This window comes from Accipiter gentilis, chromosome Z (assembly GCF_929443795.1).
Source record: "Accipiter gentilis chromosome Z, bAccGen1.1, whole genome shotgun sequence".
In the NCBI taxonomy this organism is placed as follows: Eukaryota; Metazoa; Chordata; class Aves; order Accipitriformes; family Accipitridae; genus Astur; species Astur gentilis.
In genome coordinates, this window is record NC_064919.1 from 72,453,516 (window position 1) to 72,597,694 (window position 144,179).

Here is a 144,179-nt window from a genome sequence, read left to right on the forward strand (position 1 = left end):
TAATATTCCATATCTAACTCACTTTGAATTCGTAAATTTAAGTCCCAAGCTTAATTGACTTACTATGCTGCTAAACACAGCAGACTCGGAAATTTATATAGTAGGAAGTTTTAGGTGAAACCTAAAACGTAGTGGTAATGAAATCCACAGTGCACCTCTGCAACTATTTGGCATATGAATTCTCAACGTGCTGGTTGCCTGTTCCATAGCATACCTCTGTCCATTTAAGCTGTTCTTTCACACACTCATCTTCCTTGCCTGTATCGATCCACCAGAGTACTCAATCACACAAGCCACCCCACCACCAGCTCTGTGATTCCTGTAATGCTGGAGCTCTGTGACTGCACAGACTTATAATACCCACTCTGTTTCCTAGCCTGCATCCTTAAAACTCGTGATCCTTAATTCTTTAAGTTATCCTATCTTTAAGTTAATATAGCTATGTTCTTTAAGTTAAGAAAAAAAATATTCCCTACATTATCTTGACCCTTTAAAATGTCAGTGAATTAATACCTGTTAATTAAACAGATAACATACAATAACATTGTTCATTAATGACTAATGATGACACGATGATTTGTTATCTGTCATGACAGCATGACTGCAGACACTGTGCGCATGCACATGTGCATGCAAGCGGAGGAGCTTAACACACACAGAGAGACTGTAAATATCATTATTTTAAAAATAATTTATTCCTTACGAAGAAAGCAGAATGAGGATCTCACATAAAAAAATGTATTTGTAGTAGCTAACATAGCAACAGGTTGCTACATTCAACACTCTACAGATAGATCATTACAGGATTATTAAGACTAGCAGGAAGGTCACATACACCCAGTCACAAAGTGTGGAATTTTCCCCCAAATACTCCTAAATCTTTTGTGTCTTCTCTATTTTAAAGAGCAAAGCACACACACCCTATTAAAAAAAAAAAAAAAGGATAAAACACAGAATTATCATGGTATAGCTTTCCATTGATCTCCCCTTGAAAATCCCACAGGTCCTGATTAGAAGACATACAAAAACGTCTAGAAAGCTGAGTTAATTGTGCCTAAAGATGAAAAAAAAAAAAACCAAGACAAAAACCCAACACTTCCTGTGTCTGTCCTAGTTCATTAAAAAATAAGAAAATTCTCAAACAGAATGTTTCTGACAGAGCTGTGTTGAGCATCAGACACACATACCAGACTAAGGGCAGTTACAGCTGAACACGCACCATGTCGTCATTTATCTAGGTACCAAGAAAAAATTGTGAGACTATTGCATTTCCATGCACAGTCAAGAAATCCAAGGGGAGTTTCTGAACATTCATCCAATAATTAAAAAACATCAAAAAGGTGGAAGACTAGGACTATCCCAAATGACATCAATATGGAAAATGCAATTCCAGCTCTGAAATGTTGTTTCCCTTTTTATAAAAATATTTGCAACCCTGTAGAAAATTTCAAGCCAAGTACACTTCACATCTGCAAATGGCCACAGGTATTTGAGTAACTGATAGGTCCTGTGTATTTGATAAATGTCCTGGAGTACTAATGATTCAACATTTATTCATGACATCAGAGGAATGTCCAGTTCAAGCTAATAATTTCACTGCAACAGAAAGCAGAAGATGCTGAAGTCTTATGTGGTTGTTTAATAAATAAGATCACAAACAAGAAACAACCAATTCATATACGGTAGTTTGTTTGTTTGCTTCTGAGAATTTTGGTCTGGGCCAACAATTCTCTGGCAGGTGCTAATTCTTATCTAGGCATTGTTTCTGGAAAAAATACAGGAGAATTCACTCTTTTGAAGGGATACTGTCTTTCTGTCAACTTACTACTGTACAATGTATAGTATATTTTCTTTGGTTGGGAACCATCACTGTCAAGGTCAAATACACCTACTAAATGGGTGCTGATAAACCAACCTAGTGTTACGTACATTTACAGAAGAGATTAGATTACCAGATATACTGTGAAAAGATTGCACCCTAAGGCCCCTGCTTGAAAGACAGAAAAAACCCAAACCACCCAGATTGTCCCCCCCAAATCACTTCTTCATCAGTTGCTGGAATCCAGGCAATCCTGCTTGTACTTCTAATTCAGGACTACAGTTGGAAGAATGTTAATTATTAAAGTACATGAACCAAAATATACGCAGGTTTGCCTTTTAAATCTCCCTTCTGACAGTGCTTTGCCAGGACAAGATTCTTACTTTGTCTGAACTGTAAAACACCAAAGTCTCCATACAGTAAAACAATGCGCAGTTCCATTACTGTGCATTTTTACAATTTGCTTCTTCCAGGAGCCACTCAATTCCATTTAGCAATCCAGCTAGAGTTGCAGCTACAGTGTCCTGCACCTGTAAAAATAAAAAAGCTAATGTATTAGACATAACAGGTAACAGGATCTAACAGCATTTTAGCATCACTCCATGTCTATTCTTCAAGTCAGAAATACTCACATCAAATTTAAATTTTCATCACTCCCTTAAAGGTCCCTTAGACAAAAAAAGACTTCTTAAGAGTAAGGTACAAAAAGAAAACACTACTCTACAAAAGTACTTATAAGACCCATTAGGAGAGCCTCGTATTCTTGGCATCAAGGTGAATTTTATTTCAGTTGTTCCATCAGCTATTCTGGAACATTATATTTACTTTATGGAGGAGAATCTACTTGAGAATTCTTCTTGTAACGCTTAAAGCAAAAATGCTGTTAGCTTTAGAATTCAATGCACATTATTAATTCTCAGGTTTTGTAACGTATTATGAAGTGGCTATTATAAATGGTATGTTTTTTAAAAAGCCTGTAAACATTTTCCTTATGAAAACAAAGGAAATATCTGAAATCAGGATTTTGTTTTTTTCTGATTAAGTGTTATTCTTCGGCCACACAACGTCACCAAAAATAAATTATGTGTGGCTGAGCCATATTGATAAATACTGTGTTTGACAAGCATAAAAGAACAGGTTCTCGACCTCACATGCTAGGTAAAAATCTGATTTGTCAAAAACTCTATAATCACGTCAAGCAAGCAAAAATTAACAGTCTCCTGAAAATGTCAGAAAAATCCACCTTGTGTCCAAGGCCTTGGGTCGTCCTCAGGAAATTTAAATTAACTGAAGCTTCCTTACTCCCTTTGAGACCAACATTTTGTCATTCCTTACATTCTGGCTCCATCTAAAGTTTCTCATGTGTTCCTGGGCAAGCCACTTATCTCCCCTATATAGTTCAGATAGGCCAATGCTTCATCTTAAAGGACCAGAGAAACTCAGTTCTTCACCTAAGTGGACAGCTCATGTACTAGTGTTGAAAGCTGCACTTGCTTAGCTAGGTACAGTTCAGAAACTACCATAAGCCTAAACTAAATTTAAGCCACAGAGAAACAGAAAATAAAAGGTTTAAAAGCAAGTACCATCCAGGGCTGATGTAGCAGGTTTAGTTGCAACTGATGTGCCATGTAAACACACGGAATTCTTTTCGCACCAATGTGAGAGACACAAGACAAAACTAGCAGAGGTCTGTTCGGAGGCCCAAGAGCTGGATCAATCATTGCCAAAATACGAGCCAGTTCCTCTTGACGATCATGGTCTAAGAAACAATTTTTAATATATGAGTATTAAATATATGCAAATCCCAAGGATAACTTTTTTTTTAACTTTTCAAATATTTAAGATATCAGAGGTGAGGAAACAAGAGGGCTGGAAGGGACATGGCCAGATTATCTAGTTCTGCTTATCCCAAGGCTGGATCGTTCACATTCATGTCACACAGATGTTCATGTCACACTTAGATGTTATTTAAAGAGCTCCATAGATTCTACAGGCAACCTATTCCAGTCCTTAACACCACAGTGTTTTCCAAGTACCTCGCAGAGATCAAAATTGCAGCAAGCCATTAAGAAATACTCACACCCCATACAGTCAGCAGCCCTTCCCTACTGATGGCACTTTTCTCCTTAGTATATCCCTTCACATTTTTTTTACTCTCTTCTTTTCTGAGCTGGCCCTTTCCCTCCATTTAAAGTTGATAAATGTAAAGACAATTACCATAATAGGTATTTGGATTATCCTCTTATAGGACTATCTTGATTGGCACTCTTTGCATCTTTTACTGCAGTTTTCCTGGAGAAGGTTCTGTTTCTAGGCTATTACACCACCACAAGAGGCATTTCAGGCTGTTTCTCCTAACCACAGCCAGGGGTAGTTTTTGGTTTTGGGTTTTTGACTTTTTTTAAATCCAGATCATTTCCCACACGTAGCTTAGATAGAAACCATATCAGTATCCGCCATAAATGAAAGAAGGGGCCAGAACCCCTCACAGGGAAATGTGGAAGAGTGTCTAGGATAGGAGACCTCTTCGACTGGATAAGCCATGAAGAAATAGCACTAATGAAGCAGACTTTGAAAGAATCAGAAAATGGATTTTGATGTCTTGCATATTCTTTGCAATCTTTTATGACATTCTAATCATTCACAAAATATGAATAAATAAAATAAAGAGAAACCCCTTACTTTTATGAGCTTCTGCATTAGCAACATAAATGAATCCATCAACTACTTCGCACACCTTTTTCACTTGAGCTATTACACTGTAGTGCACGGCTTGCTGATTCCCTACTACACTGTTCTCTTGGTAGAACATCTTATTCACAGCAACAGCTTGCTCTGCCCTTGCTCTCCTCCTTTCCACACTGAAAGATATTTCAATATTTCAGTAGTCAGGTTAATTGACAATGCAAAAACTCAATTTTGAGAGTCTAGGCAGCACAGGAAAGGGACAGGAAAATGGCCTGAGCCAGCAAAACAGGTTTTTTTTCTCCCTGCCTCCTCCCACCCACCCCCTTCTTTTCTAGTGTGCATATACAGATGGTTAGCAATCTGCAAGATGCATATGAAAATACCGGATGAGTTTATATAGTGTTTTAAAAAGGCATCAATCAAGGTATCAAGAGGGACAGAAGCATCTGTTATGTATTTGTCATACACATTTGGTATGTATAAGGTTTGGAAAAGGTTTATTGCTTACATGTGAAAATTTTGCAGTTGGAGAAGGAAGGAAAGAAGGAAAAAGTGAAGATATGCATTGAAGCTTCAGTTTATAAGGGACATCCATGCATGTGAATGCACGTATAAAAATCACATGACAAAAACACAGGGAAAAGTATGAAATAACGGAGAAACAGTACTTTTTTTTTTTTTTTGGTGGAGAACAAATCTTACCTGGTGGTTGAATACAATGTCAGAATATTGAATTTTTGATTGTTGCTAAACTGAAAACTGACTCCTGATCCAATTCCTACAGGGAAAAAATGAATATATGAGATTACAGCTATTTGGTTACTGAATACAACCAAGTGGTAGGCTGAAAATTCCAGTGGTGCTATAAAATGGATACATCCAAGCCTAGGAGTTGCTGTTAGGGGCAGCATATTTACTATTTTATGATGAAATTTTATACACGCTTTAATTGATCAGTCTATTAATTTAATTGAAATCAATTCAATAGTATTAAAAGAAAACAAGGAGGCATTTCCATGTTTCTGATACTTAGACTTGAATCTAGAAACCTAAGCCAGAGAGGAGCTAGACTTGTTTATTAGCTGAAACTGCATAGCAAAGGCTCTAGTATGTTTATGATAAAAAAAAGGTAACACTATTAAGAAATCATATTTTCACACTTTCTATAAATACAATTTAATTATTCTAATTCTGCTGTGCTGAAGTAAACATTACTTAAAAAGTAGTAGGCTTTTGCCTCTGGTTTGGACTGAAGTGAATTTACAGATGTTAAAACGTGTGTTTTTAAACTTTGAAAAAAATCCTTCACCTGCTCCTGTAACTCTTCTAAATGAAATTTACACCATTTGACACAGGACTGAATCATACAAAGGATCAGTCTTGACTTCCTGTATAAAAACACAAGTGTGTTTTTTTAGCCATTTTCTGCAAGCAGTATCTAAATAAAGTTTTGTGTTTATCCATTACAACAGCAGGTGTGATGTGGAATTTAGGATCAAAATATAAGTACAATGAGCAAAATGATCCCTGTGACATTGTGCAAATTTAAGCATAAATTCACTGCAGCTATAATTTTATCGCAAAAGTTTATTACATTTATCCTTCAGAATAAACACAAAGAGAAACTTTTTTTTTTTACTATTACGCTATTGAGTTTCAAGGGGAGAAAAAAACCATCCCTTTTCTCCATTTCTCCCCCAATGTTTTTTGTGTTACATCTATTTATGAAATAAAAAAGTCAAAAACCAAAACCAGCATTACCATGAATTTGTCTTTGAGGTAAGCCAGCTACTAGCAGAACTTCTGGGCACGTCATCATCTTTTGCACTAAAGAGTCATCCAGCTCTTCCAAACCTGGCCCAAACATAGCAAAGCGAGGTTCTGCCTGAGTGACCAGTGATTGCAAAAAGGAAGTCACAGCCCCATACCGGGGACGGCTTGATTTCAAACTTCTTCTGCTCTGAGGACAGCTTTTTTTATATCTGTGTAAAATAGATGCAACTAGAAATTAAAATACAAAAGAGGTATTAATCAAACAACATAAATTGATTTAGGTCCCACGCTTCTCACGCTTCGTTACCGGTACAACTCAAGCACTGGTAAAAATGATGACGTTCCTTACTGGTAGTTTCAAGCACCAGTACAAAGCAGGTAAAGGCATCAGTCCTTTTGAAGTCCAAATACTGACTTTTTGGACCTATGTATCTTTTAGTTTACTTTAAAAAATAAAATAACAAAATCCCCCACCCTCACTGAACACACAATATTGGTAAAATAACATCAAAGCTCGTGAGTCACATACAATATAAAAAATACGAGACTTATGAGTGCATTTCAAACCTTAATTTGACTGCTTTTGTGTTTATGAACTACGAAACAGGTAACTCCACCTGAAAAGGAGTATTTCCCCTGTAGGCACAGAGAATGCGTGTTGTGAAAGGAGACAAGTGTTTGCAAGCTTATGTGCTTATCTGATGCAGAAGCTGGAAGGCATGAAAAGACATTGGTAATCAAGGGAAAGAATTAAGAGTCATAGAAGTGACACACATCCTAGAGAAGCAGCTTCAGTCTTTGCTTCTGTGGTCACCGCAGGCTGCTGCTGGACAAATCACTTCAAGGCAACATTAAATGTGTGTTCCTCTACACCCAAACTGAGATGCTTCAGTTGAGATCAGCAAAAGCAGCAAGTGCTCACAGGCACAATGGAAATTAGTGACAGGTGTTTTCAAACAGGTGATGCTCTTACATATTCAGACCTAAAGAGACTGAAATAGGTGTTCAAAACCAGTAGCTATTTTGCACTTCAAAACTCCTGGCACGTCTTTCCCCATCTGTAAAGTGTGGATGAAGGGCACAGAGATTGCAGAGGTTTAGTGCACTTGTAGTGAAACAACAGTTTCATGAAACCACCTTTCGAAAATTTAAATGCAAATTAAAAAAAAGATAATTACTCCAAATTAACTTAGGGAATTGAATGAAGTTCAAAAAAACCCCCACAGAATAATCTGCTTGTCTTAAGCATTCTTCTCAGTCACCCAAACTCATTATGAGTGCTGCTATGCTTTTCAACTATACTAGCTGAAACACGTGTCTTTTCTTAATGGCGTTTGACCACCAGAGCTAAAGCAATACTGCTTATATTCTGTGCACATTCAAAAAAAACCCCTTTTTTTTTTTCCCTTAGGTCTTCCAGGTAAGATGAAAAAAATGAAAATTCATTCCATTTGCTGCAGTTGAAGACTTCTTAGTACTTTTATTAAAATAAGAAACCCCGTGTCATTGTACTGAGAGCAAAGAACACATTTTTACCAACAGTACACACAGCTGCCGAGATGACTGTATTTCTGTGGCATAGCAGACATGCGGTTCACAAAAAGCTTTAATTTTTTTACAACATTAGCTTTGTCTTCTCTCCAACATTTTACATTCTTGTTGAATTCCAACCAGAAAGAGCTGACAAAACTGCCGAACAACAGGAAACTGCGTTTCCAAAATAAACAATGGATTTGAGACACATCAGAATTTAAGCAGTGGCTTACAGCGCAGCTTTACTGCTGTAAATAAGAAACACGCAGGTGGGGTCCACATGCCTGCTGTAGAGAGAGTGTTAAGTCGCGTAAGAGAGTATGAAGGTACTTACATTGCCATGTAATCATACAGCGCATTATCGCTGACCTCTGAAAAGGCTTTATTAAAAATCTCCCCATCTGGGAGTGATTTCCAATCAACGGATGTCCAAAAGGGGAGATCCCTCAGGAGAAAGTACCTCCACAACAACGGATCCTGCACAGCCGCCCTCCAATAACAACTCGTGCTTCCCAAATGGCACAAATCTTGGGGGGAGAGGAAGGACATGATGTTCAGCTGCACGTCGATCTGAAAACCGCCGAGAGCAGCCGTTTAACCACTCGGGAATTAAGCAGTGAAGATGCAAGAGGTGGGATGCTGAGCTTCTCCACCACCACACCCCCCCCCCCCACCACCACCACCACCACCCACCAACCCCTCGGAACCCACCCTGACCGGGCTCCACTCACCGGCAGCGCCTGCAGGGCGCTCACCTCCTCCGGGAGCGTTGGACGCGGGGGACCCGCGAACGCGGCGGTACCGCCGCGTTCGCGGGTCCCCCGCGTCCAACGCTCCCGGAGGACGCGGAGTCGACCCCGCACGGCAGCCTCCAAACCGCCCCGTTCCTCCGCTCCGCCGGCCGCCATTGAACGCCGAAGCCCCGCCGCCCCACGGAGCTACTGCGGCGGCGCCGGTGGGCGAGGCGGGGCGGAGGACGCGCAGTTCTCCTTCGCCCAGTGTACCGGGGGGGGGGGGGGGGGGTGACGGTAGTCGTTGGAGCTGTATGACGGGAGTTCTTTGAACGGACGTTTTTTAATGTAAGAGGAGCATACATTCTGAGAAGAAGAACGGTCAGACACTGGAGCAGAGACCAGCTCCCCAAGCGTGCTTTGCAGACACAAGGTTTCTTCCAGCACAGCTCAAGCCGCGGGTTTTAGTTGTGGGATGTCGCGAAGTAACGCAACATTTCCTTTGCTGTTGTTGTGTTCCACCCGCGGCCTCTTAAAGGCCCCTCACAGGCAGCCACATACTTCATTAGCATGTTTTTGCCCGTTTCTCGGAAATCCAGCGGCACGCTCTGTGATCTGCAGCCCGGGTCGCTGTTAGAGACGGCACCTATCGTCTCAAGGCTTTCCTGCCTCCCTTCTCCACACAGTCGCAGTCCCCAGTAGCACATTTCTCCACTGTACATCATTGCCAGTAAGTGAGTGTCACTAAATATACCTGCAAAGATAATGTAGATCAAGTACTTTATTGCTCCGTAATAAGCAAGTACACAGCTTGTTAACTTCAAAATTATTTTTTCCAGTAACAGTGGGGGGGGGGAATCCAAAAAGGCAGTATAAGCTTATTAAAGAGGTACACCAAAACCCCCAAATTTTAACCATGTGATGACCGACACTGCTCAGAAGAGAACCTGGATCAAGGCCTTGCTGATTTCTCTACCTGTTTTGCCCCTCCATAATGCTAAAATCTTAAAGATTGCATATAAATATTATTGTGATAATTGTGTTTTGCTATTTATCTTGGAGAATTTCAGTGTTTCTTTACAATGCATTAAGCGCAGGCATGACTATGCATATTTATTTTTTAATACTTCTATGCCTGGCACAATTTAAGCCTCAAAGAAGATGCTGTTTGAGCATCATCTTAACTCAGGTTAACCAGCTTTGGTATTTGAATAGGAAGCTACATACATGTACAGGGTCATGGAGAAACAAATCCTGCTAAATAAATCTTTAACAAACCAGTTACTGAACTTGGCTCTGCATTGTGGAGCTGAATTGGAGCAGCACCACTTTCAGATGAAATTAAGCAAGAAGGTGCTCCATCCCCCCACAGCCAGAGCTGAGCTAGTTTGGAGTGTGTACAACGTGGACATCATGTTCTCAGCACCAGCTGTTTTACCCTACAGATCCCCTGCTGCTGCATCACCCTACCTGCAGCACACTGATGCAGCCTCAGATCCTCATGGAAATGCACTACACTAATACAACCTACATGAAGTGGAGACAGAATGAAAGTTTGCCAAATCTAACCAATTCTGCACATACTTTCTACCTGTGTGAAGTCAGTAATTCTGTGTTCCTATCTGCGTTCTCCTAGGTCTAAACAGGAAGACCAACATGGGAACATCCAGCATCCTCTGCAGTCATATTTGTGCTTTCAACATTTGTCAACTGACACCTGGAAGTTTGTAAAACACGCATGCCATGCATGAAACACCCATTGCCTCAGTTCTCTTTCCTCCAGTGCACCCAAACACACAGAGAAAATGAGCACTGACACCTCCTAAAATCCATGAGTCAAAAGAAGGGGGACACTGCTGCCTGCTTATCTGTCCTATCTATTTTTTGTTGTTCTAAAAAGTGACAGTTTTTTAATAAAAATGCAGTCAAACAACAAAAATATGCAATAAAGCATTTCATAAAGTAGAGCAGTTGCTAAGAAGAGCAGGTTGTAGGGTTTTTGGGAGTTTGTTTTTGTCCGGTTTCTTTTTTACCTTCACTGAGTAATTTAGCTGTGTCTTTATCTTGAAGTGAGACATCTTCATTTAGCTGAAGAGGGCATCTAAAGCTAAGCATCTTCATCAGGTAGTGCACTCCATCATTAAGACACTGAGTACAGTGAAAAAAAAAAGGAGGGAAAAAACCCCAAACTTTTAGATAAGTTCTGATTAATTTAATGATCGCCAGAAATACTTCCCACTATGAATTCCCCACAACCCTATTTAAAAGGAAAAAAACCAAGCAGCTGTACTTCATAAGCAAAGAGTCAAACTTTAAAAAGTGTATTCACATGCTCATATAACTTTAAAATCTCCTTTACCTTTTTAAATATGGCAATGTTTTCTTGTAGCCATTCACTCCTTTCTTTTGCTGTATGACAATGCATGTAAAGCAGGGCTCCTTTTCTCCAGTAAAGACATTCTAACAACTCTGCACCAAGGATGTTGATGGGCTGAAATAAAATCCAACAAACTGGGATAACCCAAAAGTAAACCATCTTAGCTACTCATATACACGCAAAATGTGTTATATTCAGTCTCTTAACTTTACAGGCTGTACTTAACAGTCACAGACACAAGCATGATGCTTTGGATTTAAACTGCCAAAAGCACATGGAATCATGAAATGTTAGCAAGAAAAACTGTGAACAGACAACAAGTCATTTGAGAAAATACTTTCAGGAATCGCTATTTAAATACAAGTAAGACTTGAAAGTTTTTCAAAAGATCTTAAATTCTGCCCATCAAAAATGCAAATACCACTACCCTATTTCAGATTTTTTATTTTTAAATAATGAAATAATTAATTCTCTGGCTGAATAACGTTAGTACTCACTTCTTCATTTATGCTGCACTCCCTCACTAGGTCTTCTGGTTCTGAAAGAACAGAAATAAGTTCTTTAACTTTTTGCAGGGAAGATTCTTCTGGGAAATCTTCATCCACAAGCTGGTTTTCCTCAGAATACGTAATGTCTAAGACAGCCTATGAAAGCAAGAAGATACACAACATAAAAATGCTACCGGCAAAACAATCACATGGTGGTGTGCAGTAAGATACAAACTCGTTGCAGCTTATAAAACACGACAATTTTAAGGTAATTTTTAACATTTAGTTTACAAAAGCTGCAAGTTAAAAGTATTGCAAGATTGCCGACAGTGAACGTAAACTCAAACCCCTTTCTTTCTCTGCAGTACCAGCACAATCATTATTGACTTCGAGTCATCATCTAATCCAGGCAAAAGCAGCCCTGCACTTTGTGGATGTTGACCACACACACCGAGTAAGAGGGATCGCCTCTCTGCTGCACCCTCTTTCCTACACCCAGCCATCTCCCATACCCTACAGAGTAGATTTTATTGAGTGGGAGCTCTTAAGGCTTTAAATATACTACCTGCGTATAGAGCTGCAAAAGCGTGGAAGGATGTTCTTTCCCTTCGTTACAGAGGTCCTTCAATTTGTCCAGAGTAGCGGAGCCCTTTGCTAAGAAGGTATCTGAAGGAAGAATACAACGCTTCCTTAGCAGTGAAAAGCACTCGGCAAGAGCCTTGCTTCCTCTCCCTTTCCACTTCACACGGTTTTATCCATCCTTGCAGCATCTACAAGAGCAGCTGAGTAATACAGCAGGTAAACAGGCCCGCTCTCCTGTTAGACGACACCTTTCTCGACTAAATTAAGGGCATTCAAGGTTACGGCCCGATGTCTCAAAACCAACGCCACACACTCCACTTGCAAAGAAGTCACACGCCAACAGCACGACTCGCTAACGCGCGGCTACGCGTTTTAGGCCGCGGCCGCCCTGCTCCACGGAAAAAACCCGCGGGCGCAGCCTCCGCACGGAGGCCTGGGCCGGGACCGGCCGCGCCTCTCCTGGGGCGAGTCTGGTTTTGGGAGGCGGGAGAAGCCGAGGCCCCAGCAGCTGCCCCGCAGCCGGGGGCAGCAGAGGGCGGAGCGGGCCCGCGGGAACGCCGGGCAGGGCCCGGCCCCGGGCCCGGCCCCGTCCCCGTCCCCTCCCTCCTGCGGCCTTCTCACCGTCGCCGCCCGCTCCCCTGGGCGCCGCCAGCCGCCGGCCCAGCGCCGCCAGCCGCGGCCGCAGCGCGGACCCCGCGCCCCCCGCCTCCGCCATCGCCCGCCGCCCGCCAACGGCGCCCCGCGAGGCTCGACGCGGCGGCGGTTCGGGGCGGCCGCCAGGGCGGGCCAGCCCGCGGCGCCGGCCGTTGGGGCGGGGGCCGCCGGGGCGGGGAGCGGCGCGCAGGCGCAGCGGCGGCGGGGCCGGGCGGGCCGCGCCTCCCCGGGGCTGTGAGGCGGCGGGAGCGGGGGCGGCGGGAGCGGGGGCGGCGGCCGGCGAGGCGGGGGGGCCGGCGGGGGATGCCGCTCCCGCCGTCTGGGCCTGCCAGCACCGCGGCGGTGGCGAGGCTCAACTGGCCTCCGGGCCAAGGCAGCGGGAGGAACGGGGCGCTCCGGCCTCCCCGGTACTGCCTCAGGCCAGGCCGACGGGCAGCGAAAGGCAGGCGGGCCTGCTGGGCCAGCCTTCTGCGCCCCGAAGGCCGGGACCTCCGTTTTATTTTTTTACGTGGACTTTAAAGCTTTTTTGATAACACACCTTTGTGGCTTCTGCAGATCTGTGTCAGGGTCCCCGGGGAGGGTCCTCGGCGTTTCCCTGCGTTGCCCCCCCGTCAAACGATGCTCACCAGCCTCCCTGCGGAATAGGTCTTGCAAACTGAGGCGAGTGCCAAAGGGCCGTGAGGTTTTTTAAGGCCAAAGTCATACTTTTTTATCAATAAGTACATCTCTGTTGGTTGTTTTTTTACTTACTTTTTTGTCCTGGTTTCAGCTGGGATACAGTGTGTTTTCTTCCCAGTAGCTGGTACAGTGCTGTGTCTTGGATTTAGCATGAGACCAATGTTGATAACACACTGATGTTTTAGCTGTTGCTAAGTAGCGCTGATCCCAAGTTAAGGGTTTTTCAGTTTCCCGTGCTCTGCCAGCAAGCGGGTACACAAGAAGCTGGGAGGGAGCACGGCCAGGACAGCTGACCCGAACTAGCCAAAGGGATATTCCATACCATAGAGCGTCATGCTCAGTATATAAACTGGGGGACTTGCCTGGGAGGGGCAGATCGCAGCCAGGGTGTCAGTCAGCAGGTGGTGAGCAGTTACATTTGCATCACTTTTCTGGGATTTGTTGTTGTTAGTTTTATTTTTTTATTGTATTCCTTTTCATCATTATTAGTAGTAGTATGAGTATTTTATTTAACTTTAGTTATTAAACTGTTCTTATGTCCACCCACAAGGTTTGCTGTTTTTGCAGTTCTCCCCACCCCACTGGGAGTGGGGAGGAGCGAGCGAGCAGCTGCGTGGGGCCTAGTTGCTGGCCGGGGTTAAACCACAACAATTTTAGTACTGGAGTACATAATACGTAGAGGTACAACTGTGAAAGTACAGTTAAATCATCTTAAAACCGCATACCTTTGGTTAGACGAATGAGACTTTTGCTCCAATTTTTTGTCCAACTTTAGATAGCACACTTCATGAACTTAAGAAGTGCTAAAGAGTTTCCATGTTATAAGAGGAAAATAGTAAGTTTTCCTTTTATTTTTAACAAAAACTTGCTACTACCCCACAGTAGATCATCAAATATTTTACGTTGTGTGGTTATAAAAATTCTATATTTCACTATATTGCTTCTCTAGATTTCTCCATCTCTTTACCTGCCTGGAAAAAGGTAATACCTCAGTGTCCACTGGAGTAATGTATCATGAGCTTACACAATATTCTGGATTTTGTTAGCTTGAATATTTTAAAAGAATAATTGACTAAAGACATTTCCCCCTTTTGAAGTCATACATTGTTCATTCTGTTAGTGCCTGTGTCCCACTGAAGTACTTTAAAAAAACCAAACAAACAAACTAACAGAAAAAAGTGCTATTTACTGGGGTACTTGAGGTAGGGAAAAGCATCTGCTTACAGACTCAGATGTTTTTTGCTGCTGCCTGTGTTACAAAAGACTTGCCAAACTGTGAGAGACCGAAAGAGTTACTGTCTCCAACATTGTGGTGGGGCAAGTTCTGCTTAAAGACTAACCCTGCACAGCAAGGAGCCCAGGTGAAAAGCCCATCAGCTGAGACACCAGCAACAGGAGGGGGAGGGCGTGCTGGAGGGTGCGCAGCTCCCTGCTCTGATGAGCTGTTCTGATACAAACATCAAACAGTGGCCGGGTCTGCAGGGAAGGAGAAGTTACTCCACCAAGGACCCCTAAACCCAAACTGCTCATTAACCCGATGAGTTCGGGTGCCTGCCCAAAGGAGGGGCAAGGGTGATAAAAGGACACACACTGAAGCCCCGGGCGTGCAAGCCCACCAGGACTGGACCCCTCGGGTGACTGGACCAACACTGGACCCAGGACCGGTGACATCTTTCCCTCTTTCTTTCTCTCTCTCTCTATCTTCTTCTCTCTCTCCCCCTCCTTTTCCACAATCCCTACACCTCATCCGTTTCAAGACATAAACCGCTGACCGCGTCTGAGACGAGGAGCGGATCCAGCCGCCCCTGGGCCCTTCTCTGAGGAGGAGTCTGGAAAGCGAGGGGGTCTGCTCTGAACCGCGGGGCTCAACGGGAGGGATCTCCTTACTCCCTGAATCGATGTATATGGTTACATCGCTTACAGAAGTAGTCTTATGCCAATTCCTGTTGTGAGAAACCCTGCCACCTACTACCACACCTCCCCAGTTCAATTTGCTTCTGTCATGAATAAAATCTTTAACTGATCATTTGGTGTCATTTCACCTTAATTTAGCCCGAGGGAATTTCAAATTAAACACAACTCCCTGGTCTGTCCAGTCTGGATCGTGACACAAACAGATCAAATACAACAAAAAAGTAAAACCTAAAAGGCAAAATTCTGTTTGCTTCCAGAAATGGTTTGATTTCTAGAAGAAATCTCTTAATGCCTTGGTTGGATAAGTTTTGTCATTTATTCCTGCATAGTCCACAACCAGATACAATTTTCCATCTCAGGAACAGCTGTGTTAACAATATCAAAAGTATTATGGTAGTTAGCCATATCATACCTGAGAGTCGAGGAGATGGCGCTTCATGTTTTACGTGAAATACAACACTTTGCATGTTGTCAGTTTTGGGACTGAAGAATGACACTGCATTGATAGGTTCCCTTCTCCAGATCCTCTGCTTATTTAGTCCTGCCCTTGCTTCTCTGTTTCAATTCCCAGCCGTGATTTTGTGTTGCTTTCTTCGTTGCTTTCTTCATAACTAGTCAAGTGGGCAGGTGGGTCAGCCCTTAATATTGAAGGAGATGTCATCCAGCTTTCAAGATATCTCTTGTAAAAACAAACAAACCCAAACAAAAAAGCCGAAGTGGTTGTGTGCTGACTGATTTGATAAAGGAAGTAGTATCTTTTTTTTTTTCTTGCTGTGCTCCAGGCACTGCTGCAGCTTATGTTAGCTGTATCTGTTTTGAAAGCTAGATGTATATGCAATGACTTTTTTTCCAGAAATTGTTATCCACTTATTCTTTAAGTATACACTGAAATCTGGTTTTGACCTTTCTCATCAGTGGCTGAGAGGTATGTTTCTGTTAATACCAAGCTGGTAAAATAGAGGCTGCTACAAATGTTCAAAAAGGAGGTGGCGGTGGTGGTGGCGATGTCCACTTCGATTTTTGGTGGGTTAGTTTGTTTGTTTATTTATTTATTTGTTTACTCCACTGCCCCACCGCACCCCGATTTTGTCATGAAATGTGTGAGGGAGCAGAAGCCATCTCTCGTGGTTTTCAAGCGTTTTTCTTGTCTGATACCCTACATTCTCCCTCTTGGGAGCTGGTTTGCAAGGAACGGGGGTGGCAGGACTTCTGGGCGAACACCTGAGAGACTGCAGAGCCTGGAAGAGCGGCTGGGCTGAGCCGGCTGGCGTGCGGACTCCTCACTGCCGTGGGCAAGCCCTCGCCTCCCCTGGGCTCTGCCCCGCTCCTGGCTGGAGGGGCCTCTGAACAGCCCCGCGTCCATCCCTTCCTCAAGCTGTGTTCCCCCCAGCACTAAACCACCAAGCTGCATTTTGTACTCTGGAGTTCCCATGCTAGTCTTCTCCCCACACCTTGCAAAGTGCTTTGAAGCACTGAAGACTAGTAAAAGACTAGGTGCCTGATTATTTGAGGGAACAGTGACCTCAATTTGCCGTATGTTTTGTTTTTCCTTAGAACCTGTTTAGATAAAATCCCTGCTGGATATTTGAAAGACAGTGGCCTGGTTTGGGGTTTACTGCCTCTCACCGTTCTTTTCAGGGCTGGGAAATCTTAAAATTCAAATTCTCAGAGCTTCACACAAAAATAAAGTTGCAGCCAGTATTTTTCTGAAATTTTCCATGTATAAGAAAAAAAAACGTTTTTTCTGGGTGACACTTAACATGAATTATGTAGAAGCAAAAAAAACCCGTTTCACTCCATAGAGTTACTTTAGGGAATAGTTACAGTATGGTAAAATTATCTCAGGTGAAGGGATTCATGTGGGATTTGTGATCTTTCAGTGCCTAGCACCTGTGTTTAAGGCCACTGTTACTCATAAGGGAAGGTGTAAGATGTTGGCTGTTTAGACAGGCTCTGTTCCTGAATTAGTGGACGCACAACAGGAGAAGTGTTGTGGTGTGTAAACAGTTGCGGTTGATGGGAGAAGGAGAGCTGTGATGATTTTGTCCCTCAGAGCCAAGACTATGGCATTGCCACAACTGTTCTCCTGCTATTTTGGGTTAACATAAATATACTTGTGTGTGTATGTGCAGGTATGTATATATGGTGTGCGTGTAAAGTTGATTCTGTAGATTGCTACAGTAGATTCTGCTGCTTCTTTCCTTCCAAACCACATACTCTTTCTGCCATTCTGTGTGTGTAAGTGTGTATGCTGCTAGAGAACAGACCGGTTGTAACTATACACTCTGGGATTATTTTTGTCCTGTGGTATTCCATCAACACTTCCTAACTGTCCTGATACATGTAACTGTGAAACTGGGCTAGCCTCATGTCTCTGAATACCTGAAACTTTGAACATATTAGAACAACTAATGTCTTGGATATACATGTTCTACCTTGCTTTAGAAGTTGTGACATCTTTTATTTCTGAAAGTTAAAGAAAAATACTTAAACACGAGTGTGTTGTTCCTCTGTATATTTAGTATTATCCAAATTAGGAAAATTATTTTAGCTCTAATTAAAAATATAGCATTGTCTAGAGAAAGCAGCTTTGCACAGCAGTCATACACTTTATCATTATTAGCAGCTTCAAGAACTTTGAAGCTGTGCAGGTTGTGCAAATTTTCTTGAACTATGGCACCTAAGTGGGGTGATAATGAACTCATACTAGTTCTTGGAGAAAGTAGTAGAAAATTTCTCTTGGAGAGAAATTTTGTTGGGTTCAAGTGAACTGTATATGTTCATAGAATCGCAGAGTATGTCGAGTTGGAAGGGACCCATCAGGATGATCGACCCCAGCTCCCTGCTCCTTGCAGGACCACCTAACACTAAACCATATCACTAAGAGCGTTGTCCAGACGTTCCTTGAACTCCGACGGGCTTGGTGCCGTGACCACTTCCCTGGGGAGCCTGTTCCAGGGACCCACCACCCTCCCAGCGAAGAACCTTTTCCTAATGTCCAGCCTGAACTGCCCCTGAGGCAGCTCCATTCCATGTCCTCGTGCCCTGTTGCTGGTCTCCAGAGAGAGGAGATCAGCACCTCCCCCTCCGCTGCCCACCACCCCCCAACCCGCGAGGAAGGCGCAGGCGGCCATCAGGGCACCCCTCAGCCTTCTGATGGTGTGCTGGTTTGATCTTTAGAAAGAAAGCTGGAAGAAAGAGGCTTTCCTTTCAGCAAATTAGTCCTCTGACCAGAGGTACTAAGCCTGGTGATTATTGCTGGATTATTTACTGCTTGCTTTGGTTATGAAGTGACTCTTAATGTTTAAAAAAAATTGTTCAGGAAAAGAAGGAAAAAAAGAAAAGAGAAAAGTGGTATGTGTGGAGGTGGAAGTAGTTAGTAATGGAAAAATTGAATGGAAAGACGGAGATGGAAAAACTAGATTAGACCTGATCATACAAGCCTCAAAAAAATGTCAGACATTATCCCTTATCTAGCAGATTCCAACAGTTCTAGAGTCTCTGGTCAAAATCTGTCTTTGAAGTGAACAGGAGAGACATCATGGACATTCATACAGATGTACTTGGCTAATTTGAGTTTATAGCAGCATGCATCAAGTCCTGTAGAACCTGGAAGAAATTATAATACTGTATTTGGTACGGCATCTTAGAACGACACTAAACTACTGTGATTTCAAGAATAAATTTATGCCCTTATTTTGCAAGCATGAATAATAGTGGTCCTCATAAATTTTTATAGGTAATTTAAGTGTTGGACAGCTGTCTCTGAATTTAATACAGTGATTATAACTGAGACAGATGTAATTGCCATAGGAAAGATGCTGCACAACAGATTTCACAAATGTATTTGATCTCTGGTAAATGACTTAAATTAGGGATATATTTGTAAAATGTTAAGTAGTAATGGTATATTTTTGTTATATTTTGTATATAACAAAAATATATTTGTATATTTTTGAAATGAGAAATGACTTACCTTCTTTGCTGTTTTTGTATTTAAGAAAATTACAAACTTTGATAGTGTACAAAGGCATACCTACCTAAATTAGGCACAAATTCCATTTTATTTGGTGTAGTGTGAATTCAGGATTTGATCAGAATTTGTGTGCATGTGGTGGGCATTATGCTGGTTTAGCTGTCTTAGAAAGGAGGCTTTGCTGTTACGGTGTACCTCTAGTAAATAACTCAGGAGCACTTTATAAAAATTAATCCAAGGTACTTGCTCTTTTTACTTATTTATATGTATTAATGACATTTAGTCATGCTTGTCTCCTGTGGATTTGAGTGATAGAAGTTTGCTCAAAATAAGTTTGAAGTCTGCTTCAGGTCCATCTTGTTTCATTTTGCAGCAGCTGATGAGTTTTAGCGAGCAAAGAGGTAAACAGCTTCACAGTCTGTTTTGTGGCTCACTTGGTCAGAGCTGCCTCACTAACAACTGGATCGTGACACTTAGTCATAGATGTCAGACTTGCACCATAAAGTGATAGTTGAGGATTATAAGAAGAGTTGTTTATATAAGTACTTGAGGGAAACTGAATTTATTAAAACGTGTTAAAGAATATTTGATCCTTCACATGTCTTTCATCACTGTATTCTTTGAAGCAAATATTTCTGCTCTTAAAAATAAGCAAAGAAAAAATTGTATTTATGCACAGAAACAGTTAAACAAGGGTCTTCATTTATTGTATGTGAGCTTCATGAGTTTGTTGTATCTAATAATATCTGTAAGAAAGATGGTCAATATTATGGCATCACCTTTCAAATGTTTCTGGGATTCACAATGGGAGATGCATGTTCTCTCTCTCTTTCACTGTGTGGCTTTGCAATTACTAGGGGAGTCGTGTAAAACTGGAATTTATTCAGAATAATGCTAAGAGAGTGGAGGATGGTTACCAAAGATTTCTTCTGTGTTTGTGGGATTATGCACTATGAAATAATTTCCAGAATTCAGTGGCATAGTGGATAATGTCATGGCATTGAATAAGAAAGTATCAAATTCAGTCAGTCCTCTTAAAATAAGGCTATGTATTCAGTCTGAAATATATCCACGTCAGAGCATTTGATATTCATACTGTTGATGCCAAATGTAAAATCGGGGCATAAGGATGATCTGTAATGGAATTTTACCTTTGTGTCAATAAATGTGAAATATATTTATTCTGGAGAGGTACGTGAGTGCCAACTATTAGTAGACATTGTAGGTGTGTTGTATTTGTGTTTGCCTAACCTTGCATGACCGTGCTTTGTTCTGCCTGCTTTCTACTCTGTGTATAGTTCAGGTGGTGCCCTGACAAAATATAAACCAGCTGCTTTCTTACAATGTGGCCACCTGAAATGGGGACAATATGGTACCTGATTTGTATTTAAATAGGTTCAGAACATACAGTTTGATTTGGGGTTATTAGAAGTGGCATGCACTGAACTTTGATGCCAGAACCTCTCTCTTCTAAAGTGACCTCCTTAAAAGAAGGGAGCATTAGAGACTGACAAATAGGAACTGCCTCTTGCTGCTGGAGGGGGAGCTGAAGTAGTTTCTCTTTAAAAAGCAGCTATAAAGTGTACAATCTTCTATAATGGAATGAAACAGTTTACTTGCAACAGGCAAGGAAACCAGTGTTTTTCTATTATATGGTTAATGATCAAAGAATGGTGTGTACTGTAGATGCCTTCATCCAGAAGAATGCTTCTGCCTGCCACATCTCATTTACGGGCTCCTGTACGTGTTGGTCTGGGAGAACTTGGTTACAGCAAGTAAGCTTCACCCCTGTCTCCCACTGTTACAGATTACTGTGTATGTAATTTAGGTTATTGCTTCACTGTCAACTTCTAGCTAACGCAGAAGTAATGTCATTTGGTCAAACGACTGACCAGACTCACGTCCCTATCTGCATATTCCCATCTTTAATTGCATTAATCCTAGAGTCATGTGATGGTTTGGTGCGTAAGGTCAGCTCCCTTATCTGACTGAATGCTGCCCATTTTTTCCACTGACCTAGTCTGCAGTTGGATCACCAAGCTGATCTGGATGGCTGTAAGCTGAGACTGTAACTTCCTTCTGAAACTGTAATGTGTAACATACCCTTAAAGAACCTTCATCTGGCTTTTAGTAAAGTTTTATGACACTGTAAGAGGTTTTATACAGCTAAGTCCCTTGGATCATAGCAAAATTAAATCTACTAGTTGTGGTATTGTATTAATCTGTGTGCCACTGAGCATTAAAGCTTTTCCAGTTCTTCTGGGGTTTCTCTTGAGGAAAAAAACCCCAAAACATTCCTGAAAGGGTCATGGGCTGGATAAAGAAGCAACATGTATTTGAGAATTCAAGACAGAGGTGTCATGCCTTGGTTTCGCAAGTGTTTGTCTCGGAAGAGTACTAGGTTAAACAGCTGCTCTGGTTGCTTGCCCCTTCTTCCCACTCTTTAAGACGCTGCCTTTTAAGTTACACTCATGTAACAGTGTCTTTCAGATGAACATGAGTGGGAAGCCCATCTCTGTCAAAAGCCTCCCCACCTCTTTTCCTGTACTACAGCTGAATGTTCAACCATGCAAATGCATGTACTCTCCTTGGTAGGGCAGCAAGTCTGTGTTCCATATACGTTGTGTGGAGTAGGATGTGAAGTGTCTGCGGTGTTCGGGTTGGCTTGCTGGAAACCTGCTACCTGGCTGTGTGACTGCCGAGAGTACCCTTTGGAACCTATGTTCAACCAAATACCCTATCTTTCATAGGCATTAAGAAAATAAATATAAGCATACTGTTCTTGTCACAGGTAATTCCTCTGTTACAGTGCACAACTGCTGAAGGGGCAAACCATGATAATGGTAATCAAGGTTTTACCCTGTGAGGTAAATGGGAAATCCAAGGTTGTTGACAAATTTTCTGATTCCTGTTGTGGATAGCTTGCAAGCTGAGTGAAACTCTGGAAGTGCTTGCTTGAATTTATTAACAATTTAAATGCATTACAACCAAAAAAGCATCATGTTTATCACTTGGATAAATAATCTAGCATCAGGTGAATTAAACATTCTAAAGGTGCTTTAAAATTATGCGGGAATCTGAGACCCTTTTTGCCACTCCCATAGTAATTAGTTTCAACCCAGTCTTTCTGGTTACGGTTGGTACTTAAAGATCTCTATACCAAACTTGCTACAGAAGTAGCACCTGGTTGGGGTCTGCTAGTCTTAGGTGAGGACAGAAAGACAATGTCAAACACCTTGAAGCCCTTTCTGTTTGAGAGTTCAGAAGGATGCCACAGGGGGTCACCAGTGCGCTCAATGTGGTCCAGCTTTTAACGGGAGTGTTTCGTGGTACTGATGTCAATCTGAAATGGTTGTGTTTCCTGAAACTCTGCAAAACCCCAAAAAGCAGAGTGCAGAAGTCTTTGGTGAACCGTTAGGGTATGGCTCCAAACCGGTCCCTGAAACAAACCATCCGGATCTTTGATGAGATGTTTGGAGCTGGTAAAACTGAGAGCACGAGGCCTGAGAGCTTTGCAACAAGCAGCGGTGTGTTTGTAAAGGCAGGGAACCTGCTGCTTAGGCTTAGCAGGCCTCCAAGCTCCTTTTGAGTGTGTATTTGTAGAATCACATTTAAAATCAGAGAGATATACTTTACCAAAACCATGGGAGAGCTGAAGGAAACCCCAATATTCTAAGACTGATTCTAAGAGGCCTTTTACAAAGATGGACGAGTGAATGGTAGGGGTTAATTTTAAATCACCTTATAAAAAATTTAACAACAAAAGTTTCAGATTTTGCAATACATCCTGTGTGAAAGTTAAGTTACCTTCCTTACTAATTCTTCTGTTCATTTGATTGTGACTGAGAGATGAAATGTCACAAGAAATGACTGTCTGCTTTTCCTATTAGATGTGTAAGGTTTGGACCATCGAGATTATTAACCAAGCCATTGATGAGCTGTCCACTGCAGGGCGAAAGCCATTCTGAACTCCGGACAGCTGTTTGTCCAGCAGCTGGATGGAGTAGAAGAATGAGACAAAACAATTCAGATGAGAATGTGTTGGCACTTGGTTTTGCCAGTGCACACAGAGAACTGACTCCCTAGTCAGTGGATGATAAAATAATTGCAAGGGCTTGGATTGCATGCGTGAGTTCGCATGCTAGGCTCTTGTAGCTGAGAAATGGTGTTGCCTGTTAAGCTCCACACCCATCAAATGGATGGCAAAGTCCAAATTTCAAGGAGGAAACCAGTTACAGGTGAAACTTGCAGACCAGGCAGGTGTTGCTTTTCTTCATTTCCAACTCTGGTGGTTGTCCTGTAGTCTTGCTGTACAGCCCTAGCTGCAGTGAGGTACAGGGCGCGGGGGGTGTCTGTGTGTGATCTGTTTACTCTATACAACGTCTGCAAACAAATTGTGCATTATCATCTTAAGGCTCTGTCTCTATTTTTGGAAGTTGTGTATCAAATACAAGGAAAAAGATTTCTTCATGGGCAGTTTTACAAGTCCTCCTAGGTTCTGAGTTTAAAGTACATTCTGTTGCTGGTGAGGTTTGTTTGAAAGTACCCTGTGCAGCTTATTAATGTAACGTTGCATTGCAGAATCCGGAAAAGCCTGTTACAGTAGTGCTACCAAACATGAGCTGACTTGCAGTGTGACAGCTGCTCAGGATTTCTGTTTACAGTTTATTGTTTCTGTAGCCCCTTTTGTTATGTTTACTTTTACTCTTTTACAACAATATCGGTGTGGAGCGTGAAAGAACCTCATTCTTTCAGCTTGGCCAGAGTGGGAAAAAAAAAGACTTTCCTGTTCTGTTGCATTCTTGCAGCAAAAAATTCCTGGCAAAAGTGAGGACTAAGAGATTAGTAGGGTTTTCTGAATAAGAAGTTAAACCCGCCTCTATAAATATCAATACATAAACATATGGAACTTGTGCAGCTGATGTCTGCCAGTATGTGCTGAGTAGGCATTTTGGGTTTTCTTAACTCCTGCTGTAAAGGAATTATAAGTCACTTATCCTTTCTCCAGAACTAGTAGACACACTGACTGTCACTGCTGAAGGTTATTACACTTAACTAATTTAGACAGCATTCATGACAGTTACTAAATATGCAATACATGAACATGAATAGAAGTGCCAGGGATCATGCAGAGTAGCAGACTTTGTGTTTCTAGTTAAACAAAAAATGACATTTAAGTACTGTATAATTTCAACTTGTAAGTACTGTGGTTTTGAATTGAGGTGCAGCATTTGCAGTGGTCAGAAAGTTTGAAGTTTTGTAATTTTAAGACTACCAAACTGAAGTAACTATTTAACTGTTGATTTAACTGCTGATATTTCAGTGGTTATTTCTCAGTGCTGTTGAGGTTAATAAGTGAGTAACTTGCTGTTTGACCAAGTATAAAATGTTCTGTGGCTCCTAAGAAGTTCTGCATAGTTGCTTATCTTAGCTTGTAATAATGATATAGCCTGACATGATATGGAAACTTCTATATCTTTTATATGAAAGTAGGGCATCCTGCCTAAAATATGAGACTGCTATAATGGAAACTGGACTAGTATGAAACAAACAAACAAATCCCCCCAGATTGTTTTTCACAATATGAACCTCTTCATCCAATTACTTTTTTAAATTTATTTTCTTAATTAGGTGAGCTCCTGTATTCTACGCTGATATTAATTGTAACAAAAATATTTGTTGACTTTCTATTGCCTGCTCAAGATGTTCTTCAGGGATAAGGAACTGCTCTCGTCGAAGGGTTGTTGATTCTTCCTTATTATGTAGCTTCAGGATCCTTTCTCATTTTGGTATCCCCTTTGATCTTAAGCTTAGGGCTGTGAAGAGAAAATGTTGCCATAGTTGGTTGGCAAAGGGATTCCTCAACAGCTCCATAGGTTGTTTCCTTCAAAAATCATGGCTCTGTGGTTGTCTCATTTGCTTTACATTTCCATAACTGTCTAGAAGTCAGCTTTTGGTTGTTTTTTTTTTGTTTTCCAATTTAATTTTCCCTTTTGTATTTATGTTTAATTATGTATGAACTTTCATTTGCCAAATCCCTGCTGATTTTTAAAATGTATAGTTGTCACTAGACCTGTAAATATCCATTTTTCTTGGTAATGACCTTCCTTTCCCCTGAACTTTGTTAATAAGTTGAATATTTAAGTTCACATGGCTTACTAGTGTAATCATTGGTGATGTAGGGGGCAGCCCTTCCCCTACTTCAATAGATTTCCTGTAAATGCTGTGAGTCGATCTTAAAATTGTTAACTGTATTGCACAGGAGCTTGTAATTATTTTTATGTTCTCAGCTGGAATATATTTATAATTATCTAATGCTTTTAGGTCTGTATCATAAGTTTTATATCCTACCTTTATTTGTTTTCCCTGTAGTACTCCATTCTTGCAGGAAGATGTAGATGCTATGAAACAGTCTTTTCATTTTCCTTGACTTTCCATCCCATATCAAGGGAATCAGGTTCATTCCAGTTTATCCAAAGATGAGTTTGAAGTGCTCTTAAATGATTAATATAAAAAATACTTTAGTATTTTGAGTAATACTGAAACATACTTAAACACCAACCCTTTTGTTTCAAAACTGGCTCTTATTAACATGCTGGAGGTAAGTTTAGGTGTTCTCTGTGTGTTCTAGCTGCTGCATAGTTTAATGAGCTTTCCCTTCTGTGTGGCTGCATATGTGATTTTCATGCCTCAATAACTGAATTTCCTTGCCAAATTCCAAAGGATCTGAAATAAAGTAAATTGCTGAATTTTAATTAGCTAAAATCCAGGTCAAGTATAAACAAATTTTAAGAAATTTGTCTAGAAACAAAGCTGTTCATCTCAGAGTTCTGGTTCTTCCCCCCATACAGGTAAATCAAACATATAAAAATAGCCTGCTTATCTGCTAACTCTTTGGTGGCTTCTTTGGGAAATGCTATTTCACTGTATCAGAGTGCTGACTTTGACTTCTTCTTCTGCTTTGTAGTAGTATAAGTAAGCCGATGTTATTTGGTGTATATAATGATTAACCTGTGGTAGCTCCAGAATGCCTACCTGCTGACTTCTTTTTGGCACCAAGGGCTCAATACTCTCCCACTACTCATTTGTAATTGCTGTTGAACTTGAAAAGTGTTTGACTTGTATGCTAACACTCTTACCGGATTTACTTCAGTGAAGAAAAATCATATGAAAAATATTCCTGATCATTTTAGAGACTTGCTTCATGTTGACTTCTTAGCTGTAGTCCTTGTGTAAAGACCTTTAAGACATTTTAAAAATTAAGAAAAAGTAGATAATCTACTATCCTTTATAAACTACTCCAGAACAAATTATTTTATCTACTCATTCAGTTATATTTGGAGATTTCTAAGCCAAAGTAAGAGACTTGCAGTCCAAAGCATGTGGAATTTACACATTTATTTTTTTTTAAATAATTTTGGGTTTAGATAATCCATAGCACCTGAAAAGGAAAAGTTATATGCCCCTAATTTCCTAGTTCAGAAACTGTACTTTATGTAAGTAGAATTACGAGCTTTCCATAATAGATGTTCCAAGGAGGTATTAATACTCATGCACTGTACCTACTGCATGCATTTAGCCCCCTTCCTCCAGCCTGCAAGGAGGAATGCTGTTGGAATCCCAACCCCCATGCAAAATATATGCTAGCTGGCTATGTAAGAGCTACTTAAGAGTGAACACTTTGATAAGTTTGCAAATGCACACTGTTGGTTTAAAGGAAGTTTTTTATTGAACTGAAGAGAATAAACAACTTTTAGACAAGTTTTTCAATGCCTAGGGTAATTTTTTTCATGAAAGGAAATGTGACTTAAGGAACTTACATGTCGATATGAAATTTCGGTAGAACTGAGGTTCAGAAATCCAGTCCTATAAAACTTTTCTGCTGACGCTTAGCCTTGGAGGAATACAAGCTGTGCCGTCATTTTGTTTTTCAGTTCACTAAGCCCCTGTAATTTGCAGCTTTTTACACCTGGGACTGTCCCAGACTTAACTGGGTAGCTAAGTACTGTGAATATCTAGGAAAAAATCCCAGTCCAAACCATTACTGACAGCAAAGGTGCCTCCACCACACTTCACTGGAGTCTGCAAGGTTTGTCTGCTATGTGAGCTGTAACTACAGGTACCACTACTTTTTGAAATGTGTAAGAGAGTGCCATGAACCAGCATCTGCAAGGCTGGACCAGCCAGTGCTCTGAATAAAATGGACTGGGTGTGCACAAACACTTTGGAAAACAGCAGCACGCTCTTAAAACCTTGCCTTCCTCTTTGTAAATGATCCTTCTGCGTGTTCATACTACAATTGCTAAGTACCATGAGGCTGGCAGCTGCATTGGAGACAGCCTGGAAACAAGACGAGGAGCAGCGTGACCGGCAAGAAGTATGACCTCCTGTCATGTGCGTGAGGGGGATTTCTCTTTTCCTGCATCTAAACAGCTTCTAGCATTTTTTCTGCGAATCCTTCAGTTCTGTGGGGCATTGTTAGGGCATGCACTGATCATTTGGGGTATTTTTAGAAAGCATAAATAATGGCAGAGGCATGCTTTGAATTTTCCTTCTGGCAGCAGCAGCAGAAATGCCAGCAGTTCACATCACGTGGCTGCTTTAGCAAGTCTACATCTATTCTAGTCACATTTTCCCACCCAAACATAGCATCCAAGCGCCCCGCGGAGACCATGCGCTTACTGGAGCCCGGCCTCCCTCTGAGGGGTACACATTGGAAACTTAACCGTTCACACCCTCTGTCCTTTAATTCTCGTGACGGTAGTCCTCGGCCACAAGGCGTCAGGACAGAAATTTAAGCCACCTTAAACTTCACAGGGAGTCATCTGCCATGGCGCATGGGAGTTGTCCATCTGCGGAAGCAGCGGAGCACCAGAAGGAAAACGGGACACCACTCCCCCCCCCCCTTTACCCCTGAAGCGCCTCTAACCTCGATAGCCCCGTCCACGCGTCTTTTCCGCGGCTCTGAGGGGTTTTTCTAAGAACAAAACCGCTGGGTCCGAGGTATCCCCGCACCCCGGCCTGGCCCTGCCGCCGGCTCCCCGTGGGACAGCGACCGGCCCCGGCTCCTTGGGCTCGGCAGCCGCGGGGCGGCTGGACAGCTCTCCCGCGCCGCCGACCGTGCGGAGGGCCGGCGACGGCTGAGGGGAGCCGGCAGCCGCCGCTGAGGGGAGCCGGCAGCCGCCGGGACGACGGCTGAGGGGAGCCGCCAGACGCCGGGCCCCGGCGTCTGGCGGCTCCCCTCAGCCGTCGTCCCGGCGGCTGCCGGCTCCCCTCAGCCGTCGCCGGCCCCGCCTCGGGCGCAGCCGACGTCAGCGGGCGTCAGGGCCGAGCCCCCCACCCTCCCCTCCGCCCGCGGCGTCCGCCGTCCCGCCCGCTCCCGCTCCCTTCGCCCGGCGTTGGACAGCAGCCGCCGCCTCCTCGGCCCAGCCCGCCGCCCCTCCGCTGCCGTCCCCGACAGCCGCGCAGCGCGAAGATGGCGGCGTACAAATTGCTCCTGCCGCCGCTCAGCCGCCGCATCCTCCTTCCCGCCGCGCGGCCGCGGGGCGACGGGGCTAAGGTAAGGCGAGGCGGCGGGGGCGGCCAGACGCTGGCTCCCGGCCCCCGGCCCCCCCCCCCCCCCCTCCTCCGCCCCCGGCCCGGCCCGCCGTTTGGCCCCGCCGGCGGCCCACGCCCCCCTCCGCCTCCCCGTCGCCCGCCGGGCCTTCGCCGCCGCCGCCCCCGCCCGGGCGGCCGTGACCTTGGCGGGGTACCCGCCGCGGCGGGACAGCCCTGAGGGCCGCCTGCCGCCGGGGGTCGACGGCTCCCGCGGGCGGGCGAGCCCGGCAGGGCCGGGCGGCCGGAGCCCCGTGGGGGGGGGGGGGGGGGTCGGCGGCCGCTCTGCTGCCCCGAGGGTGGCGTTGCCCGCCCCCGCGGGGAAGTGATGGGCTTTGTTCGGGTTTTTGGTGGGTTTTGTTTGTTTGTTTGTTTGTTGTTTTCTTTGAACACGCGACGGTTTTGGCCCGAAGGAGGCCCGCGGGCGGTCGGCGGGGAGGAGGGCGGAGCGCGGCCCCGGGGCAGGCCTGGCCCCGGCGGCGGGTTGGGATGCGGTGACCTTGGCGGGCAGGGCCCGAAGATTTGGTTTTGAGGTTCAATTTTACATTATTGCCCCCTCCCTCCCCGCACTTGAAACTGCGGCGCGGTTACCGTCTGTCGCAGTGGTTTTCAGCCTTGCCGTCACCGCGTCGGTCTTTCCCAGAGGTGGGCTGGAGGTGCAGGCGGGGGGGGTCCCGGTCAGCGAGCACAGGTCCCTGGCAGCCCCACCGCATATTGCCATTTCATAAACGCCTGGAGTTCGGCCGTGCAGCTGGGTCGCTCGCTCGCTTTCCTCTTCCTGGGGGAAGCTTCTGCCAAACCTCACTGATCTAATGGTTTCCTGCCCACGTGTAGCCATAGCCAAGTTAATTTTTTGTCTCTCCAGCCAGAATCGTTTCTGTGGCTTTTCTTGTTTTATTTAAGTTGAAACAGCTCGTATCTACTCTCCTTCTCATGCCCGTCTTTACTCTTCCTGATGTCTTCATGGAAAAATAATGATAGCTCTTCCAGCCTTTGTTTTGCTAAGCTGTATTTTGCTCTTCTATAAAATTTACTTCAATTTTGTTGATCGTTCTAGAAGGTCATCTGTCCCCATGTTACTTCTCTCTTAAACCTGGGATGCCAGAATTGCAGCCAGCTCCTGAGGTCTTACCTTGCTGACCCAGTGTGCAGGGGAGCGTGGGTGATCCCTGGCACCTCGGCTCCCTGAAAGCTCATTGCTCTCAAACAGCAGAGTGGGTGGGAAAGGGATTGAAAAGAACATGTTTAGTATAGAAAGGGAGATACCCTCATGAGAGACATCCAACCTGGGTATGCACGCGTATGTAACACATGCTGCTCTGCTGGTCCCCACTGTCACAGGCAGTTGGGAAGACTGAAGAAGAGGTACCATGTGGTCTCTTTAAAATATTTTCCTGTGTGTGGGTACAGCGACACGGCAGTGGCCTGGCCCCCCTACAGCCCTGGCCCTCATGCCTGCTTGCAGCCCTGTTGTACTGGAGCTCCCGAGGCTGCCAGCACTTAATACTCATTTTGTCACTTGCCTACTGAATGTGACCAGAAGAGATGCTCTTTGCAGACTTACTGTCATTGTAAAAATATGTTTCCAAAAGACATAGTCATGGTATAATTGAGCTTGGGGAAGGGCCTTTTACTCTTTCTCACCTGGCACTGTTCCTTATGACCCAGATACTCTTTTTGTTTGTTTGTTTGTTTTTGTTTTTGTTTTGAGTCCATCAAAGCGGAAGAACATCAGTGTTTCCATAGGGAGGGAGATAAGCCTCCCTCTGTTCAGAAGGCTTTTCTTAATATTCAGTATTTGCAATTGAAGTCTGGTTTTGGGGCTGGGATTTGTATTGATTTCCCTCTTGCCCTCCCTATTTTATCAGTTTGGCGGCGTCTGCCTGATCCTGGGCTGTTCTTGAACACACAAAGAGCTCTAAGACTGCATTAGGAAGCTGAGGGAAGGTTCACTTTGTTGAGGGGAGTCCCTGCTTACTATACTGCCAGCACAATACTGTACTTCATATTGTTTCTTGGCCTCCACTCAAATTTTGTGGTGGTGTTAGCTCTATGCTTCAGCAATTTCTGGTTATGTTTAGTTTCTGGATATCTTTGAAGCTATAAGTAGCATTACATAGGTTAGAGCAGTCTTTGGGTTGCTCTAACTCATGCTGAGGAATGGCATTTGTGAATCTGTTCACAATAAGTCACAATTTGTCAACAGTTTAGGATGGAATTCAGAAATTTAAAATTTGTTTGGACATTGTCAAATTGATGCAGCTCATATTGAGCCTAAAGCCTTCACAATACATATGAATGTCATAAAGTATGGGTGATGTGGGGGATAGAGAGACGATAGAGTCCTTGTTTTGGAGACCTGAACCCTTCTCTCCCCCACCCAGTGTTTAGTGTTTACAGTAGTAATATCTTTTCCTACATATTTTCCACCTTATCTAGCCAGAGGGATGGTCATCATTATAAAGCTACTATATAATGCTTTTTATTCATTCACTTGTTTCTTTTAACGTTGTTCCAGATTTGTGGATGCTATTTTTCTACCAGCTGTCATCGCAACACCAAATTTTATACTGATCCTGTTGAAGCTGTAAAAGATATACCCAATGGGGCAACTATTCTTGTTGGTGGTAAATATTTAAATTCTTTATGGATGCAATCACATGCTCTATTAATGAGATACTTTTTACCATTTTACTGTGTTTCTTTTAATATTAACTAATCTGAGGACACATACACTTATATGGGTATTTTAAACAAGTGCTTTCCTACTCTGCTAATAAGGGGCAGACTCTCAGTGAGAAAATCCCAGTCTGTTTTTTAGAGGAGGGAAAAAGCCTCAGAAAAATCATTAGGTTTTTTCCTCCACTGGTGAAGTGTTAGACTTTACTTGTGCCAGTTTGAATGCAGAAAATCAACTTGGGCTTTTTCAAGTTAGCATTGCTACGTCAGATGGTGAAGAAATAAAATGTGGTTTATTATTTTTATGTAGCATTCTCTATATACTGTATCCGCCTAATCGCTGGGTCTCTGTGACCTTGAACAAATCGCCTAACCTATTTCTGGCTGTAGGAGGTGAAGATAATACTTACGCTAAATGGTTTTCTGTAGCATTTCCAGAAGAGTCAAGAAGTCATATCATACTTAGACTGTGACTTGAGCTTTTGAATATTCTAGATGATTTCCACAATTTCATGCTGTTCAATCTACTGAAAGGAAAGTGATGTCTCTATTTAGTAGGTTATAAGTTATTTTTAGTATTGAAGAAATAATGAATGGAATGTTGTAAAACATGGGAAACCCACTGGAGATATGTAATGAGGCATAGTGCCTTCTAGGAAGAATTACTGTATTTTTTTTTTTGTTGTTGGAATGAAAGAAGATCTGAGGCCAAGTGGTTGGGAAGGAAATGGTAGTAGTTGTAGGGTTAGAGCTTGGCCTAAGACTTAGGCACCTCAAATGTGGCATGGTGTTTCATTTTAGTCATACTGGGTTCTTGCATAATAGGTAGGAGCGTGAGGCATCTCAGCCTGGGTGGAGATCTGGGTTACTGTGCTTTCAGTTATGCATCTTCCCAAGAGCGCTAAATTCCCAGATTTTTATCACCTAATTATAAGCTAAGCTGTACAGAACTCCTCGTTCCTCCTGCTTGACATTGTTATGTGCAGCAAAGAACTGAAGGTTAGTTGGGTGGAAAGAGAAGGAGAAATAATGAGTACAGTGGTTAGGACACACATGAAGAGGGCCAAGGTCCTGGAGCCCTTCTCCAAAGGCCATTTGTGTGTGAGCAGACTTCTGATAGTTAAACGGCTTTCATCCAAACTGGGAAACATCTAGTGACTGAGAAATTCCAGTACTAGGGTACAACTCTTGCCAGAAGTGTTGGTTTATTTAGTCAGCTAAGGAGCTTGTTCTACTCAGAAAAGATTTTTAATTAAACAGTGCACATTTGCAGACTTCTGATTAATATGAATTCTTTCAAACACTTGTTACATATTCAATTTTCTTTTATTTTATGTAGGTTTTGGATTGTGTGGGATTCCTGAAAACCTCATTGGGGGTTTACTGAAGACTGGAGTAAAGGGAATAACGGCAGTCAGTAATAATGCAGGGTAGGTATTCATATGTCTGTGGTTTAATAAGTACAGACTAAACATTCCATTCATGTGAAAAGGCTGATATGTATGAAAAAGTCTTACTTTTCATCATAAGAATTTTCATATTAACCACACAGCTTTGTTTGAAAGTGTTATTTTTAGAATGAGCCCAGAAAGTACAGTACTGTATGTATACTCAGCTTTGTCAGGGAGCAGTTGTCACTGTTGTAGACAGTTGTAATTAATGTGTATTTATATATATTTAACTGGTTGACTGTAACTGAAGATTCTGACTTAGATGCTTTAAATGTAGTATCAGTAATTTTTTTTGTGTGTATGTGAAGTTCTAAATAGGGAATTTTTTTTTTAACTATGGTTTGGTGCTTTCTGATTTTCTTGTAATTCTGTTACTTCAAAAAAACCCCAACACAGCAGTGGAGAATATTTATGATGAAAGAATGGAGAGCCTCTTTAATGGGTCTTGGAATTTTTGATTTATTTTTTAAATGTTTGCCCATTAAGAAATTAACGTGGGATTGTCAGAATAATTTTTTTACATGTGATTTCTCAGCTTCTCACTAGGGCTAATTTTTACACAAGCTGTTCATTGTATTAGACTCCACAATACCTAACAGTCTTCATATAGAGGAATAACTACAGCCACTTCTGTTGAAATGCATTGATAAAATAGAAATGAAATTAAATAAAAATACTGATATGCACAATATAATGACTTGTATTTGAAATCAGCCTGGTCAGTAAGACTGATATTCTCTTCCTTGCAGTGTTGTTGGGTGACTAGCATCTGCAGGTGGCCCTAACCTTGGTTCGGTGACTTATCCTATTAAATGTCCCCTCCAGCAACATAATAATTCCAGTGTAATTTGGTTCATTGTAGGTTTAAAGAATACTGGAAGACTGATGTCTCCTAGTGGCATTGTACTTTAGCAAATTTTCTTTGATTAGAGAGCTCATCCTAAACTCTATTGTCTTGCGGAATAGTTGTCTCACAGCTAGATGTACTGGGATTATACACCCCAGTTGGTAAGGAAGGTAATTTGGGAGCATTCTTTCCATTTTGTTTGTTGTTTGTTGTTTTTTTTTTAATGTTTTACAATGTTGCTTACTTTCATCAAATGGTAATGTCTATGTCACTACATTTTCTGTGAACTTTTTACTTTTGAATGCTGTATTTGTGGTGAAATAGTAATGAGAATTTTGTATTGTTTCCATGGAACTTCATTAGTGCTTGCAATTATGAGCCTTTACTTGGGTTGGAAGTCTCCCATCTGTTCTGTAGAAGTGTCGTGGTTTAACCCCAGCCAGCAACTAAGCACCATGCAGCCGCTCACTCACTCCCCCCCATCCAGTGGGACAAGAAGCTTAGCCTTTACCCATTTGCAGAACAAGAGCCATAGGGGCAGGGGGGAAAATCGCTGGGAAACTGTTTTCTTCTGTATCTATGTTAGAATAAAAGAGAGACAAGTTTATGCAAGCCAGAAAGGTTGTTTGGGTATAAAGAACTTTGTTCTTCATACAAAATGAATATAGATGTCAAACATTGCTCCTTAATTCCTCCAGCCTTGCCAAAGGTGTGAATTAGGTGGGATTTACCTAAAATGCTTTGTGCTGTTTTCAGCTGCATAATTACATTTCCCATATACTTTGCCATAGATTTGTATCCCAGTTTGGTTTGGTTTTAACCTGACTGTATTTAACATAAGTTGAAACCGGAATACCATTCAAAACCCACAGATTTATTTTATATATGTATAGTCTAGGTTTCTGAGGCTGAAGTTCACAATATGTTGATCTTCATTTTTTTTCAGTGCTTCATGCTTGCCATTGCACATTCATTGGGTAACACATATGATTTGTATTGGTAGTTGGCACATACACAGTCAAACTCAAGCTCCTTAAGCTCTTGTGGCAAACAATTTCTACAGGATGATAAAACGGAGAGAGAAAGAGAGAAATCATTTTGAGTGGAAAGATCAATCACTTAGAGATCATTCACTTTCCTCATACTCTTATTTCTGAATGCCACACATATATGTAGCCAGAAGGATTGCACAGATGCTCCTAGAAGGGATGTGAGGGTTTGAATGTGAGGAAAAGTGAAAAGAGAAGCATTGTGGAATAGAATGGAGAAGACAACATTTTGTATTGTATTCTACATATAGTTGTTGGTGTTATAGGTCAGAATTAATTTTGCTTGAAATAATGCTAACTTTCTGGAAAATTCTTTGGATTTTTAGGCTGGAGTGATTACTGTGAAATGTTTGGTTGCTGGAGGGAAAGCAAAATTTAATTCCTTTTCTCTTGAAACTAGTTTTCATGAACATTCATGGAAGTCTGGTAAGCAGAACAGTGTAATGATTTGAAAATGCCTGAGCGCATTTAGGCTTTTCATAAAGTCTAGTTTGTAAAAATCCTGGTCTTGCTCTCATGTTGAACAGTATAATTTATTTTGAAATTAAATTCATAATAAAATATAGTCTCATCTATTGTTTTTATTTATTGTATTACTATTATATGGAACTTAGCCTGCTATAGTTTGGTAGGGTTCCGGAACCAGGTTAAAGCACAGGTGTCATCATTGATAAAGTCAGAATCCTCATCACAGCAATTGATACCATTTAAGCATCTTCTAATACCATGTCAAAAAGTATAGAGATATTATCAAGCATTGCAGTGCTAATAAATGGATTTTAAAACTGAGGTAGCACAGCGATCATATACCCTGCAGCAATAGTATTCAAAGGGTGAATTGTGCCTATAACCTCAAGATGTCAGGTACTTTGTGGGATGAGTAATTTGCCACTTTCCAAGATGCCTCAGGATTCAGTGTGTTTTGCTTTGGCGTTGTGCTGCAGCTGATGCCCTGCTGTGTTTCGTCTTCCTGACTGCAGCTGTTTTTTCTTCTCCAGGTCTTCCAGCAAATAGGAGGTAATTGGTTGTGGTTAGGTTTTCTCATCCTGCAGTGGGTTTAGCAGGAAACTTCTAATTGGAGCAGGGAATGGGCCAAGTACATAGACAGATAACCTATTCTGGAGAACAGTGCAGGTACATGGGTTAAGTCACATGTCTTTCAATATGCATGAACCACAAAATGTGTTACAGAGCTGTCTGTTTATAACTGAAATAGCAGCAATGGAGACAGTGCTTCACTTATATCTAGGGGAAAGCAGTAATTAGGAAGTGCTGAAGGCTCTTACTAACTCTCTCTTAGCTGGAAAGAAGGTTCAGCAGAGCCTTGAAATGCTTGGGAATGTTTGGGAACACCTTTAAAGGAGTAGGATGTTCACAAGTTCACACCCTACTGTTCTGTGCTGCAGTGTAGTAGGGAGGAGATTCCTCCTGCATATCCTTGTTTAAGTCACGTCGTTGCTGGCAGGTAAAGTCCTTGTTTTGGCCTTTGAAAGGCTTGCCAAGAACAGGTTGTACAGTAGTGTATGGGGTGCTTTTAGGCACCCTAGTTAGAAACGTCATACTGCTAAACTTACTGTCTGTTGCTGTGCTTTATGCTACTGCATATGCTGCGTGCTAGCTAGTGAAATGGCACCTTTAAGAGTAGTTACTCTTTTGCCAAGCCAAACAAGGCAAAGCGTTGGAAAGGGAAGCAGTACAAATATCCAGTATCTCTGGTATTTACACAACTAGCTGCAGGGGAAACTGGAGCTTGTGAACCAGGGAGATAGTGAAAGATACCACAGTGTGCTTCCAAAATACAACCTCTCACACCTTACTTGTTTTGCCTATGTTCATATTTTAAATACTTCCTTTACAGTGTGTTATTATAAGCCCTTTAAATTTAGATGATTGTCTCAGTAAGCTACTAAAATCCATGTTATTAAATTTTTGCTGCATTGTTGTTTAGATTTGGTTCACTCCACATATGTCAGTAGGTCCTTATTTTAAACTTTGATTCAGTAAATTCCCAACAAGTTGTGATTAGTATACAGTGCCTTGTTGCACGTAGCTGTCTTTTCATCTGCTTGTGACTTCATGGTGTATTGTTGCATGCTGATTTCAAGTTACAGTGGACTTGGACATTTCAGGTCAGCTTATGCTAAGACTTCTCCAATGCAGGCTATCAGACCTATTGTTTCAGGATCTGTTTTGCAACAAAAACTTATGTTTGTGTCAACATAGCCCAATATTTAAAATGAAAGTTTAAGAAATTGGCAGCAAATTGTTATTTTTAATTAATTTTGCTTAATTAAATGGATAACTAATTTTGGTTATAATCACACTCTGAGTTCAACACTTCCGTTCTGTCTCTACCATCTCAATAGGCTGAATTTGTACTTTGTAACAATGAAGTCTGCTATTTGTAGTAGCTGCACATGTGGTCTAACTGTTATGTCAAATGAGCTATTTCCCCCTGGGTTTTGTCTGCTTTCGAGACTTAAATATGCATTCTTTTTGAATGCAGTAGGGTTGAACAGTAGGGTTTCACTAACAGTAAGAATAGAGAAGTCACAGTTAGTATCTTAATTACTAATCACTTGGGTGATCATCTAAAAGGAGATTGACAGCGAGCTGTCAGATTATCACAGATTCAGACTGTCCGCTTAAAAAGGCATTACCAGCTTTTTGAACCTTTGGTCTCTGTGCTCTTTTTGAAGAAGTTCTTTTTATGTTACAATGTTATACATTAGTAGGGAGAAAATAGCTTTGAGATAAACATTTGAACTGTTGGTCATGATGCCTGAGTGCACTGTGATTTAGTGCTGTTGAACATAATACCCTTGTTTTCCTAATGGGCTATTTGCAGTTGCCAAATCTCCAGATAAGGCACTACTCTATGGCATCAGATGCAATGGTAAATTCGAATACTTTGAATTTAAGTTAAACATTATGTATATTAAAGTTTAAGGTTGTCTCATTTTTTCAGTCATTGCTCTGAATTATATGTTTCTGTTAAAACCAGAATGTGTCTGCCATCTTTGCCACAGACTCCCCGTTTGTTCTTGCATGTGTAACTCCTATGGCTTAAATCCATCTGTATTACTTTTATATATATATAAAATGTATATATACTTATATGTTTATATATATATTAAAATACATTTAAAAAATACAAAAATACTGTCAGGTGGAAATTACTTTCCAAATTCACACAAAGTTGAGAAGTTTTTTCACATAGTATAAAGTGTCAGGTGGTTTTAATGGCATGAATTTGATAATCCCTTGATTGGGAGATAAAGTGTGACTGAAAAAGTCTGTGAGGGACTGGGAAGAAAGCTTGTATGTACACAAAGGTATGATCAAGGTGATGCTCAGAGTATCTTACATTGTGTGTGTCATTTTTGTGTATGCATAAGAAATTCTTTAAACATCCTGAATTAAATATACTTTCAGAAGTGAAATACAAGGTCACCAATGACTTTTATCTGTCTTGGTGAAGACATAAGAGTGGAGTTAGGTAAAATCCTGCACATGGCAAGTTGCCAAAGTAATAAGGCAAGGTATATACGATATTTTCAGCATTAAGTTGATTATTTGAAGCAGTTTACTCTTTTTTTTTTTATTTTATGATCTCCATCCTTCGTAAAGAATCTAATCAGATGCTTTTTTACAGCTGTTAAATTGGTGACACTGTGTGAACTGTAAATCCCTGAAGATCTGACGAGGTCATCTTGCTAATTTTAGTGTGGAGGTTATTTAGGATTTTGGCAGGGCGAATTGTACTAAACTTTGCACTACATGGAACTATTGAGAAATCAGCTGTGCAGATGACTTTCTAGTTGTGATTACAAATGACAGAATAGAACTCAGCTTGATCAAGGAACTGTGTCAACTTGGTTTTAGAAAAGTGACAACGAGAGCTGAACCTAGCTTTCAGCCAGGAGACTTCTGAAGTATGCATTCAGGATAAAATTCAAATATTTATTGGATTAAGTCTATACCACGTAACTTCATTGTGAAGGAAAAAATACAGTAACTCTAGAAAGTTCTGAATCGAGTTGTTATGTGTAATAAAAGCACAATATGCCATTTCATAGCAGAAAGGAATGTGGAAAGAGGAGACCTTGCTGCTGATGTAACCATGCAATGTACGATACTTGTCCTCTTCAAAAATTACCTGCCTTTGCACCCTTTCGATGGACTTGGCCTATATGCTTGCACCCATCATTCTTATGGGAATGGAGCATTGTTTCTGGAGGAGGATGGTGGAGGAGGAATACTGCCATTTTGCTGTGAGGCTGGAGCTGTGATGAAGTTACTGGAGCAGAGAAGACAAGGTTCCCCTAAGAAGGCTTTAGCAGTGGAGGGAGAAGAGTGCAGTGTAAACACTGCAGAGAAGGAGTAGGAGGAGTTTAAGGCTCAGTCACACCAACTTGCACACAGGGCTTTGTGATTCCTGGCAACCACGGGCTTCCGTATTTTCTGTCTTCTTTCTCCCTTCAAAGTGGAAGAAGTCCCAGGCTGCTGAGCTGAGAGAGATTCAGTGCAGTGTTTCTTTTGCCCTTTGCCATCAGCTGAAAAGTTGGTGAGAGTTTCTGTAGTTTCTGGGAGCTGTGACTCAACTGCCCTGTTTCAGTCCTACCTGTTCCTTCTCCTGACCAGGACTGCCTTAGCATATGGCACCACCCGTACTTATCTCTTCATCCTGTTTTCTCAGTCACCTTCCCTCAGAGAGTTCTACCTCTTTTCTGCTTTCCATTAAGCAGTTACCATTAGGGCTGATGGGAAAATGTCCTAGGAAAAAGCAAAGAAAAAAGGTGGCTGAAGACAGTGTCTCAAGAATCAATAGGGCAAGTAAACATTATGCCTCTGTCTAATTTACCTGTCTATGAGCTGAATCTGTTTTCCTCTCCCTATGGGTTGACTCTCATTCCTTAGCTTGCCTGCATACCATGTACCCTGCTGGAAGTGGGGGACAGAAAAAGAGGAGAAACAGAATATCATCTGAGCTGGCTCCTTAGTAATCTTCCAGTGTAATGCAAGGGGGATTGTTGTGGGACGTCTTGCTGTTAAGAGCCAGCTAGAAGACTGGGGAAGACAAGTCATCAAGAACTGTTACGTGGGTGACTGTCCACATTTATTTTACCCTTGGTGTGCCTGCACTTTTGTTTGGGGTCTTCCAGCAAATGCCATCTAGTAGGCATCTGCCAGTTCTCTGCACAAAGGCTGTAAAGGATCACTTTCTGGTGCTGCTAGGATTATACTTTATGATTGTTTTTGTGGACCTATGAATGTGCATCACTAAGAACTCCGATAGTATCTTCAGCCACATACCTTTTTTCATGCTGGTAAAGTTTCATGCTATAGTCAGGCACCTCTGTGAGCCTGAAAGCTTAAGGCTGTGTTACTAAGGCATGCCAGACAGGTAGTGATTGATGCAGTGCTTTTAGTCGGGAAGCATATCTGGGCTTCTCTAGGAAATGTGGACTTACTGGGAGACGTAATTGCATGTAACTTGGAGCAGACCCTTTTGAGGACTGAAAAGCTGCTGTTACAAAGTAAAACAGATGAGATCAAGCCACTTTTAAGTGCAGAATGATAGAGGAAATTGTTTCCCTCTCCCACTGCTAGCCTCTTGCCAGGAAAATTTCTAGCTCTGGAACAGGTCCATCTGTTACCAGTTGCATGCATAATTGTGCAGCACTCAGACCTGCCGAATGCCTAGAGAGACTGCTCTGGTATCTCCAGAAGCTGCCTAAGGTCTTTACATAAAGCATTCTCCAGGAGTAGGACCAACCACAAATAAATATGCTTTTTTGCAGCAAGTTGCAGGAAACTCTAGTTTCTGCTTGAGGTGGAGCCTTGCCCCAGGATTCTTACTACATGCTTTTCTTTCTCAATCCATAGTCTTCAGGGGTGGTGTAGTTACCTTCCCATATAAGGGCAGAAAGGTCACGTAGGGCATCATGTTAGCTCCTCTTTGGCCTCCTCTTTAGTTCTCCAAACCTCAAATATTCAAGTTAATTTTTCATAACTAGTGACTTCTGGTCTTGGTGGGATCTTCTAGGAATATGCACTGCAGAGTCCTGGAGAATCTTTGAACAATGGGTACAGAGGAAGACGTCTCTTTAAGACATGTAGAATGAAACCATCATGCTAATTGGTGCTGCTCACCATCCCTTTCCAGTGTTCCCATTAAGGACAGCCAGTCTGTCCTGACCATCCCCACTTTTCTTAGATACCTATAAATGTCTTTAGAAAGGCAGAGAGAGAAGAGAGTGTAATTTCTTCCTTTTACTCAAAAAAAAACCCCAAAGCCATCTTATGTCTCTTGCCAGAGTAGTGTTGCATTCCAAGTCTCCTTTTTTTCTGCATAAGAATGCAAATTTCTATTCCCTACTTCCATCAGGCTGTGTAGGACTTGTTGGTGTGTGAAGCTTTTATCAGCTTGGAAACTGACATAATCGCTTCTTCCCTGTGATGTAGAAAGAGTTTTGCTTGAGCCACCAAAGAGAAAGGTCTGAGAGCTGCAAATTACTGTTTATCTGGAGTGCAACATTGACATGCTGCCTTTGACTGTTTCCAGTATACTTGAGATACGTGAGCTAGATCTGGCTCGTAGTCGTCTTTGGCTAATTTTTTTATTAGAAAAAGCAGACATTAGTTTTTGACAGGAAGGTTTTGTAGGTCTGAGAGGGATAAAACAATAGGAAGAATGTGTTGGTAAACAACCAGACCTCCTTAATTTTTGTTGTCTGCATAAGTAGAACGGGGAACTTGGGTCACCTGTGTTCTTAATGAGTGCCAGGTTACATCTCTTTTCCTATATGTGTTTCATACATTCTGTTGATTCAGATTTCATCCTAATACAGAATGGGGAAACTTCTACAAATCTTAACAATTTCTAGCACAAAAGAACACGTTCTCTGTCTAGCACTACTGTGTACTTTCCCTCTTCCGGCACCACACATAACGGCTATATCAACTTCCACCATGCCTTTTTCCTTCCTATCTAGGGCAACACATTTTTATTGAGCTCACCTTTGTTTAAATTTTTAAAGGACTGAATCCAGCTTTTAAAATAGATATACAGGATGTATTCTTTCCATTCACTCAGTAAAGGATCTTTTTTTCTTTTTGTGGTTACTATTTGTTTGGAAGGACATTGCCTGCGAGACAGATATTTTAGGGGTAACATTTTCAGCATAAGCATAATTTAAGCTGAAAAGTTTGAAGTAACTTTTGTGCCTAAAACAACACAACCAAGAACGCAGCAAAATATGGAAAGGGAGAACAAATAACTAACAATTTCCATAAAAAATTTTATGTTGAAAGAAATTTCCCTAAACCAGAAATCGTTTTTTATTTTTATTCTGGAGAGCAAAGGGTAGGGAGAACAGGAGTGAAAACTGCATTTTCACTGCTATGTAAAATGGTAGTTTCTTAGGACATTCAAATACACGAAAAATCCATAGGAAATGTAAAATAGGCTGAAGTGCTCAGAATGAGTTTTTGAGGGGAGATGAAAGGAAAACTGATGTGCGTGGAAAGCAAAAGTTATTTTAGCTGGAAACCTGAATGCAGATTGCATCCTTAAAAAAGATGGATAGTGCTAGATTTCTTTTAAGAAATTTACATCTAAAATAAACCTGGAGTAACAGCAATTGGATTTTGTGATGCTGCTCTGAAGATGAATGCATCTGGGAATTGAAGTCATTTTCTGTTATCAGGCAGACAGAGCCTCTTAGTGCATGACTTTCTGAAGGTAAAATTTCTCTTCTCATTGTGCTAGGGAAATAAGGTTGTATGACCTGTGTGCTCAGTGACTGATCATCACTGCAATTTTATTTCTGAATAAATTGACTGCCTTTGAGGTGAGCAGAAAGAGTGACTTAAGAAGTGAAGAACAACTTGGGATGAGTGTGACAGAGAGTAACTTTGGGCAGCTTTCTGTTTAATTGCTATAGGGAACTTTGTAACTACTAAGTTTTGTTTGAGAGAAGGTAGCCTGCCTGTAATAGATGAGGGAAGGAAGCATATCCGTATGGGATCCTGCACAAGATCCTGCAGCACGATACACAAAATCCTGTTAAAGACGATGTGCTCCAGTAGCTGCTTCTCAGACTGTAGGAGGAAGGGTTACAGATCTTAGTGAAATGAGACAGAAATTCCTTTAACCATTACAAATCTGCTGTTGACCCTCTGTTGCCATCCCTTTCTCACATGAATACACACTCAGAATTTTGTTGTCTGCATGCAGAAATCTCATGTCTGCCTGTTTCTGTTTGATAGCTTCCACGCTTTGCAATGGTAAGAGCAATGTTAACCACCTGAATGACAGGCAGAAGTAGCAAACTGTTCAGGCTGCCCCTGCTTGTTCTTGCACTACAAAACACTGCACAGTTTCGTTTAACTTCTGTACTTTTGCACATAGTTATACAAACCCATTAAACTGCTATCAGATATTGGCTGGTCTGTTACCTTTGCTTGCTACCTTTTATAACGACACGTCAGGGTTTGATGGTTTTCTTGTGAGAGGGATTGTCCTGCTTTGAGTGACCCTGTACAGGAAATTCTGGCATTTTTATTCTTTTTTTTAATCACTTTCTTTGCCCACAAGACTCCTTTTTATACTCTATTCCCAGCTCTCTTAGTTTCAAACTGCTGGAATTTTTTCCTGTGGGGAGTTAGAAATATAGGTTGTTTCCAGGCAGCACACATTTTATGCTCAAGAATTTGGCACTGCAACACTTTTAACATTGCATCAGAGTTAGATTTTTAATTTTTTTTTAATAAGTCAGAGTTGGAGAGTGGAGCAAGCTTTTATAATAAGGCAAGTTCTTTATATCTAGAGAATACAGAATAAATTCAGAGAACCAGATCAGAGAAGCTTGTTTCACTTCCTCTCATGCAGTTTCCAAAACGCCTGACTATGCGTAGAAGTGGACTATCTTCCTAAAATAGTTGTAACCTCAAAATAGTCCTCATTATGCATGCAGTTGAGAAGTCTTTCTGACTGCATGCCTGTCCATGCAGCTATTGTGAGTATTGTGGTAGGAGGCGAAGAGCTGGTGCTGGTACTGCTCTGCTCAGCCCCTCTCCCTTCACATGCAGCACTGTAGCACATGCTATGGGACATTGGTGCTGGCAAGCAAGAGGATAGAGGTGCTATTGTAAAAGAGGGTTCATCATTACCACTTTTATGTTTGAAAATAAATACCGTATAATAGTAACCCTTTTGAATCTGGCCTTCTGAAAGGGTGCCAGGAGGTCGCACCTGGCATGTCTGACATGGATTCTGAAGTGGTGGAGTATTAACGTACATTAAGTGAGGTTTGACTGTTGCTCAGTGGGTTCTTTACTCTGATCTACACTGATTTAATGTGCAAAACAAATACCTGTGAGCTCAATGAGTATCATTTCTTGATTTTTAAGTTGGGTTTTTTTCCCTTTTTTGAGTAAGATAATGTTTTTTGTATGGGGAGTATAGATTTGTTTTACAGTACTTACACGTCTTCTTTACATTCTTTTTTTCCCCATCACCATAGGTTATAACGTCAGGGTTAGGGGATATACTTGCTGATAGAGGGAAAGTAGTCAGATGCATTACTTTTTCCATCCAGTCATTGGTGGAAAGACCGTTCATTGCAGTACCTAAAGAAGGAAGCAGTGTTGTAGACATGGTGGAGTAAGAATACCAAAAGGGTGAGATTTATATAGGAAAGGGATATATTTCATTAAAGCAATTAATAGAATTAGAAAATACAGACAACCTTTTTGGAGCTTTTCTTCAGGAGTGGTGTTTTTAATAGGATGCATATATTGTAAGCACATGTGCATGCTAATTATGAATGCTGGATACTGGATTTGGTTTCTTAAAGGATTCTTTTAATATTTTTCATTATTTCCTGTCCTGAAATCTTAAGTGTCCTGGTTTCAGCTGGGATAGAGTTAATTGTCTTCCTAGTAGCTGGTACAGTGCTGTGTTTTGAGGTCAGTATGAGAAGAATGTTGATAACACACTGATGTTTTCAGTTGTTGCCCAGTAGTGTTTAGTCTAAAGTCAAGGATTTTTCAGCATCTCATGCCCAGCCAGCAAGAAAGCTGGAGGGGCACAAGAAGCTGGGACATGACACAGCCAGGGCAGCTGACCCAAACTGGCCAGCGGTGTATTCCATACCATGGGACGTCCCGTCTAGTATAGGAACTGGGGGGAGGGGGGGTGGGGAATCGCCACTTGGGGACTAGCTGGGTGTCGATCGGCAAGTGGTGAGCAATTGCACTGCGCATCATTTGTACGTTCCAATCCTTTTATTACTACTGTTGTCATTTTGTTAGTGTTATCATTATTAGTTTCTTCTTTTCTGTTCTATTAAACCATTCTTATCTCAACCCACTAGTTTTACTTCTTTTCCTGATTTTCTCTCCCATCTCGGGGTGGGGGGTGGGGAGGAGTGAGTGAGCAGCTGCATGGGGCTGGCTGGGGTTAAACCATGACATCACACCATTGTGTGAATAATTAAGTCATACTGAATTGACACAACTAGTGGCAGATACACATCACTTTTTGTGAGGTGCTTCTGGATCATGGCATCTTTCCCATAGTGAGAGTGGAAGGTCTGAGTTCTCCACTCATATGTTGTAGAGACAGAGGAGCTTTGGACACATGTATCAGTCTGCCAACATCCTGCATAATGTGTTGGAAATGTGAAAGAAACATGCCTTTGTAATATCAACTCTGTTTATTTCTATTTTTAGTTTTTAACCTCATGTTTTTTCAAGTTGAAACAGCTTTTTTTACAGAGCCCCTTGGTCACAGGAACTCTTGAAATATGTTCTGGTCCCATCACTACACAGTATAGGTGGAGAAACATCACAAAAATACTAAAGACTAATAGAGAGTAATGTCTTTAGGATATCAGAATTAGAAGCACTGTCACAAGAAAAATGTGTGTTACATTGTATGTTATCTTTGGCATTCAGTTTAAGCTGATAATATGACACAGATGAGAAAATCTTGAATGCAGTGTTAATATCTTTTGCTGGAGTAAGCAATTTCTTAATAAGAAATTTAATTATTCCCTGTAATAAGAAAATTTAAATACAAATATTCTCTTACCTTATATACAAACTAGCACTATAAATGTGACTGTGCCTTTCTCCTTGAGCTGCTAAGCAATCACTTGCCTTTTCCTGGGGAGCAAGAGTTTAAACAAAAATAAGTCTTTGTTCACTCAAAGCCAGGTTATGCCGTGTGTGATTTTTTATTAATTTGTAAGGCTTTTTAAAGGAGCAGATATGTAAAATAACACTACAAAGCTGGTATTTGTAGCTGTTACATGTGAAATGTCTTTAAAAGGAAGTTCTGAATGTAAACAGTGCCTTGGAAGAGGTAAGGTCTGAGCACTGGACTCCTAAATTTTAATTGTAGCTTTGATGTTTTCCCCTGTAAAAGCTAGGATTTTATTTTTGTCTCCAATTCCTTACATCTAAAGATAACTTTGTTCTAGCTTGTTAAGTCATTAAAGTTTATCAAGTGCTTTAAATACAACAAAACTGTTATAAATGTTGGGTATTGTCTGTCTTTCTCTACAGTGTTGACAATTTTGGACTTGGTCTTCTGCTTCAGACTAAGCAGATAAAACGCATGGTGTCATCATATGTTGGAGAGAACGCTGAATTTGAACGCCAGTATTTATCTGGTGAGCTTGAAGTTGAGCTTACACCTCAGGTAAGGTAATAATTATAAAATTATTTTGCAGTCCTTTGCCTGTGTGCAGACGTGCGGTAAAGACAGATGGCACTTGCCTTCTGTGGTGGGTTGACCCTGGCTGGATGCCAGGTGCCCACCAAAGCCGCTCTATCATTCCCCTCCTCAGCTGGACAGGGGAGAGAAAATATAATGAAAGGCTCTTGGGTTGAGATAAGGACAGGGAGATCAGTTACCAATTACTGTCACGGGTGAAACAGACTCAACTCGGGGCAATTAGTTTAATTTATTACCAATCATATCAGAGTAGGATAATGAGAAATAAACCCAAATCTTAAAAAAACCACCTTCCCTCCACCCCTCCCTCCTTTCCAGGCACAGCTTCACTCCCAAATTCTCTGCCTTCTCCCTGCCAGTGGCGCAGGGGGACAGGGAATGGGAGTTAGGGTCAGTTCGTCACACCTTGTCTCTGCTGCTCCTTCCTCCTCAGGGGCAGGACTCCTCAAACTCTTCCCCTGCTCCAGTGTGGGGTCCCTCCCACAAGAGACAGTCCTTCACAAACTTCTCCAACGTGGGTCCTTCCCACGGGCTGCAGTTCTTCACAAACTGCTCCAGTGTGGGTCCCTTCCATGGGCTGCAGTCCTTCAAGCACAGACTGCTCCAGCTTGGGTCCCCTGCGGGGTCACAAGTCCTGCCAGAAAACCTGCTCCAAGTGTGGGCTTCTCTCTCCACAGGGCCACAGGTCCTGTCAGGAGCCTTCTCCAGTGTGGGCTTCCCATGGGGTCACAGCCTCCTTCAGGCACCCACCTGCTCTGGCGTGGGGTCCTCCCTGGACTTGCAGGTGGATATCTGCTCCACCGTGGACCTCCACGGGCTGCAGGGGGACAGCCTGCCTCACCATGGTCTTCCCCACAGGCTGCAGGGGAATCTCTGCTCTGGCACCTGGAACACCTCCTCCCCCTCCTTTTTCACTGGCCTTGGGGTCTGCAGGCTTGTTTCTCTCACATATTCTCACTTCTTTCTCGTCTGACTGCTGCTGCTGTTGTGCAGGGGGTTTTTGCCCCCTTCTGAAATACGTTCTCCCAGAGGCGCTACCCCCATCACTGATGTGCTCAGCCTTGGCCAGCGGCGGGTCTGTCTTGGAGCCAGCTGTCATTGGCTCTGTTGGACACAGGGGAAGCTTCTAGCAACTTCTTACAGAAGCCATCCCTGTAGCCACCCGCTACCAAAACCTTGCCACACAAACCCAGTACACCATTTTAGGATCATGGGCTGTAGACTGCGACTGGTCATATTGTGTGAATTCCATTTATGGCTTGTTACATTACATTCAAGTGTGTGTGTATATATATATATATACACACACGCACATATGTATATTCTATTGTACAATGTTTGATTTTTGGTAGTTCCTCCCAGACTGTAGAAAAACACACGAAGTATGCTAACTACTGTGGCCCATATAAGAGGAAAAAGTAAGGGAGTTGCTGAATTCCCATATTGGTGGCAGTTCTTGTGCTTCTGGGGATGTTGCCTGTGCATTGTCTGCCATCTAGTGGGTAGGAATCAAATTAGGAGATTTCAGTTCATTGTGAGACAACTCTTCAGGGCTTGTTCATTAAATCTTAACTAAATTACTCTCTGCATAGTGTTATGAGCCAATACTTACAACTTTACTTTTTAGCACCATATTTTTAATTATTTTAGCACTGCCAAGCTACCCAAATGGCTAGAATGCAATGAGGTCCTAAAATCATGAGCATCAGTCGCTTTATATTGAGATTTAGTTTTGTGTAATTAGTACTCTAACTTTAAAGCCTACAGCATGTTAGTGTGTTGCACTTCTAAAGGTGACACACAAACTTTGGGCTTTAAACAGCTATTGATGTGAGTCTCTGGGAAAAGCAACAGTCAAGTTTTTATGGAGAAGAGAGTCTCGGGCTCCATTTCTTGGGAATATCTCTTAGAATCCCAAAGATGGGCAGAAAAGCTCCTTTTATACCCAGTTAGCTGACATGGAAATAACCAGGTACTTGTCACTTCTCATGTTTCAAAAGTCACAAATCTCACAATTATTTTTTTTCCTTCTTTGTACTTAAAGTTCAATGCTTTCATCCAGAAGACCTTGAACTCCTTAGACATGTGATTAGGTTTGTGGACTGCACAGACAAGCTATGTAGATCCGTCATGAAAATACTGGGTCTACGGTGTGCAATGGTAAACAATAAGGTGAATTAATGACTTGCTAGGAGATACGGGGATTTGAAATATTTGTGTCACGATAAAACAAGCTTTTGGAAAATGTTCTTCAAGTTTGGTATGACTTTAGGCAAAATGGAGGACTGTTGTGTACTTGTTCCACAGTAAGGGAGAGGTCATGGTGAGATATTGAAATGCTAAGACTGCTTGGAACACAGGACTTTGTATCATTGCATAGTTCACATCTGCCTCTTGACACCATTTTGTAAACCTACCAGAAGTCGTTGTGTTTCTTGCAGGATAACTGGGGAAAATGCAACCTATGTCTTGGAGGCCTTTAAGCTAGACAATTGACCATGACAGTCTTGTCTTGCTTTGAACCCAGAAAAATATCAAAAAAATTTGGAAAGGACACTAGTGAAAAGCAGGCAGACTTTGGCCGTAAGTCTGTAGTTGAGGCTGATGAGGAATTTGGGCTGTTAATATCTGTGGTACAGCTGGACATAGAGCAGAGTGCAGATGGGGTGGTCAAATAGAGTAGAAATGCTGTTCTGTCAGCTTGTTGGTATTCTTAGCATGAGCAACCCAGATTCCTTTCTCAATCTGCTGTGCATGGCTGTTTCAACTTGGAGTGAGGTATGAAGTTTTTCTTAAGATGTTGGAGAATGAAAATTAAATATGTAGGACTGTTACAAAAGAAAAACTGAGCATATGTAGCCAGGTGGGAAAGAGAAAAAGAACTTTGTACTCTGCTCAGAGTAATGGATTGGGAAACAAGCTGAAGGAGAAGAGGCACAGCAAAGTGCTGAGGCTTGCGTGTTGAGAGGGAGTTGTGTGATGGCGTGGTCTTGAGCTATTTATGGCCATGTGTGAACCATTTCTTGCCATATCCAGTACCAATCCCACAAAAGTGAGCTAAAAAGGGAGGAAGAAATAGACATAATGGTCTGCTAAGTTCAGAAGAAAAAACTCCAAGTAACAGGATATAAAAATAAGTTCATGCAAGCCATTCATCAAAGTTTGATTTGTTGTTCGCAAATGACTAGTTCTTAAATATATTTTCCCATAGGGTACGCTCGCTGAACGTATTAGAGCAGGAGGAGCAGGAATCCCAGCATTTTACACCAGTACTGGCTATGGGACGCTGGTGCAGGAAGGGGGTGCACCTATCAAATACAACACAGATGGCACCATTGCCATTGCCAGCCAGCCAAGAGAGGTAAGATGCCAATTTGTTACTAGGAAGTCTTCTGCTTTGAAAACTGAATTTCTACATATTTCCAAGATAAACAGTAGCTTAAGCACCTCTTGGCCAAGTTTAACCTTGGTATGTTGGGTTAACAGGATGTCTGTGGTACCAGACACATTAGTTTTCCTCCCACTGCTTACTTCTGTCCTCTGTAATGTGTTAGAAAAGTTTTTACAGCTTTAGGGTGACTTAGCATCAAGAACTGGTCCAAGTGAAAACCTACCTTGCTGAGTTACTCTTCACTTGACAGTTGTCTGACCAGGTTATTCCGGCAAAATCTTGGATCAGGCCACTGCAGTGCAGAGTACAGACTGAGAACAACCTCCTATTAGTGGGGCAGGTACTCCTTAAATACTGTGGTATGGAGTAAGTAGCCCTGCAGCTGTACTTGAAGCTTTAGCATTAGAAGAGATGGGACTTTTTCCTGTTAAGCAGGGAGGAGCTCAGTTGACGCTTTCAGGAAACGCATTTGCCAACAGTTGAAATGCAATTTAAGCTGAGTGTTTGGAATTGCAAAGAAATAAAAAGACTGTGGCTTCCAAGTGAGAAACAAGGGCTTCATATTGAAATTGGATGTAGAATTTGGAGAAGGGAAGGGATTTCTCAGTGCCATTACTGTACTTGAAGAAACAGATGGGGCTAATGCTGTATGTTCCAATTAGGCTCCAAACAGCATTAAATTCTACCTCAAGAATGTCTCTGGGGTAAAGGTAATTCTGCCCACCCCCCCTGCCCCTGGTTTTCAGGTATTTCATACATGGTTATTTTCAGTATCTAATAATTTACTTAGTCTTCTTTTTCCTTAATTTTCTTACTGAATATGTCATTATTATGTTTACCATTTGAAGGAAAGTTTTGTTTATTAGATAACTTATGATTTTGATAACATTTTTCTTCTACTTCTAACAGTTGTGGAAAAGTTTTCCTTGCTCTCCTCAGTCTTTTGGGTGGCTAATAACATGACTAGCATGATTTGATCAAATCCGTTCTCCAAATCCATTTTGAATGCAAGTGTCATTTTATAAAAGCTCAGATCTCCTTTTACAGGACTGAAAAACTGACTTCTGATACGCTTCTGTCATAATTCCTCCCCCTCTCAGCAATTTTAAATAGCTCTCAATTAGTATTTCTGTATACTCTAACATTCTACATTGTTAAGAGAAATGCTGTTTCATGTTTCTGTATGGGATTAAAATACTAACTGTTTGTCAGTTACATATTCTGGCTTCAGGCACGTATCATTACAAATATGATCATAAATGCAGAGAAAACCAAATGAAATTCAGCCTGTCAGATGACGTGATTTGAGTAGTCTGTCTCAAATTGACTTTGTTTTATATTTGGGTTTCTGGTGGTGGGCAGTGATTATGATCTTTTTCAACAGTTCTGCTTTAGCACTTCAGTTTTTCGTTAGCTGGTAGATGTGCGGGAGAAAGCATGTCTAAATCCAGTAGATGGAGCAGCAGGAATATGGATCTGATTCTTGTTCTCTTTCATGAAACAGAGACACTATGATAAAACTGGGGTTTACAGCCTTTATCTGCTTCTCCCTTATTACACATTTGAGCTAGTTTTTCAGATAAAACTTTATGTAGTACAAAAAGAAGTTTAAATATAATAGTCTGTAAAATTAACCCCATAAAATAAATACTACATGGGAGGTCTGTTTGAAGAAATGTACATCTCAGTCGTGTACTTTTCTCTGTAGGTGCGAGAGTTTGATGGCCGTCACTTTATTCTGGAGAAGTCAATTACTGGAGATTTTGCTCTAGTGAAGGCATGGAAGGCTGATCGTGCAGGAAACATCATTTTCAGGTATGACTTGTTTACGGGAAAAGATTCTTTAATGATCTCCCGTGTGATGGCAAAATAATGTTTTACTGATGCCACTTTCTTTCATATTGCCTTTCCCTACTGTCAAGTTATACAGCTACAAAACCCAAAATATAATTGCTTTTTCTAATGACTTTTGAGTTTTCAAACATAGCTGTGAAATAAAACATTGGTAGTTAAAAATGAGACATAGCAGACCGATGTCATTATGACTCTGGAGAAATGTAGTGACACTCTGTTCATTTCAATATTCATGTTAGTTTGGGTCTTTTTCCTTGCGTAATTGAAGGCTGACCCAAGGAGTGCAGGTTTGTCTATGTCAGAAGAGAAGGAAGCTGAGTCAGTCTCCTGGCCAATCAGCGATGGGAAAACTTGGTTCTGTCCCCAGAAAAGTATGTTTAAAGTTGATTTGATAGTGGTGCAGGGGGAGGCATCATATGAATTTAAACATTTTTTGTAGTAATAAGTTTGGGTGTTGCACTAGTGATAACATCATTTATTTGAGTTGCTGTATTTGTGCTCAGGTTTGTCCTGAACTGAAGCAGGAGAGGTTTGCTTATGTTTAACATCTGGTTTTTATTTGTTTGTTTTATGGCTATCAGATGAAAAGGTAACTGTTATGGCAGTCAGTTGCAGTTTACTACAAGATGCTGAATGGTGCAGTCTGTCTTTGTATGTATTAAAACAAACACAAGAGTTGAAAAAGCAACTGAAAAATATGCAGATAAAATAATACCAATAAAGTAATGCTTTTCTTTGTGTATATATGTATATACATGCATGAATTCACATAAACTTTTATCTATATATCTTATAATAATAATATTAAATTGAAATACTTGAAAATTAAGAAATAATTTTTTATTTTACCCAACTCTTGATATCCTGGCTTGCCCACTGGCAAAACATGATGGTTTTGGATTGAAAACTGAACTTAATTGTGTGTGTGCACATGGATTTGATGGCTGCTAAACTGCTTTCCTTAGGCTCTGAGACATGGAATGCAGGAAACAGTCTTCCTCCTTGACCTTGTCTTTGCTTCATCTTGAGCCTCTGCTGTCTGTGCTTTTACCCCATATCTGTCTACTGATGCTTACTTTTCTCTGAAAAATTCTTTCAGTCTCCACAGAAACAGCCTGGCTGCATTCTCGCTTTTCCCCCCTCTTCCTTTATGTCTTATGGTCTCTCTTTACAACTTTCCCTCTCCCTCCTGTTCCTTTCGGAAGTCTTCATGTATCTCCTACATTCACACAATACAGTTGATACCAGATACTACTTCCATCTAGAGTGGAGACTTAAAAATCTTGACTCCTTTTAAGTGTAACTAAGCAAAGATGGAAACATCATCATCCAGTGTCTTATTCCATGTAGAGTATTGCTAGCTTCAAAGAATTTTCTCATAATAAGCAGTGACCCATTCTGGTTTTGGATGAGACACAGGTTACCTCATGGCCTACAACAGAGAAACACATGGGCCCATCTCATAGCCTGCAGGAGACAGCAGAGGAGGAAATTGTAATAGATCAGGATATAACAGCAATAGTTCTGTTATCTACAGGACGAAAAGGAAAATGTACTTTTGACATTGTGCTACATGCTGAGTATGTATTCACTGCCAGTGGGACCCTTCCATGCTTTTTTTATTATATGACTTACGTTTGCTGAGGTATGCCTATATAGACATAGGCTTTGTGTTTGCTCACACCTGCCACCACTTTCATAGCAGTGTGGTACTATTTATAAAGTGTTTCCCATGACTCTGGTATCTGTGGAGCCAATAGGCATGGAGTGTCTGCCAAACTGTTAATCACCCTTAAGCTAAGAGCTTTTTTAAATCTAAAGGGTGTACTTTAGATAGACTTATTTGGACCACAGGCCAGCATGAGGGTTTTTTGTCTAGTCTCATACATGAAGCTATAGTTTTCTTGGGGATCCAAAATGGCACCAGCTCCTTTAGAAAGCAAGTTTTTTAACAGAGTTTTCTACATGATACTTTGTGTCCCCTAGCTCTTTTGTTCCCTACAGCATGCTGTGTCTGGACCAGTAGACAATAATTCTTAGGTATAGTGCACCGTTATCAAGGCAAATAATCCAAGACTCCCTCAAACATAATGAAATAATCCCACCTTGTTCCTGTGCCAGCTGAAAGGATGCGTATATAGGCATTTTGCCTTGTTAGTCTGATGCTGGTACTAGTTCTACTTAGTGCAACAGAGTGTCTCCATGTCTTAAGCTCCTTTGGAGCTTTGCTTGTGAGGGACAACAGCAGGGAGTGCCATGGCTATTGCGGATATTCTACCTCCTTTGGCTCCCCTCCCTTTTCATCTGGAACCATTCTGCTTTGGAGCTGTTCTAGCACAATATACTTCCACTTTACAGTTGGAGGTGTGGTTTGGTGCTGATGAAAGTACACTCTGGACAAAGAAGCAGAGATGTTGAAGGGATAACTGGAGTCAGGGCTCCTGCTGTCACAGACAGTCATGTCAGGTCATCTTTTCATGCTTCAAGTGGTTCTGCAATACATAAATTCATCTCACATCTGAGGTGTCCCTTCATCTCCACACCATTAGGTACGTAGTGGATGTAGTGCATTGATTTAGTCTGCTATGAACTAGTTTGCTATCTTTCGCCTTTGGGAGAACAGCTGTTGTTATGCCTTTGGGTCAGCTTAGGAATCCATTGCTGGAACAATGGACTTTGTAGTCATTGCTGACTCTAGATGTCCAGAAAGCTATCTTAAAATAAAAAGGCATACTTGGCTAGCTAGTTTCTGGATTGCATACTCCAAAAACCTGAACATTATTCTGTGTTGGAAAATAAGTATAGTGTTTCTGTTTTTTCTTCTTCTGGATGATGTGTTCTTTAGAAATAAGGCCTTTGATTTTTTTCTTGTGAAAGAAACAACTTTACTTATCCAAGAACATTCTAAATTGCCTAAGCTTTTATAAATAGGGTCTGAATCAAGCCCATTAAGTCTTCTTAATTTGACATTGAAATGTTTTCTTGTAACTTTTTCTCTTATGTAAAAATAATTTTATATCAGTTTCTTTTACTGGCAGACCAGCCACTATGATCTTGAGAAGGTCTTTGGCTCGGAAAAGTAGTCACTTGGGATGAAATACTGAATTCTTTGTTTCCGCATCTGCCTTCCCCAATCTGTATCCATTCCCCTGCTATATTAATTCAGATTTTGTAACTATTTTTCTTCTCATTTTCTACTCTGCTTAGTTGAGGGTACTTTTCACTAGATTACTACTAGCTAGTATTGTATTCATGCACTAAGAGAAGAATAGAAATTCAAATATTTTATTTTTTTTTAATGGTTTCCGCTTCTTACATCCTTTTGTATTTACACAGCCACAGAGGAGACCTGCAGACAAAAGATATTGTCCCTTCTGTAGCCTCTGTTAGAGACTTCACAGCTGCTGTGTATTGCAAATAAAACAAGATTTCTCCAAGATAGATGTTTTTGGGTATAGCTTTGATTCTGTAGTTCTCTGCACTAGAGATCTTGTTCAACCTGCACGTTAGTCTCAGGATTTAGACATTTCAATGCTCTACCTCCCCCAAAGCCACGCGGTGGCAGCAGCATCCCAAAGTTCAGCATGACTATAGCACTAGGCATGGTCATCGCACAAAAGGCTGAAGAAAGGAGGAGCAGGCACTGGGAAACAAGGATGGTCAGAAAAAAAAATGCTTCTGTGGAAATGGAACGGGGAGAAAGGAGGTTTTGGACCCAAGTTCATGCATTTTGATGAAAAATTTTCAAGAATCCTACTTTTTAAAAGAGAAAAATGCTGAGCAGCAATCAGTGGAACCCTGCTAAAATATACATAATTTTTCTTAAGTATTAGGCCACACAGTTTTGTTTGTTTTCTGAAAAATACAGAGAGGGGCTGACACAAGTCACTTGTTTTTCATTGTGCTTATTAGGATCTCAGTGCAGATCCCAGCATGGTTATACATGTCATGTGTTACTTTTATTCCCTGAAGGTTCTTTTTCCTTGTTACTGGAATACTTAGGATGAATGCCAGAGTCTTGCAGTGAGCGCCAAAACTGGCACAGCTTTTTCAATCAAGAGAATTGGATTAAATTTACTACTGTGCAAAGTGCTATCCCAAGTCCTAGTCTGAATTCTGAAGGCATATGTGGGACTTGAGAGGTTGTTAGGCCCTGTGCTGGCCCCCCTGTGGAGATTAATTTCATTCTTTGTACAGTGAAATGCAGTGAAATAATGGGAAGGTGCATTGTACAAAGCCCAGCTTACTGCTGCTGTTGGATCTAATGAGCGAAGGTATCAGTAGCATGCCCAATTTCAATTAAACAATGTGGTGATTAAAAGTCAAAAGAGCTGTAATAAGTATTTTCTAATGTAGCAAAATAGGATTTGATTTCATATGCATTTTACACAATCTCATAATACTTTTTCCTCCCTCCTATTTTTTTTTTTATTAGTCCTGTAGCTATTTGGAGAAAAGTTTTGTGATGTTTATATTACAGAGATCCTTATAGTAGCTTATCTCTGAAAAATCTCCTCTCTTACTATTACAACTTTTAATATTTATTCCTTTTCTTTCACAGGAAAACTGCAAGAAACTTCAACCAACCTATGTGCAAAGCTGCCAAGACAACTGTGGTAGAGGTAGGGAATTGAAACATAGTAAGCCCTATACCCCTGCAGTCAACAAACCCCTTTGTTTTGCACAGTATTCTGGGGACAGAGTTCTTCTTTTCTTGACTCATTGGGGGATTTCATGCCAGGGACAGTGGTCTAACCTGTCTCCTTGGATTGCCCACTCCTAACACTGTGCTGTGTTTTAGTGCTTAGTTCACTGTGGTTCCTCAGTTTATTACAGCTCAGTTGATCCTGGCCAGGACTTCATGTTCACTGTGATCAGCCTTTGAAAGGAAAACAGCCTTCACATTTGTTAAATAAAATAATACCTGGATGAAAAAAGAAACAGTAGACTTAGGCTGTGCTTGAGAAGATTCACAGAAGACCTTATGCAAAACTGCCTGATAATAAGGATAAGTACATAACAACACAGAATGGGCAAATCACGGAGCTAGCACAGTTGTAGTCTCTAAAATTTAATAAATTATGTAAATATTAGTCCAGAATGAGATACAGACATTTGGTTATGCCTTGAGAAAGAGGATGGAGTAGATGATCTAGAAGTTTCTTCCAATCTTTTTGTCCTTTTTCCTTGCTGTCTAAAACAATAAGTTTAAAACCATGGAGCAGCCTACACTGGAAATATGTTGGTGACTGGAGAGTGGCTAAGCCATAGAAATATCTAAAAGATAGACTTCTCTGTTAGCTTTTACGTGACTCTCTGGTAAGTGTTTTATATGCCTAATAAAAGCTAAATATGGTTTGACAATAAGATCAAGACAAACTCTTCCAGGCTATTTCTAGTAAATTCTAAGTGGAAGAGGCTTGTGTTTCTTCAGGGGTTTTGTTTTGGTTTGTTTTTTTGTTTGGGGTTGGGTTTTCTGTTTGGTTTTTTATTTTGGTAAAATCTTACCTGGAAAATATATTTGTTATATAAACATCTCTGGAGAATACATTTGGGAACTTGAGTTATTTCTTTGTGTTTTACAGAACTATGGCAAAAAACAGCATAGAATTTGTCACATGACTTACAATGACAATTCAGCAACAGTATATGAATTTCCACAGTTGATTTTCAAAAAAGGTTTAAAATATTTTTCCATATAAAAATTAAATAAAGAATCTTTCCTGATTACCTTTCCTTCTAGTCACTTGTCCTTCATACTTTGTTCAGTCTGGCTTTTAGAGAATTTAAGTAGATCAAAGCCTTCCACCTACATCCCATCTCATTCTCTCTTTCTGCTCGTCTCTCCATGTGTGATAGGGTAGAATTTTCTTGTCAGTGAGCAGCAATTATGTGACATCCTTCTTCCTATAATTCCACTTAACAGTCTTTAGTAGCTCTGCTGTGAACTGTGTCCACCGTGAGTCTTGTTGCATTTTCAATATCATTTAAAAACTGACAAGCTTTTTGCAACATGGCACATAAATATTACTTTACAACTCTAGTATTTTATGGACAAATTAATGGGTGAAGAGGCATAACCAGAGATTTAGGACAAATAGATATTTTGAGCCAAATGCAATGCCTCATTGGCTTAATTTTTAAGTGTCTTTCTTCCAAAGTGGAATTCAGAATGTTGTGTTTGGATTTAAGAGTTCAAACCCAGGGAACCAGAATGAGATATCTCAATATGGCATCTAGTACATACTCAGTACTGAGCATTGTCAGCCTGCATCTGTCTAGAGCTAATCATTAGGTAACTGAGGCAACTGAAAAGAGTTTTGTCTGACTCTTTAGTTAATGTTGTTCAAGGCTGAAGGGTGAAATTCTCAACTCCACTTACAGAGAAAAGAAAAAAGTTTGTGTAGGGTAGTAATTTGGATATTCTCTGGGCAGCCGGGATTTCTGAATTCTGGTATCTGTTCCCAGCTCTGTTTCTGTTTTTCACCCACTGACCATTTAACTTAATTTAAGCAGACAGTCCTAGAAGTAGAGATTGGAAGGCATCCCTGCTTCTTTCCATCAAACTAGCTACAGGTCAGACTTGTCTTCAAGTCATGCAGTGATTAATTGAGATTTGCAGGATTGTGGGTTCTCTGTCTGGTGCTCCCATCCCGATTTTGAACGTGGAGCTTTATAGCTGTTACGCAGACAGACTTATGCTGCCAACATCTGCTTATCTAGCATGAAGAACCAAGCTGAGGCAGGTAACTAGCAAAAATTAGAGGCATAGCCCGCTATGTTTCTGATTTTTGAGTTTCTGAAATTTTTCCTTTAAAATGCATGCTATAAATACACAGAAAAAGAGTTGTTGTTCCTCGTAGCTGTGCTGATGGGTTATTTATTTCCCTTTTCTGCTTATTTGCATACATCTAGTTTTATTGAGTCCTTTAGAAGCAATCTGTTTCAGGGACAGAACTTCATTTGTTAAACTTTATGTTAGAAGGATGGGTGCTAGGCCATTCACTTATGTCACTATTAAGCTCAGTGAGTACATTCAATCAGAGAACAACTTGAATTTTGGAAGACAGGTTTAATCAGAAAGTTATCCTGCCTTGATGCAAACAAAACAAGAGATGGAAAACCCATCCTTCTGTTTGTGCTTGTTCCAGTGGTTAATCACCCTCACTGGTATAAATATGTCTTTTTTACTGTAATTAGTTTGGCTTTAGGTTCAGTCCAGTGGTTTTACTCTCTTCTGCTAGATTAAAAACCTCCCTGAAGCTGGCATTTCCTTCCCAGAGTGACTTCTCAGTGCTGTTGATATGGTGAACAGATTGAGGGCTTAATAATTCTAACTGTAAAACATTTTCTTCAGCTCTCCTATCCTTTTTATGTGTATCTCCTTCTTGCTTTGTTTTTTTCTGAAACTTTACAAACGTGACCAACTGGAGTGTCTTCAGCATTGTAACACTGCCGCCACTAATGTCACCTGAAAAGTAGAGTTACCCTTTGGTCCTGCTGCTTTCTTGTTTGCATACCTGTACTCTTTGCCAATCATTATACAGGGGCCCCAACAGTGTTAGTTGCTTACACCTTGTTGATCTGTTTCCAGCGTACTTTAGGAAAAGTGTAATCAGTGTTTTCCAACATGCATTCTGTAAGTATGGCAGGTGTTTCTTAGTCACAGATATCTTAACCTTGTGTTTTGTTATGAAACATGTTGTATTTGAATAGACCCAGTTTACCTGTTGTGTCTGGTACTGCTGCTTCCTTCTTAGGATTTATGATGTCACCCATCTTTCTCCAAATTAGTTTTACTTTCTGATCATTGATAAAAATATGGAATGGCACTTGCATAATAAGATCCATACCAAGGGAAATATAAACTACTGGAAATCCAATCTCAAACTATCTGTGAACTTGGTGAAAGCGGGAGGTGCACTGGGAATCAATTGTATTTGTTAACCTGTCCTTCCAATTTAGCCCAAGGAGCTGTGGAATCTCCTGATACGCACACACAGAAAAAGGCACTTTTTTCTTTAATGTATTAAAACTGCTGTTGTCTAGTTTAAGTCAGTGTGGTATTTTACACTCTCTTAGCTGAAGTACCAACAGACACTAAATTTTTGTAACGATTCAGAGGTGGGAGAACTTGGCATTTGCAGATGTGGCAGATAAGAGTAGAGACAAAAACCCCACCTTCCAAACCCACAAACTGATAGCTATTGCTTGCTTAAAAACTCTCCCATGTTGTGAGGTGCGAGGCTGGCTGTGCATAGAGAGGCTTCTGAAGGAGGAGGAAGTCAGGCTGTACCATTACCAGTTATGTCTGTGGCACACAGCAGTGAGTTATTTAATTTTAAAATTCCCCTAAAACAAATTTCAGAATAAAGTGTCTGACCCTCAGTCGGGTTTATTTTGACTAGGTGAGTGGTCAGAAGTAGCTGTTCAGTACCCTTTTTGGGATCAGAAATACATTGATTGTAAACTTCTAATGAAATGCAAGAGACGTTTACTGACCATTTTGGACCATTACATGCATTTCTTTTGTTTATTTAAGTGATAGGAAGTAGAACCTGCTAACATTCATGATAATAAGGATACATGCTGAGGCAGAGATAACTGTCTGTAAAGATCCAACGGTGCTGAGTCCAGTGGAATTTCTACTTTAATTTAAAGGTGACCAGAATTAAGAGTCAAAAAGAAGTTTTCAACTGAATTGTGTGATTCCTGTTATTTGGAAGGTAACCTTTGCAGAGAAAAACGTTAAATAATCCAGTATTGGCAGCATTAGTTAGTTTGGCTTTATCTATATGTGAAAGCAAAATGATGCAGGAGTTTATTTGTTTTTTAGTTCTTCTACAGTGTTGCATTTAAAAAGAAGTTCTCTGTTTATTCTGCTTCTCACTTAATCTTGCAGAACTTGGAGGAGTTAACTATGCAGTCAGAGCTGTAGCTTTTGTTTGGACCTGAGCCCTTGTGCAATGCACTTAGCCTGAGGCTTTGAATTGACTTTCAGATCTATAAACACTTTCCTGCTCCTATTGCAAAGATGGGAGAGTCGGGAAATCAACTGATCTAAAAGGAGCTCAGCAGTCACAAGTTATATATGAGCCACCAGCCCTTGTAAAGGTGCAGAGGAAGGACTTGGCATGTGAAGAAACCTGAGGACTTGTGTGGTCTTATATATGTGGTAACGTTTCCAACGCTCTCTGTTGAATGAAGGACACGTCTGCTAAATTCAGCAGGTGGCACTGCTGTCAGGCCCCTCCAGAGACCCCCTGAATTGCATGACGGGAAATGAAATGTGTAGCAGCTCAGAGTTATAGGTAGGCCTCCTGGATGTGTGCGTAGACTTCTAGGTCAAGGACTGTGATATTAGGATGCTTCTTAAGACGTGCATCTTCCTGTAGGGGCTCTTGTGAGCAGAGCCCCCGTGGGAGGGACAGCTTTTGGTGATGACACCTCTTTTTTGGAGAGAAATGAGGCAACCCAAAGCCACAGGAAAAAGCATGGTATGGCATTGCCAGGTGTGGGCGTCATGACAGCATGGGAGATGTGAAGTGTGATACAGGCTTGGGCTCTTGATCTCTGCCTTGGAGGAGTACATAAACATCCATAACAGCCCGAAAGGTCCCTAAGCTGTTGTCTGTTTTCTTGCCATTGTTCTCTGCTGTGAGACCTGCTGAATACTTGTCCCAGGTGAAGTGGTTTGAGATCTCAGCCACTGCCATGTTGTAAGTGTTTGATAGTGGTAATAGTCCATATGTTTAGAAATATTTATTGACTGGCTGTTTGAATATCCAGTTTGAATAATTTTCTTGTTCAGATTGCAGAGGATGGCTAAATATATCTCCCTGTGTAAACAGCATTTTCACCTCAAATAATATCAGAGGAAGAAAAAAGAGAGTGTACTTTCTCATAAAAATGCATTAAATAAAAATCATTAAACCCTGCATTTTATCTCTGGTTGCCTAGTAACAACACAGCCACGTCAGTGAGCAGCATTATCTCAGGTACAATGAACTGCACTGCACTAAGGGACAGAAGCAGACTGAAATAAGCTATTTGTATCCTGTTATCTGTGCTAAATCATGACATTGTGTTTTATTGAGGAAACTGGAAAATGAACCTTTTTTTTTTTTTCTTTTGGTGTCTGTCTATTCCTCCAAGTGCTTGAACAACGGCAAAACTTTCCTCAGATGCATAGCTCTGTTTTGAGGAATTCTTCAAGGTTTTTGCACAGTTGTAGTTTACTGTAAAAAGACTGTAAGTACTATTTTAAAGTGGAAAAATAATCTAAAAGAATATTTTTCCTTACCTGGATGCTCTAGCCGTGGAACTCAAAACTGAACCCTGGTACAGGAAGCGGTTCTGGATTTGGGATGGGCACAGACTTTGCATTAGGTTGTGTTTCTGGGAAACCACGGGTCAGGATTTGAAGCCAAGAAGGATACAGAATTGAAGTCCCTCTCTGCAAATGCTGTAACCACTGAGCTGTTGTGTTGCTATGGCCTTTCTCAGTATTTTTTAATTGCTCAGTGATGACTCTGTGTGCACTCAGGAGTTGGTTGCTGAGGGGGCGTCCCAGGGATCTGCAGTGGGGGAATGTTTTGTCTGAGAATCCCATTTGGCACAGGTTGGACACTGAGCTGCTTAGTCCTACCACCTTACCAGCAGCTTTTGGCACAAGTGACAGCAGAATTCTAAGTTGCCATAATAAATTAGTAAGATATATGCAAAATATATATGTTACATATAAAAATATATATTATTAGTATAAGTATGGAAGTCATTGCATCTTAAACATCTAAGTGGTTAGTCAGGTTTTTTGACTGCATGAATGGATTTACATGCCTAGGTTTTGGCTAAATCCTGAATTAGGGATGCTTGTAGATCTGAATTTAGATAACCCAATTATGGAGTATAGACATTACAATATCCTTTCCCAAAGGAACCTTAGTTGAAAGATTTGAGTGAACACTTGTTGGAGAGAAACTATGAAATGCAAGCTCATGATCCTTAGAAAGCATAGAAGGGAAAATGGCAAATCAGGAATGTCTCTTAGGAAGACTGATTTTGTGAACTCAGAGACTTAGTAGATGAAGGCTTCTGGGAGGTACAGCTAAGAAGAAATGAAGTTAGGGAAAGACTGTGTTAAGAGCCTGAGAATAAACTTTTCCAGCATGGAGAAAGCATTGGAAGAGCAGTAGGAATTTGACCTTGATCACAATCATTGCAATCTCAAATGCAGAAAAGAAAAATGACAGATAATGAGACCAAGGTCAGATGTCTGAGGCTAAGCATTATGAAATCCAAACAAACAAAAAAGCTTAAGCACATAGGAGCAAACTCAGAAATCTCCAGCCCAGTAGAAAATAAAGAAGACTTGAAAGTAGCAAGAAGTCTTTCTAACAGTACATACATAGTGGACTGCGAGACCAAGGATGTCGATATTTCACTGCTCAATGAAGAGAGTAGAATTACCAGTGCAGAGTACAAAGAAGGCTGAAGTGTTTAATACCTTTTCTGCTTCTGCATTCAGCAATGTTAAAAAGCAGTTTGGTGGCTATTATGGCACCAGTCATGAAGGTTAAAGAGCAAGTCAGAGAGGGATTGGAATTGAAATGCAGGCACTACTAGTACTGATTTGGAAAAGCAGCTCCTAGAAATGTTTGCACACCATTGCCACAGGAATTTTAGTTTGCCAAAAAGAAGCCTACCTCCACACTTGAATGCTCTTTTGTTGTTTTTATTTCCCTTCATTGTATTTGATTCCTTGCTTCTGTGTGCGCCTGTGTTTATTAAAAGAACAGAAACCCAAAACATTTTTACAGCTGTTGTGTGGACCATCTTAATGATGATTTGAGAAGCACTGGAATAGACTGGGCTAGAAGGGAGTTCGTAGGGTAGTTCTTTTTACATTTAGTTAATGTGCTTCTGATTTTCAGGGGAATAAACTTCTTTAATAGTTAATTTAGCTATGTGGTTTTGTTTGTTGGTTTTTTTTTTTTTTCCTATGGTTTCTTTTCTTTTGTATATAACCTCTAATTATGTGGGTTCAGATTTGGCACTTCATTGCTGGAGTAGTGAATGTTAAGTGGTTAAAATACATAGCACATCAAATTGTTGCTGACAGCCGTTCAGATAGTTTTACCTACACACAACATTGTGCTGGAAGACTTGAATTTGTTTTTCTTTTGTCTGTCTCTTATGTTTTATTCCTTTCTAAATTGATACTTTCTTGAATGAGTATCATGAGCTTTCTTAGCATTCAGCTTCAGAAGTTCAATGCAGATGTGAATATAATGTTCAATGAAAAAAAGGCTTTTATCCTTGTCACATATGTTAAGAACAAATATGACATTCAGAAAGAACAAGCTAAAGCAAGTCCATGGTTGATCAGTAGATACTGCAGATTGCCAGGAAGTCAGTGTGCTGGGGAAACTGTTGGAAAGCCTCTGTTTGCTCCTAAAGCTAAATTTAGTTTTTTTCATAACAATTTGTAGAAAGCCTGGCATACTGTGCATTTAAAGTATACTCCATTAATAGTACTCATGTCCTGTATCATAAGAATTTAAAAATTAACAGGATTTAAAACACTCTAGTTTTAACTTTTTGTTGTATGTACTTATATGTACAATACATTAATAGTTCTTATGCCCTGCTTTGTGTGTAAGATCTGTTATTCAATCAATCAATGCTTTATCAGTCTTTGCATTTTAAAACATACATGATTGTATTACTGAAAAGGTGGTGCAGAGAGAGTTTTAGCTACGATTCAAGGAATTTATATGTATACATACTTTTATTTATGTGTCTTAAAGCAATAATTTGTTTCCTGTGCTATTAACATCTCTGATGGAGATTTCTAGCACAAAATGAGAAAAATTTGACATTCAGACTGAAAATCTTACAAAAAGTTCACAAAGTGAGTAATTGCCTACTGACATGAAACAAATGCATTTTTTCAGGTGGTCAAAACATTGAGATTTGAAAACCTGCAGCCTTGTAACTATTGCTGCAGTGAGAATTTTGGAGTAATCTTTTGAATCAGTAGCTCAGATTTTAGTCTTCTCTTGCACATCCTTCCCTGCAAATGCTATGGAATAGAATTATTCAGTGAAGAAAGTGAGGATTTAAAAAGAAGTAAAGAATTGAGATACCAAGACTGTCTTGACTTCAAATCATGCTGGTTTTTCAGGCTGCAGAAGATGGTAAAAGAATGGATGAGGACCACAGAGTAGTTTTCTATTTCTGTCTCCCAGACGGTTTCCTGGTGTTTATTTGAAAGTTGTCACTCTTCCATTTTTTTTCCAAAGCTGTGTTAAATTGCTTTATAGAAAACCTGCTCTCATGAAGTCCAGTGTGTGGGAGTGTGCTCCTATTGATATTCCTGTGAATTAGATACTAAGTTCCTTAGTTTGCCACTTGTGATTAAGCTGGAGAAAACGATAGCTAAACAAATCTTAAAACAATTTCATGATAAAACAGGTGTTTTGGGTTTTTTTATTATAGAAAACCAGGCACATTTCTTTTTTTTTTTAACTTTTGGAGTAAGTCATATTGCGTATTATATCAGTTTTTTGCTTCTTGTTGAAAAAAGCAGGCAAAAGCAAAGAGGAGAGCTGGAATACATTCCTGATCAAACCAGGGAAGGTATGTAGTCAATTGCATGTGTAAACAATGTGCTAGGGAGCACTTGTGCCCCCCAGGCTCTCAAAGTGCTGAATTTCTTGATCTGAGCATCAAGAGCTGCAAATGAAGGTACAAACGCATCTAATAATTAGGTTTTTAAGTAAACTAAATTTCTCAATAAAAATAGCTTCGGGTACCATTTTTCCCCCACAGTACCTTCAAAATAGACACTTGCATTTTTATGCCAAAATTTTTGTCTATTTGAATTCCAGGCTGATGGAAGTTAGACTGATGTCTCATGGGTCTCCCTTGTTCCTTCAAGTGAATTAGACATGTTCTTATGGACCTTTGTTTCTGTTGATTTGTGCTGTTGTGATGGTTTTTTTGTTTTTTTGGTTTTTTTTTTTTTTTTTTTGTTTTTTTTTTTTTTTGTTTTTTAATTCTGTATTTTGGAAAGACTTGTGGCTTTTGTAACATCTTGGGATGAAGCCAGCTGAGTAACAGGCTTCCTGTCTTGGGCAGCAGCACATTCTTGATGCTGTTCTATTTGGTCACCTCCTGTAAGGCAAATATTTAGGAGAGGTTATATGCTTTGTGTTTGTTTGCGTTTGCCACCAGCTATTAGAAGAGACTCCTGTCCCCCCATGCACACCAAAGTAGACTATCACTTGATTTTCCTGAGCTATATATACACTCAGTTTCTCCTGTTCATGCATTGAGGAAAGCTATTTTTACATGGTTTTGGTCTTAAATTTTACAGAAATGTGATGGTAGATGTGCTTCATTCATTCAAAAATAGAACTAATCTGGGATTTTAACAAACTCCAGATTTAAGGGACTAACTTGAGCCATCATACAAGTAGAAATGAATTGCTGTTTGTGATGGATTCCATCAAATTCTATCAACGTTAACATCCACTAACCAAATGTATCCAATTTAGATGTGTGCCAGGAGGCTTATGGGAAAGCAGAGAACCAAATGAGTTATATGAAGTTGGCCACCCAGCCACCCACTTCAAGACATTGTCTAGACTTTCAGACACAAGAAGAATGAAAATTGCTAAATGAATGTGAAGGTTTCTGAGAGTGCTGAATTTTTCTTTCAACAATTCAGACAAATCACATACAGCAAAGAAACCTATCATTACTGTATTTCTATTTTGAAGGGGCTGGCAAGGGCAGGGTTAAAAACCCAAAAAAACCAGTTTCTATAAAAAACAATTTAAATACATTGCGTAAGAGTTCTGTTGGGAATTTTAAGCCAATTGGTATTGGCTTGATGTGCTTCAGTAGTTATTCTGCCTGATTAATAAATACAGAGACAGAATAGAATACTTGGTATGATCAGGAGATTAGAGGTCATACTTATTATGACTTTGAATGCCAGATCTGCTAAAGACAATTTTTCACCATTTCTAGAGGGAAAGAAATCAGAATTTTCTCATTAGACTGTGATAAGCAAAAACTTTCATTTTTATGGTGTGAAGGACTGATTTAACATGTTTCTGTCAGCTTTAGCATCAAATAATATTTTTGGTTCTGTGAGGCACTTTATTCTTGTTTTTTATTTCCATGCATGTCTAGTGTTCTCCTTTTTACGCAGCTTTTAGGAAGGATAATGATTAAGTGTCAGAAAGGTTTTATTTTTCTTAAAATTTGTTACTTGCAATTTCTTGATACCCACATTTCTGTGGTTTCTGATTAATCTGTTGAAAGTGTCTAAACAGCATGACTTACTGCCATCAGTTGTTTTCTTTCTTCCAATCCTTTCCTTGAAAAATACTCTGACTATCTCCTTCCTTAATACTGCTGAAAAGTTTATTGATCTTGAATACTTTGGGGATTTAGGATATCTGCTATGATTTTGAAGGTGAAATAGACCATACTGATCCCTCATTGAGAAAGAAAGGGGTAGCATGTAAAGTAGTTTTCAGAAGTCTTTGTGAACTACTGTCTATAACGAACATCTGAAATAAGGAGGATAACTAATACTTGATACATATGTGCACATAAAGTGCCATTTTGACATGATGTGTCTTTTCATTGCCTTTATTGAAATACCTGTGGGGTTTCTTTTTCTTACCAGAGAGAACCAGCAACATAATTTGTTACAAAATAGCTGCTAATACATTGTTTTACCCTGATTACCTTCCTATACGTCTCCTGCTTAGCATGCTCTGGTCTGATCCTTAGTTAGAGGTATTCCTTGCATTTGAGGGTGGCTTAGTTGGACTTGCATAGCCTAGAAATACAAAGAATTCTTTCTTGGGTGATGCAATTAAATCTGCGATTTTTTTAATTTCTTTTTTTTTTTTTTAACTTTTCTACCTGTCCCTTCAGTACTTAATTTCCTCTTAGTTAATTTTTGAAAGTAAAACTTGAATTTATCTCCTGATCTTTAAGTTACATTTCTTTGAATGTGTAGGAGATGAGATCTCTTTCAGTCTCTTTCCATTTGTCATTTCTCTGATATGAGTAAGAAAATAAAATCTTTTGTTGGGATTAAAGCTAATTTTTTTTTTAAGGTTTCGGTTCTTCTTGGTGATATGTGAATAATTTTAATAAAAAATGTCAGTTACTTATTTTTACCTTCTAATCAGTTCAAAGGCTTTCGATCTAATGTATTTTGAAAATAAGCAATGAAATACGGGAATAATGTATTTAAAGCAACATACATTTTGTTTGCAAAAATGTTAAATGATATCATTCCAGTAGAGTTAATATTGTTAGCAGCTATTCTGTTCTGGAGTGGAAAGATTTGGGATGTGGTCAGTTACCTTACTCAGCAGAGGTATCTGCTACAAGTTAAGCAACTTCTTTTGCTCTTAGCTAGCCCTTTACAAATGAAGACTATATTCACTAATTTTGGGGTTTGTTTGTTTTCTTTTGTTTTTTTCTCCCATTATTTTTAATTATTTGATTGAAAAATAATTACATAATGTGATCTAAAAAAAAATGTTTTCCAAAATTGCCTTTGACAGATCTGAGAAGGCAATTTTATGTATTCCATGTGGATGGTTATGTTTCATTTTGTGTTAAGAACTTAGGTGCTGAATACAAATTAGGCACTTTATAATTAAAAGGTAAGAACATAATTATGTTCCCATTTTTGTTGTCACTACTATCATCCAGTTGAGTATAGTAAAAATAAGCACTGAGCACTATGAAATGGCCTCATTTCATCAAGAAAGCACGAGTCACAAAACGTGATCACAGCTAGCATGAGTTCATTGCCGGCTTATATCAAAACAACCAGATTTTAAGAAAGGTTTAGGAAGGCATCACTCCTTGGGTTTGCATGCTGCAGGAGGCTGGGTTGGTTGGTAATACTGGGACTGGTAGATTGCTGGATCTTGAAGTAATCTCTCATACTTTTAATTCAGGTAGTTTACAGTAGAAAAATAGTGTAAAATCCAAATGAATGAATTTAAGGAAGCAAGAAAATAGCTGTCATTTATCACTTCCACTTTTTGATGCATACCGAATTATATAGACCTACTTGTGCAAATCGTCAAACAAGCAATTCCAGCAATTTAATGGAGTAACTTCAGTAACCAATCATAGTTGGCAGACTCTGCTTTTTCATTCATTATCTACTTTGTGAACATCTTGAGGAAAAACCTGCAAGATTCAGTTTAAATTTACTGAAGACATTTTTACAGTACATATTTATAGGCACGGTTGATAGCAGGCATTTATTGTTGAAGTAGCTACTCTTTTACAAAATCACTTCTATTGTGATTTAAGTGAGTCTGCCTAAGTGAGTTTTTATTTTGGGTAAAACCGCCCAGTTATAAGAAAAAAGAAAAAGTGAAAATACGTTGTTTTGAGAGTGTTATTTTCTTAGGATTATGCCTTTGAGAAATCTCAGTATCTTCTCACTTTGAACATGTTAAGGAAACTTACGAATATTGTATATCCTGACTGTGGTGGAATGTGACTAGCTTAAAAATTTCTGAAGAAGTGCAGCTCTATGTATATGGTAGAATTTTTTCAGAGGCTGCTGGTTAAATTTTTCATGTTCTTTCATGAATGCATACAGCTTTACATATAGATAGCTTTTGCAGATAATCAAGTATGCTTCTTCTTTTTTTCGCAGTTGGTATCCCAGAACTGCTATGCATGAGTACCTAGAGCAGGTAATTTAGTGCAGTCTGTTTTCTTCTTTGCTGTCAGCAGTACAGCATGGAGGAAGAGCTTAAATGTGTGGAATGGAAAGGGGTAGTTGGAGAAAACAGGCAGCAGGTGCAGAGAAGTGTGAAAGAAGAGATTAAGCCTGAGGCAACTAGAGGTGGACGTAATTGAGGAGACTTAGAACAGAGAAAACAAAGTTGAAATGAGTATAATCTAGCAGGGGTTCCTAACTTAGAAGGATCTGTAGCCATATGACGAAAAACCTGGAGACAAACCTAGAAGATTTATGTCAGCTTTGCTTCCCTAGTGATCGGATATGACGTACTGGCAACACACCTCACTGTTTTCCTGTGTGGTGTTATTAGGGGATAACAGTATACTAGAAACCAGAGAAAAAAAATGTAAAGATATATAGGATCTTCATTGGTATGGAACAGGCAAATAAAGAACAGCTCCGTGCTGTTCCTGTATTGCAAAGGGAAGGAAGCACACAGTGAAATTACAAGAGATAATGAGAAATGTTTTTCATACTAGATAAATTGCAGAAATGCAATGATAGAGTCTTTTGGATTCCGAGAAAACTATTAGATGAGTTCATGGTCCATCAGAAGCTATAAAGCAAGGTTGTCTATGTGCAGCCTCTGACTGATGACATCCTTAAACTGCACATTGCTAGAAGCTGGAAGAATATAACTAGAAGTACCATGCTGTCTTCTAAGCTCCTGTTCTTTGCTGAGAAGAAGGGTTACTGGATTAAATGGACCTTCAGTGTGACCCAGATCAGTCTCATTAGGCTAAAGGTGCTCTAATAAATCTGAACTTCACAGATTTTTGCTGTTCCTGTGCCCCTCGGTATGCTTATGAAGACATGTATTCCAAGGCTGATGTGAGCATAACGTGGTGATTATTGACCAAGATGTGCCTTTATCAGACTACTTGGTAGCTGCTTGCTTTTTGAAGTTGTAAAAGTCTCTTCTTCAGGATGTCTGTTGACTGTCATTTCATTACCATAGGGGTTTTGCAGGAGTAGAAATTTCATGGACTGTCTGATCTTAGAGTCAGAAAAGAACAGAACTGAACTCAGAAGATCCTCTGTTTCATCTCCTTGCATGCAGGCAGAACTGAGTAAATATTAACCTGCTTTGCTCTTTCCTGTAGCCCAGTAAGTTTGTATAGTGTGTTCCTAATTTCCAGTGACCTGTTTTCAGAGTGTATTCCACTGTTTTACAATATCAAAGCTTTTTGTGAAATTCAATCTAAACAATTAAATTTTTTTTTGTTTGTCATTAGCCGTAGGGAATGGTTAATCACAGTTTCTGTGATCTGGAGTGAAGCAGCCATATACAACTTTTCCTCATAGCCCTTACTGTGTTTTTTTAATTTTTTTTTTTTAACTTCTTACGATTTTATAAATGTTACAATGAAATGTGCAGTGACATCCTGACTTTTCCAGTAGTGACCTAAAGAAGTGCTCTAATGAGTTTGTCTTGAGCATCTATGGGGCTAAATTTGATTTCATTCTTCTGTTGGATTGGACATTTGACCAGTTGTAAAGTTTTATTCTACTTATGTTCTGCTGGGTATTTTTATTATTTCAGTTTGAAGAACTGAAGTGTACTAGGATAATTAAGATAGTGATAGAGAGATTTAATAAAGCCAATGTAAAAATAAGCTACTTAAAATTGCATAGATTTTGTTAGGCGCTCGCTCTGCCCCAGTCTCCTTCTCTCTCGCACCCACCCACCCACCCACGTTTTTGATTTTTTTTCCCATAATAAGGAATTATATTGTCATTTCTGGTTATAGCTTAATCTTATGAAAACTGAGATTTAAAACTAAAACAGCTGAAAACATTTCACATATCATAAAGGACCTAATTAGGCTGCAGAAATAGGCTAAAAGGTACATTCTCAAAGGAAGAGCCTTTTTATTTTCAGGTGTTTTGGCATGAATAGTTGTGTCATTGTAATTTCCTTGCCAATTTTTGGTCATGAACTGGTTTTTTATCTTTCTTACTTGAAGACTATAACCTTCGAGGTTCCCTTTCTCTCTCTGGAAGCCTTCAGAAATTGTGAAATAAAACTGTAGAAGAGTAGCTGAATTTCCTTAAGCAAAAATAAATCAAACTACTTTAAAAAGGGAAAAGTAGATGTAAATTACAGAAGGAAATGATATTGTGAAACAAATGACCATTGATTCTATGAGTGCTGATACCAAAAGGAATGGCAGAAGGCTCTTGTGAATCATAGCAGAGAACAGCTTTTAGGTTCTGGGTGTACTTGCCGATAAACCAGTATTCAGAAGTGATTGAATTTATTCATTCTGTTCCCATTGTCAGCAATCAGACAAGATTTGCAAGAACATTTATACCCAGGAAGAAAACCAATACTGTGAAACTATTGAAACAATGAAAAGATTTTTGAATCATGTGTCAGAGCCTTCCCAGAAGAGGGAACTCAGCCCATACAGTCTCTTGAAGTTACTGTTTAGCTTCACCTGTGTAGCAAAGATGAAAACATTTTCTATCTTCTATCATGTTGATGAAATTAAGATTTAAAAGGAACGCATGTGATCAAGGCAATCTAAATGGTACTGGAGTATTTTGATTTGCTAATTGAAAAAAGTGCAGGAGTTGGTCTGCCCTTATCAGTTTCCTCTTTATGCTTTGCCAGACTTTCTATCTTGTGGATGGGATGCGATATACTGATTTTTGATGTTTACAGGGGTTCTTCTGTACATGACAAAGTAAAGTCTGAGGCAAGGTAAATAGAAGAAAGAAGAAAAGGATAGATAAGATGGAGAGCAGAACAGCAAGAAAACTCACACACATACTTTTAATTATTAATATGAATGCTCTCCTGCATGTCTCATTGAGGCTTAGGCTGTGGATGTGCTACAAAAAAGACTCACAAAGGAATATGAAACCTGAAAGGGAAGTCAGTGTGCCCAGCTATGGAACTCTTTATTTTTGCATTATCATTCTAATCTAGAAAGATTCTTGGGTTATGTCTTGCAGTGGTCACAGAAAGTTAAGTTGCTGATTTTCATAGCCATCAGATTTCCTGGATTCACTTCCGTTGGCACAGCTTCATCTGTGGTAGCAGTACTGGCAATACTGATGGAGGCTGCTGGCAGCCCGTCTACTGTGTCTCAGCTGGAGTATCATCTAGTTCCCTGTGAGCAGAGTCGGGAGACAGAGTTGGAGCGATCAGATGATATTTTTACTTCCCCTGCATGAATGCTTTCTTTTTCATATAAACATGCTGATCAATTTCACTTGCAGAACTGGATGATAGGTATTCTTGCAGACATTATGTGCAAATTTTTAATCCCTTTTCAAAATTCCATTTTATTGCTATATGGATATTTTAACTTACTTAATTTTAATCACATTTGATGCTTATTTCACATAATGGTAGAGCATGGAAATTGCAAAACACCGATAAGAATAGTGGGGGGCTGCCTGTGAACACAAAGGTGTTCCAGTCTGCAGGGATCCTTAGGCCCATCTGAAATCCCTAGGAAAAAATACAGATTGTCTGTGGTATGTTCATTTAGGATAATATACTGAAATCATAAATAATTACATTGATGGTTCTTGTGAGGAAAAGCTATCATGCAGACTGCTGTTTCCAGAGACAAAATACTAATCGGTTAAGGGAATGGGGTGGCTAATAACAAAATCCAGCAATTTATTGTTGGATAAATTATTCTGTATATTCTATGGGGGGAGAGATACAGTGTGGCAATTTTTCTGACAGCATAATTCTGTTGAAGTTGGTTGAATTGTGCCAGCAAAGATTTTGGTTTTATAATCTCAGCTACTGCAGCAAATAAATGTAGTTCTTTTATGAGAAAGTTCAGATCGGTAGCAATTAGTATTCCCCATGCCTAATTTTCCACCTGGTAAGTGAAGACAAATATATTTAGAAAAGGTGAATTTGGGAGTTCTGCTGGTAACAGATCGTCTGCTTGCTTATGGCTTCATTGAAAAATCTTGTCTCCTGCTTCTGCTCCCTTTTGAGCATGTTCTAATAGCAGTCAGTACACCAAAAGTGCAGTGTGCTTCAGCTGTGTGCTTCAGGATTTTTTCATTTTACCCTGTGTTTGACTTTGTCGCCATATTAATTTTGAAATTCATGTTGTATAAGATAAGAAACTTCATAGGGCACAGATGTGATTGCACTGTTTTTTCATTAATACAGTAGTCTGACTTTTTAAAATACTGATTTGATTTTCTTTCCTTATCTTGTGGATAAGGACTTCCTGGATGTGTGATTCTGCTCTCCAGGAACACTGAGGTTGGTGTGGCAGTGGCTGTTATCGCCTCTTCCTTACCACCTTCGTCTTACAGGTTTCACAACTTGTCTCTTCCTGTCTGTTTACTCCAGGGTTTTTCTTAGGGATTGCCTGAAACTGATCCTGTGATCTTTAGTTTGCTATTTTTTCCTCTTCCTCTGCTGCTTTTAAGGTGGATTTGTTTGTTTGTTTATTGTGACACTGCAAGGCATGGTAGGAAGGTAATTGTCTATCAGATGTACTATAGATTTTATTATTGATCACATTGTGCAGTAACAGTAGGATGTCAAATTGAATTTTAAGCTCTTTAGTGTTCCTTCACTAGTGATGGCTGCTAAGTTATGTACCCCTACTGATACGTCATACCCTTGGTCTTGTTTTGGGGTTCTTAGACTTTGGACATTCCTGAAAGTTTAGCTAGTTCCTGGTGATAAAGCAGATGGAAACTTATTTCATTTCTTTTTGAGTAGATTGTTTCAGATGTTATCTTTGACCTGTTGCTTTAACATTATACATTTTCTCTGTGGTCAGATGCAGGTACAGCCCTAACAGTAGTGTCTGTTTTGTGGCAGAGTGAGATGTGCTTTCTGCACCTGAGACTTGTCAGGGAAAGCACCAGACATGGCTGAGGGTCTGTGCTGCAGGCATCTGGCCACAGCAGGTTCTCTAGCTAGACCACCCTGAACTCAGACATAGAACGAAGTAAACCCCTGTTGTCTGTGGTGCTCCAAATAGGTGACATTTCAAATGTACTATGTGTGGATCAGTACCGTTTTGTGCTGAATCTCTGTTTCACTAACTATAGAGACTTACAGATCTTCACATCTTTCTTGCAATCAATTATTACAGTTCAAATGTTTTCAATTTTATTTTTGAGTACACTATGGAGAAACTTCAAGCCTGCTTCTGTGTTTGTATACTTAAAATTTGTACTTTTGCTTTGTACTCTGACATTTTGTTACCAGCATATTGTTTCCTTCTGTTTGGATGGCAATTATTTGTAGGTACAAATAACTCTGATGTAACTGTACATGGAATATTTCTTTCAGGTGCTTGTACAAGGCGAGCTGTTAAAATATAAACTACTTTCAATTTGTATGTAGAAATATCCTTTGAAAGAAGAGGAAAGATAAGCATCTAAAATAGCGTATTTTAAAGGGTATATCTATTTTGTCCCATTCCTTAGTTTTCTTGATTTGATCCACTGTATATTTAATATTTGAAACTTCATTGCTAATAAAATCTCTCACTGAGTACTTTTCTCTACATATTTTCACTTTCCCTTTTCTCTCTGTAGGTGGAAGAAATTGTTGATATAGGAGCATTTGCCCCAGAAGACATTCATGTTCCCAAAATCTATGTTGATCGTCTGATACAAGGAGAGAAGTTTGAGAAGAGAATTGAAGTAAGTAACCTAGCTTCTTGGCCACAACATATTTCAGCTTGGGGTGTATTTTAGAATTTTCAGGGTTTTTACTCTAGCTACCAAGTCTTAGCACTGAGAAAATAGTATGAGAAAGACCTGTCAAGTTTTGCAAAGTACTAGAGCTTAGGGAGTTAGTTGGAAGCGTGAGAATTGAGTCTTGTTTCTTATACCTCAGCCTCTTTGGTTCAGTCCCTGAAAAATTTGGAGCAACTGCCTGTAGTCCTAGATGGCTTTAATGCAGTTGAAAATTTGATGGAAAATGATACTTCATCCTCCTTCTTTGTCTCAGTTCACCTTCTGTAGACCCAACAAGGGGAACAAATAGACTACGAGCTTACTTGAACAATTGGATACTTTCTTTTCTGCCAGACAGCTTTTGACGTGGGCACATAGGGCCAGTCTCAGCCCTTTCTGTGCTGTGTATTGAACTACGTCACATTGCAAAGGTCCTGGAACCTTTCTTTCCTTTTCTTTAATCAGGAATTTTTTAGCCAGTAGCATTTCTGGTCTGAATAAAAGATGTCAATAGCTATTAAAAATTGCAGCAATAATATTCTGTCATTGAAAACGTGACTAAGTTATTGATCTTTGTTTCTGTCTCTTTGCCTCACTCAAGCTGTGTCCCTATATGCATTTTGATGATGTGACAATGCTCTTGGAAGTGCAATTGAAAATTCTATATTTCTCCTGTGTCTCCATACTCTGGAGGTGGGAATTAATCAAAATGTCATCAGAAGAGCTGGTGGAGGGGGAAATATATGACACAAGGAAAAAAATATATTGGGGGAAAAAAAAAGTGCAGAAAGGAATTGTAATAATTAAACTTTTATTATTAAAATCAAGTCACAAATTCCTAGAAAGTCATACAAGGCCTTTTCTCTGAGTAAACTCTTTTATGAATGTTGAGGTTTAAAAGCTTTTTTTTTCCCTTTCCATCTGTTCATTCTGCAAAAGCATATTGCATGTTGTTGAGTATTTGACTAGAAACAGATGTGTCAAACCTCCTTCCCCCCCCCCCCCCCCCCTTTTTTTTTTCTTTCTCTGGTCATGTTGTGTTAGACTGCAATTAATGGCCTATTTCCTTCTTCTGAATGGATGTAGTATCTCACAGAAAAGCTTTTACCTTTCATGAGAGAAATCCATTTTGCATTTTTTAAACTGCTGTTCCTATTGCAGTTTGGCAGTGGGTGAAGGGGTGACTCTGTCCAGGAAAGACATTTATACAAACACCTGATTTTCTTTGGCTTGGCTGCATAAGTGAATACAGCTACTTAGTCAACTGCCCCCTTCCTTATATGCTTAAGAAAAAAAGGAAGTGAGAGGGGGAAGAAAAAAGTGCTACTATAAATGGCACAGTAAAGTTGTAACAGAGATTAATTTTGTTTGTGTAATTTTGTAATTCTGGCAGTGGCACCTCTCATTAATAGCAGTGTAGGAAGGAAATGGCAGATTTATTTACTCTTCTGTAAAAGTGATATAAGAAGGAAGTGGCTGTACCTATGAAGGCGTTGAGTATGATAAGTGGTAAAAGGAGAGATGAGGAATAAAGAGAATAAAGAGGAACTAGTCTGTCATAATTCTTACTGGCTTTAAATAGCAGTTCCTGCCTAATTTGGCTCAGATGTGGTCTGTAATGCAGGTCATACTTTCTATCCAACCTTCTTTTTGCTGCAGAGAAACCCTCTGTGATTGTTCTTATTTTTTCCATAACTCATAAGTGAAGCAATTCTAGGGAAAATAGCCAAGGCATAAAAAGAAAGTTGCTAGGAAATTCAAGAGGATTGATACTGACTCTTTCTGACTGCCTAAGAAGAAAGTGAATCCCAACATGGGAGAAAAAGACACTACAAAAATTCTTTTGTGGTGATGAAAAGGAACAGAGGATAATTTTGCCTGATGTGTTCATTATGGCCTGAAGTAGGAAAGTATGTGAAGACATATGGGGGTGCAGGACATGACGTTGCCCAGAGCAGTCTTATATGCATGGGAGGATTGTGCAAAGAACATAATTTATGTAAACAATAATTTACAAAAAAAGATCTTACAAACTTCTTGAATGTCATGGCATTTTCACCTACATGTGATTTAGAAAGCATCAGCCTAAGGCCAGGAAATCTCAGGAAGCAACTTCAGGCAGATTTATGCAAGATGATACAGATTTATATTTGAAAACTTAGTTGCTTAGCTCCCAGTATCTTTAGATGACTGGCATTTGCCTGTCTCATGCATATAAATCTAGAATAGTACCAATGAACTGAATGAATGCAGAAGGAGAGCAGTATTTGTATTTTAGGCTGACATTTTACAAATCTATTTAGGTATCTCTGGGGTAATGAATCTCAGACTTGCTAGTATTTGCACTAATGCTTGGTGCCTTCTTAACCAGTGGCATATGTGTCACATACTCTTTCAGCCTTGGCAATACAGACAAAGAAATAACATTTTGCTCTAAAGCTATCATTGGGGATATTTGATGACTCCATTGGCTTAGATAAGCTTGAACTGATAGAATAAAAGGTTGTTTTTTGTAGAAGATGGATAGATAACGTTATTCTTAGACAAGTATCTCAGTGCAATCACAAATCAGGCTTTTGTCTCTTGAGAAGCAAGAATTTTTTAGAATCTGGATTCTGATCTTTACTTACAATTACTTCTATTGCAGCGCTTATCAATACGAAAGCCTGAAGACTCAAAAGCCAAACAAAAACAAGGAGACAATGTGAGAGAAAGGATCATCAGACGGGCTGCTTTGGAGTTTGAGGATGGCATGTATGGTATCCTTCAGCTGTGCTATAGGTTAAAGTGCCTACTCACAAGAATAACAACCGCAGCTGTTTTGTTTAAAACACGTTAATTACCATGCTCATTGTCTTTCCCAGAGCCTAGGGTTCTCTCATTTTCTTAACACCCTATTGAAATAGATGGGATGTTAAGGCATAGGGTACCTGGAATTTTAATCAGGCATATCTGGAGAGTCTGTTAGCAGTTGAATGTCTTGCAAGAATTTTCTGAAAAAAGTATGTTGGAAATGAAGCTTACTTGCGCTGTGCATTTTGTATCATGTAAAGGATTTGACAGAATGCAATTAGACAGCCCAAATGGCAAAATAATTCATCACAAATCTGAGGCATCTAGCTAAAAATGGAAGTGTTTGTGAAGAGAACAGTTCTAATCTAATACTAGTACAATGGTAACTTCTTTAATTTACTAGTTTGCAGTAAGTGTGTTCCTGTTTGTTCCTTAACCCATTCTCTTCAGCTAATCTGGGTATTGGAATCCCACTGTTGGCCAGTAACTTCATCAGTCCAGACATAACTGTTCACTTACAGAGTGAAAATGGAGTCCTGGGTTTGGTAAGAATATATCTTGCTCACTTATTGCAGTGTACTTACCTTGCAGTGGCTAAGTTTTATTCCCCGCCTGCCCCCAACTAAAAATCATATTCAAATATATGCCATATTGCGTGATCATAAAATTCTCATTGTAGCACAGGGAAGTTTTTAAGGAAATGTTCATTTCAGGATTATAGTGCTACTTTGCTAAGTGTGTTCTTAAGTACATGTTTTGCTAGAAGACAGAACCTCCAGTAGTTTGCAAGACCAAGCCTTGTAAGCCTTATCAGACATGATTTTAAATAAAGCTTAAAGTGAATATTATTTTCACTGTTGTATGGCTTTATGAAGTTGCACCTCCATATCTTTTTCTGAAAAGTGTCTCACTTTGGTTAAAAACAAAAAAACAAAAAAACCCAAACCAAACAAACTCCCTACTTTATGGTTATTTAGTAATTCTAACAGCCAATATGTCCATCAGTCCTGATATGTTAGTTGATGTAAATTGTGGCTTGTGTCATCAGGGATGTTGCTCTGCTAAAGAAAAAAAAAATGCATATCTGTGATGATCTGTTGTCAGTAATAAGCATTAGAAACAATAAAGCAGTTATAAATTGTGTCTCAAAGGTATTTTAATATAAAGCTGACATATGTCTGTGTTCTTTTCAGGGTCCTTATCCACTTGAAAATGAAGTAGATCCAGACCTGATTAATGCAGGTAAAATCTTTTAAATAAATTTAATTTATGGAAAATGCTTATTCATTTTTAATCTAAAAATTTTCTTTTGAGTCAGTATTTGAACCCAGACTCCTGTTTTATTTACTTACAAATATTAATGTATTTGTCTTCTTTTAAGTGCAGGCTTGTTTTGATCAACGGAGATGTTTAATATTCTGGTTAGAGAGCTTCTGCATTGATGCATTTTAGTAGCTACTGAAGGAAACTCTCTTCCAGGCCAGGCAGTAAAGGGTCAAATCTTCCTTTTCATAAGTGGGATTGTTTTTTGAAGCCTATATGTGAATACGGATTTGTTTTCCTGCTGCTTTTCACCTTGTGTTTTCTAGAAAATGGTTTTCAATTATTTATGTTTGGGACATGTTTTAAAACGTCCTGTGTATAATGGCCTTGTTTATTCCTGGCTAGTGAGTTGCCAGGAATGCAACTCATTTACATTTGGAGAGGGAGCAGTAGCCAGGGCAGGGGGAAAGAGCTCCCCAAACAGGACCTGGCACACTGTAGGGCTCTGCTGCAGGCCGCTGCTTTTGCCACTTTAGGGGGGGAATGGCAGTCCTCACATACTGTTTTTGCGCAGCTGTTTTGGGGCATTGCACCTCAGAAGCAGCCATGCAATGTAAAAACTTGAGCTTTTTACAGGTTAGTGCGTCTGTCTTGATTTCTGTGGTCTTCATGGAAAGCTGTGCCTGTGTCCGTTCTCTGTTTCCATGTAAAGTTAACACGTACATACTACATTGTGACTAACAGAAGTAGGCCTTGGCACCATATAAAGTCTCATTGACGTTAATGGTATAGGTTATAGACCCATAGCTGACATCTTAAGAGTTGTTTTTTCATGTGGAAAACCTATGCATTTTGTATTTTTTATTTATGTATACATCTACATATATGTATGGGTGTACGTATGTATCTGTATAGACAGTATGCTTCTCAGCAGCTGTTAGAAAGTATAATTAAACTCTGAAAAGCCAAAGGAGATAAAGCACTGACATCAAACAAGCTTTTAATTTAGTATCAGGGTGCAGTCCAGCAATTGTTCACTGACTTGAAATATCTGCTACCTGGCTTAACTAATTGGTACCATTATCATACTGTTATGTTATTGCCCCTGTTTCAGTATGGTATTTTAAACAAGGAGTTATTTAAGGCCATCTTCAGATTTGAAATAAGAAATTATTAAGGAATTGAGTCCAGCATTTCACCAGTAGCTGGGTAACTGTGTGAAGGAAGGTGTCAGAAGCACCTGAGAGCTCTGTTAATGCTGGAACTGAAATTGAGGTGTTTTTTTCTTAAAAAAGAGAAAAAAGTATATATAGAAGGTGTCACTGGAAAGAAAAAATTATTTAGTTAAAAAACATTTACTATAAAAGGTGAAATTATATGCACGCACACTAGAACTTAAGTACTAGTACGGGTGCATTAGAAATGAACATGTTAACAGAGTGGTGATGGAAAAAATATCCAAGAACTTGATAAATACTCTGAGAAATCATTGTGGTTTTATATGCATGTCAAGATGATCTTGAATTGTTATTTATGGTTGATAAGTATTTTTGAAGAGGTGATCTTGCAGGGATGAAGCTAACAGAAGAGGTCAGAATGCAACATGGAAATCAGATTATTCTAGTATTGGTAATTCAGCGTTACGCACCTTCACATCTTCCTCTGAAGCTGCAGTAGAAAGGACACAGGATAGCTGAACCTCAGCTGTACCACTAAAATTATTATTGTTATCATTGCTGAAACATTCAGAATCTGCTAAAACCTGACTGACAGTTGGATTAAGACCATTCTAGGTGCTTTCCAGCCAAATTTATAAAACCGTGTGAAGAAAACAGAAGCTAAATGGCAAAGGGACAGGATTTAATTCTGTTCGCATTCATCGACTGGAATGGGTCAGTATCAGCCCCCAAAGTCCACTTTTTCAAAATATGCTCCCAGTTTGGGCTTTTGCCAGATTTTTATCTGAAAATGTAATTATATTTCTCTGAACTATGTATCATTTTTTGTTTGTCCCGTTTTCTGAATATCTCACATGATGTTTATCTTCACTATAATTGAAAGGTAGACTTTTGTCTTACAGCAGAAATATTTGTAAGTAGTGACTTCCTGAGAGCATTTTCAAGAAGTGGGTAATACAGTGCTCATGTTACATTATTCTGTGGTCCTCAGCCTGTGTCTCTTCTGAGCATTGCCTTAGCTTGTCATTTTATCCCAGAGTTCTCGGTCCATGTTGCTGCTTGCAGGTGGTGTTGTCTCCCCACTTCCTTGGGTGGGTGCCTGGTAGGGAAAGGCAATTCAGACAGTCTCAGCAGGGCTGGATGTTAGCATGGTGAATTCTTGTGATCTGACTGATCTGACTTGTATGACCTTAATTTTATGGTATTTTGTGTGTCAAAATTTAATTTCCATACAATGTCTTGGCATATAATATACATCAAGTGAACTCAATAAATCAAAGCAGGTAACTTAGGTCTCTATTTTAACTTTCCTACAGTGTTTCCTTCCCTTTTCCCATCCTCTTAGTTAATCTCATTGTCTCTTTTTCCCTGTTTTCTGGAAACTGTTTAGTGATGTCTCATTCCTTTTCCCCCTTGTTGTTACACTAACTTTTTCTTCACAGTGTCATTTTCTTCACTAGTTTGCCATGCTTAGTCTCTAATTTCACCTTCAGCTGTGTGTGTTATGCCTTTCCAGAGGCACTCTCTATACATGGTTGTTGCTTAGACTGATTCAAAATGCTGGCAGGAGAGGAAAGGGTGGGCTCTGGACAGAGTCAAAATTAGACACTTGCATGTGTGCTCCATTGCTTGACCCAAGCACTGTGCAGAGAACAGTACAGTACACAGAAGCACATTTGCCTGTGCACTTTAACAAAGCAAGAGTAGACTAGATCTGTCATTTATTTTTCTGTATTCTACGTTGTTATCTTTCTAGACTGTTCAGCCTGGTCTACTCGCTCTTCCTTGCAACTTCCCTGTCTCCTGAAGATACTATTTCTCTGTTTCAGAAGAGAGCTACCTCTTACTTATCCTGTGGATAGAGCAGAAGGCTGAAGTCCACAGAGATTTCTTAGCCTCTGGTGTCAGTGATGTCTTGCCTGCAGTTGCTGGTGGCCAAAGAGCGGGCAATCCTGTCATTAAGAACTGTAACAAACTGCTTCACAATTCATTATGATTGATTAGGTTTACGTGTGACACAGTAAGTGTAATGAGGTCCATAGTTGTACAGAATCCAAAGGAAATAATTGATAAAAAAACTTTATTTCTTGGTTAATAGCTGTGACTTCATTTGTCAAAGAGACAAAATACATACATACTATAGCTTATTTCTTTTACAGGTAAGGAGACAGTCACTGTTCTTCCAGGTTCTTCCTATTTCTCTAGTGATGAATCATTTGCAATGATAAGAGGGTACGTAACAAACCCTGATCTTTTGAAACATGGAAAGAATAAACTGAGTCAGTGACTGAACTCATGAGTAATTCTTTGAAATGTGGTTAGCATTTAACAACCTGTAAAATGATCGTGGACTTAATCAGTGATGGTTTACAGAGGATCAGGTCTAGCTATTGGAAATAGAAAACCACTGTAACTAATAGATACTGTAGTGATGTTTGTGTCTACCACCACCTGGCCATATATAAACACATTTATAACTATGTTTTAACAACTGCTATTTGGTCATTTCCAAGTATCTAATCTGTACTTGCACTCTGTATATTCTCTTTGCTCCACTTGCAACTGTGATCCTCATTCCACCTCCCTGATGGAAATTCACCATCTGCACCTGGTTTTTGTTTGTTTTGTTTTTCGGCAAGGAGGTTGGATGCAAACAAACACTAAATCCTAATGGCTCTGAAAAGATAATGAGTGCATGTAAATATGCGGAGTGCACTTAAAAGTATGAGTTCAGAGCTGATTGACTGTGCGTGCAATTAACCAAAACCAGACAAAAGTAATAACATTTTTGAGGCTCAGTGTGCAGACAGCAAAATTTGTATCAGCGATACATCTAGAGGGGAAAAAAAGCCTAACTTACATGTGTGACAAAATGGTTGCTCCCTCTGTGGTATGCCACCATTTTTCTACTGATGTAATGAGAATGTGAACAAAAGCTTGCTAAGATTTGTGGGCTGTTACTTGAACATGATATGCTAATTACACACTTTCTGTTGCCAGAGGCCATGTTGATTTGACAATGCTTGGAGCTATGCAGGTGTCTAAGTACGGTGACCTGGCCAACTGGATGATTCCTGTAAGTAGGTGTTTGTACTACTGTCAGTGCACTGTATTTAGGATAATATATATGTAGCTGAGGGTCAGGCAAAGGAGAAAAGGGCTGAAGCAGAATGGAGGTTATGAAGCTCAAAGCATTAAAATAGAAGATATTTTTGCTCAGGGTATGTATACAGTTATCTTTAGAGTGAAAATTCAACTTTTGCTTTGTTTAGAAAAACTTCAAAATCAACGTATTTTCTACAGATTTTTTCCCAATATATTTAGTTGACTGTCCAGAGCTTGTTTGATTCTAGTTAGCATCAGTTTCCAAAGATATGTCACAATTGGAGACTATCAGAATTATTTTTGTGGTATTTTCAACTTGCTAGTAACATCCGTGTTGAAGTAAAACATTCAACAGTCCAAACTGCTTCTAAAAACTCAGCTTTAGCTTTTGTCCGAGACTTAGACTGAACAAAAGCACAAAATTCACAGACACTGCGGACACAAATAATTCTACAATACCATACAATGCTTTCAGGACTAAGGAATATTCACTTTTCCAGTAGCTTTGTGCACTTTTAACTTTGTTTCAGAATACTTTTCGCCTTATAGAAGTTAAACTCATTTTTCTGATCATGATGTTGGAATCTTTCACTGACAGTTTTTGTGACTTGTCTTTCAAGGTCTGAACTATCAAAACAAGAAGCTGCCATTTTGCATTAATAAAATAGATTCACTTACAATCATATTTCTTGAAACATTGAAGCTTAGATTGTATTCTGAGTTTTTCTTGAAACTGTGCAAACTTACATATTCCTTCCTTCAGTGCTTTATGTTCTCTAGAAGATGCTGATTTTAGTTTTGCATCCATATCAAGGGCATTATTTTCCATATCTGGAATTGCTTATTTTGCTTATGAAGATGCCTCTCCATTCTGTTCATCCCCAAATTTATGAATAACAGGTATATTTTCAAAACAGAAAAGTATAAAATACAACTTTGGGTAGCTTTTATTTATCTTCTTCTTCCCTTTGAAGTGTACCTTTTTACTAGCAGACACCACATGGGTCCATGCAACTTTTTGCTGTCCTAATTTGCCACTCTTACAGCCTTTAACTGTCTGCAAATTCCTTTTGCAGTGAGTTTGTATCTACTTGTGAGTAAATATGCCTGATGACACCATAAATCCAGCCAAGAGCCTTTCCAATCAGCAATCATTTCCTTTTGGTTACTTTGTTTTGAGATCTGCTGGTCAGATGATTCGTAATCTGCTTTACTGATGTGTTATTACTATTCTACAGTACAGGTTTTTTAAATGGGATTAACCAGCATGTAGGCATTCAGATCTTCCTGCTTTGCCTGTAAATGAGATCATATGTTATCGTCAGTTAGTTGAATTGTGAGCAAGACGCATCTTTTTTTAGTCACAAGATTTGTGTGGGGTGATACAAAGATCAAGTTTGCTGAAAGCTCATAGTGTAAGGAAACTTTAAGCTGTGTCTTGTAACATTTTTCAGTTAGCTTTGTGTTTAGGTTTGGTTTAAGTATTTCTTATACGCTGTAGCTTCTGGGTTTTTGGATTGACGTTATTCGCCATTATTTCAGAGGCAATAACTCTAAATTTCATGTTTTGAATAAGTACCATCATTAAACTATCCTTTCTCTCTCATAAGAGCTTGATAACACTTGAGCCCTAGTGCATGCATGTGTGTATTTACTTGCAGTTAATGTTAGGAACAGAGCTAAGGAAGGCTCTTTGCAATAATTACAGTCCTTTCTTCGTTCTTATCTGCTAATTTCTAATGGAGAGCAAAATTCTGTGTGTAAAGGAAGAAGAGGTAGAGAATATTTTAAGCATATGCAGTAAACAATGCCCCCATAATCCATGGGGAAATGGTCAGCAACCTGCTACACCACTTAGACACACACAAGTCTGTGGGGCTGGATGGGATCCACCCAAGGGCATGGAGGGAGCTGGTCGAAGTGCTCACCAAGCCACTTTCAATCATGTTTCAGCAGTCCTGGCTAACTGGGGAGGTCACAGCTGACTGGAGGTCAGAAAATGTGATGCCCATCTACAAGAAGGGCTGGAAGGAGGATTGGGGGAACTACAGGCCTGTCAGTCTGACCCTGGTGCTGGGGAAGGTTATGGAGCAGATCATCCTGAGTGCCGTCACACAGCACGTACAGGACAACCAGGGGATCAGGCCCAGTCAGCATGGGTTTATGAAAGGCAGGTCCTGCTTTACTAGCTTCATCTCCTTCTGTGACCAGGTGACCCACTTAGTGAAAGGCTGTGGATGTTGTTTGCCTAGACTTTAGTAAAGCCTTTGACACCATTTCCCACAGCATTTTCCTGGAGTAACTGCCTTCTCGTGGCTTGGATGGATGTGCTCTGCACTGGGTAAAAAACTGGCTGCATGGCCAGGCCCAAAGAGTGGTGGTGAATGGAGTTAAATCCAGCTGGTGGCTGGTCACAAGTGGTGTTCCCCAGGGCTCAGTACTGGGGCCAGTTCTGTTTAATATCTTTATCAGTGACCTGGATGAGGGGACTGAGTGCACCCTCAGTAAGTTTGCAGAGTCTACAGAGGGATCTGGACAGGCTGGATCAATGGGCTGAGGCCAATTAATTGTATGTGATTTAACAAGGCTAAGTGACAGGTCCTGCACTTGGGTCACAACAACGCCATGCAGCGCTACAGGCTTGGGGAAGAGTGGCTGGAAAGCTGCCTGGTGGAAAAGGACCTTGGGGTGTTGGTCAACAACTGGCTGAAGACAAGCCAGTGTGCCTAAGAAGGCCAACGGCATCCTGGCCTGCATCAGAAATAGTGTGGCCAGCAGGAGCAGGGAGGTGGTTGTTCCCCTGTACTGGGCACTGGTGAGGCCGCACCTCGAGTCCTGTGTTCAGTTTTGGGCCCCTCACTACGGGAAAGACATAGAGGTGCTGGAGCGTGTCCAGAGAAGGGCAACCAAGCTGGTGAGGGGCCTGGAGCACAAGTCTTGTGAGGAGCGGCTGAGGGAGCTGGGGCTGTTTAGCCTGGAGAAGAGGAGGCTGAGGGGAGACCTGATCGCTCTCTACAACAGCCTGAAGGGGGTTGTAGTGAGGTGGGTGCTGGTCTCTTCTGTCAAGTAACTAGTGATAGGACAAGAGGAAATGGCCTAAAGTTGCACCAGGGGAGGTTTAGATTGGATATTAGGAAAAAATTCTTCACCAAAAGGGTTGTCAAGCATTGGACCAGGCTGCCCAGGGAAGTGGTTGAGTCACCATCCCTGGAGGTGTTTAAATGACATGTAGATGTGGCACTTAGGGACATGGTTTAGTGGTGGACTTGGCAGTGTTAGGTTAACGGTTGGACTCAATGACCTTAAAGGTCTTTTCCAACCTAAATGTTTCTATGATTCCTGAAGATGAAGGCTGAGGTACTCAACATCTTTGCCTTAGACTTTAGTGTCATGGTCTCTATGGCTAGTGGTAGAATTTGGGGGAGGATGGGTTGTACCCACTGTAGAAGTAAACTGGATATGTCTAAGTCCATGAGGGCAAACATGATACATCCAATGGTGCCAAGGAAGCTGGCAATTTCCTAAACCACCAGGCTCAAAGCCTGGTGGCCAGCAGTTCAGTTAACAAGCAGCAGCCTCAGGGATGATACCGGGACTGATACTATTTAACATCTCTATTACTTACAAACAATGTAAACCAAATAAAATTCTGAGCAAGAAAATTAACTCTAGCTTTGTATATCCTTCTTTTGGAGTATAAAATTCATGTTTTGATAGCTAAGGTAATACAGTTAGGGGGCTGAGGAAGAGGGTGATGTAATTTGTGCAGGGTGACAAGTTGGATACATGAATATGGATCATTCTTGGAAAAAAATAAACATTGAATTTTAGAAGCTGCGGCTTTAATTTTTAATGCTCTGACTTGGAGCAGCCAAACCTGAAGAATTAAAGTGTTAATAATGAAATAAATTGAAATAAAATGACACAAACATTCTAAGCTTTATCAAAGAAAATTATCTGAAAAGAAGACATGAGGAAACCCAATAAAAATTTAGTCATAAATCTTTCAATTTACCATCTGTAGAGGTCAGTATAACCTAACACGTTAGGAATATAATTTTATACATTATTTGTCATTTTTCTACAGAGCTTCAAAGTACATCTTTTGTAACGTTTGGACACTTTGAATGTGAGGTGAACCACACGTTTGTTGATAGAGACATTTTTAAAATGAAAATAAACTGGCTGAGGCCAGCCGAGTATGTGACTGCGGGAGGGTTTTTTTGTTTTGTTTTTTTTATTTTAATTATTATTTGTAGTGCCGAACCTGAGAGCAGAGGGCTCCACAGCAAGAGCTCTTCTGACTTCAGATTATCATTTTTAATGATGGAAGAAAGGACATGTATCCCTGAATGCCTGAGAGCACTATAGGTCTTCTCCAAGGAGTCCTGTTGCAGGCTATTTGCCAGTTTGCTCGAATAGGGGTGTCTTTGCACAAGGCTTATTTTCATTTTGAATCTAAACACACTTGTGTAGTAGCTCTCTTCTTCTAGTATTTCTGTTGCACTGAGTGCATCAGTCAGTGTTTTGTTTCAAGTCATACAGCATTGCAAGAAATTCTGAGAAACTTATTTTAACTGTTAAACCATAAAATCAATTAAGCACTACAAATGAGCTAAATTCTGTATGAATAGAAAATATGCACATTAATTATGTTCAATGACAGGGTTTCTTTTAGTAATGCGCAGTTGTCTGATGTATAGGCCATGGCTGATTAGGGCTTATACAGCAGTAGTTGAACAAAGGAGAAGGACAGGACCTGCAGTTACCTAGTGTCTCCTTGGAAATCTACATTTCAATGGGATATTATTTTAATATGAAGAGATATTAGGTGTTTGCGGACATGTGTCTTGGAATGAAGTCTACAGTAGTATATCAGCTTACTGCTGCTCTCCCAAGAAATACGTGCCCGGAAGCCCTGCAGAGCCCTTGCAGCACATAATTGCCATCATCGGAAGAGTCCTGGAGCCTCAAAGGAGAAAGGGAGCCTGTTGTGTTAGCTCTACTTCTTCCACCTTTGTAAGGGCTTTTTCTATCAATTTTGTTTGTGTTTATTTCTCTTCAGACTGCATGGAAGGAATGTAGGAGCTCACTGTTGGTATTTTATTCATAATCTCTTAAATTTTCAGTATGGGAAGTGGCAGCTATGCATTAGGCATCTGTATAACAAGAGGAGCAGAAGAAATTCTGCCCGTCTCAAAAATACAAGCATATGTCAAAAGACTCCTAATTTGTGGGTTAGTGGTAACAACTGTGACTGATAGGGAACCATCACTTTCAAGTAAGACCAGTATTATGTTGGTAGTAATATTTAATTATTGCATGCTATACTGTGTGTTTTGGAAATGGTATGCAAAGGTAAATGGAAGGTTTAACTGACCCGTTACACTGAAAAAACATTAATCACTGTAAAGCAAATCCATTTCAATGAAGCATGTCACAGACTGTTTAAAGTTGCTCCTGAGATGCAGTTTCTCAATGTATTCATTTGAATTTCACTCAGTCATTCGAATCTGTTGCCAATGGTTATTTCAAGTTAGATTTGTGGGAGAATAAAGGAATAAAATGTGACCAACTTTCTTTGCACATATTTTATGCTGCCTTAATTTTCTGGTTATGGAAAGTAAAAATATAAATATAGTTGGTGCACATATTTGTGTATGCTACATTTTGGGGAAGAGTTATTAGTAAATTTTACGAACAAGTATGTCACTCAAGAGTTTATGTTCCATTCTTTCAATAATTATTCTTACTTTTAAATTTTGCTCTTCATTATGTATGCGTTAGGAGATATCTGGTTAGCATCCTTGAAAAACAGGTGATTTTCTGTATGGCTAAGCCATACAACTAAATCTTAATTTTGGATATCCTTGAAAAAATATCTTTACCCTGTTGTGCATGTAGAGTGTGCTCAGCTTTGTCGCATCCAGCCAGCATTAACTCTTTGTTGTCTTGTTGCATTATCAACACTACTGATTCAAAAATCCCATTAATGATTTCCCAGTGTTTCTTGGTAATGTTTATTCAGTCATATACTCAGAATAAAATCTAATCTACCTGTCATAGTTGACAGTATAATTACAATAGTTCTGTAATTGTGCCATGTAAGGACATAAAATCAGTGGAAAATTTAACAAGGAAGTATATTTCAGAACACTTACCTTCAGCTTTATCCATCTTTTTTGATAGTCTTCAGTCTTTTTGACTGAAGAAATGGAAAGTCAAATCTGGAATAGTTGTGGCTTTCATTTTAGAATCAACTATAAATGTACCTTTCTTTTAAACACTGGACAGGACTGATAGCAATGGGCAAAGGATTGTCATATACATTTTTATGTAGTTAGAGTAGATTTATGTCTATGTATTTTTCTGATATTACCTTCTGATTGGTATCTTTTTTGTACAAAGTTAAGGTCTGTGCTAATATGCACCCTCCCAAACCAAAAAAACTCCCTCAAACCAACCACATCTAACCCCACAACAATTCATGAGATATTTTTGTTAAATAGTTATATATGGCTTTGATGACCTCCTTGCTTGTGCTGTGCTTGTCATTTGGGGCTAGCACATCTGTGAAGACAGACAGTATCTATACGAAGAGGGAGACCTGTGTGACAAATGTATGTTAGTAGTGCATACATACCACTGCAGAGAGGGACAGAGCAGAAAACTTCGAAGGGGTCCTAAGTTCATCGTTTTGACTGCAGTGTTAGCACCACTGATGGTGCTGATTGAAGTATCTTATACCCACTGCATTACCTTAATTTCTGCTTTTCTCTGTGGAGTTAATACTGTTTCAGTTGCTCTGAATTTTAGTAGCTGTCCCTGGCATAATATAATTATTTCCTTTCATAAGTAAGCTGAGACTGGCGGTGGGTTCTGTACCTGCCACCTAGTCTGTGTCTGTGGTCATGACTGTCAGAGAGCAATCTGATACTCTTAAAATCTTTACTCTCTCATATGAGGTAGCTTGTTCAAGGTCTTCCAGGGGGATGCCTGAAAATTCAGGTTGAATGGGAAGCCTGCATGAGGACTGTAGTTTAAACTAGAAGCATTCATTATCTTCTGTAACAGTTTTTGAAAGAGTAGTTTTACTAATTGGAGTACAGTGTGAGACATATGTACTCTTTCTTTTATTTAATGGAAGGTAAGAGGAATTTCAGACTAAATGTTACTTATTTAATACACATTAGGGCAGTTGGCAACATGGGCAAGGACTCTCAAAGGAAGTAGCTCAGTTCCTTTTCAAATGGATATACATTTTCACCTTGGTTGTCCTTTGATACTCAGTTTTAAATGGAATTATTCAAGCTTTTATTTCCATCTGCATTCTAATACTTCAAACTCTGCATTTACCACTGATAAGTTTTCACTGTTTCTTGAACACATCATTAGCATCTGCTTTGCTGTACTGTTGATGTGGTATGTGTTTATCTCAAAAGATTATGTTCTTTTAACATAACCAGATCAGTTCAGGTGCATTGTATCCTATGATGTTGGGAGTAGCTATAAAATTCTGTTATGGAAGAAAAGTCCTTTCCCCTGGGAATATAGAGGAAAGGTGTGTAACACCAGCATGCCTTCAAGACCTTACTAGTGTTTGAAGGCTCCTGAGTGTTCCTCTTTTCTCTCAGCCACCTCTTTCTAGTCTGTTTGGATTTTCCTGTAAATTGTTTCCTGTTTGCTAGAGCATTTTTCTAGCTTGCAATACCATTGTGGAGAACTTTACATTTCCTTGAAAAATATATTGACTGTCTCGTGCACCTTGAAGTACTCACAAGTTTCTGCTGGAATGCCGCAGATTGTCTTGGATGCCACAAGTGACCAAACCAACAGGAAGGTTTCTCTTTAGGAATTGCTATTAGGCTAAATTACCTTCTCAGGCTCTTTAATGTTGTATTTGGACCACTTAAATGATGTCCAGATATGAAGACATCAGATGAGAAAATATGTACCCTTCTCTCATATTTTCTTAAAGATGCCCTATCACCACAATAACAAAATAACGTATTTTGCAATAAGTAGGCATTACAAGAAATTGCACTAATTTTGTGGGGGTTTATGTCTGTGAAGAAGCAGAAGAGCTAAATATCTTAATTAAAAAAAATGAAATCCATCAGGTCCATGAATTTACACCTCTTGCATCCCAAGATTATTTGGACTGACACTTAGCAAGAACTGCTCATGAAGCACAATGGGAAAAGCAGAATTCCTCCTTGCAATATGGACTTTTTATGGTAACTGAGAAGCTACAAGGAAACTGTCAGCTTGCTTCTGTCCTCTTTCTAACCCTCTGTATAAATATTCCCAACGTTGCACCTCCCAGGAAGCGGATGGCTAATTCAAAAAACTTTTCTCACTTCAAGCTCTTGCTGATGAAGTGGGCTTTATAACACTGCTTCAAATTACCAGTGCTCTACCACTGAACTGTCTTTCCTTCTGGTGTTTTAAGCTAACAGCACCAATGTAATGGGAAACTAACAAAAATTGTCTTAAATAAATAAATGGGGAGGGTTGGGGGTGGACACATGCTATCCTGGACCTCACCAACATGGCAAGAAGGAGCAGAAAACCTGCAAATGTACTTTAGCAGTTGCTTATTTGAAATACCTCCTTTTATTTTTTTTTTTTATTATTAGTTGTTTAAAACAATTGGGCTTGGTACAGGTTATTACATTACACTTAAATGCCTTATCAAGTAACCAAATATGTATAGTTTTACTGTCTGAAAGTTGCTCTGTTCAATCAAAAATAAATAAAAATTAACATTTTCTTGAAGTGAAATGTATAGTTCCCACTTCAGCTAGTATCCAGCACTATAAACCCAGTGTAGTTTTTTCAGAGATTTCACAGCAGAGGTGGATGGTGCAAGCAGTCTTCAGGAAGAGAAAATGTTTATTTTTATGACAGATGCATATTACATGCAAATATTCAAATAAAACAGCCTAACTTACATCAGATGCAATTAAATATGGTATGAAAATTTAAAAGAAACAGGAATTGCTTGTTGCTTGTAAATGTGCATTGTTTATAAATATCAGAACTGTTTTGGTCTGCATGCTTATCCTAGGCAAAAAGGAACAAAATGTCTTTTGGGAATCACTTTTTAGTTTTGAGCATTTTAATTCAAGTTTAAGATACAGCTGTTCCCTATACCAGTATGGTGTGGGGGAAAGTGCAAGTTGTGGGAGTTTGGTAGATGCACTGAGAGTGATGTAAGGCTCTTATGCTTTGGATAGTCTTCAAAATAAAAGCATGTAATTACTTGGCTAGTTGGAGTTAATGCTTAATTTATTTGCTTTACCAGGCATCCTACAGTGATGAGTATGTTTGCCTAAAGAGGAGTAGTAAATAAATGTAGCAATTTAAAGGAACCTGTCCTTCTCTTCAACTTAACTTGCATTTTCCTGCTTCTGTGTATGCAAAGGGATGCAGTCTCTTCTCTCAGTCCTGTATGACAGCTTCTCCGGCAGTAGATTGGTCATTGTCCTTCATCGGCACTTACTTCTTCAGATATGTCCTAGTTGCTGTAGCTCTTTACTAGTTAATAGAACTAAAAGATTTGTAAAATGAACTAATGGCATGGTCAGGACAGGGGTATTGGTAGCATAATCCTCAATGCAAACCTATTCTGAGTTACTGGGGACATAATCCATCGTCTTTGGGTACTCTGCATTATCTTGTCAGTGAGCCTCTGGCAGGCAGATGAGAGGTCACTACAGTCACTGTAAGAGCTCTGTATTTCTGGGTAGGATGGAGAATGATCTGAGCAGTGCCAGGAAGTTAAGCAGAGATAAATCCTCTCATCTCTTTTAGGTTTGTATTTGCAAAGAAATATTTAGTATTGATGTTAATTAATGTGATTAAATATTAATCTGACCTGCAAAATTCCAAAGTGGTTGTTTATAGATACAGGAAGATGTGATTTGTTCTTCACTGTGCAGACAATAAGGAAATATTACTGGGGTGTATGTGTGTGTGTGTGTGTATATTCCCTTCATTATGATCAAGAGACCATAATGATCAAGACACCAGTAAATTGTTGGCCTGGCAGCTTAATGAGACAAGTCTCTTCCATATTTTTCATATCACAGACCACAGGTACTGATACTAGTAAGGTACTGAATCACAAAGCTAATAAAAGGAAGCATAAGAGGAAAGCTTTATACTAGGAAGTTTTCCAGTCATTTAACCATATACTTTTAGGTTTTTTATAGAAAACAGTGTACATGGTATTACTGTCCATAATTCATTTTAATTACAGATAATAACAAGTCAAAAGAGAACAAATACAAAACAGTTGAGACAGAAATTAATTTATTTTAATGTGTAAAATTCCTTGCCTCTTGTTTCCCACTAACTTCCCCTATCATGCAGGTTGCCTCAATGTTCCACTCCCCTTTCTGCCCTCCTCAGCAACTCTGGAGTGGCATATGAGGTTGTTGCCTTGGGGTTTTTTGGGCGTCTAGTGCTTGTTGTCCAAAAATGACTGCTCTGCTCATACTGATAGAACTTTGTACTTCTGGTCATTTCCTGTCAGAAGTGTGCCAAGTCTGGACCTCTTACCTTCCAAGAGCAGTTTAAGGTCGTGGAAGCAGGCAGGGGTTGAATGCTGTAGCATTATGGAAAGTAAAAATATAAGTAGTTGAGCACCAAGCCATAATACAGCTGCTGTGATAACAAGTGTAATTCTGATGCTCTTTAAGAGAAGACTAAGTCAGAGAGGCAGAAAGTATTTTTTGGTTTGAGGGACAAAAGGAAGTGAATACTGATCCACATTCATTTATTTGCCTATGTTCTGGAATGACATCCACGGACATCTGGAATAGAACAAAAAAGTTCGGTTTGTGCTGATACAGTGATGTGAGTCGCGGCTTCCTAAACTGGCAGGTAGAGAGTGCTCAAATGTTCTTGTTGCTACATTTCATAAGCAAAGATTTCTTTTGAGGAAGTAATGACATTTCTATCAACAGGAGAACACTTTCCTTTTCTAATATTAGAACCGTTGGAACTAAATTTATCGCTCCTCAGTGCAGGGCTTCATTAAGCCAATGGTACTACTCAGATTTAAGTTATACCCAAGGCACCAGCCATGGCAGTGGATCCTTATTCAGTTCATCATTCTTCTTTTATTTGCATCTTATAGAGCCTAGAATGAGAATGAGACAGATATTTTTGCTCTGGTGAAGCTCTGTTAGTGTTTGAATACAGTGGTGATGAAATAGGTGGGCTTTCTATACAGGAAAAGGGGAATATATCTTGTGCTATCATTGCAGGCAATATATTTTATCTTTTTTTTTTAATTGTAAAAATGTTACATTTCCATTAAAAATTTAATTTTAGGGTAAGATGGTGAAAGGAATGGGGGGCGCCATGGACCTGGTATCCAGTGCGCAAACCAAAGTGGTTGTCACCATGGAGCACTCAGCCAAGGTAAGGCTCTTCCGCTTCTTTCTAAGTAAGTGTTTTGTGCTGTACCGAAAAAGAAGAAAAACCACAAACAACATCTTACATTCAATCTGCTGTTTTGTGAGGATTTGACAGTTCTGATGTTGGTTATTATGGAGGTGTAACAGGGGGCTAGGTTAGTATGGTTTCTTTTTTCTTGTAAGTGAATCATTCACCATGGAAAAAAATGAAATATTAACTTGATGTTTAAAAGCTGCACATGTTTTTTAGTTACTTCATGCAGATTTAATGAGAGGCAATTTCCAGAGCTGCAGCAGATGCTACCCCAGAGGTTTTACTCTTCACCTTTGAAAAATTTGAAAAATGGGGTTCCCCATGGTTAAATACTTGTTATGATGGAAAGATATTTGCCTTTGAAGTTACCAGTCAAATTGGTGCTGACAGCTTAATAGAATAGATCTTTTTGGCATGATGAGATACAGGCTACCTTACAACATTATGTGATAAGAGGTTAATCTAGAGACTTCTTTGAGGGAGGAGTTTTGTAGATATAAATAGTCTCCCACAGAAGATCATAGGAAACTTGTTATTTGAACCTTCTGAAATGGGACCGTCCAAACTATGAGCAAAACGTACTGAAAGATAAAAATCTCTATTTTCAGGGAACCATACAAAATATTTAAAAATGAACTTTTTGTTTAATTTCTGTGTTTCTGTTATTCTAAGTTTGTTGTATGTCTGCAGTAAGAATTAGTTGTGTATGTTCAAGATAGCATCCCTGTCAGAATGCATAAGGACAAGCATAAGGAATTTGCATGGTAAACTATAGTAAATATGTAAATATGAAAGTTAAATATATTAACAGTTTTGTGGTTTTTAAATGTGATTTGAAGAATGAATTTTCACTTAAAAAAAATTGTTGGTAAATATAGTAGTTTCTCCATTTATACTAAGCTGTGATCTCAAGGGGCACATTTTCAGTAACAAGGCTGAGTCTGACCCATTAGTTTTTGCGTGCACGTGTGTAAATAAGTAAACAAAAGTACAAAGCAAATTCGTCTATATGACTTGAATCCCTATCACAGACTCCCCAAAACTGGATATGTAATTATCCATTTCCTTAAACACATACTTCAGGTATTCATGTGATCTGAATAAATATTTATGCTAAATTTCTAGTTACTGTGGAATTTCATTTCTCAGAGTCCACACACAGTGTAATTATTGATCCCAGTTTTTCTCTTAGAAGTACTATTAACAAAATCTTTTTTCAGTACAATGTTTGGAAGTTGTTTCATGTTGGGTTTTTTGCCAGTAGGAAACCTGAAAAAGATGGAAACACAGATAGTTTTCACTGTTACAAACATAAGGCATAGCCTTACTTATTTTGGCATATCTGTACATAACATGAGCTCTTATGTACACGGGATGCCTGGTGTGCACTTCTAGAGAGCCATTTATAGGCTTTCAGAAATTATTTCTTGTACTTTTGTGAGAAGGCAATGAAAAACTAAACTATGCGTATAATTTTTCATTTTTTTCTTATTTTAAAATGGGGGGTATTCTTGGCACTCTTTCCTCTTACCTAGCCTCTTTTTGGGGTCTTCATACTGCTGCTTCTTGTTTGCTCAAAAGTGAAGATGATGAAATATAGAAGTCTAATGTTTGGAAATTAAAAGCAGCTGTTACAGTTTTCAGGTGCTCCTCTTTTTTTTTCTCTTTTTTTTCTTTTTTTTTCTTTTTGTATACAAGCAAATACGGCACCCATGAGACCAGTTCTGAAAGTCAGAAGCCTTTTATTGGGGTGACTGCTTCTTACAGAGCCAATTTTATATTCACGGCTTTTTAATTTTTTACACCAAATATTTTCTCAAAAACTTAGTGCATCTGTATCTATGCATCAGAGGAGCAATCTTCCGTGCTGCTCAAAATCCAGTGTGCTGAGTGAAAGAAATGTCTGCATGTACTGTGACAGTCGGTTGTGTCTGCTGGCTTTTTAGTATAGGGACATTTTTCCCATCTTATTCTCGAAATTAATAATAAGAAGTCTATCATTAGATGCCAGAGTCTCCTGTAAATAAACAGCAGTCAAGATTTGATGGATGGAAATACAGTGGAAGGCTATGGGATACACATAGTACCTTCAATAAACATGTTCATGAGTCGCTGTAATAGGTAGTTCTTGCAGTCAGTTTTGTCTGATTTGTGATCTTGTGAAGGATCTTTTAATCCTTTTCAAGTGTTTTTGTACAACAGTAATGTCTTGTTCAACATTAAAATAAGTTTTCTAAGAGTTTAAAAGTACATTCTCCTTTCAGTTCACAGTTGCAGTTTTCAAACATAGCAATAGAGTCCTTGTAGTGCAGGCAAAATATAATTTACACTTAATAATGAGGGTGAAACTAGTGTCTGTCTTAACACTCAAATAAATACTCAAAGAATTTTCCTCTTTTTAAACTCTGATATGCAGTATATTACGAATAAAATTAACAGGCTCTGTCTCAAACTATTTACATTTTTAATTACTTAATTTTTTACGTGTAATGAAAACCAAAAAGTACAGAAGAAAGATGACACAACATGAAATGAGTTTTGTAGAAGACTCTTCAGCTTAAGTAATGCTATTTAGGAGGAGTAACATAGAAATACACGAAATAATAAGGGCATGGAGAAGATGGATGCTGAATGGCTAGTCACTGCCTTATAATAGAAGTAGGGGTAGCCAACTGAAAGTAGCAACCAGAATGTTTAAAATATTTTTCTCAGCCAGCTAATGAAGTTGTTGATGATCAGCAGGATGATGCAGGAGCTCAAAGAATTAGTTCTATATGGAAGGGACTAAACTGTTTCATGAGATTGACTTCATCAGTGACAAATAGCATTGCCCAGAAGCAGTCTCTAGCTCAGGAAATCTATACATCACAGCATGTCAGGAAATAGGAAGGTGTATCTGTGGAAGGGTGGCTCAATTTTTGCTCCATATGCTTAGGCCGCTGTGAGACACTTGGCAAGTGGACCTTAAGTCTAATTCATTACAGTATTTCATAATGCATTTTTTGCTAAATTACTCTTTTGTTTATAACCTGTCCTGGTTTCGGCTGGGATAGAGTTGATTTTCTTCTTAGTAGCTGGTACAGTGTGTTCTGGAGGTAGTGTGAGAATAATGTTGATTACACACTGACGTTTTAGTGGTTGCTAAGTAGCGTTTGTACTAAGTTAAGAATTCTTCTGATTCCTGTGCTCTGCCAGAAAGCAGGTGCACAAGAAGTTGGGAGGGGACACAGCTGGGACAGCTGACCCCAACTGACCAAAGTGTAGAACGTCACACTCAGTATATAAACTGGGAGGAATTGGCTGGGAGGGGCGGATTGCTGCTCGGGCATCAGTCAGCAGGTGGTGAGCGCCTGCATTGTGCATCACTTGTCTTTCCTTGGGTTTTGTTTCTCTCTCTTTTTGTTGTATTCCTTTTCATTATGATAGTTGTTGTTATTATTATATTTTATTTTACTTTAGTTATTAAACCATTCTTATCTCAGCCCATGAGTTTTACTTCTTCTTTTCACTTCTCCTCCCCACACTACTAAGAGTGGGGAGGAATAAACGAGCAGGTGTGTGGTATTTAGCTGCTGGCTGGGGTTAAACCATGACATAGCCATGAAAAAAAAACCAATAGGACATAAGGTTGTTATTTAATCTTTAAGCAGTCACTGTGCACCTGTGCCTGATCTGCTAAATACTGCCTAAGACAAATAAAAGTCAAGTTCTTACCCCCATACCACCATTGACATGTTTTGCGAAACATAGTAAAGTAACGGCTGGCAATTGTTCCATGTTGTGAAATGGGTTGTCTACACTATTAAGAAAAATAGACTGGAAACTAGTGTTAAACACTTGATTTGGACCTGACTGAAACATGCAGCACTGAATTGAAAACTCATTTCTATCCTTGTGAACATTTTTGATTATAATGTGTTGTGGAAGATTAAGGACATTTTTGTTCTTCAACAACAGAATTTTTTACTTAAAGCAGGCTGAAACACCTTAAGGTTTTATGTATCTACACAAAAGTCTTTTCCTTTATCTGAACAAATGCTGTATAAACTCAGATGGTAAAAATTCATGGAGTTCCATTTGGATTCCTATTCTGATAGTACCCTGATGGATGTCTTCCAAAAGTTACCTTTAATGCTAACTAGTAATACAATTAATCTTTAGCTCTAGTGTTAAGAATCTGGAATGTATCAGTTCTCAGGGTCACAGGAGCCATTCAAGCTGTCACCTCTGCAAGTCCATGCATTTCAGTCTCAGCTTGGGTACCAAGAAGAGACACTTCATTTCGTATGGCTGAGAAGTATACCTGATACATTACTGAAGATATACAAATAGCACAGATTAATCTTGGCTCTTAGGCAAAGTATGCAGGAAGGTCCTCAAGATGGACAAGACATAAGTAGATCAACTGAACCTAATACTGTTGCAAGTCATTATTTTCATTAAGAGTGAGTGAGTTTCATCAGAGTAGTTGCCTTGATACCAGATGTGGATCTTGCCAGTATAATTAAAATTAGAATGAAGAAAGAGTTCTTCACAGAAAAAGATAAATTCAAAAGCACATGGATTGCTCATTTTGTTATCATTCAGGAGTCAAACTGCCTGAGAGATGGTTCCTGAGTTTATATTAAGCCATAAGGCAAACTGATGATTGTAAATTTAAAAAGTATTGCATTTGGGTGATTAAGAGAGACAGGTAATACTCTGCAAGTTTTGAAATGCATAACTGAAAATTGATAATTAGAGAAAAAATAAAAGCATGTGATAATGGGAAAAATGGGCACTTAATGCTGCCTTTGTAAAACGCCTACAAATACTGACTAAAAATGTAGTGATCCATCTCTTATACATCCATTCAGAGCTCTTGCAGCTTACATTCATTTAGCAGGATCTAAAGACATTTGTAAACTCCTATTAAAAAAATGGAAGAAAAAAAAAAGAAACAAAAAAAGAAACAAAAAAAGAAGGGAAAAAGGAAAAAGAAGGAAAAACCCCAAAAACCTCGCCACCCAAACCTTACCTGCCCAGCTTCATGTCAGAAGCTATGTCTTCTCATTAGGTAATATTTTTCCCAGGATTTAGCGTAGCTGGCATTTGATGCCCCAGAAAAGGAAGTGCCTTTAAAGTAAATTCTATTTTCTATATATACATTCTTTTCTACTATATTTGCATACTAATTTGTTCTGTCTAAAACAAAGATAACGTAACTTCTGTGTAGCAGTTGAAGATGAGCATATTGCACTCATCTCTTAGTCTGCTTTTGGGCTTTCCTGGAGAGATGGAGGGACTAGGAATTCAATGTGGGTAAAGAAACTGGATTTACTATTTTCAGAGCATGACTATGCACTTGAGCCCTGGGGATTTTAAATGCCTGTGTGTTTGGCTGATCCTGCACATACTGTTTGTGATAAAGTATAAGGCAGAGAAATGTCATGCCTGCAATGTCTTTCCCTAATTTTCATCCTTTATGTGTCATCAGTGAGGTCCCATGCATCTCTCATCCTCACATTGCAGCAGGAAAGACAAATTATTAAGCAGAAGTATGCAGAACTTCTAAACTCAGGAGCCCACTCTGTGGTACAGTGAGATTCTTACTAGTCATCTCTCTGTATGTGGGATTTAAGTAATAACTGTCCCGAATTGCCAGACATGTAATCTGCCATTGAAATGAATTCAAAGAGTGTTCTGAATACAGTGAATGTTGCAGTAACATAGTGGCTATGGCTGTGATGTTCATGTACATATTTAAATTATGAGTAAGTTGTGTTGGTTTTGAAAGTTAATGTTTGTCTGTATATTGTTAAACACAGGGCAATGTCCATAAAATCTTGGAAAAATGCAATTTACCACTTACTGGGAAACAATGTGTAAACCGCATCATTACAGAGAAGGTAAAGTACTTTTCTTGAATCCTTGTCAATACTTTCCACCTCTATCCCTAAGAAGGGACACTTAGTAAAAGTACTAAAACTTAGTAAAAATGAAGAATATATTTGTTATCTGTTGCCAGTGAAAGGTAAAAATTGCCTTGGAGTTCAATTGCAGAGGTCTGGGGGCTAATATTTTTCCTTTTAAAGCTTTCACCATTGACATCTAGCATACTGGACTGTACTCTTAGACACCTTTAGAACAAAGATGCCACGCATAAAAAGTATGCAGAGTGTGTATCTCATTATTTTTTCCAAAGTATTCCTGAAAATTTGCTATGTGAGATGGAAATCCTCAAACACAGCTGTAATCACAGCTCGTTTTTTTTTCCAGCAGAGCAACAACTATGTAGCATGTCTGTGTCAGACGATTGGCATCTTGGTGTATACTACAGACTCTCTTTCAGAGAAACAAAACCTGTAGCTGTAGCAGGGCTTTAATTCTTTTGTCCTTACTTGTTTCCATTTGTGAAGCAGTTTACTCTCCAGTGCAAGTACATGTGAGCATTGGATATTGCTGCTGCTCAAAGGACATTAGTGGATCTTTTCAGCAAAGGATAAGTAACTTAAGGTTTTTGCTGTAATCACACTGCTTTTTTTTATCAGTGTTTACATTTTTCAGGGCTTAGAGTAGTCCCTCTGTGAGCCAACTATCATACTAAGTGGAATGTATCAAAGGTGCTGATACAGAATTTGCTTTCTCCCGATGGTATAGTGCTACTGTAATTTAAAGGGTTTTTTCTCTACAAAATAATGGAAAATAAATGAAAATGTGGAAGTTTTTCCAGTCTCCTACTAACTGGCCACATACAAATATAAGGTACAAAAAAATGAGTGAAGAAGGACTGACAGAAAATAAACAACAAGCAAATTTCTCTCAGACTCACCGCTTGTCAGATCTTGTTGCTTTATTAGGAGATGACACAAATGTACAACAGTACTTGGATAGTGTTGCAAATTCTGTTTCCACATTAGCTGCCTAGTTTGTATGTTCCTTATGCCCAGCTTATTTTTTAAGACTTAGAGGAGCTATTGTTTTTCAGTCCCATAGATCAATTTCATGTGCCCAGAGGACAGCTGAACTTCAGTACACTTCTGTGATGAGCTTAAGACTTCACTTTTATTTCAAGTTCAATCTTCACCAGTCTTTTGCTACTGACTTTTTTTTTTTTAAGGAATAAGACTATAGACCTTATGGTTTCCCTGGCAACTAGCTTGCCACCTGTGTATGTCCCTCTGGTAGGCACCATTAAACTGCACATGGTTTTACAGGTGTTTTTATTTGATGCACTTGTGAGCCTTGGAAGTGGAGAGCATATCTTATGAAGACATGAGAAAGAACAGCCTTTGCTCCTTCAGCCACTTCCTCCCAGGCCTTCTATTAAAAATACAACAAGAAATCTTGTCTTTCATTGCTAGCTTCTGAAAATACTAAAATTTGCACTGGGTGTGCAGTAGCTGTTGGAGAAGCTTATAATCTGGCAGCGGTGATCAACCACCCTGTACCACTCTACTGGCCTTAAAATGAAATAGAAGAATGAGGGAGATATTGTCTTTTTCTGTTTTCCTTCATGATCTCTTGGTGAGCATTGTCTTGCAGCGAAGAATGTCTCACCTCCCAGTTCTCACCAGATTGGAGCAGCAGACATGGTCCTCATTTCATGCAAAGAAGAACAGTTGCATTTTTTTCCCACGAAACTAACACATCTCATGTTTAAATTACTTCAGCTACAAACAAATGTAGCAAAAATCTTTATTGGTCAGTCTGAAAAGTGAAACCGATTGATAATGGCATCTTTAGTTACTGAGGGAACGCTACCTACTTCAGCACACCATTTTGTACAATTTTACTACTTACATCCTCATTTTCTGCTTTGATAATAAAAAATCATGTGCTATTTGAACCTGACAGGCTGTGTTTGATGTTGACAAGAAGAAGGGATTGACCCTTGTGGAAATCTGGGAAGGACTGACAGTGGATGATATCAAGAAAAGCACTGGCTGTGACTTCACAGTAAGTCGTTTTACAAACGAGTATAGTTAGACTGGTGTCAGAACAAGTATTCTCCACAAATACTCATCACATGAAGACTTGTAGATGCAGTAAGTTTCCTCCTTATAGATGCAGGCCGGGTAGATTACCTGTGGGACTTACAATGAAAGTAAGAAAATAATTTAGGGCTAATCTAGTATGATTATGTTGGAAGCATTAAAACTAGGAAAAACAGAAGAGATGGAGAAATTACTAAGAGTAAAATGACAATGTGGAAAGGGAACTTTTATGATGCTTTGAAGAGGGGAGCTGATTCATATCTGAGAGGTGGATGAATACTTATTTTTCCACTGTGTAAGTTAGTTTAGCTAACTCTCTGTTGCTAAGTTTTCATGCTATCTTTAGGTGGGGTTGCGAATCTTCTCCAAAGGGCTGACTACAAGTGTCCACTCTGTGTCACTAGTGCCAATCAGTTAAATACTCTGCTGTTGATATCTTTGCTTTTTCTCTCCCATTGCCTTGTATGAATGAAACTTATGCTCTTCATTAATCCAGAAAGCTACTGCCTTTTGACGTTCACGTTCATTCTCAAGTCTCACTTAATGCTAACACAAAACTGGCTTATTAAGGGAAAGCTGTAGCACACTAGATTGTAAGTGATTGCATGTGTGTGGTTGATAACATGTAGTTTCTTCATGGCCTTCTCCTGCATGCACATTACAAAATCTTTTCTTCTGTATTGTGAAGTCTTTTGGGGCAGGTCAGCCTTCCTTTGGTGAGGACATCGAGTATGACAGTATACAAATTGATTTGTACAAATAGTTGGGGAATATTTGGTAATGAAGTGCAATACTCTTCCTCTTTGTAGAGTTTCATGGCAGGGCTAGGACATATAATTGAAAGATTGCAGAGCAGTTAGTATACAAAAGAGTTTGTTATCAAGGCTTTGAGCATACTATTGGCAGTAAGTAAAACTTTCTAAGCAATGAGCCTGTGAAATTTCATTCATTTCCTGTGTCCATAAGAGAGCATTTGTCATAACTAAATATGATTTTGTATGTTTTTCTTGGGGCGTTTTAAATATTTTAAATAAAGAGCTGTTCACTTCTGAAAATACATTTGTTTATCTGGGAAAAATTGTTCAGTTAAAGATGGTTGACCTGCAACTGCAGAGTGCAGGAAACTACTACAAAATCACTTTGCTCCATTATTAATTTTCCATGTAACATTTTATGGAAGTCATTATTATTTTTTAATTTACAGTGGAAGCAACCTTCCACATATTCAGCAATTCTGTGTGCAAAAGAAATTATTCATTCAGCTTCTGACTGTGATTTAGGAAAAATGATCAATTTTTAAAAACTTCAGTAATGTCAGGACTTCTTTTTCTTTGGCTGATCAGGCTGTCAAACAGCTAGCATCCAAAACTAAAACATACCTATTGCAGTCAGTCACTTTGTTTTGTTCTTGCATATTTAATTTGAGGATTAACTTCATGATGAATTTGAAGGTGCCATGTTTAGTATGCATTTTAATATACTGAAACTACAGGAAAGGACTTTTGTTGTCAGAAGACACTGGTCCTTATGTGTTCCAAACCTGCCTGTTTGGAAGGAGCCTGTTTGGAAAGAGTTGGTTTCTTTTTGGTTCAGGTGACCAATACATATGTATTTAATTGAGCACATGTTACCCAAAGGACAGTCCAGCAGCCTAGGCTCAAGGCAATGAAAGCAGAAGCAACCAAAGAATTCATTGAAGGAAGTTATAAGCTTAAAATGATGGACTGTGAGATGAAGCTTTGCAGCAGCATGGTCAATATGATAGGGCAAGACTATCAGGACAAAAGAAAAGATTAACACCACCCACTGTCCATAAGTGCTTTCCTGTAATTGTTACAAAGGAGTGGTATAAATTTTGAATCTTTAGGATAACCTGAAGTTAGCAATTGATGAGAGGTATTGCAGCAATCCTCCATCTAGGTCCCTGGGATCTGTCTCACTGGGATCAGGAAGGGACGCTTCTTTTCCTGGTTCTCCTGAAGGCAAACTCCAGCGCAGTCTGCTTTGTACAGCAGCTGTGGCCATGCATGAAATCACAAGCTGCACTAAAGGAACTATGGGCATGAAAAATGTAGATGCTGTTTGGTTTATACACTTTCATATACTTATCTTGAAAGTGTGCGGCTTATATAAAAGCTTGCAAAGCAATGCTTGCTTGCAGAACATGTCCTTCTGCCAAGGTATGCATGGGGGTCAGCATTACCTACTGATTGGTAGTTCCAAAAGTGCCTGAAATCTCTATATTGCTGTAGATGAAAAGCATTAACCACAATGATTTGTTTATTAAAGCTGTGGCATGGAAGACCACTAGCTCTTCCTTTCTTATGCCCCGCTCCCACCTAAAGAATGTTTCCAGGCCACAGTGACCCAGTCCTCCTCTCATTGAAATCCTTACCAAAACTTCTGTTCACATCTGTGGCAGCAAGACTGGGCCACTGTTGTATAATATTGGACCCTTGATGGCTTTGCTTTTTGTATACAGTAAACACCTACAGCTCCTTCACTAAGTTTTCAACAGAAAGAAAATAGAGATTTCAGCACTGTGATAGGCATTTGTTCAGAATGCAGCATCCTCTGTCCTTTTTTCCACATTTCAAGACTCTGCCTCAGGCTTCCTTGCAAGAGTAACAGTTGTGCTTGTGATTATTTATGTTCACTGAATGAGACATCTTGTTCTTGTTTATATCCGTGCCAGGAACTTCAGTGATATTGTATTGCTACAGTAAAAGCAGGTTTTTTGGATTATATGTTTTGCCAGTTTGAAACAGAACTAATGGGTGGAAGATGAGACGTTGACCGTTTTCTAGCAGCTTTCTTCAGTGGATGCAGTGAATGATCTGAACTAAAACAAACATCTCTCTAGGTTCATTATAAGTGAGATTTTAAGGGATGGCTGTATCTAACTATCTCTAACTATCTAACTATCTCTTCCCAAGCAGACTACTCCTTTTTGGAGAGGAGTACTTTATAGCCTGTATGGCTTGCTTTGAGACATTCGGCTATACAATCCCATTTTCACAGTCTGCTTACTTATTTGGAAAAACACCTCCTAAAGGACATTCGCAACAACAAAATGTCAAAGAAAACATGATTTAGAGTCAACAGTCTTCATTATAGACTGGCTTCATATAAAAAAATAAACAATTTTCCCTTGATTTTACTGTGCTGTGAAGACAAAGTGTTGGCTTATCTTGCACGCTTAAATCAGATTTGCTGCTGCCTAGCATATAGATCACCTTGGCAGGTAATCTGTTTGGGCTTGTGCTGGTTTACACAGTTGGTGAGACCATGAGAGGACAGACTGGGAACTATACTTTTGCAGATGTATTTCATTATAAAAATAATCAGCATAAGTCTGTCTGGGTAAAAATTCCCTGTGTGTCGTGTCCCGTGTCCCGTCCCCCCCCCCCCCCCCTTACTTAACCTAAAAGCTGTTTTACAAATTGATCTTAAAAGATAACATGGAGTTTAGGAAAAGCATCTGCCAAGGAAACATTAAGTAGTTGAAAAGCAATTGACTAGTGTGTGTTTAAAAAGAAATTGACTGCCCAAATTTGAGCCGATAAGTACAGAATAATAGAGGATATGGTTTTATTTTCTGGAAGTACATTTTCCTTTGAGGAAACAGGCAGTTGCAGGATTGAGTTCATTTTTAAATGGATGTGTTTTTTCTTGATCAATCACCCCCCCCACTGCAGAAGTCACATTAGGAACAGATATTTGTACAAAAGCTGATGCTAGAATTATGGTTTGCTTTTATCTGCAGTTTCAAATAATTAGGAGTTAATAAGGGATAAACAACTTCTATTATTTTATCAAATATCCTAACACTGGGGGGGTTTTTTGAGGGGCTGTTTTTACATTCTGGAACAATAACTTGCTTTTGCACACCTGATAAGGTCATTAGAAGTTACTAGGATGCAGCATTGTTCAGAATCAGGCCTTGAAAAAACTGCTTGCTATAAAGAACATAATGAAATAAGGTTAGGGCTGTTTGTGTAGCTGAAGAGGGTAGTTTGGGGTTGGAAATCAGAGTCACCAAGCTTGAATTGCAGGAGTCCCTGAGTCTATGTGTCATCTTACCAGTTTAAAGGCTGCTTACATGACTGCCCAGGCAAACTGCTCCTAGTACACCTACATGTTGAATGTTAGCAACATATTTTGAAGCTTCCAAGATAAGCTGTTCTTCCTGTAAGTGAAATAATATTAAGAAGGTGTTGCTTAGGGGGTACTGTAAGAAAGTAGCAACTCTGTCTGCGTACTGTAAAATAGTCTTGATTAAGCATATTCAGCCCTTATCAGATGCTGTGCTCTTAGCACAGGGTGCTACTGAATTGACTGACTCTACTGGGATTTAAAGCAGTAGACTCAGGGGCCTTTCTGCCTTTCAGACAATTACTCCTTGTTTTCCAAGCACAAACCATCTCTTTTGTTACATTAGCATTTTTCTGCTTATTTAGTCACGTTTTATTTAGAGCACACAGTTGTATTTGGGTCCAGTTCTGAGTGATACTGGGTTGTCGTCACCTCTGTTATCTTCAGCAGGCATTGTGGCACTTTAGCACTCATGGGGATTGGACCCTTTCTGAAGCAGATAGTGGTACACACAAATGACAGCTGTTAGCATCAGATGTGCAGACATTACATTTAACATAATATGCTCATTCAAATGTAAAACACTCAAGGTTTTGATGGCACCAAAATCTACGACAGCAAAAACCCAATAATCTCCAGTAATTGCCTTTTGTCATTATTTGCAGAATATAGATTTTAATGGTGCTATCTTCATCCTCCAGTTTTTGCCTTTACTTCAATGGAACCATCCCTGGGTGAGGCAGAAACAGAACCTTACTTAAGGCATGTATGCACTTGAAGTCAGAAACATTGAAACATTTCTGGAACTAGTCCAGGAATGCTGGTGCACTCAGGGAGTTTCTCCATCTCCTCTACACTTGTACCTATTACACCTATTTATTATCCTAGTTCACACACAACTTTGAAAAATCAATGAGCAGTTTCCATCTGCTGAAAACGTTTCATTAGCATTTGATACAGTAAACACATTCTTCATGAACTAGCCACTTTGCTCAGTGGCTGTTCTTATAAGTTTATAAATGATGATATATAGTGGCTGGAGGAAGGATAATGTAGAAATCTAACTGGTGGTAGAGGAAATACAGCCCTGTACCTCTAAAAGAAAGAGGCTTTAATGCTTGGAAGGGCCTTTTATGTATCATTCTTTCATGAGTTAGCTTCTTCAGTACCGTTAAGTGAAAAAGGTGGGATAAGGAGGCAGAAGAAATGCAGTATATGATGTTTCATTGGGCACATTAATCAACTAGGAACCAGATTATCTGTGGAACTGTTTTTCATCCTGAACAAGTAAGATCACATGAGTTATTTTTGTTCTTCATCCTGGGGCACCTATTTAAATAGGACTGGGAACCAGAGATATTTAAAGAGGCTTGGATATTCTGTGGAGATCTTTTCCTCAGCGTATTTGTGTAGACCTGCAGTCAGGGTTCAACCAACTGTTAACCTTTGCTACTCTTCAAAGTCTTCTCTGTATTGTTCCCATTTAGACCTTCTTTCCTCATCTAGTTTCCTATTTAGGCTTACTGTGTTTTATTTTTAGTCTCCTGGATATCTTGTAATATGACTAATTGATTTTTACGGGTATATGGAATTAAAATAATATAATACCTAAGTGTGTCCTCACACAAAAAATGAATATGAATGGAAAAAGGCAAGTTAAAAAAATAAAAGGTAAAATTAAAAGTATTGAACTGTATCATCATCAAACAAACCGAATGTGAATAGAAGGCAATTTTTTTAAAAATAGATAAAATTAAAAGTATTGAATTATATCATCATCAAATTATCAAATCAAATGTACCTATATACTATAGGTACAGTATGTGTGAAATATATATATACATTTGATTGTATATCCCCTACTAACATGCACGTTCCAAAACTCAGTTGACTACTTCTGTGCAGACCCAGCATTGACAGACAGCATCCTATCTCCTGGTGGGTGGAGAGGAAAAGCAGAATTAACTTGGCTATTGAGCAAAGAAGGGAAATTATCAGTTTAAGATTCCATGGCATGCTTGTTTTAATACTGCAGTGGCAATTCATTCATTTATTGAATATAGTCTGTTTTGTTGCCTCTACATCATTCAGTGTGTTGATGTGTGAATGCAAGTGGATTAGAAGGTGATAGCTGAAGCTGTTGCCCATCTGCAGCTGCCTCTCCTATAGCTGTTCATGGTAAGCGCAGCCCCACTGTACACGAGCTATGACCATTTATGGGCCAGTGTATTAACTAAGTCATGGCCTATTTTTGCGTTATGTTTGTGTGCCATCTTGTACAGTGTGTAATTGAGGAGCTGCTTCACTTCAGTTCAGCTATCTCTTCTGCTGGCATCAGAGGCCATCTGAGAAGATCATGCAGTTAGCAGGGGCAACTGCAGGTTCAGCTGCCCAAGTTTGATCTACTTGCATTCTTAAATAAATAATCCAGCTCAAATAAATGAAGTTTAGAGGCTGGATACTAGCATCAAACATATCTTGTATTCCTGCATGAGAAAATTTAGTTGTAGGTGTTTATCTCTAAAATACTGCAAATACATCAGTTTAATTATAGTGTCTCTAGTCTTCAGTGGTACATCGATAGAGGTGGAAGCGAACGGTGGGTTGTACTGCTATATCTGTATGCCAACTGTTGTGTTTTTCCCTTTTATTTGCTAGGTTTCACCAAAACTAATACCAATGAGGCAGATTTAAACGTGAAATACAGACTGGGCTTAACTTGCCAGAAGGCTTGTTTCCAAATGGGATCTCAGTGAAGAGAAATTGATGACTGTTTTGCAATTTTACTACTTCTTTTTTTTTTTTTTTTTTTTTTTTTTTTTTTGAGGGCTCTGTAAGTAGTTTCCAGATAGTAAAACTCAGGCTGTGACTATCAGCCTAAATTGTATTTTACTTTCATAACATTACCAATTTTAATGGAAGGGTGAATTTATTCCCTAAATTTTGAATAATACTAAAATGTTAATGAACATTGTCAAAAAAATGCCTTGTAGTATCTCTGCCAAATACTACATTTTTTACACAGATTCAGCAAATGACCATGCAAAGCTTATGATTGCCTCTGATTTTCCTAATGTCATTAAACTTACAAATCACTCCATTGCTCTGGAACTACAGCACTTAGCACGCTAAGTGTAAAGCTTATCATGTAAAGATATGGGCTTTTTTTCTGGAGTGGTCTGTAGCAAAGGTATGCAGCGGTAGACATCAGGAATATGGATGTCCCTTCTCCTAAACCTTTTCACCAGTCTGTGACAAAACTCTTTATACCAGTGGAAATAACTGGGTCCTTAGCCCTGAATGTATATGCTGTTTCCACGGTGGGTGTGTGTTGGCATTAAGAAGCCTACACCTCCTGAAGTCCAACTCTGATCCCTCCTATTTAAATCATGCAAACTAGACTGGGGCTAGTATGAAGGAGGAAGATAATTAAAAGGTCTCCATCCCCATGCAGACAGCTGGCAGCTGCACAGTTGTCCCACATAAACTGCTCTTACTCTCCAGATACAATCCTCCCCAGCCCCATTCAAAGGCAAATGAAGATTGTTTAACATAGAGAAACAGGGGAGGAGAATGTTGTGGGCACTTGGAAGATTTCTTCTGAAGGGGATACAGTTGGTTAAGGGTAAAAGTCATAAGTTTGCACCACTTGCTGATCAAGGTATCAGCAAAAACTAAAGAGTTTGGAACCCAAACTCATGATAACCAGAATGAATGCCATGAGACAATCAAAATGAAAAGTCACTCTCGTACTGGTTCTGCTGTTTGATAAAGATCTTCCTTTCCTTGTTATTCGTTACAAAATGACTGTTATTTTTGCAAATAGGTGATATGACAGCATTGGATCTCACATCCCAAATCAACACAATATATCTTTATTATACAAAGCATGAATTGACTGGAAATCCACATTTCTAAAAAACAGTGTTCTCTCCAAGTATAATGTTTTCTGTCATTCATATAAATAGGAACACTTAAAACACTTCAGTTAAAATAGTTCCTGACATAATATTTGACATCAGGACTGGAGCAGATTAAATGACTGAAAAACATGTAAAATGTAGATGCGCAAATAAATATACACACACACACACACACACACACCCCATACATATGATAAACACTGTTGGGATATGGTATAGAAGGGCATTCTGATAGTAGACGGATGAGGTATTCACCATAGTCAGTGTGTGTAGTGGAAGGAATGTAACACATTTTTAGGGAACAGGATAGGAAAATCCTGCAATATTTAGCTGCTGTGCTAGCCTTTGTACTGCATTTTTCCATGCTAAAATAAGAAGTGCTTCTCTTGCATGTGACAGTTATAAAATTTGGCTTGATCCACACATGGGTTTTACAGCAGTTAAACTGTTTTGATTGGAGAGATTATTTCTTTTTAGTTGCACTTACTCTAAACAATTCTTCAATAATTTCTTGTCAATACGAGAATAGATTATCCTTCTTCCCACAAAGGAATAAACAAAATGCCTTTGTAAGCACCTTTATGCTAGTACACAAGTGCTTCCGTAATCCTAATTTGTATGGGTGCTAATGGGTGGTAGGCCATTGTATAGCCTGAATGTGTAGGCAAGACCTGATGCTGAACCCATGGGAAAAAAATGTGTCATACAGAGCCTAGTGCTAATTTCATGACTAAATATATACCAGTGATTTGGTTGATCAGTAATTTACACGCAAGACTTGAAACTACATTGATCAAAGTGCTCCAGCGTATTTTAACCCTGGATTAGCACAAGTTAGTTTTTACCTAGGCTTAGTTTTCACCTGTTTTCTTTATTCAGGTGTATTCCCTATGTTACTCACTCATTCCAACAAGTTACTTTCTTAAAGTTTGGCCATTTCTATTGCTGTGGAGGCAGACTTAAATTCTGCTCACAGAGATTTTGCAGATTAAAAGTCTCTATATAACAAAAAGTGACTCTTTTAGCTCAATGTGAAATAGTTTTGATTTTGGATAGAGCAGCCCAGAGGCTTCTTCCCCAATCCATAAAGACACTTCAGTGACAATTCTGACCCTTGTGGTGCTGTACAGAGCGAAAGGTGCCTATTTTTGCCTTCAGGGTCAAGGGTGCGTGAAGAGCTGCTCTGAGGGGATGGATGTGATCCCTGAAGGTGTCTTGTTCATCGTCACTCAAAGCTCTCCTAGAGAGTACCCAGGATGGATGCTGGGTTTAGGGGAGGAGTATAAAAACTATTATACAGGGGAAGGGAGTTACTATTAGCTTATCCAGAGGAAAAAAAATATAAATAGCTGGGGAAGTCTTAAATAAATCTATAAATTAAATGTTGATCTATTGCAATTACCTATGCTACATTAGTTGTAGGACTGATTAGTTAATTACAGCAAACATTTACTGACATATATAAAGTACAGGAGAAGTGTCTGAGGGCAGCATCAGGTGTATGCTCCTGCTGCCATAGAACTATGCTTTGCTGGCATACGCACAGAAGCCATAGTTGTCATTAATATATGGCTAATGACCTGGTAATGTCTGGGAGTTCAGCACCTTGGTTTCTGATGCAAAGAATTAGGAGCCAAGAACTCCTCTAAGCTTCAGCTTTTCTAGCTCTCCACTTACTGCCTTGAGAAATGTCATCTGTGCTCTCTGCCTTGTCTCCTGTAGGTGGAAAAGGAGATATTATTCTTCCTACCTCACAGGGATGTTGTGGGGAATAACCACCTAAGGTCTGTGCAACAGGTTATTTTTTCTCTTCAGCTTGGAGATCAAGAGTGTGGAAGAGTACTTGAAGACTGTCATACATGCTGTATATTTGAGTTCTGTGTCTTCTCTTAATTTGTATCAGTGTTAATGCAAGAGAGCAAAAGTCAATATGGTGCTGAAGACCAAGAAAGGAGAACAGGCTCTCTCTATATACAACAGTGGTGCAAATATCTGCATGTCACAACTGAATTTTTTTATCTTGAGGACATTATATTGTAGTAGAATATTGGTATTGTTATGAAAACGTCATGTGTCTGCACAAGCTAATTGCAACAAGCTGTGACTCCACTTTTTGAATTTATTTGTAAAGTAGGATTAGAAATTAAAGCACTCATAAGTATTTCCCTCCCAGTGGACCCAAGTCTGGTTCATAGGTAAGGTATACTCTGAGCAGTAGTTGCGATGATTGGTATGATAGGGATGAGAGCTTCTCGTTCCTCTTTGGTGGTTGATGGTATGCACAAATGTTTATTGGGACATCACTGAGATCATCCCCTGCTTGACAGCATTTCACAAGACAAGGGCAGCTGATACTCTTTGTCCTGAAGAAGATGATGATTCTACTATATTATCACATTGGACTTATTTCACTTTATACTTTATTGGCTTTTGTCATGAAAAAGCAAAAAAAAAGAAATATTATAGAAAATATAGTTGTAATGTAAGCTCTGCAAACTAAACGTCAAAGTCCTCTATGTATTTGCAAAACAATCAATAAAATAAAGATTAAAATACCACATTTCATCTATTGTTACCATTTTTCATGGTGTTCTGTTCTGCCATTGGGGTCAGTAAAAGATGTGTGTTGTGTTCACACCAGCATGTCACACCTCAGCACAGGCAAAAACCTCAAGGTCTTGGCTGAAGGTAGAGGGATTTGATAAACAGAAATAATGAAGCTCAGAACTCAGCTAACTGCTGGATTCTCCGTGTTCTCAGATTCTCTTCTCACTGATGTCTCTGTTGGGTCAATCTCAGACATAATTATCACATTCACTTTCATAATTACTTGTTTTTCAATCAAGTCAAATAATGGACTACATATTTAGTCCTTAGAGAAGAGATTTTTTTATGTTTTGATTAAAACTGCTGTAGAAATGATAGCATTTGAGATGCTAATCATTGATGTGAGTGTGTGGCTGCATTCTGAAAATAGTACTAGATGACACATGAAGACAGATTCCATTAACCACCTGGTGAATGATAAAGTAGATGGTGGCAGAGTGACAAAAATACTTGTCTGTGGGTAGTGGGGTCATTCTTCCATACATGTCTTAAGGTCATGATTAAATATGTCATAGTATCATTTTATCTTCAGTATGATTGGAAAGAAGGTTGATAAATGTGAAGGCAAATGTTTAGGCTCAGAAAAAAACCTTGATGATTGGCTCTGAAATGAAACTCTTCAGTAATTTATATGTGTGGTCAAAATCTAACAGTCTGTCACCCCTGTGAGGAAGGGTACAAGGTAAGTGCCAAAACCACTGAGATAATACACCAGTCTTGCAGCTCTAAAATATACTCATACAGATGTAGAAGGTAAAGTTTTCCTCTGACAAGAGGAGAAAGAAACCAGTTGGTTACAGGCATATCTGAGCAGTATCTTGTATATTTTCTGTTGCCTGTTTTACAGTACCCCATCATTTCTTTCATGCACTGCAATATTCTGAGCCCCTCTTCTGCCCATATCTATCTGCTGCTATAGATCATGGCTCTGAATATACCCACACTGCAGTATATGTGGCAGCTTTTAATGGAACAACTTCAGGGGATACCTTCTGGGGGAGGGAACTCCTTTCCTGAATATATTTACATTGCATCATATTTTGAGGCTCCAGCAAAGGCGATAGCAGCTATTGTGTTTGTGTTGCAGAAACTTGCTGTGCCTGGTTCACATATATGTACATACTTTGAAGAAGTGAAAGCATGGAAGAAATTCTTGCCTTCAAGGCCAATAGGTTCTCCATCTGCCTCCCATGGTATTTACATTTTATTTATTGTATTTTATTACTGTAATGGCTTGCAAAACTGATAGAACATTACTTATTTGCGGGAGCAGTAGAACCTATGACTAGAATTTCTATTTCCGTGCTTTTAAAGCTGTCCCCTGAACATGCAATCCAGACAAAAACTTAAATTTGTGTAAAGCTGTGACAGATGCTTAGACTGCAGCTGCTGCAATGCTTTTGGGCATTGCCACTGCTGGTGTTGCACAGGGTGAGAAGTGCTGCCCTCAGTGCAGTGTAAATCATCATGTTTGTAACAACCCTCTTCCTGTATGAGATTCACAACCTGGTCTGCACCTGCCTGACTGCTGAAGGGTCTCACCAGGTGTGTAGGTTTGTGCTGTTTTCAACACAGAAGTGGCACAGCCACAGCTCCTTTAGAAAATGGCGATGATCCTTCTTGCCGTGTATTAACTCAGCAAGGAGAGTGTTTGTGAAGGGTCAGTTCCAAACTTTGTTCAGGATTTTTCAAAGCACATCTCGCTTGTCCCAGGAAATCATCTACCCAGCCACTCTGCGGGGTGAGCTGGGTAAGACTGCTGCTTCGGGGAAAGCCGGCTTACTTCGCAGAAAGGATTGCAAGGGCTACAAGGCTGTGAAGAAAAGGAGCAGGAGAAGGTCGTCTAGCATGTAAGTCATTCACCTAGCAGTGGCAAGGCTTGAATTATGCTTCGAAGAATGGCTTTTCTTTCTTTTATTAACACAGACTTTAAACTGTGTAAGCCACTCACTTCCCTTCTTTCTGGCTCCCCTGCATGTAGGCACCTACCTGCATTAAGCCAAGAATTTCTGGGCAAGCTTGGAAGAGAACGTGAAGGCACCTACAGAACTGGCAGGTCAAGCAGTGAGGTGCCCTGGCACCTCAGCACAGTACAGAGCAAGTTTCCCTTTTAAGATTAGATTGCCTATGTCAGTTACTTTTATTTTTTTGGTAAGTTCCTAAACACTACCTTTGGTTCTGTCAGCTGGAAACTACGTAATACAGAGGTAGAAAATGGAATTGAAAACTTTTGTAAATGCAGGGAAAAAATGCTACAAGAAGCACGAAAACTGCAGCCAGGAGGTGAATTAGTTTGCATAAACTGAGCAAAAGCAATGTGAAAGGCAAACTTGTATGTTACCCCCCCCAAAATAAAGGCAAGCCACAGAACCAGCACATTGCTACCACCTACAGAAAGTATACATTAATTCTAGAACAAATTCAGTCTCATTGCTTCAGGCTTTGAGTTAATAAAGACTATAAATTCGATCTGATGCCTGTATCCTGCAACGTAGCGCTTCCCCCACCCCTTCAGAAAATCTGGCTGTATGAGCAATTAACACTTTCTCTCAGATCTGTCCAAGAATAAAGCAAGCTGTGTGAGGCTATAGCAGGCAAAGTTGTCTTGTCCAATAAATATCCCTAAAAATACAAACTTTAAAGCTATCATCAGGCACTCTGGCTTGCCTGTCATTTCTGTCTAGTTCCATCTTGCATTTGCTCCCATAAACCCGACCACCTGTGCTCTCCTTCCTCTGGCATCCTTCTAATCCTAAAGGAGTAGCTCCCTTTGCAGAAGGAAGACTGCTGAAGTTTCATTTATTCATTTCAGCAGTCTTCCTGCTTGCCTGTGCTCATTCTCAGGTGAAGGCGAGAGGGTAGAAACATGTTTCCGTGTCTGCTGAGCCATGGCATTGGGGGAACTGAGACCAGAAGAGCAGAGCTGGTGTGCACTGTGCTTGGACGGATGGCGCGGGCAGAGATGTGCTGGGGAACGGCGTTACAGAGCTACTGCTGAACCTCGGCATGTCTGGTTTGCTGGCATGTTTCTAATGCACTGCTACTTGTGCACCTCCTGCTAGGAAAGAAAAAAAAAAAAAAAAATGCATGGTATGTTCTCTGTTTTTTATTTCATTTCAACTTGGAAATCACATGGATACTTGTGTTTGAAAAATGAAAATAATAATGCACTCCTGTGAAGTGGAAGCATCTTAGCAAAGGAGTTTGTAGCAAGGTGACTGTTAGTCTCTTTTCCCAAGTAGCAAGTGATAGAATGAGAGGAAATGGCCTCAAGTTGTGCCAGGGGAGTTTTAGATTGGATGTTAGGAGAAATTTATTATCAAGCATTGGACCAGGCTGCCCAGGGAAGTGGTGGAGTCACCATCCCTGGAGGTATTTAAAAGATATGTAGATGTGGCACTTAGGGACATGGTTTAGTGGTGGAGTTGGCAGTGTTAGGTTTATGGCTGCACTTGATCGTCTTAAAGGTCTTTTCCAACCTAAATGATTCTATGATTCCATGATTCTATGACAGCAGGGGGCTGGCTAGCCCAAGCCCTGGGCAAACTCCTGGCAGCCATGCCCACTGGGGCAAGGAGAAGACATCAGGCTTGGACACAGCTCTCCTCAGATCCTCGATGATCATTGTATGGGCTGTGCTTAGGGTGGGCTGTACCACCATGTCTGTCTGCCTTGGCTGAGAATGACTCAGGACTTCTTCACAGCAAAAGGCAGGGCTGACATCTGGGACTGAAATGACACCAAAACTGTTCTCTGTCCTGTGTGGCAGAGCCAGCGTTGAAACCATCAGTTCCACAAAAAGATGCTTTTAGTAGTATTGCTGATAGTTCCTTCTTCTTTGGGTTTACAGGCTGGTATTTGCTGGTTCTCTGCTGCTGTATTGATTAATACAGACATTTTCAGATTATTCTCTCCTTCAGGCAACCTACAGCCTGGGGCGGGGTGGGGGGGAGCCAGCTGCATAAATTTGCTTGCTATAAACTGAAGGATGGTGAAATTAGTCTGCAACAGCATACCCATGTTTTCATTAAGAGCAATCCAGCATTTTTAGGACACGTTAACTGCTGCAGTGAGGGGAAGAGGCTGCAGATCGATATAAAATAAACCAGAGACTTGCAAAATCCCATTTATAATTTCCAAAGTACTTTCCCTCAGTTGTGCAGGAAAGTAATTCTCGGTACCTAGGTGGGTCAATAGTTACAAATAAAACATCACAGACCAGTTTGGGTGTGGAGCTGCAAAACTCATCCAATCTGAATAAAATCTCCATATGTTCACAAGGACGAAAGCCTAGAGGTAATCTGTATTGTCACAGAGAAACCAAGAAACGGTGAGAATCGCTGGTGGTTTTGCTTCAAAAGTGGGAGAGGTCATGGCTGGTAATTAATTATCCAAATTAATGCTGTTGTATGTCTCTACCTAACAAGCAGTTTGACCCTTTGCAAAACAATTCTTCTGAGAATCTATCAGCCTGAGAGCTTGTTTCTATGGGGATTTTAATTGTGCGGCAGATTATTTTCACAGTGGAGCTGAAGGGGCTAGAGGGAGCAGGGAGCAGCAAATACCAGCTGGATGCAGCAGACGGGGAGCTCGCAGGCATTGCGTCAATGCATCGCTGGTCCTGGGGCACTCACCGGAGGTCACTGCTCGTGGCTACTGATTTGGATGGGATCCTCTTTTGGGTGATCTCTACAAGCGCATGCTTAGTTTAAGCGTATCTTCAAATCTAATAAATTTAAGCGTGTGCTTGGGGAGCATGAGTTTAGAGGCGAAGGCCAGCGGAAGGCAGATGACAGGCATCCTGACCTGAAAGGGCTTTTTGGCTCCAGCAGAGTGTGACCAGGCAGGACCCGCCAGAGGCCAGGGCGTTTGCTTGCACTGTGTGCAGGACGTGCTGCGGTCCTTAGGGCAGAGCACGTAGCAGTGGGATCGGAGAGCTGGGAAGTGCTTTGCAATGCCGCTGCTGGTGCGACAGTTGCCCCACGCTGTTAACCCCCATCTCAAAGTCTGATCAGTGCTGTGCAGAGCTGCATGAAAAGGGGAGGCAGTTCGGCAGAAGTGCTGAACCCTGGCTTGGATGGGACACATCAGAAGGCTATCATAATCTAACATGACAAACTTTCACAGTAGCTGACAGTTTTACCCCAAAGGGAGACCAGTTCTTACTACAAGACAACCGTATGCACAGCACGGTGCTCTGGCTGGGGCAGACGTGGTGGGGAGGTTGCCCAGTGCAGTTTTAGCAAGTTAAGAATTAACTACTAAACATGTATTAGTTTAGTGAGACTGTGGCCTGAGGATCCCAGGATTACTGCTCCCAGGTGTGGGCTTTCACCATTGAGTCTCAGTAAACGTTTCAAGCCTGTGGCTTTCAAGTATTGAGATGGGCTGCACTAAAATCTAGAAATAATTTAATAATAATATGATCTAACAACAACATTTAATTTGAGAGGTTCTGTAAAAATCTAGTAAAGAAAGAGCGGAGAGGGAGAAGGGTTTTCCCATTACTTTCTTGCCACTTAGCATGCAAAACTTCATACATTCAAAGAGTGCTTCACAGTTTAAGAGGACTTGGGCAAATCAAACCCAGCAGCACCCATACATCTGCATAATTACTGGGGTCCAGATAACAGGAAACAAGCTCTAATTCCACCATCCCTATTTGCAGGTGAAGCCTTTGACAATAAAAATGAATACAGCTTGAGTCTCGCTAGTTATATTGAACCTTTAAGGTGGAAAATGAAAAAAAAAAAAACAAACCTGGGTTTGGTGAATAAATCAGCACCATCATCCCTGCTGGGGAATGCGCTGGTTACCTCTATTACAGCAGGAGGAGGTTGGTGCCCTGTGCCCAGGCACTGATGCAATCAACTGGGGGGGGCTGCAAACACAGCTGGAAATAATGTCCTCAGACCATCCTCACCCACAGAGGGCTAATATCCAAATGGGCTGAAATGACAGAAGAAAAGGTCAATTCTTAGCTGGTTTCTGCCACAAAAGCCCAGGACCACAGAGAAGGAAAGCTGCTATGTTCTCTTAGGTGATTTAAATTGATGGTCTAAAATGAGCATTAATTCCTCTCCAAAGCATGGTTTGCTGGGGTGTCGTGGGCCCCAGAGTTTTTTTGCTACCCCTGGCTGTGAGGGTCTTGGTGGCAGGGAGCCAGCCCACTCTCACCAGTACCTCTCTACTAGTTTCGTTGCCATTACTATTTTTTAAGGCATCACAAAACAATGGAGGTCTTTAAGCACGCAGTTGAGCTGTGGGGGAGAGATATTATTCAAAACAGAAGGCTCTTACTTCTATTCTAGTTGTTCAAAGTAAGATTGCAGAGATATTTGCTAATCCCAGTAAACAAAAAATCCCTGCAGCTGAGAACCATCTCCAGAAAGCACAGGCAGAGTTGGCTCTCCCACGCTGTTCCCCCACGGTTTTCCTTCTTTCTTCGTCATGTACAAGAACAATACTTGTTTTTCACCCTTTGCCCTGTGTGGGAAAAAAAATAAATTCAATTTTTTTCTTGGAATAAGAGATACTTTTTTTTTTCCTTGTACCTTTTCTTCCACAGACGCTAACAGGATAGTCTCAGGATCCTCAGCATCTGTGCATCTGTGTAAGTTCAAGGCAACGTGGGGAGAAGATGGCAGTCAAACATGTTACAGTGATACTAAGTGGCATGGGTCTAAAAATGCTGTGGTTTAAGGATAATTTAGAATTTTTTTGGCCAGATGACTGTCTTGTTACCAGTCCTGGGAAAGGGACTGCGCATCATAATATGAGCCATAGTGCCTGAAAATCCTGTGGTTTGCTGTTGAAGCCACTTGAAATGAGGGAACAGTGAGGCAGCAGGTGAATGCTCAACTTTCAGAGTCGCAGAGCTTTTCAGATAACCAAAGAGCATAAAGTTTGCCAACTAGTATTTTGGACAACACTAGAGCTGACAGAGCACATGAAGTGCTGGCAGGGCAAGATCTGATTTCAGCAGTGGAGATGTGCATTACTTCGCACGGATTATTTTTAGACAGGTGAAAGTAATTATTTCTCATTACAAAATGGGGATTGTGTGTGATGCCAGGGCTGGGGTTACTGATGTGAGCTTGAGGCCACTGCTGCCCTTGGGACAGCTGAGCCTGCAGGCAGGGACATGCTGGGGGTGAGGATGCTCTGCATGCGCTCGGTTGAGGCTTTGGCTATTAGTCAGGCTCTGGAATAGTCCCCAGAAGATCTTGGTACAATAAAATACAAAGGAAACTGTGAAAACATCCAGGAGAAGCAGCTCATTTTAAAATTCAGGTGAAGTCTTGGAGAGGACCGGTTCCCACACTCCCAAGGCCAGGAGAACAGTTTGTTTATTGCCTGTAGCTGGAAGAAGTCTTGTGAAACTTGTTTTAAAGGAAATTTTTGGCCAGTGGTGGTAGTTTCCTGTTACCAGCAAAGTTATTTTTTTTTACCTCCCATCTGACAGCATCATTAAAAAAGTTCATCCTCTCACTTAACCTTCACTTCAGCTCTTAATGAGTGTAAAGTAGGTTTGACCATCTGTATATTCCCCCTATTAAATGCTCTTTTCATAATAAATTATACAGTAACCCTCCCAGGGGTGGTAAGTCTGGCACAATAACAGTTTATTCCAATGCAACCATTCTTTTGATGAGAGTAAACCTGCTCCCAAGAGAGCAGCCATGAAGGATGGTGCAGCCTTCAGCCACGTCCCTACAATGGGCTCATTTCTCTGGTGTTTATGGCAAAAGGGACTTACAGGATAGCATTGTTTGAGACCATTTCCCAGGCTGCTCACAGTGGAAGTCCTTAAGTAACCCTGGAAAAAGGTGAGGCTATTACATGACTATTTCTTGGGACTTACCATGCTGTGCAGAGTATTGCAGGGCTAGAGGGAAGCGCTGCATGAAACATGGGGAGAGGCACGCGTTTCAGAATTATCTGTAACAGGGGTTTCTCACAGAGAAGGGACCTGCTCTGCTGCAAGGTAACACAAGAGGGAAGTGCTCTAGTCTGGCAAACAAAGACTGCTCTCAGCAGGAAATGTAAAAAATTCCTGATTTTTTCCATTATCAAAGCCAAAACCCCTCAGCCCTGCAGAAGCTGCGCCGCCTGATTTCAGGCACTGACCCACCTCAGCCATGCCTGGAGCCCTTCCACCCTGGAGGCTTGTGCCTCTCCTCTCATGCTTCAGCCACAAAGAAATAACTCCCCAGGGAAACTGCAACGCTGGTAAAAGCCTGGGAACAAGTATTGGAGGTGAATGAATGAGATTTCAGACCGTTTTATTCCTTTTAGCGAGGGTCACTGGAGCAGCTGAGCAGCCTCCCACTGGCTTTCGAAGCAGCTTCTCCAGGACCCTCCTGCATGACCCTCCACAGGGCTTCACCCCTGTTCACTTCTGTGGTCGTGCTGCAAAGGTGCTGGTTTCAATTTTTTCTCTCGGCAGCATTTCATGAAACTATATTATTTATAGTCCTGTGTCCATTCACATCATCTTTACTTTCTAACAATGAACTTAACAATGCCTTTGCAAGCCTTTGTTATTTGCCGAATGCTGTGGGGTACTGTATTTCTGAGCTAACAAGCACTTCAAAGAGCCTATGATTTGTCTCCTGGGTATGTTATCTTGCTATTAGCTGTAAATAGGGATGTAGATAATGTTTTACATCTGTACCATTAAGAAGCAGCAAATTAGACTCTTCCCCAGCCTCTTCCCCTAGCTCACAAATCTTTGTTAACTCCAGGAAAAATGGAATAAAAAAAATCATTGTTTGTAAAGATACAGACAAAACTCTGCAATTCATATGCTTGTGAATAAAACAATTGAGTTTTTTAACGAGATCTGGTTGAAATTCAATAAATATTCCTTTTCCTGGAAAAACTCCAAAATGTTGCTATTTGTTTTCATAGCAAAATGAAAAGAAAGCCCAAAGCATCAGTTTCCTTTACAAAACGAGATAAAAAGCAATTAATTTCAAATCAACCATTTAGAACATTTTGTTTCAATGAAGTAGATGTTCTATTTTCAATAAGGTGCAATACAGAACAAAACACTTCAGAATGAAAAGCCACTTAAGAATAAAAAATATCAAAATGTTGCTTCTCAGTGCAACTGAAACATTTATTTTCAATGTATCTGCAGAATAAAATAAGCAGCTTCTAGGTATTCTCTGGAAGGTTTTGTTTTCACAGACTGACTGGGCAGCAGCTTTCGAGCTGCCTTCTACCCAGCCAAATTTCTGTCTCCTTGCAAGCTTCCTCCACAGGCAAACCAGAGGGCAAAGGCAGGTAGCAAATAGTTGCAGACACTTGAGCAAAAAGTACTGACATTCTTCCTCCCCAGTGCTGGATTGATTTTGATCAACTCCCAAAAGGCAGGGGCACAAATGCTTTTTAAAATTTTCTTTCCACATTGACAAAACTCCAGCCTTTTGGCTTTTTTGAAGTACTGATTCTGTAGCTGAGATTTTGAAGCCGAAAGGCACAGCTTAGTTTTGGACAGAGGGGCTTTCCAGGCAAACAGCCTATGCTGGACAGCGTGTCGAGGCGGTGGGACAGACAAACTGCTCGGGCTCCCCGCTGTTCCCCAGCCCTCGCCCTCCCAAGAAGCTGATGCTTTGCCTGGCCTCCCTGCAAATGTGCCTGCCACTCAATATAACATTTTCAAAAGCAATGTATTCAGAGGTCTGAGGTCCCGGCTGAGCACTCTGAAATCAGGTTTAAACACCACGGATAGTTTTTGAAGACCCAAAGGACCCAACCTCATCTCATTGCCTGAACTCCATTTTCTTCCATAACTTCTGCCTCAAACACATAATACCCCTCGCTTAGTTTGGTAAGGAGTCCATTTTGGCTAAATTGATATATCTAAATTAATTTGCTATCAGAGCACCCCTGCTGGGGTTTTGCACTAAATTAAGTTGCGTTTTGGAACTGATTTTTGTTAAAATAGTGCCACTTCCCACATACACAAGAATTCCATGGCTATAAACATGTGATGACCTGCCCAGACACTCCCTAAACCTCCATCGATCACTGACTGATACATCCCCTAAAGCAGGACAGTTTCTACGCAAACCTTATTTAAGGAGATGTATTCTCTCTTGGACACATCACAAAGATTTTTGTGCCAAAGGCGTCTCATGGCAGCCCAGAACATCCCCCTCCTGCATGGCTGCCGTGGGGGCAGCCGTGGGTCCTGGGCACAGGCGTCCCCACAGACGGCAGAGTTTGGCCAGTCCGTGACCGACTGGCATCACTGCAAACATCATCACTTCACTGTTAGCCTTTTCCAGGGTTTTTCCTAACCACACTGAGCATTGGCTCTCTCGTCAACAGGAAACACCCCACAGGCAGGTTTTTTGCCTTTTTCTTCCACACCTGATTTTCCCTCCAATTTTTTTCTTCCTGGGAGCAGTGTCATCCCCTGGAACTGATAGAAAGGGACTTGTGAACATGCTGCCAACCCGTCTGCTTGCTGGCATGAGGAAACCGTTGCAATCCACTAGGTATGCCATTTCTTCACCAAATTCATGTTTGTCCATCTCTTAACATATTAACCAGTGGCAAGGTTGGCATGAGCCAACCTCTCTTCTTACAACCACAGACTGATCTGTTTTGTTGGTAACTGCCACCAGGATAGAGAACGGATGTGTCTGCAGCTGAGCAGACACCGGCACCTGTGAATACCTGGTTTGTGGGTGGTGTTTGGGGAAAAGGGAAATCCTTTTATCGCAGGACCAGTGAAATAACTTCAGCAGAGCCATGATTTCCCAGGGAAGCTTGGTGCACTTTCAGAAGATCCAGTTAGCATGACTTCGGACTCAGGGAAACCTGGAATTTGGGAGGGATGTGCCTGCTGACGGGCACCATGGCAGGGACTGTGGTGCTTGAGGTAAAGCTCTGCAAAACACAGCAAGCGCCTGCTCTCCTGGTTTTTCATGTGAAGGTAGATGTGGTTCAGCATAGCTTATCGGCACCTTGCTGTGGCAGGCACCATCCTGCAGTGATGCACACTATGGCCAGAGCACAAAAACTGCCATCTCAACTCATAAGTGCTGGTGATATGTAGGTATCTGCGACAGCAATGACCAATGGAAGCAAATTAAATTTCTATGCAATATTCATAGCTTTCTTAACTGCTCCCTTCCTACCACAACGTGATCCCCTGACATACTGGGCTAATTTTGCCGTTTTTGTTTCACTCCCTCCTAGTTTTTGCTGTTGAATTTTACCTTTTCTTCCCTCTGGCTCCACAACAGCTCTTTCTCATTGTCTGATGGAGATCTATTAAGTCTGAGTTGCTGGGAGAATCATTCTTTGTTAGATTTTAAGATGTATTTTCTGTGTATCCAAAGCTGGTGGAACTTGCATTTCCCATTAAACTTCTAAGAAGCAATGATCCAAATTTAGGTATTTGAAGAGAAAACAGGAAATTGCAGTGAGAAACAGCATGACAAAAAATTTTGCCCATTAAGATTTCCTGAAGTTTTGGCTGGCTGGCCACATTTTTTTTATTATTTTTTTTTTAAAAAAGGCAAAACAAGACGACTGTGTTAAGAATCTTACCAGAAACCATGCAAATCTGTAAGAGAAATTCACAACAGGCTTTGTGGAATATAAATCTCCTCAGAACGGTGTTACTGTGGCCACAATATAAGACAAAGAAAGTGGTATGATAAAAAAGGGATTTAAAAACTTACTAAAACTCAATTATAAGTGAAACTTTAAGATATATATGTTATTGGCTGGGCTACAAAAGTTAACATCAAAGTAATGAATGCACCAAGCTGTTTTCAAGTATAAATTGTGTTTTGTTTAATATTTCTTGATTTCTAATGAATTCAGTTCAAAACATTTTGCACACTTTTAATAGCATTGGATTTGTTCACTCCCTGCAACCAAACAACCAAAGCACATGCATTTTCAAATGGTGATCATACTTAAAATGGGAAAGGGGGCAGCTGCAATGGAGATTGCACTGAGGAGCATGGGTGAGCACCTGAACTTGAAATACAGTGCAACCACCAGAGCAGCGATAGGTGTGGGAGCTCTGCACTTTTGAAGACTACATCGGAGGTGGGGCTCAACGCTGAGATGTTGTAAGGATGCTGAGGCACATGATGAGCTGGGCACTAATCCTGCCTCCATGGGTACAACTTCTCAGACACCTGGTGAAGGCAACTAGCTGCTTTGAAAAGAATATTTGCTACAGGAGACTTACCCCACTGCAGGGCCCCAATGCACTTACCTACTGCCCCTCACTGCTATTTGCTCCAAGAGAAGTTTCCCTTTATTTACTCCAGCTGTGCACTATGCAATTAAGAACAAGACCAGGTGATGCATTTTCAGACCCTCTTCTTTAAATCTTGCCTTTTTACTTCCCTCTGGGGTAGTTGGTGATTCCTGCTACTTGGCTTTTGGCTCATAAAAGCCAGCAGTCAGAAGGGTTGCCTGTTCTTTCACTTCCTTCATGTGCTCAGAAATGTTTCTAGGAAAAGCACGCTAAGGTTGTGGTGTTGCATATCTGCATGCAGTAAGGGGAAAAAAATATTTTTCTTCACAGAAATATGGGCTACCTCATCCACAAAGTGAGTTACTGCACATTGAGATAATGTGGCACTGGGTTTGCAAACATGGAAGCTGAAACCATGATTTTTGGGTCCTAGGGGAACTGAAACCCGGCTCTGGATACCAGACTGTAGTTGCTGGATGTCTTAGAGCATGAGGGTCTGGGTGGATGCTCCTGTTGTTTTAGTAAGTCCCGATAGCCTTCTTCAAAGGGCTGCCATGGAGTATCTCAGGGAAGCAGGAGTCAGGACAGGCACATGAATAACTTGAGGCTCAGGTACTGCCTTGTCCAAATACGAAGGCAAGGGCATAACTCCTTTCTGTGTCTTTGTTTCTTTGTCGTCCTCCCCCCCCCCCATCCCCCCCCCTGCCCTGTGTAAAAACACTAAATTAAAAGATCCTTGAAAGATCAGGGGAGCAAATAAAGCCACAGCAAAGGTTAAGGCACCAGCTTGATGATGAAGTGTGCTAGGATCTGGTGAAGGTGCTGTGTCTGCTCCAGCCTCAGCAGCCTGTGAAGAGGGAGCAAACTGTCCCAGATGTTACTGCTCCCTACCAGCTTCTGCATCCCTACCCCTGGAAGGGGCTGTTCTGCAACCCAAAACAGCAGGAGCAGCCCCAGTGAAACGGATGTTTATTAATACACAGGCCTTACAGAGGTCCCTTGCAAAAGACACCTGTTCTCCATGTCGGGCAGAAGAAAGATCCTTCTTTTAACTTAGACCTAAAACTCAGCAACTTTAGTTGTCTAAATCGGGAGTCACACACGCCCTGCACATCCATCAGTGAAACTGCTGAGCAGTGAAATACCAAGAAGGTTGTGCTCTCCCCCAGCATTCACCTAGAGGTGCTCACAGGTGAGCCCAAGGCATTTAGACAGTGTTATTAGGAAATTAAATGAACACCAAAGGGGATTCTAAGCAGACCAGCTGCATTAGATAATAAAAGGGTAGTGACGACACTGATTGGGTGCATCAGGGCTGGTGTGGCTGGAATGGCCCCATGGAGAGCAGTAGAAAGATGGATGAGTTGCCCCCTGCTGTGCTTCCTCCAAGCATCCCTTCCCCTGCAGGTGAAAAAGCCAAGGAAAAGAGAAGCAAAGACTGTCCTAAACTCATGGATGAAGGGCCTTGCCTTTACCGGGTGTTAGCTCACTGCGAGGGCCGTGCCCGAGCTCTGCACTGACATCCAGGCTGCAAACTTCCCAGAACGCTCTGTCCAAGCAGCTGCTCCCGAGGGCTGGGTTGAACTGGTGGGTATGTGTTGCAGCAGTGGGCACCTATTGGGAACAGTGTTAAATGCCGTTCCCAGTGTTTGGGGGAGTGCTGCTGCTGCTGCAAAAAAAAAGATGTGAAATCTTGGCTGGCAGTTCCCCCTGGGGCTGTTCTTTGTGGCACCAGGGATGGCTGGGTGCTGCAGGGAAGCTGACAGGCTTTGGACCACTGCAGGCACAGGTTTACTGAGGAGGCCAGTGAGTTGCAACCAGCAAGCATGCTGCCAGCGTAGGCAATGGGATGAGACAGTGCTCGAGTGTTCCTGCTTGTCCCCAGGGTGAAAAGGCACCTGGTGGCAGGGGATAGCAGGTCCTCCCTGGCTGGTACCACGTAAAATGTTTGCTAGTGCTCAAGTCTCACTGTAAGCTAATTCACTGAATAACAGAGGGATTAGTATTTGGAAAGGGCAAGCCTGAGCAAAAGATACGATGTGGTGTGTGTAGTCTGCTTGTGCTCATAAACCTGCAGGTAGGATCTCAATGGGTCATGGTGATGTGCTCGGGCACCGCAGAGCCTGTGCATGCAAAGGGCAGCCTGCCCTGCTCCCCTCAGGGCATGGCAGAGGGGTCAACTGCTGCTGGAAGTATTTTCATGGAAGAGGACTTATGGATTGCACACAGCAGCAGACGCTTTCTAGTTCTTTGTGTTCGTTCATCCATGTCTCTTGTGGTTGGACTTGACCTTAAAGGTCTTTTCCAATCTAAATGATTCTATGATTCTTGACTTAATTTAGTGGGAGATGTATTTGACTGGACACATCTAAAGTGGGTGCAAACTGACTTTTATAGTGGTGCTAAGCATGAGCAGAGAGAGAGAGAGCGAGGCTACTATTTACATTGCCACATGTTAGAAAAGCTGAAACTGAAATAGTTGTGATGGTGGTATCATGCCTATCGGGTCATCCCTGATGCCTTGGGCATCCCAGAGAGGGTGTACGGTCTCCATCCGTGGAGAGAGGCTCAAAACCTGACTGGATGCTGCTCTGAGCAACCTGCTTTGGGTGACATGCTTGAGCAGGGGAGTTGGTCAAGATGACCTCCAAAGGTGCCTTCCCACCTCACGCAGCCTGTGATGTTACAAACGATGAGCTCTTAGAAGCTTTGGCATTCTTTGTTTCTTAAGCTCCTTCCTATCGCCTTTGAGTGAAAATGAAATGGTCTGTGGATCAGTCCCCCTTTCCCTCTGGTGAACGGCTGTGGTGGGCCTCCAGCCAGCGGTAGCTCTGAGGGCAGCTGCAGCACTTCTCCCTTGCCATGGCTGCCAAGGACACCAAAAGGCCTTGAGCCCCAGAGCTCGAGCAACAAACTGAAAACTGAAGAAAAACCTCAAAGCGAGCCAGAATAGAAATAAGAGTTTAAAACAAACAAACAAACAAATTCCATACCAAAACAAAAACCCCACCAAAATCCCTTTGCTACCTACTGCACCCTGCAGGCTGGTCCGTCCTTTCAGGCTTCGCTCACTCTGTAGTGACTTTACACATTTCCCACACTCTCCTGTGCTCCTGAGTGAGCAATGGCCATATCCCCAACACGTGGCCTGCCCTTCTCTTTGATGGGACATGATCGGCTTGACAGACCCATTTCTGCTGTGGATAGGATGGGGCTGTCTGCAGATAAACTCGTATTCTTGGAAGTGGGCAAAACTGGAGCTGTATTCCTATTTGTTTCTGTGTGCCTTTGCACACAGACTGCATTGAAACTATTTCATTAATCACTTTTCTCTCTCGCACCCACAGCTCAGGCATGTGCATGTTGGGGGGGGGGGGGGGGTGTTGCTTGCTGCAGGAGATCTACACAGACAGGAGAAAGGGGTAAGAAAGACTTGCCTTCTGCAGCAGCATTAGCTGCAAGAATCAGACTATCCTATCTAAAGGTTTATCTGATTTAAAAAGAAAAAAAATAATTTAAGAAAATAAATGCATTAAAGACTAAAATGTTGACAGTAAGGAAGATTGACCTCTGGTCCTTCAGAGGAAAGTATTTAACTATTTGGCTCTGTCTTGCTTTAATACTGCCTACTTTGATTTTAAAATCACCTACTTTGAAAATAGATTCATATATTGCAGTTTCCAAACAGTGTGGAGCTCTGCTGGAAAAATTCTTTGCTGAAGGAATGGATGTCATCAATGTGTAGTAAGAAAAGGTTGATTGATGTGTTCTAGAGTCTGTTTTAACCTGTCTAAATTACAATGTTTTCCGGTCTAATCTGTCATTTCTTAGAAGAAAATAATCAACTAATGTTTTTAATCATTCATTTATTGCCTAAGCTTTTCACGGGAATTGGCTTTGAGTAATGTGGGGTTGTAGTCTGTTTTCTTTAAGTTGTATCTCCACATTTGTCTTGGCATCATCAGGAGGGTATTCCCCTGCTGTGGCAACCCTCAGGCGAATCCCTTTGTGGCTGAAGAAAAGGCAGATGCCTTTTTTCCTACTCCAGGATATGTCCTCAGGGATTCAGCGGCTTTACAGAACTGCAAGATCTTCCAACAGCAAGATCTTGGCTGGCCCTTCATACTCCTATTGGGCTCTTGTTTAGCAGGAGGGGAAGGGGAGGAAAATCAGTCTCAGCCAAACAGTACGTGGTGCATGGGAACATCTTCACGCATGCTCGTGTTCGTGTGCTGTGTCCAGCAGACTCGGGCCCAGGGCTCTGGGCTGCTCCTGTTGTGGCAGGGTGCTGGGAGATTGCACGGGGCAATGCCAAGGACCTGGGGGCTTTGCAGCGTTCAGCGTCTGGACTTGCATGTGATGATGAAACCTGAGGCCGTGTTTAAAAACCCTGAAAGGCAAAATATCATTCGAAGCCAACAGTAAAAATGAGGCAAAGGGAAGAAAGGAGTTACTCCCTTTTAGAAAACAATTTCTGTTCTTCATTTATTACCTCATTGTTCACCTGCCATTTGAATTTCTAATGTATTACTTCTGCTCTGTGTAGTGTTGGATGCTGATGAAAATGTCTGTGAAATTAGAATATGATTTGAATGCAACATAAAGGCTAATTTTATTTAAAGTCACATTATCTTCAAACTGAAGACCTGTGTCCAGTTTATATCCTGTTACTATTTATTGCTTGTACCATCAATGTGCCTGGGAGCCCATATCCTCACTGTGTGAAGGACTTAGAGAAGTGTCCTCTCTGCCTCTCTCCCCCCATCTCTTCCTCCAAGGATTTGTATTTTTCTCTTGCTTATGCATGCTTTGTGAGCAAGGCCAATACCACATCAGGTGGAGCCAGCATTAATCCAGTGAAGAAAGAGCTGAAGGGAATACCCCACACATACGGGACCACAGCCTGGTCCTGGCATGCCCCCCTGGGCAGCTCTAGCACAAATTGCCCTGGGTATCCCCTGCCCGGGAGTGGTGGTGTGCAGCAGCTCGGGCAGCGTGCTGCAAGCGAGCCACCTCCACTCATCTGCACAGCACCCTTCAGCCATATGGTGACATTTGCATCTTCATCCATCACTTGGTATAATGAAAATACAGGCATTTGTTTTGCTGCAACACTCGTCTTCCAGGAATGTCTTGACATTTATGTCCCACCAAGAGACATTATGTTATGTCAGGATTTTATTCTTGTGGCATTATCTACCCCAATTAAGGATGTCCCTACCTGCTTCAGCCATGTAGCAAAGTAACAATGAAGTTGTATTAATTTCTGAGTCTTTTGAAGTTGTAACGAAGGAGGCAGCTGATGCCAGGAGGATGGGCGTCCCATCCCCGCAGCCTGCCTCGAACGCTGCTTAATGCCATGCCATGCAGTAAAGCTCTCCATCATGTGTTCAGAGCAAACCCGTGTCCTCAGCTCCAGCAGCCCCAGCACTGGAAGAGGCACTATTCCTGCATCTCTTTTTTAGATCAGCTACTATAAAACAGAAGAACTGTGTTTATATGATATTTTGCAAAGCCAGCTTTCTGGAAAGCGAGGAAAGATCAGGCTTAAATCAGCCTGAGCAATGGGAAAAGCACTCACCACGCAGATGAGCGCAGGCAGCGTCCATGGGTGCATAAGACTTTTTTCTTGCCCCCATCTCCCTTTCGTGGCGTGCAGCCTGGGTGGCCAGTGGGGCAGGTAATAAATGAGGCAGCTCTGCGGAGAAGCCCCAGGCTCCTGCGTTATTCAAGTGTCTTAGCACCTTGCAGGCAGTCCAGGTGTCATCTGGTGCCATTTGCTCACCTCCAGCTTCTGCCAGGTGCTGCAAGTTGTGTCCTCTCTTCTAACCTTCCTGAGGTGCACCAGGGCTGGACCAAATACCCATAAGGCCACATGCAGGATGTAAACCATGTGGCTTGCTACCAAACAGCTATAGTATAGTATTAGCATGTTTTTGCTCATAGAGGAAAATGTAATGGTTTGGGAAAAATGAACTGCGGGTGAGGAAGAGAAATCATCTCCTACAGTTTTTGCAAGTATTATCAGACTGCAGGGCAAGAACATTTTTCTTCCTTATGCAAGTGGAATCAGTTTCCTCTAGCATTTACGGAAGCAACTTTTGTACAGATGCATATATCTATCTACGTATAATACAATTCCTGGACGCTTAGAGATGCTGTAAGAGTCATCAAGATTTAAGCACAGTGAGCCAGCATGGTCAGAGGGTTAAAAAACTGCTTAATCCTTCTTGCTGGAGTAGGTTTGCATTAATGAAGTGCCCCTCACTCCTGCAGGGCTGTAATTCAGACAAGGAGACAAGTTCCTTGAGGGTGCCCTCCCAGGGCCTCTCCTCCCAGACATGGGTGAGAGGTGCTACATCCCAAACACAGCTTCATGTCCATTCAGCCACTGACTTCTTGGAGAAGACTGTCATTAAAATTGGAGACTTTTTTGTTCTGCTATTCCTTCTTGGAGATTGAGTGTTTGGTATATTGAGCACTGCTGGTTTAATTACAGGGCTCTTCCCCAATGTGGGGCCAGTTTTCACAGTTCATTTACCTGCCTTTCAACCTCTGATATGTCAAAGTAAAAGTATAAAAGTCTTAAAATCACAACTTGGTTAAGAAAAGAGGGATTTTTTTTTCTTTAAAAAAGGTTGAAAAAAGACTTGATTGGAAATGGAGCCAAGTAGGTCTGACAGTCTAGGTCAGTGGAAAACAAATTCAGTAATAACCTACGAGATGATTGCTCCTCAGCACAGCCACTCTTCGGCCTCCCACTGCGGCTAGTGCACCCACCGCCGGTGCCGCAGCTGGAGGGACCCCCTGAGACCCCCGCAGGCAAAGGCCAGAAGACATGAAAAGGGCTGTTCCAGCTGGAGGCTGGCTGGATGCTGGGCCGGTTTGGTATTGTGGAGTGTAAAGTGAATTATCTGTATCTTTAGTAGGAGGCTTGCTCATTGCTGTGTCTCATGGGGAAATTAATGATTGTCTGCAGCTAAAATCCCTAAGGCACGTATATTCATGTTTTAATTGTTACTACTGGAGTCCCCCTGACTTTGTAGTCTCTCTATTCTCTCTCGTTAGCAGAACTGGTAATTGTGTTTTAAAATAATTACAACATTTCCTCTGATGAGCTTAGCTTGTTTAGCCAGGTTGGACAAAATTTAGAGGGGATGTAATATCTCAATAAACATGTTGGGTGATAAATGCTGAGGAAAGCAAAGAGCTCTGTGAGTTGAGGGATAATATTAGCTCAGGATCAAACGGCTACATATTGATCATGAATAAATTTATCCTGTGAATCAGAACACAGTTTCTGGGTACCTGAAGAGGCAAGTTCTGAAGAGCTTGCTTGGTCAGGGAAATGGGGGACTTAGGCTAGTTTTGAGACAGAGCTTCATGGCTCCGCACGAGGGACAGAATAGGTGAAGGGAGGAATCCTTGGAGAAAAGGGATGAGGTTTGTGCCGTGAGACCTTGCATGCAACAAATTAAATCCAAAGGGGTTTTGAAGAGACACCGGATTCCTCTGCTAGCACTGTGCTGGTACTGTCATTACCTCGTCTTTCAGCTCTCTGGGGTGCCGGGAAGGACACGTCTCCTTGGCCTCCCCTGGTGCTGGTGACTGGTGAACCGGGGTGGGGGCAACATGCACCATTGCTGCCGGGGCGTTTGCTTCAAAGGAGTCTCGGTGTATGTCCTCTTTTCTGCTCCGCTTAAACCCGTCACCAGAACTCGGTCTAGACAGAAGGGACAACAGAAGGCTTCTCATGTCTGCTCTGGTAGCATGATCCTGGTCTGCTTTGTTGGTCCATCTAGGATTTTATATTTTTTTTACATTTTTGCAATAGCACATCAATTTGCAGTTATTGGAGAGCCAGTGGTGTGAGTGGTGTCCCTGATCTTTCCTGTTCTCTTCCTGTGGATGGATCTTGGTTTATTATCATAGGCTTTTAGTTTGTTGCAGGGGGGGATGCTCTGTGGCCCGCAGCACGTCCTGGCAGATGGGTGGATATCCTGGGGTCCCTCTACACTTGACAGTCACTGCCTGGCACCTTGTGATCATGACAGTGCCCCTAGCTTGGCATTCATTTAGGTACTAAGTACCACTGTCCATTGCCCCGCAAATAGCTCTGGAAAGCAAGAGGGTTTTAGTCCAGAATGAGTTTTTACAAAAGGTGTATTATCATGACTAAAATTACCCTCCTGTATCTATCTGCTGTGCACTTTTTTCCAGTGTTCATACATGAAGTCACAAAGTTCTATTTAAATGAAGACTTTTTTTGCTTAGAATAAACCTTCTCTTTAAAAATGCTGAGTTATATCAACTGGGCCTATGATAGCTCAAAATATAACATTCACAGAGTGGGAATTATTTGCAAAAAAGCTGCTTGTTTAACTGTGAAGTGTCTCTCTGACAATTAGCAGTGTATTGTCTTTGCCTGAGACACGATTGTGGAGTTGAGCCTTCTCCCATAGCAGGTCATAGGACTTGCTGGGTGCACCCCTTGTAGCACTAACTGCTGAAGCTGAGTTCTTGGGGACAGAAAAAAAACAAGTTTTGGCTAGCTTCTTCTGTTATATTCTTGAAGTGTAGGAAAATGCCATTGGATGGACAAATCTAGCAGTTTTGACAAAAAAAATTCTGGTAATTTTGGCAGTATGGTGTGCACACTGAAACAATATTGAGTTTTCAGAGAATCGAGGTTTTCTGTGAGACTGTGATGTGACATTACCTGAGAGCGTGGCCTGTCCTAAAAAAGCAGGTTCTTCCTTTTTTTATCCTTCTGCACTCACTGTTTGAAGTTCTCTTCTGAAAACTTTGTACATAAACCACCACAGACAGAGCCAAATCTGGCCTAGGGAGCAGCACCTACAACTTCTAGATCCATGAAGAGATGTAAATCAGGCAGTATGTCTATTTTTTTACTTTGTGTGTGTGTGTGCGTGTGTGTGTATGCAAGGTAGAAGGATGAAAAAAAGGTTGACAGTGAGCACAAATACTGTGAAAGCACTGATTCAATATCTGCACTCCCGGTCCGTCAGTAGCTCTTCAGCTCCTCACTGCCCAGCTATTTCCTCCTCTGTTGGAGCAGGGTACAGCAGGAGTATTAAACTCTAGCGATCAGCTTTGGTTAACAGAACACAAAAGACAAAACGAGCTCGTCTGTCAGGAAGATTTGTTTTGGAAATGCCAGCGGGGTCAGAGAGAAGTGAGAGCAACTGGTCTAGCAAAAAGACGAGTCTGAGGAAGACATTTTTTGGGCAATTTCACTGTTCCAAAGCCTGGAGCCGTATAGATGCATCTGTGTATGTGCATGCAGGTAGATGTGGTGTGTCAATGGCAGTACTTCTCCTTTTATCAGAACAACATTTCCTACTGACATTTTTATCTTTCAATATGGAAGAATTTTTTGTTTGGAAAATACAGCTTGGAAATAATTAGTCTTACTTTACATTACACTTTTGATTTTAAGCACTTTACCATGGGCAAGCTAATTAATTAATCATGGATACCTTAATAAAGAAATACAATAAGTCAATAAATTGTTCATAACCATGGCTAATAACTTTGTACAATCATAGATGTGCACAGGACCATCTCTAAATGCCAGCCACGGGAGCCTGGCACACTCTTTACAAGTAGAGTCTGCATAGAAATTGTGACCAAGGATTATTAAAAGCCACCCATTTCACAATCTGCCACCTCTCTAAATGAGAAGCGTGTGGGTGTGTAATGTCAGTGTCCTCTGCGGGGGCACACGGTCGCTTCCATGTGTGCATGGGGTTCTTGTGTCTTAAAACAGCAGAAGTTGCTGTGCCAGGTGAGGTTTTTCTGGACAGCTTTGTCACTGTCCATAAACAAAATCAAATCAGTCTGAATTGTTAGGAATATTTTTGTCACTCTTCCCAGTTTACAGGAATCCTGCACATTCACTCCCTGCAAGAGGAAGTCCTTTGAGGGTAGCTTTTCATTACGTAGGAGCTAAGATGGGTATGCTTGTAACGCTTAAAATGTAATTCCCTCTTTCTACTCAGAACACGTAGCAGTCGCACTGTGAAGAACAAGATCAGTGCCATCACTCAAAGACTTTGGAGTCACTAGTGTAACATGAAGGCTTTTCTAGACTATCCAGGCAGTGCATGCAGCCCAATGTTACTTATTTATTCTTCAGAATCACCTACCATTCATGGCTGTTTAATCTCATACACAAGTCATACAAGGAGGCACCTGCTTTCTGCCACTTACGCTTATAAGCCCTAGAAACAGTGGCTGAACAGCAGCTTTCTCACTTCCTGTAAATACCCCGGTATTTTGAACACCCCAATTCTTTATGAACATCCACTTACCAAAATCCACATAGCGCCCAGTGCTGGGCCAAAGCAGGCTGTGAGGATGGTGCTGTGAGAGGCCTGTGGGATCTCCAAATAATATGGCTGCAAAAATATTTCAAAATGCCCTTGAGTCTACAGAGTTTGACTGGTTTATACAAGAAACAGTGGGCTTGTAACTCATTCTTATACAATATTAATGACATTAAACAATCTTTTCCCAGATGATCTGAGCAGAGATTATTATTTCCTTCATTGCATTTATATTTACAACAGATAATAAACTTTAGGAGGCACAACAGAAAGCAATTCACAGTGTGCCTCTGCAGGGGCTCTAATGCACAGTGTTAACTTTACTTCCCCCTTCTGTGTACACATATCTAATCAGGATTGTACAGATTTTTTTACAGGTTTTACAGAATCCCCATCACTAGTATCTGAAGTGTTTCTGTGGTACTTCAGTCAGGCATGGGCCATTATGTAATATGACTTCAGAGGGAAAAATGTAGTTGCAGAAGAGCATTTTACATTAGCAATACTTCTGTTTAGATTTGAACCTTTTTGAGTTTCAGGTGCTATTAATGTTACATGGATACAGTTCTGGCGGCAATACTAAAAAGCTGTGAAACCAAGGCTGGGTCATATGTAAGGATGGGAATGACCATCTTACAGCGATCACAATGATGAAAGCACTGTTCATCAATGCTACCTGGCACCAGTACCATGAAAAAACTGTGAATTTCCGACTGAACTTTTTCTGCCTGAAGATACGCAAATAGGAGCCAGGCCTTCCTGAGCCATCAAGTCTAGTCTCCCTCTATCCCTGTCCGCCACTTCATGTTTTCCCATTCACGTCTGCCAAGCCCCACTTCAGCATGTCAGCTTGCCCACTACCCAGGCTGAGGCTGCTCCAGAGCCTCTGGTGCCTGGGAAATTTCCTCTCACTTCCAGCTTGATACTATTAGTGGCAGTTTGTACCTTTTGCTGTAGTGCCAAATATACCTCTTGGCTTTAATAATTCTTTTTTCTGGTGTTTAGTTGAACCACACTGTATTTCAGGAGAAAAATCCCATCACTCCCTGCCAATGGTTTCTACAGTGAACTGCTTCAGGATGTTTCAAGGCCTTGCAGGGACTGGCCAGCCACTCTTACCCATCTGGATGTGTGCCTGCTCTAGTCCACGTTCATTCATACCGCAGACAAATGGCTTTCATTGTATGCCATTGCATTTAAAAATTAGATTATGTTAGCAATTTGTTTTCTGTATTTTGTAATTATATTGTTTAAAGTTAGTCACTGGATGAGGTAAGCCCATAGCCTGGTGGATGGGACCTCTGACTACACTTCTGTGTGTGGTCACATTCACCTTCTCTCCACCCTCAGGAGTATTTCATTATCCCTTGCAAAGTGGTGGTCACAGAGTTTTGCTCCAGGAGAGCCCATAGCTGGTGGTTTGGGCACTCAGGCAGGTCCTGTGGGCTCAGACCCTTCTCGGTGAGGTTTCCTTATGGAAACCCTTGCTACGGGGATTTGGGCAGGCCGTTGGGGTCCAGAGGGTCTTTCCAGGGGACAGCAGGGACACAGGGTGTTGATGAACCATTGTGGCAGGTTGTGGCAGTACACTTCTCCATCCCCCGTCCTGCCAGCAGGAAACGAAACTTCTCCAGACAGGGAGAAGGGGAAGGGAAAAAAAAAAACCCTAAACCCTGGAGGCCGCAGGTTGACATTTGAACTGGCCAGTTGAGACGTCCCAGGTACACTGAGGTGACCTTTTTGGCCAATAGGGATTAAATGACCACAGGTCAGATTCGACAGGGGTATAGACGGGGTCCCGCCGGAGGACGTGTTGGAATCAGTCCTCCTCGGAGCAGTGGGTCTGCAGTCGGGGTCTCCCCCTCGGGTCGGGGCACCGCCCGAGGTAACTCCTTGAGGGAGAGAGCCCGCAGCTTTTAGGGGAGTGATACGCGCGTTTTGAGCCATCACTTTAAATCCTGCGGATTCTTAAGTCGGACATGTAGTACTAATTCCCCTTACACCACTGAGCCTGTAGTTCACTACTGTTACCGGAGCTGTAACTAACTTTTCTACTGGAGAATAAACCTGAGCTTTAAGACCTTTTGGATTTGAGTGTGCTGCATCCGTAACACAGGTGAGGAGGGAGTCACAAGGTTTAAACTGGTGACTCTGCATCCTGGTGTGGCAAGCTGGTAGTTTTGGGGCTCTGGTGATGCGCTGTACCTTGGAGCTGTTCCCCTAGCTTGTGGGCACCAGTCCAGCCATGGGGACCTGGACACCTTCACCTCTTCAGCACAATGGCCGAGCACGGGAAGCTCAACCTGTGGCTGCCTGCCACGGTCTGAAACTCTCCAGCTGAATGGTACTGAAGCCAGGGCAAGGATTTTTTGTTGCACCACCGCCATCAGCAGGGGGAATATTGCTGAAATAAGATAAGCAAATGGTTCAATGTTACCTGGAATATTTTTGTAGAAACTATGGCAACAGTCTCCCTCAAAATAATAGCAGCTTTGCTGTCTGGGAGCTCACCTTGCACCTGCTTAAGTTGTTACTTGTGGCTAATTCCTTCCCTGCGCTAGGACTGCCCGAACAGGTGAAGCCAAGCACCTAAGAACCTGTTTGAGAGTTTGGTCATTCAGCCACTGTGGCATCAGAGGAACAGCTTGAGACTAATTTTCTCAGTGAAATCTCTGTGTATTCATGTGACTATGTGTGTGTCTCTGTGTATGATTTTCACCTAGATCATTTTAATTTATAGATGTATAAAAGCTCTCACAGTTTGCTGTTCGTCCTGCATTGTTCTTGTACACGGACAAATAACTCTTAAAAACTGTGTCAGAACCAATTATTTATGGCCTGGGGAAGGTCTCATTTTTCATTATATTTTATCATTCTGCTTTATAGTAATTACAGTCTGGGACTATTTGCTTATTTACTCAAACCTTGGTGGTTTGGCAGTATTTCTAGGTACTTCGCAAGGCAATGCAAAATGCAGAGAAGAGAGTTGCTTCCCAAGAGGGTCTGTCTTCCCCATGCACAGGGCTGCCACCATTATGGATGCACGGAGACACACACATTTTGCTTATCCTGCCAACTTATGTGTATTATTTAGTGTTCACTGTGAGAGGGGTATTTTGGAGGACTTCTAAGGACCAGTTTGGTCTCAGAGCTGCTTTATTTGACGAGGTCTGTTTTGTTTGATGGGGTCTGTAAAGGGCATCTTCTCAGAAGCTGTACAAGAGCATCTACTGATGCACCAAATGGGCTGTACTCTGCCACTTCAGAGCTGTTTTGTACCTCGGGGGCTGTGGCAGAGCATATGCTGCTGCATGGTGCTGCAGGGCGGCTGTGTTGGGGGAGCTGGGCAGTGCTGTGGCAGTTCCCATACTTGTCACCCAGCTCCTGCAGCAGGACCAAGCGCATAGGGAAGCCACCAGAGAAGAGGCTATGAGCCCTCATGCTTCCTCCCTACTTCGCTGCAACCTCCCAGGCAGCTGATCTGTCCTGCTAGCCTGAGGATGAATACTAGCAATAGTGATAATATGATTTTTTTCCAGAGATTTCTGAACTGTACTGCCACATTCAAATGGGAGAATAATTAATAAAAAATAATCCAAGTATTCCAGGCCTATATTTCTTGAGGATTTTTTATTAACATGATTCACTGAATGCTGTTATTAAAATAAAAACTATTGTCCTAGTTGCTACAAACAGAGCCAATATTTTACAGCCAAAGTTGTTCTAGCTGCAGCTGCATAGAGCCTGGTGCTTTTTATTAAGCCAGAGAGAGACTGGATTTGAGCAATACATTAGTGCAAAAGGAAAATCTCATAATTTTGTTGCTTGATATGGTGATCCATCTGTAATTCAATATCACCAGTCTTATATCAGATGGTAATTATATCATTGTGAGCTGAGGTACAAATCTGATGGTTTTTTTCTAAAGTGAATGGAGGACTTTTCAGCCATTTTTAAGGAGTTCTTCTTACTAAGGGTACAGAAATTGCTTTTACTTGATCCAATTTCACATTAAGACAAAAAGTAAATTTCATGCTACATTTCGTTTTCAGATGTAGGATATAAAATCATAAGCTACAAAAGAAAGTAGTGTACTGTTCCTATCCTTTGTCTCATAATAAAACAACAAGAGCCAAAAAAAAAAGCATGGAGAGAAACAGAAAGTTTCCTAGGGAAAAAAGCCCTAGCATGTGGGAGTGAAACCAAGAGCCTGTGCACCTTTCTATAGAATAAGTTGTGGCTTTATTTATTTAAGGAACCGTGATTTCCCCACTGGAAGGTCAGGAGATTATATCCCCTTCCTACCTCGGTTCCTGCCTGTGGTCCTTACTGAATGCATGATCTTTCATTTGCTGCTCTGATCGGCTGACTAATGGATATTGAGGCTGCAAGATAGCTCTAGTTATTTAGTCTGACCAATATGCCATGTGCTGTAAAAATTCACCCTGGCCCATTGATCTATGATTTATTTTCCAGAAAGATACCCAGTCTTGATTTGGAGAGACCAAGTGATGGCTGCACATCAATGTCTCTTGGTGCTTTGTTCCAGCTGTCAGCATCCTCACCTGCCAGACTTTGTGTCCTCATATCTCTAAGGTGGAGATGTCTGCCATTCATTCTTGTTATTCTCAGTCTGTGACAGAGATGGCTTGTCTTTACTGATGGTTGTATTTCAGCAGGCAGCAAAAGGAGCCCTTATTCACATTCTGAGCTCTACCTTTCTAGGAAGCTCTGCACTTTTTTATCTAACCAAAAAATATATAGTCATTTTTTAATTATATAATTAAAATATTATGCTAAGACTATCTAGGCACAATCAGAAGTTTGTCCCTTATCTTTGGCTGAGGAATAAACCTCAGAAACAAAACTATCACCTAGCAAAGGACAGTTCAGATAAGTGACCTTTTCTTTGGAAGCCTTGAGACAGTACACTGCTGGAAAAACATCATCTGAGCATTTCCAGACAACACAGAAGAAAATTCACTACCAGAGAGATTAGCATGTTGATACACTGATGAAATACTACAAATTCTGACCCTGTCAGATCAAACCCAGCTACACTTCTTCAATGGCCCCGCATTTCTTCATTGCTTTGTGATCAGTATATTAAAAGTAGAAGAAAAAAAAAAAAAAAAAGATCGGAGATCAGCATCCCTGCAGAAAACTCATTTAGACTTAAACTAAGCACAGCTGAAAACTCTTGACATCTTTCTGTGTTGCCATTGCAGCCGGTATATAAATAATCACTCTTCCAGGCACAACTGTATCAGACAAATCCTAACTCCTGTAACAGCTCTGTGTGATACACAGGTAATTAGTCCTGGCTGTCAGTTATGCTTTCAAGGGTTGTCTTCTTGTTTCTAAGGCAAAATTAGAGTGATTTTTGCTTGGAGGTAACAAAACCCAACAAATGGTCTTATTGAAATTTAGACCTGCCCTCTCAAACAGAAACCCAGAAAGCTGTTCGTGGTTTATTGAATCTCAGTTTCTCCATACCATGAAGGCCATATGGCCTGGGTGACCAAGAGTACCCGTGCCTCTGTGGAAAGCTGTGACTGACCCCTTGTCTGCAAACCTGTGATTGTCACTGTATACAGGTGGTGCCAATGACCTCCTGCACTGCCCAGAGCCAGGCTGCCAGCCCTGCCACGGTGACAGCCTGCTGTGAAGGACTACTCATCTTCAGGGTCAAAGCTCTCACCTTTGGATGAGGGTTTGCTGGTGTCATGGACAGCTTGCTGCTGGCCTTAAGCTGGAGGCACCAAGAGCAGATGCTTTGAGAGGCTTCTGGCAGGATTTTGATATCAAGGAGTGTTAAAGTCCTTATATGAGGACTTGTGGACCTCTGTGCACAGAGGTATAACTTTTTGGATCCTGGTTAGGCAGATACTTCTATAGGTCTGTATATTAGTAAGTCACCCAGGCTCTATTTCTCCCCCTTTGTTCCCTCCCTCCCATTGTTCATCCTCAGGGAGCTTGTGAGACAAGACATTTATGCCATACTTAGGTAGAGATAGCGATGGTTTTCCTTCCTTCCTTTCCTTCTTTTTGCAGAAACCCAAGAGCTCGGAAAACCTGAACTGATGGGCAGAGAGCAGTTGATGGAAGTTTTACCCAGCCAAGACATACATGAGGATTAATAGTTTTGTACCAGTGCTAGGAAATACTTTAATATTCAGCTTAATCTTTTGGTCTCACCAGTATTTTCAGCACCTCGAAGCAGGCTACCAAAGTAGAGTGTAGCATTGGGGTCATGTTTTGTGTTTTTGTCAGGAAGATTTCAGGTGGACCAGAAACTTTCTCTTTTTTTCCAGCAAGGAAACATCTCTACTGATCCACATTCCTGACATGTCTAGTATCGACTGTCACAACCCCTTTTTCCTTTGTCTTAATATGAACGCTACAGGAAGCCTCAGATTATACAGCATGCAGCCACATGCCTCATAAACAATGACGGCCAACGTGAGCAATTGACATCTGTACTTTGCTAACCATGTTTCATTCTCAATTTTAGAACAGAGTTCAAAATCCTCATCATCATCTACAAAGCAATTGCTAGAATACTGATGAACTCTCTGCTTTAGGGACTTCCCCATCCTCCAGAAAGCTCCATGCTCCAAGGAAGATAATACTTTGGGGGCAGGTTCTTGGTTGCTTGAGATTCACAGAGCATCTTCAGTTGAGTATCCCTGTAGAAAGAGGGGAGAGTGGGCTGAGCATGAGCCTGACTATGAAGTGTATAGCACATTCTTCTTCAAGACATGGGCTTGGTACTAAAGCCAATACCATGGCAGGGGGCTTGGAACTAGCTGATCTTTAAGACCCCTTCCAACCCAAACCATTCTATGATTCTAATGCATGCTAAAAAAAAAAAAACAACAAAAAACCAAGACACCTAACCTCCTCCAATATATATATATATATTCACAACCTGCAGTAGGGCAAGCGAGTGGCCCAGGCAAGCAGGAAGATGGGATGACCTGTGATTAAGGTGTTGCCCCCGGCTTTACCTCTAGGCTCCTCTTGCCCAGTTTTTAAATCTTTCTGGACCTTGCTATTGCATCTGTAAAATGATGGCTTGAAATACCACTTTTGTCTTTCATCCAGATAAAATGAGATTATGTTAATGAATGATTGTAAGGGATTGGGTTAATATGATGATAGGAAAAATAACATTTGCTTTTGATTTTATAGTCTTACTTGGATAAAATCCAACTTAATGCATAAATATCAAAGATTGTTTTTTGAAATTATGAATGTTGGACAAATAAAGAATTCAAGAGATGTTTAATTAAAGCCCTTGGAGCAGCTTGGGTGAAATTCACCATAAAATTGCTCATTATCGTATTTCTACACTGGACTAAAGAGTAGCATCTTTCCCTTTTTTTTCAATCAGCCTTGCTTTCTTTAGAAGGCATGTTCAATGCTTTGATACTGTTTCTTGCTTAAATGAGAAGAGCATTGTTTCTATGAAATGGCACAAGTCCAGAGCACATCCCACTTGTGCTTGTCTGACAAGTTACCACGATCTTGCCACACCGTGCTTACAAATGTGACCAAGCCATTGCTGCCAGTAACAGTCCATGCCCTGGTTAAACCTCAAATAATAGCTGATGCTGAAAAAGCTGCTGAGCTGAAGAAACCACCCCCTCACACTGCTTATCACAAAACAAAGCTGTTAGGTGTAGTTTTACATGTAGCAGCACTAGCGGCGTGTCTCAAGTCTGGGGAGATGTTCAGCTGCTTTTATTTTGTCTTGTTATTTTGTAAGAAATTACTTAGTCTAGCTGAGATTTAATAAAGCAGTTCTATTATATTTTATGTTGTGGAAAATTATGTTGAAGGAAGAACATACTCAGTAGGAAGGC

The 144,179-nt window shown here is 40.6% G+C and overlaps 3 protein-coding genes and 1 long non-coding RNA gene across 9 annotated transcripts; 1 reads left to right on the forward strand and 3 right to left on the reverse strand.

Moving 5' to 3' along the window:
* Positions 1 to 704: 704 nt before the first annotated feature.
* FBXO4 (F-box protein 4) lies at positions 705 to 9,214 on the reverse strand. 3 transcript variants are annotated; one of them, XM_049794383.1, is made up of 7 exons: positions 9,106 to 9,214; positions 8,148 to 8,383; positions 6,269 to 6,489; positions 5,210 to 5,285; positions 4,502 to 4,680; positions 3,403 to 3,578; positions 705 to 2,349 (listed from the first exon to the last, which is right to left on the reverse strand). In XM_049794383.1, exons 2-7 carry the CDS (start codon positions 8,360 to 8,362, stop codon positions 2,260 to 2,262), a joined length of 957 nt encoding a protein of 318 aa, XP_049650340.1. In that variant the 5' UTR covers positions 8,363 to 8,383; positions 9,106 to 9,214; the 3' UTR covers positions 705 to 2,259. The 3 variants fall into 3 exon arrangements, 2 of the variants coding, with proteins under 2 accessions (XP_049650340.1, XP_049650341.1); XM_049794384.1 differs by lacking the exon at positions 9,106 to 9,214 and adding an exon at positions 8,545 to 8,845; XR_007505007.1 differs by lacking the exons at positions 705 to 2,349; positions 9,106 to 9,214 and adding exons at positions 4,037 to 4,375; positions 8,545 to 8,809 and having other exon boundaries at positions 3,534 to 3,578; positions 4,557 to 4,680.
* Positions 8,858 to 12,714, reverse strand: RIMOC1 (RAB7A interacting MON1-CCZ1 complex subunit 1). 2 transcript variants are annotated; one of them, XM_049794385.1, is made up of 6 exons: positions 12,613 to 12,714; positions 11,975 to 12,075; positions 11,419 to 11,565; positions 10,904 to 11,035; positions 10,578 to 10,692; positions 8,858 to 9,298 (listed from the first exon to the last, which is right to left on the reverse strand). In XM_049794385.1, the coding sequence occupies exons 1-6, from the start codon at positions 12,704 to 12,706 to the stop codon at positions 9,009 to 9,011; spliced, it is 879 nt and encodes a 292-aa protein (XP_049650342.1). In that variant the 5' UTR covers positions 12,707 to 12,714; the 3' UTR covers positions 8,858 to 9,008. The 2 variants fall into 2 exon arrangements, with proteins under 2 accessions (XP_049650342.1, XP_049650343.1); XM_049794386.1 differs by lacking the exon at positions 8,858 to 9,298 and adding an exon at positions 9,332 to 10,071.
* Positions 12,715 to 24,833: 12,119 nt separating this feature from the next.
* Positions 24,834 to 28,375, reverse strand: LOC126035654 (uncharacterized). Of its 3 annotated transcripts, XR_007505010.1 has the most exons (5): positions 28,143 to 28,375; positions 27,034 to 27,159; positions 26,353 to 26,453; positions 25,565 to 25,708; positions 24,834 to 25,029 (listed from the first exon to the last, which is right to left on the reverse strand). It is a non-coding gene; the product is annotated as an uncharacterized LOC126035654 (long non-coding RNA). The 3 variants fall into 3 exon arrangements; XR_007505009.1 differs by lacking the exon at positions 27,034 to 27,159; XR_007505008.1 differs by lacking the exon at positions 28,143 to 28,375 and having other exon boundaries at positions 27,034 to 28,106.
* A 205-nt stretch (positions 28,376 to 28,580) lies between these two features.
* On the forward strand, positions 28,581 to 113,646 carry OXCT1 (3-oxoacid CoA-transferase 1). Its single transcript, XM_049794359.1, has 17 exons — positions 28,581 to 28,772; positions 31,326 to 31,434; positions 32,826 to 32,916; positions 46,411 to 46,546; positions 49,794 to 49,943; positions 51,682 to 51,788; positions 56,389 to 56,449; positions 75,178 to 75,285; positions 77,969 to 78,080; positions 78,565 to 78,659; positions 79,308 to 79,356; positions 82,715 to 82,787; positions 83,556 to 83,631; positions 95,004 to 95,093; positions 100,931 to 101,011; positions 102,960 to 103,061; positions 109,853 to 113,646. Exons 1-17 carry the CDS (start codon positions 28,689 to 28,691, stop codon positions 109,886 to 109,888), a joined length of 1,560 nt encoding a protein of 519 aa, XP_049650316.1. The 5' UTR covers positions 28,581 to 28,688; the 3' UTR covers positions 109,889 to 113,646.
* The last annotated feature ends 30,533 nt before the right edge of the window (positions 113,647 to 144,179 follow it).

Coding starts and splice junctions, on each gene's coding strand:
- RIMOC1 (XM_049794385.1), bottom strand. CDS start 12,706: ATGGCGGAGGCGGGGGGCGCGGGGTCCGCGCTGCGGCCGCGGCTGGCG. Junction 11,036..11,418: donor AGTGCAGCATAAATGAAGAA/GTGAGTACTAAC, acceptor ATTTTATTTCAG/CCCATCAACATCCTTGGTGC. Junction 10,693..10,903: donor ACATTGCCATATTTAAAAAG/GTAAAGGAGATT, acceptor CACTGTACTCAG/TGTCTTAATGATGGAGTGCA.
- OXCT1 (XM_049794359.1), top strand. CDS start 28,689: ATGGCGGCGTACAAATTGCTCCTGCCGCCGCTCAGCCGCCGCATCCTC. Junction 32,917..46,410: donor GCAGTCAGTAATAATGCAGG/GTAGGTATTCAT, acceptor CTTTCTCTACAG/TGTTGACAATTTTGGACTTG. Junction 56,450..75,177: donor CCAAGACAACTGTGGTAGAG/GTAGGGAATTGA, acceptor TTCTCTCTGTAG/GTGGAAGAAATTGTTGATAT.
- FBXO4 (XM_049794384.1), bottom strand. CDS start 8,721: ATGGCGGCCGGCGGAGCGGAGGAACGGGGCGGTTTGGAGGCTGCCGTG. Junction 6,490..8,147: donor CTGTATGATTACATGGCAAT/GTAAGTACCTTC, acceptor TATTTTACACAG/ATATAAAAAAAGCTGTCCTC. Junction 4,681..5,209: donor ACATTGTATTCAACCACCAG/GTAAGATTTGTT, acceptor AATATCTTTCAG/TGTGGAAAGGAGGAGAGCAA.